The sequence below is a fragment of the Thermobia domestica genome, chromosome 7 (genome assembly GCF_964235325.1).
Source record: "Thermobia domestica chromosome 7, izTheDome1.hap1.1, whole genome shotgun sequence".
NCBI classification, from domain to species: Eukaryota; Metazoa; Arthropoda; class Insecta; order Zygentoma; family Lepismatidae; genus Thermobia; species Thermobia domestica.
The window spans coordinates 252,744,670-252,888,848 of NC_137460.1; the positions used below are offsets into that span (position 1 = coordinate 252,744,670).

General features: G+C 35.3%; 1 protein-coding gene across 2 annotated transcripts; it reads left to right on the forward strand.

Moving 5' to 3' along the window:
• Positions 1-38,744: 38,744 nt before the first annotated feature.
• LOC145690822 (uncharacterized) lies at positions 38,745-105,002 on the forward strand. 2 transcript variants are annotated; one of them, XM_081766132.1, is made up of 2 exons: positions 38,745-39,490; positions 103,625-105,002. In XM_081766132.1, exons 1-2 carry the CDS (start codon positions 39,126-39,128, stop codon positions 103,686-103,688), a joined length of 429 nt encoding a protein of 142 aa, XP_081622258.1. In that variant the 5' UTR covers positions 38,745-39,125; the 3' UTR covers positions 103,689-105,002. The 2 variants fall into 2 exon arrangements, with proteins under 2 accessions (XP_081622258.1, XP_081622256.1); XM_081766130.1 differs by lacking the exon at positions 103,625-105,002 and adding an exon at positions 57,272-57,620.
• Positions 105,003-144,179: the final 39,177 nt, after the last annotated feature.

The window sequence follows — 144,179 nt, forward strand, 5'->3', positions numbered from 1 at the left end:
AACATGCAAGGCCCGAACCTAATCTATGTTGAAAGTTTGATCAAGATCGCTCAGGTAGTTCAACAGTTACTAAAGTTTATTCATTTCCATATATTTCCCCTCCTGCCCTCCCCTTCCCTAAAATCTACCGTCAAAGCAAAATGATAAAAAAAACTTCCCAGTTCCAAACCTCATCTATGTTGAAAATTTGTTTGAAATCGGTCGGATGGTTCAAGAGTTAAAAAACTAGTCACTTTTATTTTTATTCACATTGATGTTTATATATATATATCCCCTTCCTCCCTCTCTTCTACGTTGTTCCGTCAAAGTGAAATGATAAAATCCATCCCAGCCCAGAACCTCATTTATGTTGAAAATTTGATCTAGATCGTTCTGAAGGTTCAACAGTTATTCTCCATTTTCATACATCTCCCCCTCCTCCATCGCCCCTAAGTTCTGCCATCAAAATGAATTACTAAAAACACCTTCAGTCCAGAACCGCATCTACGTCAATAATTTGATTGAGATTGGTCGGTTGGTTCAAGAGATTAAGAGTCACATACTGAGATTCAATTTTATAATATAGATTTACTGATCTTTTGAGCCCGTATTAGGAACCTAGGAGCGCAATTTTAGGAAGCTAAAAATCAAGTTTAATTGTGTGTTACAATAGTTCAGCGAGTGATCAAATTCTTTACACAGATTTGTAACTTTAATCTATTTCGGGTTACGTGTAAATTCCTCCGTGCATGGCTTGTAGATTAATATAGACTTTTCACAGTTCACAAACCAATCATCATCCTTCAAACTGATAGTTATAATACTGATCATTTGGTTCACTGGGAGTGTAACATCCCTTTCAGCACCGAGACTATATGAGACATGGTTCTACAACTTAACTTGGCATCGTAAACTAAATGAACTCCCATCAGGATCAATCTCTTGATAGGGTTGATTCCATAAATGTTGCATTCTTTCCATTCTCACGAGAGTATTCCAAAATAGAAAATGACCTTCCAGAATACATATTGTCTTTCAACTCGGTATGAACAATAGTCTATTAACCACATTCTCCTTAAATAGTGAACATTATTTCTTTTTTCAACATACTGAAACATATAATAATAAACAAATATACTAATATTGTTTCTTTTTCTTCTCTTTATTTTTCCACACAGAGAAGTATTTCATTGATAACATTTTTTTTTAAAGTGTGTTCAGTTCACACTTAACACATATATACGAAAGGCACTCTAAAGCGCCTCAGATTATTTGCTTTGCTCTTCTGCTCAATGGTGACTCACCGAACTTTCTACTTTCATTTCAATTACCTGCATATTTAGTTTTGGATGTAAGCTTATTTTGATATTGTATTAATTGAAAGAAATCTACAACACCGTTACTTTTGATCTACCTAGGTATAATCATACTTTCAGCCTTATATTATTACCTTAGAGAAGAACAAGAAAAATCTAACAGAATGAAACCTTATAAAGCGAATTAATCAACTATACCAACAAACTGTAAAAGGTGATTCCTAACATCAAAATAGGAGAAAAATTTCGTATGTGCCTATGGCAAAAAGTGCATAGTTTGAAAGCTAGCGCTGACCAAACTCGGGAAAAAGCCAAATTTAAAAGGACCTATATCGAATTCCAGAAACTGTGGATGGTGGTCCTTATCAGCGTAATGAAAGCCACGCTTACACAATCCAAAAGTGCATATTTCGTCAAAATTTTTAATAGGTATACAAGGGTGTAATTCTCAGATATGCTCTCAATAGAGTTTTCAGATATACACTGATTTCAAGGAGGGTCCAAAGTAGGCAGAAGGTAAGCCTTAACAATAATGGACATCCAATGCTACGCAGGGAAGTCGGAAGTGTTAGGGACCGGCAGCTCCATATTTTTTGTGTTCGAAATAATGTGTGATGCGATGTATTTCGTCACGGTATATTTCACGTTCTCTTCACATATAAGTGTAAAAGAAAATATTACAGCATGCGTTTTCCCGATAAGAGAAACCTTGCTGCTGACAATCCTTAACATTTCTGACATCGCGCTAAAGGATTTTGTGTTCACTGCTATCAAGGCTTATCATTTGCCTAATTTGAACCGATCATGAAGTCAGAGCATATCTCAAAATTCGGTTGATGGTATGTCTGGGAATTTCACCCTGTATGGAATACTCTGTATTGTCTGTCAAACAAAAAATGCATGTTTTCTGCGGGATAGGATCTTGCCCCATGCTGCTATGAAAATAAAATACTACACATTACCCCATGCCATCTCGCCAGTAGCTTCCTATTTGCTGATCAGTTGAAACAGTATTCCTGGGCATCGTGGCGAAAAATGCATTTGCTTTTTCGTGCATTCTACGAAACACACAAAGAGTAAACGCAACAGAAACAAGGAAACAAGGGAAAAATACAATGCGATGATGTAAAGTGCTTGCACTCTTTCGACAAATCACTTAATGTAGCGCTTTCCTTGCAAGCAGGTCTTGATGGTGTAATTGGTAACATCGTGGGTTTAAGTTCACGGGTCCTCAGATCGATTCCGTGAAGACATACTTTTTTAATTTCTTTACAAAAATATAAGCTTTTCTTAAACTACCCAGTCATCCGAGAAAAGGAAAGTGTGTATAAACACAATATTTCACTTTTGCATTCACATTATCGCGAAGAAAAATAATCATTTCTTGCAGTTCAAACCGTAGACAATAAGTTAGTGAATAATGTTTTGAGGTCTTTTTATAAACAGTGTCCAGTGTGTTGTTGTCGGCAGAGCTCTACACTGTAGACCTTAAAGACACAGGTTTCTGAGGAAGACAATGTCCATTTATTATTATTATTATTATTATTATTATTATTATTATTATTATTATTATTATTATTATTATTATTATTATTACTAGAATGACAAAAGAAGAAAAGAAAAAGACATAGTCGAAGCTATTGACAGGAACAGAAGAGATATACTATATATCAGACTCTTATTAGGTTTACATATGAACTTAATAATGTTATTACATTTATGGATTGACAGATAGAATTATTATTTTATGAGAACAAGAAATGGAGTATAAATATTTGTTAGCTGGTAGCAGTAAGGAATTTTGTTTCGCCCTTCTTCTACATAGGTTGAGTTGATTTTGAGTTTTACGTTCCTTTCAGCAGCAAGGCTATATGAGACGGGAACTACTGATCAACGTGGAATCCGAACCACATGAGCTCCTGCCGGGAATCAAACCCGGAATTTTCTAGGTAGAAAGGTGAGGTGATACCTTGAATAAAATCGTTCTTGTGTCTAGAGTTGTAAGTTCGATCACTATTTGTAATTTGTGTCATTCCTTTAATGCTTCCGTTAATGTTGCTTATAGCATTAAATCTAATAATAAATTACTGGCGAAATCACGTGTAAAATTGGAAGACCGAGTTAGTTGCGTAAATTTGCACACAGATCATGATAACAAAACCAGAGTAATGTGCGTATGTCTCTGCTTTGACCATCCTCCCTCGTAGAGTATTTAATAGCAAAGTAGTCTGAAGATGTTGTAGTCCACGAATCGATTACCGTGCACGCAGAACCATTTTTATTTCTTGGGCACAAGTAGAAAAGGCCACCAAGAAAAGACGAATTAGGGTGCATGAAGTTTACAGCTAACAAGAAAGACCGACCCAAAGTATGGGTCATTTCGTGATTTGTTTAAAGAAACAATAAAGCTGAGGAAAGTTGTTTTGTGTGTGTGTCTAGGAACAGAGTATAAATAGAAAACAGAAAAACACTTCTGCCCAGAACTTCTGTCGCATGTCTTTCAAAATTACATAAATAGAAATTACTCTCTTTCTTATGGCAGAAAATGTTAAATGTCTTCTTAGGAATATGCAAAAAAAGAAAACCAATATTTTCAAACGATAAATTCAGGAAAAAAATAAAAAATAAAGAAATTATAATTAATAAAAGAAATCTCCGAAACTCATCGAAAAATTTTAAGTTCCGTTTTCGTAAGCGTTGCAAACGTTCGGCGAAGTTTACACACAAAGAGAGAGACAGAACTCTATGCTTTATTAGAACGCTATGCATAAATCTTTCATAATGTTAGTTAATATACATATTGCACAGCTCTAATAATAATACATTTTATACGTTAACAAACAAATAAAAGGAAATAAGCCATAAAAGATGCGAAGCGATCAGGCAGTTTGTGGTAGTGATTTTCTAATATGCGTTTACTAAGAGAATGAACCTTAACATCCCTTCGTAGAGTGGACGGTTAGCGTATTCTCCCGCAGTATTTCGTTTATATTCACGATCATTAGTTCGAAATCCACTACGCTCCCTTTTTACTTTTTTAGAAGAGATTGGTTCTGTCAATTTCTTAAACAGCAATGTTTTGTTCTAATAATGTTGTTTAGTAATATACCCTTCACTCTAGTTTATTTGAATATTTCTAAATAATCCAGAATTACATTTAAATAAAGTATTACAATCATAAATAATTTTATAAAAATAACTTCGTTTTTAATCATTATGCTAACCGGAAATAAATATTTGAAATGGTTATTAACATATGACGAAACATTAATGAAACATTACCTAAGTAAAACATTTACTCCGAATACTCCCTGCGAGTAATTTGCAGAAAATGGACAGAAATAATGAACATAAACTATTAGTTATCAATTAGAAGTGTAGTAAGCGATAGTTCTAAACCGAAGTAGAATATTCACTCTGCTTCATGAAAATAATAAACATTTTACAAAACTAATGATCTTTTGGCTCTATCATAAAATATTTTAGTAAATAAATAAAATACATATTATGTATAATGTAATCACGATGACTCGATAGCTGATTCCGAGGGTGAAGACAATGATTATTACTACGGACTGTTACAAAGGTAGGGGCGCGGTGGCTCAGTGGTAGAGCGTTCACCTCCGGTGCTTGGGGTCCCTGGTTCGATCCCAGCTCGCGCCGTGTGGACTTTGTAATGGACAAACACCGTGCTTGTGGGTTTTTTCGGGGTTCTCCCGTTTCCTCCCACTTTCTTTATTCCACCATTTCACTCATTTCTCATCATCACCGTCTCCTTTAGCCTCACCGGCATAACCGTGGGACGTAAAACTTAAAGATTTCATTTCATTTTTTTTGTTACAAAGGTAGGGGCCGCAGTGGCCCAGTGGAGGCCGGTGGGTGTACCTGAGCAGCCTAAGGTGTTAAACTGTATTGTTGTCAACGGCTCGAGCGGCTCGGCTCACGTCTCAGTCACTACCTAGCCGAGCCGAGAAGTGACCCGAGCCCACACCTCAACCTACCGAGTCGGCTCGAGATTCTTAAAAGTTATTGGATGCTAATATAATTTGAAGTATATGTTCTATAAGCCTTTCCCACAATTCTACTGCTTGGGGCTGAAATCAGTCAATAACGAGGGAGTTAATTATCCCTCCCTGATTTGAAAACTTTTCCGCGAAGACATCTTTAAACAAATCCCATTTTTATGAAACATTGTGAAATTCATCAAACAGAAAAGAAAAAAAAAACTTCGCTCACTTCTACAATGTACAACATTACTTAAACTTGAAACTAGCGCTACAATTCGACTCAACTAACATTTGTGAGTATTTGCCGCCGTTTGTCTATCCACAACTATCTTTTATTGTTTTTGTTTCTTTTTAATGAAAATTGGCTTATGGTTTCAACTAATAATCCTATTGTTCGGGATTTAACTCTACCAAGAATAAGCGGTGATAGCTAAAACACTCACCCTTTGCACATATATATGCAAAACAGTTTTGTGGTATAGGCAAAACAACGTGAAGATCATTTGATTAGAGAAAACACAGCATACTTTTACTTTAGGCCATCCGCATCAACGAAGTTAATTGGAATCAAGAGAAAATGAAATTAGCTCCTTCAATTTAACGTCCAACGATTACGCCCTGTAGACTAATGGAGACGGTGATTAAGGGAAGTTAATTATGATGGTAGACTTGGCGGAATGATAATGTAGGAGGTAACGGAAATACGCCGGCTTGCAAAAGTTAGAGGTTGAATAAGATCCATTATAACTTCTGTAAAAAATATTTAATTTTTAAAGAATATGGTGCGAATGTAATTTCCAGTTTATTAACAAACGTCACGTTTAGGGGTAAAATTAGTCAAGAATGACCATTCGCTCCCTCCTGGTCATGTTCTTTTGCAAAATGCCAAATATTATTTTGTAGTTTCCCAATTATCTCCGCTGTTTGGAATTATAATTGGTACATAATAAAGGAGTAAATTTTATCCCTGTTTTTATGTAACAAGAAATACATCGTGCAAAATAGAGTTTTCTGAAACAAATTGTGTTTTGTTTGAAATTACAGCTTAAATCTATTGTTTGGAGTTGAAGTTGGATGAAAAAAGGTGAATTAATTTCATTTCGTGAAACTGCTAACAATATTTTTTCTCCAAAGTTCCCAATTTTCATGAAATAGTAGTTATGTTTTCTTTCAGGCAGTAGTTAGGCCTTTTGTTTATGCTGTTACGCATGAGAGTTTGGGGAAACTAAGCTAACTTCAAAATTACATTATAGAATAACTTTTACGCTTTTGTTCAAACTGATATCATGAAACAACCTTTTTCTTTTTAATGTAAGAATTACTGTTGTTGGTTGGGACTGAAACTGATTAAGAGAAAGGTAATGTAAATGTAAAAGTTGAAAAGAAATCCGCTCGCTTCTTTGACACACATCATCAGTAGTGGTGATAAAACGTTATTTTGTAAAGAGGAAATAAAATACATAATTCTAGCCCCAAATGTCTTTTGGGCATTAATTAGGAAAAAAAATATAAAACTAATTTTTCTAAAAACGAAATAAAATATTTAACTTTAGCTCCAAAGGCCTCTTGGGCATTAATTGGGACGAAAGTAAAATCAAAGTTGAATTTGATGATGAAAACATAAGATTTAATCCATTCTTAAATGTCTTTTAGGTTAATTGAGAACAGAAATGAAATGTATATGTTCTTTACCATTGAACAAAAGAAGAAAAGATCAATAAAAGCAAATATTTGGAATGAAAGAATTCTAGTATTTTGTGTAGTCACCTTCTGCTTCTATAACGTCTCCCAAACGATTAGGTATACTACCTACAAGACTCGTGCATATAGTTGGATATTGTTGGAAATGATTCCAGAGTTCTATTACATGTGCCTCAAGAATTTCTTTGTTACGGTCTTGTCGACGTTCTTCCCATTCTTGGACCATTAACGCCCAAAGATGTTCTATGGGGTTAAGGTCTGGTGATGGAGACGGCAATTCTATACATATTAGCTCTGGATGATCTTCTAACCATGCTTGAGTTTCTCTCGAGGTATGAACACCACTGTTGTCTTGCATAAACAGAAATTCCTCTTGTTCGGGAAACTTTTCCTGTAGAGACGGAAGCAGTGTATTCCCCAGTACTTGGATATAAGTCGCACTAGTCATTCGTCCAGGAACAGGAACGATCTCGCCCGGGCCTTCAGTTGTCATATAGCCCCAAAATGAGCTGAAACTCGTCCTGAATGTTCGGTGCGAATGACATGTTGTGGAAGATATTATGTCCCGCGTGGTCTGTATAATAGCATTCTCCCTTGCTGATCAGAAAGGAACACCTTCTCATCAGACCACATGACGAGATCCCAATAGGCTTGTGGAAGACTCACATCCTCTTAACACATTCTAAACGCCTTTCCTTGTGGTAATCTGTCAAAACAATTCTCATAGCTGGTCGTGCGAGATGGAGTCCAGCCGCAGTTAGCCGTTGCCTTACTGTCTCGTGTGAACATCCTAGTTCAACAGCTTTGTGTCTGAAGACAGACCTATGACGGAAAGGATGGTTCCGTACTTCTTCAACGAGAGCTTCATCTTGGGTCGTCGATGTTGCCCGCGGTCTTCCACTTCTGGATTTTGACTTAGTCCATTCTCTGTTTTCTGCTCCCCATGACAATCCAGACACTTCCTCACGGTTCTAGGATCACACTCGAAGTCTTTAGTAATGAGAGACAATTTCTCACCATTAGCAGCACGGCCAATAATCTCGCCTTGTTGAGCGGCAGTTAAATCCAAAGCGCCTTTAGTTCTGGGCATTTTGCTGACACTAGAATCACACACGAAATACTCCACAGGATAAACGAATGTGAAGGCGTGTATTAAGGATCAGAGTATTATGTGTTTATTTATTTATTGACGAATGTTCATTGTGAGTATTATTAATTTTATTTTTGCAAAGAAGCAAGCTACTACCCTCAAATACAAATACAATTCTAACTATATTCTTTTTCTACGAGGAGCATTCAATAAGTAAAGAGACAAATTGCTATAGCTCAATAAAGATTTATTTCAATCTTTCAAAACTAAGGCTATTTTTCAATATAATCACCCTTTACAGTTATGCATTTGTACCATCTTTCTTACAGCTTCCTAATTCCCTTGGCGAAGAAATCTTTCGATTTACCCCGAAGCCACCTTTGCACCGCTACCTTAACTTCCTCATTGTTAGCAAATCTTTTTCCACGTAGGGCGTCTTTGAGTGGTCCAAACAGGTAAAAATCAGATGGGGCGATATCTGGGCTGTAGGCAGGATGAGGTAAGACCTCCCAACCCAATTCTTGAAGCTTACCTCGGGTCAGCTGGACTGTATGAGAGCGGGCGTAATCGTGCTGAAGAATGACTTCTTTTGACAAGAGTCCACGGCGTTTGCTCCTGATAGCTGATTTAACTTTGTGTTCTAGCATCTCAGAATAGTATAGGCTATTGATAGTTCGCTGATCTTCAAGAAAATCGCAATAGATTGGACCCTGTGAGTCCCAAAAGATGGTCAGCATCACTTTACCAGCGGAAGGTTGGACCTTGAATTTTTTGCGAACTGGAGAGCTAGTGTGTTTCCACTCTATACTCTGCCTTTTGGTCTCAGGATCGTAGTAATGGATCCAGGCCTCGTCACAAGTCACTATTGTTTCAAAAAAAGCATCTCCTTCAATCAAACTTCGTTGCGTTAAGGCTTGACAAATGGAAAGCCTTGATTCTTTATAAGCGTCAGTAAGCTATCTGGGAACCCATGTGGCACACGTTTTTGTGTACTTTAAAATGTTCCTAATGACATTGTGAACAGTTCCAACACTTACTTGAACTTCCTCAGCTATCATTTCAACAGTAATTCTTCTGTTATCACGAATAAGTCCGTCAATCCTCGATTCCAACAAAGAACCAGAAACTTCCACTTGACGTCCAAATTGGGGTTCATCACCTATACTTGTTCGGCCACTTTTAAACCGATCAACCCACTTGTACACATTCGCACGGTTCATATAACTGTTACCGTACTGTCTCAACATTCGAGAAAAAAATTCACTTGGTTTTACACCTTCTGCGACTAAAAACCTAATGACTGAGCGCTGTTCTTCTAAGGTGCAATCTTCTAGAGGACTTGCCATGATGAATTGATATTTTTGATGTTATGTTGACATAAAATTACGAAACAGCAGATCAGAGCATATCCCAAGGTTGCCAGCTAACACCCCGGAAACAAAAAAAAATGATTAGTGTTAAAAATATAGACTTTGTCTCTTTACTTATTGAATGATCCTCGTATTTTTGACAAAATAATATGACGAGTGTGGATCTTTTTTATTTGTTTTTGGGTGTGAGACTGCTGACCCAATGCAATTTCCTTCAGTAGTAAGCAACTACTTATTTAGTGAATCATCACCAAACGCTATAGGTAACGAAAGGCAAAGCATTATCGCCTGAAGGTTGTTTGAAATGAGCAAATGAGAAAAAAAATATGAGCTATCCGCGTCAGCCTATTAGATCTTTAAGCATGCTGGGAAAATAAACCATGTCCTGTATTTAATAAAAATGTGGTTAATAAACTAGCGTTATTATCGCGTGGAAAGACCGTGTGTGTAATGGAACCTTGTATTATACCTGGAAAAGTTCGTGTCAGATCCAGAAGAAATGTAACATTTTATGATTATGACATTTAGGCTAAAGAAGACAATGCCAAATTGATCTTGAACTTAAAAATAATTGTTGCAACGATAAATGAAAGAATGGAAGTACACTCTGCCTTAGTGTTCGGTGGGGAAGACCTGGGTTCGATTTCCAGTGTGAGTTTATGTGGTTTGGGGTAACACGTTAAGCTGTAGGCCCATGTCTCATATAGTCTCGGTGCTGCAAGTTACGTTAAACTTTTAACCATCCAACCCATCAATCTTAGAGCTCATAGGATTATGAGAAAGTGATTGGTATATGATCCATGATGGGTTGCAATTAATAAAAAAAGTCACAATGAGAATCACAAGCTCGATACAAAAGTTGATCTCTCGCTGAAGCATCGTGACTTATAATTATTTTTTTTAGATTTGTAGCTTCCAAAATTTTTGCCTATAGGTCCCTAATATAAGCTTGACAAAGTAGTTAAATATATTCTAAAACTCATGAAATAGAATCAACAATTAATTTAAAATTATTGACTGAGTATAACTGTAAACCCAGGGTTTAAAAAGAAATATGTAAAAATAATTAGACACATAGTTACATTCGTCTGGATTTTTAAACCACGTTTTCACTGTTCACATCAGTTTAAAAATTATCAACCAACTAATTACAATTTCCATTCTCCACACGAGAAGAATAAGTTTATGAAAATGTTATTTGGGAAATATTTAAGCCCCTTTCCTCCCCCCCCCCAAAAAAAATACAGCGAATGATAAAACCTATCCCAGTCAATCCACGTGTTAACTACGTATGTTCAAAATTCATTGTAAACAGTTAAATTACTTCCTTGCTTTAATTAGGATCTAGTGGCAATTTCCCCTGTTCCCCAGTCCCGTACATTCTACACGACAAATTTCACTGGCTCGCTTGATTGAATTTTGACAATCCCTTAAAATCAAATAACGTATCTTTTCTGTTATTCTCAAGCGCTTTTATTCTTACAGACCTTGCAGTTATCTTTCAATGCAATGTTTTGACACACACAGACTCACACATCAAACAAGGAAGGCTAATATAAATTTAGTGAGAAGAGAGAGAGCAGAATCGTGTTGTTACAATTCCATTAAAAATTAAATGAACGTTAATGAAAAATTAGGTTCACGATCCACCATGAAGTCCTTTTGGCTAAAGGAGACGGATCATCAACGAAAATGAATGCTAGTTAAAGTAAAGTTTTAATGATCTCCTAAAGAAAATCGAATCCGAGACTACACGAACCACAGGTGCACACACTAGGCACTAGACAACAGGAACGGTTAGGGCTCCTTTATCTGTGCCGCAGACATTTTCACTTCCATCGTCTCCAGGTTTGTTCGGTCATACCGGATCACAGGTCTGACTGATTCCAGGTAATGAAATTCTTATCCAGTTTTATCACTGTTTCCCAATAACAAATATATCACAAGGTTTGTAGCAACCCAAACGGGTAAGAACTGACTGTGGTAAGATACTTTGTTCTAAAAGCGGAGTTCAATTTCCGGCAAGAGCTCATATGGTTTGGATCCCACGTTAGGCTGTAGGTCAATGTCTTATATAGCCTCCCTGCTGAACGGGACGCTAAAATCAAATCAACTACAACAACTAATAACAGACATTCTAAAAAAAGCTCTACAGAGCATTTTCTTCATAATAAACTTTTTTGTCGTATCAATCAGAACAAACATAAACTTATAATAATAAGCATTCTGTTAAAATCTTCCGAATTATTCAGAAACCTAACAAAACAAAACAAAAGAAATTGATGTAGTAACTTCTACCAAAAATAGGTTCTACCACGAAAATTATGTTATTTTCAGCAGTATTCAATTTTATCAGTTGCTACATTTGCTAATGAAATGTTGACGTTACATGTTCTCCCTGAAATTTATGCAAAGAAGAAAATATCTTGATCAAATATCCGGCTTTAGACACGTCGATTTATATAAAAAGATTTATATATATTTAGTGAGCCACTCCCGGGATTTATCGTTAGTAAAAATTAAGTACTTTTTACAGAAGTTATATTGGATCTTTCTAAAACGGCAGGGTAAAGTAATTCAAACTTTAATTCTTGCCAGCCAGCGTACTTCCCTTTCCTCCCACATTATCATTCCACCAAGTCTTTCTTTCTTATAAAATTATTAATAATTGTAATACTTTATTTAAAGGACGTAATTCTGGATTATTTGGAAATATTCAAATAAACTAGAATGAAGACGATAATACTAAGCAACATTATTAGAACAAAACATTGCTGTTTAAGAAATTGACAGAACCAATCTCTTCTAAAAACTAAAAAGGGAGCGTAGGGGATCCGAACTCATGATCGTGAATAGAAACGAAATACTGCGGGAGCGTACGCTAACCGTCCACTCTACGAAGGGATGTTAAGGCTCATTCTCTTAGTAAACGCATATTAGAAAATCACTGGCAGAAACTGCCTGATCGCTTCGCATCTTTTATGGCTTATTTCCTTTTATTTGTTTGTTTACGTATAAAATGTATTATTATTAGAGCTGTGCAATATATATGGTAACTAACATTATAAAAGATTTATGCATAGCGTTCTAATAAAGCATAGAGTTCTCTCTCTCTCTCTGTAAATTTCGGCGCGCGTTTGCAACGCTTACGAAAACGGAACCTTAAATTATGGCTTCGTTACCTCGATCTGTGTGCGAATTTACACAACTAACACGGTCTTCAAATATTACACGTGATTTCGCCAACAAGTGGTTATTAGCTTTATCGCTACATGCAACGTTGATAAAGCGTTAATTAAAGGAATAACACAAATTACAAATAGTGATCGAACTTACAACTCTAGTCACAAGAACGATTCTATTCAACGTGTTCTCTCACCTTCCTATCCAGGAAACGACCCTGGTTCGATTCCCGGCAGGAGCTCATGTGGTTCGGATTCCACATTCGGATCCCATCTCATATAGCCCTTCTGCTGAAAGGGGAGTTAAACTCAAAATCAACTCAACCTAGCTAGAAGAAGGACAAAACGAAACTCATTACTGCTACCAGCTAACAAATATTTATACTCCATTTCTTGTTCTCATAAAATAGTAATTCTATGTGTCAATCCATAAATGTAATAATTTTATTACGTTCAAGTGTAAACCTAAAAAGAATCTGACATACAGTATATCTCTTCTGTTCCTATCAATACCTTCTACTATGTTTCTTTTTCTCTCCTTGTTTTGTCATTCTCGTAATAATAATAATAATAATAATAATAATAATAATAATAATAATAATAATAATAATAATAATAATAATAATAAGAAGAAGAAGAAGAAGAAGAAGAAGAAGAAGAAATGGACACTGTTTTCTTCAGAAACTTGCGACTATAAGGCCTATAGTGTAGAGCTCTGCCGACGACAACACATTGGACATTGTTTGTAAAAAGACCGAAAAACATTATTCACTAACTTATTGTCTACGGTTTGAACTGCAAGAAATGATCATATTTCTACGCGATAATGTGAATACAAAATTGGAATGTGTTTCTACACACTTTCCCTTTCTCGGATGACTTGGTAGTTTTAAAAGAAGCTTCTATTGCTGTAAAGAAAGTAAGAAGTATGTTTTCTCGGGAATCGATCTGACGATACCGTTAGCTTGAGCCCACGGTGTTACTGATTACACCATCAAGACTTGCTTTCATGGGAACACTACATGGAGTGATTTGGCGAAAGAGTGCAAGCACTTTACACGGCATTGTATGTTTCCCTTGTTTTTATCGCGTTTAGTCTCTGTGTGTTTCATAGAATGCACGAAAAAGCAAATACATTTTTCGGCACCATACCCAGGAATACTGTTTTAACTGATCAGCAAATAGGAAGCTACTGGCGAAATGATATGGGGTAGAGTATAGTATTTTATTTTCATAGCAGCGAAAGGCAAGAAACTATCCCGCGGGAAACATGCATAAACTTTCTTGACATAGTATACACCTACTGAAAATTAATGAAATATACATTTCTGGATTGCATATGCGTGATTTCCTTTACCTGATAAGGATCACCATCCACAATTTCTGGAATTCGAAAAGGGACATATTGAAGTTTTGCTTTTTCGCGATTTTGGACAGCCCTAGCTCTGTAAATTGCATTTGCAAACATAATATATTTTGTTGATTTACCAGCATCCAGAGCTTTTAAAAGTTCTTATGTTCAATTACATCAACTAACCCGATTTTATCGTATCTTCCATCGCGTCAAGAAGCAACAGATACAATCCTGCGGAGAACATGCATTTTCTTATCTGACAAACAATACCTATCCGGCCCTGAGTGCCATTACTTCTTTCTACACGCTATCTCTTGGTTCGGATCAACTTCGTGCCTCTTCGTGTGCTACGAAGAAAGTCGAAAGATCGCGGCCGACACCGTTTCTCTTCAGGCTATCGAGTCAGAGTGATTGAATTATATAATTGTAATTTATTTATTTATTTACTAAACACATTTCCGATACAGCAAAAATACCATTATTTTTGTAAAATGTTTATTATTTTCATGAAACAGAGAGAATTTTCTACTTGGCTTTAGAACAATCCCTACTAATTTTTAATCGGCATCTAATACTTTACGTTCATTATTTCTGTCTATTTCCTACATACTACTTGCAGAAACTATGCGGAGTAAATGTGTTATTTAGTTACTGTTTTATGAAAGTTTAGTCATATGTTATTTAAAATTCTACTATTTGTAAGTTTCTCATTTCGGTTATGAAAATGATTATAAATGAAGCTTGTGCTTTTTGACAATTTTAATGTTTTTAAAGATATAATTCTAAATTATTTGGAAATACTCATATAAACTAGAATGAAGAACATAATACTAAGGAACATTATTAGGACAAAACATTGTTTCTTAATTAATCCACAGAATCAATCTTTTTTTTAAAAAAAAAACGTTACTATAGGGTATGGGATTCGAAGTGATGATCGTGGAGAAATAAAGTATGTAAAGGACAAGCTTTAACCGACTACTCTACAAAGGCACAGTAAGGACTGCACCTTGGCAGACGCATATAACGAAACCACCAACACAAAATGCCTGATTGATTCGCACATTTTGTAGCTTATTTCTATATAGTCTTTGTATAAATGTAAACTGCTTAATGGCAATGATTGTTTGAGCTTACCACATGTATAGTACCCAACCTTCTGACAGATTTACGTTGTATTTCTAACAAAGCATAAAATTCCCTCCCTCTCTGTAAATTTCGCTGAGCGTTTGCCACATTTACGAAAATAGAACTAAAAATTTTTCGATGAAAATTTCGGAGATTTCTTTTTTTATTATAACTTCTTTATTTTCTAATTTGAATTGAAATATTTTTTGGAAATATGTGTTTCGTTTTTCTGCATATTTCCAAGAAAAATGTGACATTTTCTATCACAAGAAAGAGAGTTATTTCTATTTATGTAATTTCTAGACATGCGACAACAATTTTCTACATAAGTGTAGATAAAACATTTTTAGTATTAATTCGAAAGCATTTTCTCTCTCAACGTTGAAAACATATTACATTACATTCAGCACAATATTTCTAGAACAATTTGTGGAAATTTAAATTACATTCTTTTCCTCCTAACGTTCTAAATAAATGCACTTCCTGTACTCCATAAAAGGTTTTCCAAACATATTTGTAAAAATGTTTCCGGTAAATATTTGGGATAATTCTCAAAGGATAAGGAAAATGTTTTCTTCAGTAACGGAAGAGTATATTCTTAAAACAATGTAAAAATGTTTCTCTAATATGCCAAAAATGTTGTTCACTAAAAGTACAAAATATTTTCCAAAACACAATAAAAAACCTTTTCGGTACATTTTAGATAAGCTTCTTTTCCTTGTTTAAAGTTTTATAATCAAAATCGGATAAAATATTTGGAAATAATACTGAAATATTGCAGGAAAATATTTTATTTAAGCTATAAGAGAATATCACTAAAATAGTTTTGTAAAAATTAAGTAACCTTTTTAAAAATATTTCTGAAAAATATTTCTTATATTAAAATAATTTATTTTTAAAATATTCTATATTTTTTGAAAAATATATATTCAATATGTTTTCTCGTAAAAGTTGAAAATATTATAAATATCGTATTGGAAAACTTTTTTTAAATATATGGAATATATTTCGTTTTATTGTTTTCACTATCTAATATGAAAAACATTTTTAGTATCATTTAGAAAATATTTCTCTTCTCGACAGCAAAAAATATTACATTGAATCCAATACAATATTTCTAATACATTTTGTGAATATTTTCCTGGATTTACTTTCCGGCGACCATTCTCAAAATGTTCTATCTTTATTTCCTAAATTGTTTTCTAACATTTCTGAAAAATATTTCCGGGAAATATTCGGAATATATTAGGAATACCAGCATGGAAATCTCAAGAGAAAGAAAACCTTTTTAAACCAGGCAGAATATTTCCTTTTGGTTAAGAAGATATTCCTTGGTGTTTGAGCATGAAATTGTTTACTACCAAACTTTTGCGTACAGAATCAATCGATAATCTAAAGTAATAAATATTACAATCTTTTTCGCATAAGGTATTCATTATAGTGCATTTCGAAATATAAAGAGATTTTTGTACAGTTTTACTATAGGGATGCACTGATTATAAAATGTACGGAAAACTTTGAGCAAATTTTTAATTGCATATTTTATGTCGAGAACAGAACCCAACGAACTCCTCCGGTACAGTTAACCGATCTGTTGAATTCAGATATTTTCACACTGGGGGAACGTGAACTCTTCGGGAGAGTGAGGTGCTTTTTCCTGTATTTTTACAGGAAAGCAGCATATCTAATAATTCAATTCACATGCACATTTTACGTAATTCTGAGACTAATTGTGGATAAATATCTAAAGTAAAATTACAATAAAAAGGCAATCGTTATTTTTTATCTAAAACATTTAATAATTATAAAGACTGGCAAAATCAATTATTTAGTTTAGTTACTATTTACAGTACTTATTATTGTTACTATTTCCTTTTTACAGTAGTTACTATTTGATATTAATGTGGAAGTTTGATAAAAGGTTTAAAATAACTCAAATATTTTAATTGTCCTAAAACAAACATGCATAGAAAAATTTTAATAAAAGATTCAGATTCTTTGTCTCACTTCTGAATCTAAATAGAGCATATTCACCTTGGCTTCTTCGCTGCGAACACATCAATAACTTTGTTCAAAAATGCTCAGTAAGATCTTGGTCACCCTCAATAGGAATCTTTCATTAATATACTACTATTCTATTGATAAAATCAATATGAATCTCAAACTCAGGAAGGACAACAGTTTCTTCCTGATACCTCTAAGTGACGCCCTCTGAGTCACTCTCTGACTTCAATTTTGTTAAAGCAAGTTGTGCTTACTTTAACAATAATTCTAAAACACATTATCGTCTTATTCCGATGCAAAAAGTGGGATTTAAGTAGCTCTATTTCAAATAGTGCAAGAACTATTCATTTTCAAGGACTGAAGTCTGTTGATGTCATAAATCATATGGAATGATCGAAGGATGTTCCCTATATTTCCTTTCGTATCTCAATGTGTACTAATATATGGGCCGATATTAGATTAGAGGAAAAAATGACATGTCATGTTTCCAAAAAAAAAAAAAAAAAAAAAAAAATTTTTTCAAGCAAAGATACATCGGATAATAGTACATAGTTTTACGATACCTGTCAGTATAGGACAGCGCTGGAACACGACCTATTTCAGAGAAATTATCTTTTTTTCAGAAGTACTTGCAAACTTTTGTCATAACCGTCACACTTAGATTTTTCTTCACGGTAATTGATGTATTGCAATTTTCTTTTATTTCTCATACTTGCCAGATCTATTGTAATATATTGAACAGTAATATAAACAATTTTGGTGAAAAACCAACTAAAAATGCTAATTTAATACTGATAACTGTGCAAGTACGGTAATCAAACACAAAAGTAACTCCAAAACATCTATATATCATACAATTATGTAACAATTTAGTATAATTATTGCATAATACCAAAAATATGGGTCAGTTATGTACATTTAGAACCGTGCTGTAGCTTATACCTGTTTACTTCGCATAATAACTACAAATTATTGGTCCGTTGTGGGAATGACATAATGCTATGTGGTGGTGACAAATATAAATAAACAAAAATCCAACAGTTGATGTACACTATAAATTGTAATACTCAAAAAAGTCTTTCCACAGAATTGGTTAAATATGAACATGTCGTCTTATCCTGCTTACATGCTGAGGTTCAGATATGTTGAAACCTAAAATATCATCTCTTTCAAACCACAAAATATCAGGTTTTGGAGGTCAAAAAGAATATATTTTTGCCAACAGACTTCATGCACCGAACTTCGTACTTATATTTTCCATCATTTTTTACTGTACTTAAAAATGATTTGTCCATGTATAATCATGTCCCAAATGATTGTCGCATATCTATAACTGCCTTCTTGTAAGAATATAAATCTAATTTGATAATGGTTTTGCAGGATACTTTTAATACTGATCCTATGTGTGTAATCGGGAAATGTATTTTTGTGGTAAATTTCATAGGAAAAGAATTATAAATACGAAAATTATAGTGAGTAAAACAAAATGTTGGTAAATGAACAAGAAAGTTTTATTTTCATTTTAATGTTCATATTTACTGCTCTTTTGACATGAAATTTTTAACATATATGTCTTTGCCGATTATACACGTTGTAAGAAATACCGGGCTGAATTCGTTATCAAAATATATTCTTACAACAACATATTTATAGACATGCGACAATAAAAATGAAATGAAATCTTCGAGTTTTACGCCCCACGATTATGCTGGTTAGGCTAAAAGAGACGGTGTTGATGAGAGATGAGTGAAATGGTGGAATGAAGAAAGTGGGAGGAAACGGGAGAACCCCGAGAAAACCCACAAGCACGATGTTTGTCCACCACAAAGTTCACTTGGCGGGGGCTGGGATCGAACCCAGGACCCCAAGCACCAGAGGTGAACGCTCTACCACTGAGCCACCGCGTCCCCACATGCGACAATAATTTTAAACATGAGTGTACATGACTATGCACAAAGAGCCATTAAGTGTTGAGTTTCAATTGTTCTCAGGGATGTCGTCTCTTCCATTATCGGTGTTAGTTCCCTCTCACGGTGACCTGAAGACATGATGTTCTAGTTTTTTCCGAGGTCTAAGCTCTGATAAGTTTTCACTTTTTTTCATTATTGTTCGTTGAATCGTTCTTGTACCTTCCAGCCTTTCTCTTCTGTTCCTTCTATTTTCTCCAATTCTTTAATTATTTATATGCAGTGGATCTTTCTCTCCTCACATTTTGTCTTCCGCGTGTTCCCTGCTACCATTCGACCCTGGAAAAAGGAACGAAATTGCAGTTATAATCTAAATAATGCACATAGAACAAATTTAATTTCTGACTTCTTTTATCTCAAAAAATACTTTCCTATCATCAGTTTTTCTTTTTCAAAAACGAGAATTAGTGAACCGAAAGAATGTTGTATGTCTTCATGTGGCTATTACATAATTGAAGACTCGCTGTAGATAAAAATGTAAGTGCCAGAAACAATATTTGTTGTAGCAGTAGAGACAAAGGACAGTAAATTGTGCCCAGGCGTCACAAAATAGAAAATACTATTTCTTAGAAATACAACCTGAAATATAAGAAAGTGAAGCTTTGTATGAAAACCTAACTAAGGCATAAATGCATTAAAAAAATAAGTGAAACAATTTGAAGGTAACACTTACATGTTTTTCTACAGCGAGTCTTCAATTATTGTAAGTTTGAGTTATCCTGTTTCATTGGTCTATGAATATATTGAACAACTAAATTATAATATGTTTTAATGGTCATTATCTTATCAGGCGTATTCTAAACATCTACTTTATTTTCGTGAAGTCATAATTGTCCGGGTACTCACCACCCTGGAACTTGTTCTCAGGAGAAGGTTAATGGTTTTCCATCCCTTTACGCAAGATAAAAAGTCATTTCCATTCGTTACCTTACCTAAAGGCGCATATATAAACTCGGTGTTGGTCCCTATGTCTTGTTCTTTCTGCCCTTTCAAAAGAAAACGACCAAAAACACTAAACGACAACATAACAAGGAAAGCTAAACGGCAGTAGGCATATGCTAAGCTATTACCGGTACCTATACTTTTTCTATCATAGGCTATATAACTTACGTTCATTCTGACGACGGAGGAGATGCCGGTGTAGTTTCTCTGATATATTTGATAAACATTTGTTTTTGCTTCTTTTCCTTCTTTGGTTCTCTCTCCATTGTTTTCGTTGTCTATTTTCCTCTCTTGGGCTTCTCTCATTTACAGGTTTCAGCTTCTTCTTAGTAATCCTTTCTTTTTATCTTTCTCTTTCCATTTTCAAGTACTTTTGCCATTTTATTGAATCTTCCTTTAATTTTGCTCTATAACGAGCAGCTCGTCTTTTAACAGTCAATGCTTCACGTAGCATAGTACAGCAAGTCTGTGAGAAACCATTAATACACTTTAAGAAATTATTACGAAATTAGTGAATAACCTTACATAAGAGTATTAATTAAAACTGAACAGCAAAATTCAAATTTATAAAAAAAAAAACTTATTTGATAAACTTTAAAACTTAACTACAACCAAATATGAATGAAACGTTTCAAATGTAACATTACACTGTGATAGCACAAGGTAGACCTAAGTGGGGCTTAACCCCTACGAAGGTGTTAAGACACAAGTTACCCTACAGATAAGATAAATAAGACAATATTTTTAATGTTTTCTGGTTGATATATTACAGATGTTAGGCCTCCTACTTTTGGAAGAAATTTTTTTAGCTTCCCCATCGCCTATTCAATTTTGGTACTGTCACTGAATCTAGGACTTGCTCTCAAATTCCTAGTTAATTTATAAACGCCGCAATTGGCAGTTTAAATAGCATAAATGGTAGTAGTTTTCTTCCCTCTAGTATAAAGATGTGATCTGCATAATTTGTACATTTTATTAGGAAAAAGCAAACCATAAATAATTATGCTATACAGTAGAAACACTTTTATGTACTTCAATAGCCATTATCGCACTTCTGTGTCATTACCGCAACAGAAATGTATGGTTCGGCACAGGGGCGTCATTTCAGACTTCGCTTGAGGGGGGCAAAGCACCACCGACATAGATTTTCACGTTTTGTACTAGTATATTAGTAGACTATTAAAGTATATGTAATCCACAAACTCTTGCGGGGGGGCAATTGCCCCCTCCTGCCCTCCCTAAATGACGCCCCTGGTTCGGCAATGACAGTTGCGGTAACGACAAAAGCACAATAAATCGCTATTGTCATTGTTCATTGTTAAATGACGGCCATGAGATAAGTCGGACAAATATAATGCTTTACAGCATAATGTAACTTCGTAAAAAGGTTTATGATTACAAAAGTCCTTTAAACAAAACAAACGTTATGGTAATGTCGTTGAATAAAAATACTCACCCAAACATAGAAGTTTGAAGCACAATATATCTTTCACACACAGCTAGGATGTCAAATCGTTCTTCATTTGTTACTTCTTCAATGCTGCCCGTTCCAAGTTGCCAAACAATTAAATTATGAACTTTCTGCGGTAATAACATACTAAGCTGGAGACTGAGATTTTACAAACAATAAAATAGATAGAATTAAAGGTGGAATATTTTATTCATCGGAGTAGTGAAGAGCAATATATATTCTCTTGAATGTGTCCATTATTTAAATAATATTGGAAAGTAGCACAAACAGTTATGTATTTTGGCAACTTTTAAGTGAGGACACGTTGTGGTAATGATATTTAAGTAAAAACTTAATTTTTTAAAAATACAAAGAATAGATGCTAATGCAAAAATCATATTGTAACGGCCGTGAAAGTTCATGAGGGATATCAGGAAGGCAAATGTAACATGTATTCGTTCAAAATACAATGAAAGCTTAATGTGACACGATTTTACCCCTAATCAAATATTCACCCATATAATATAGGCCGAGATTATAGTAACTATTAAAATACCAATATTTCATCACTACTTAACAATTTCATGCTCTGTCAAACTCGCTCATAGTGTTAAGAAACATAGGTTTTATTGACTAGTTGGTATTTTATCTTAGGTGTTACATGTTTAATATTTATATAAGATTAGTCTGCGCAGTGACGTGGCGTGACACTTTGACGATTGTTACCGGTTGCTGATACTACAAATAACTTTTGTTTCTGAATAACAGAAAATCTAGTACTCACTTTTTCTTTCAGAGTGTCAACCATTTCAAACTATAGGCGTTGGCAAAGTGGTCAAATCCCACTTCATTTACTCTTGGCCTTTTTGAAAATTGTGACTCTTCAGGTTCTTTCATTTTTTTTTTTACTAAATATTATTGAAACTGTCTCTCAATGATCTTAGGTATTCTTCAAACTCATCTGTTTTCTTTCTGCAGTAACCTACATCATGAAATTTCTTTTGTAAGATATTGAACAAGATTTCTTATCTTGATGCTATAACAGAAAATAGTTCAAGTAAAAAATTGAAGTCAAAACTTTGAAAGGTTTGATAGAATTTTGCTACACAAACTCTGGTTTGCGAATCCTATTCGTCCGCTTTATCCATCATGGATTTAAAGACTCCTAACAGTTCATCTTTAACCCTCTTACGATCCTGGCATTTTGGGCTATTTTTTAGACTTTCAGTCAAGCAGCTACGGCATCGTCACTGTTTATCCTAGGATCATGGTTCATCCCTCGTTCTCTTTAAAATAGAGCTGGCTTTCAAATGGTATCACTTGCATGCCCATACCGTATACCAGAAACGGGAAAAAATGTCAAAGTGAAAATTTCGGAGGGAAATTTTTTTTCTCGAACTTTGGCCCCCCTGGACCCCCCATGTGTGATCGTAGCCATCTAAAAAAAATCTGATAAATAGTGTAGTATATCTTTCCTCAACTTATCTAATTACTCTTCAATTCTTCTTTTCTTATGAAAATACCTGGCCTACTTATCGATTCGGCCATTTCCTTAATGCAATACTCACTATATATAAATATACTACACATAAAAAATTATATTAATTCGTATGTACTATTATTCAATATCTAGGGGTATGTTTAACTGGAGATTCTTGTTCCCGGATTCAGGGACTTTTTTATTTTAAAGACAAAACACCATTATTTTGTTGATCCTTTTATTTCCAAGATAGATAAACTAATAAGAAGTTTTTAGTAATCGCACACGCAGAGTTATTCCCCCAGAGTCTTCACTGCAAACTCTGAAGTGTTTCTATCTGTATAGGCCCTCGCTCCGAGCCAGTACATTCCTAATGTAAATTCTCTACTCCTCTAAAAGTCCTTTAAATGTTGGGGGTCCTGTGGCATAAGCTTATTGCTGTCCTCACTGATGCAACAGCTCATCTTAGCCTTAAATTTAAAAGCAATTCTCTCACTTGAAGAAAAGCTTGTCCTAGCTACACAGAACCCTCGTATACAAGAAAAACTGTGTTCGGGATGCCTAGCTAAAATCTTTATGAGGATAAAGGTGAGGGTAAGGTAAAAAACAGTCTCTCATTATGAGACAAGAAAATGGCCCTTAAAGTAGGCCGTGCCCTATCCATCGGTCTCTCACTAATGAGACCAGAAAACTTGACCCTTTTACAAGGGCCAATCCCTATCACAGGTTAAGACAGGAAAACAAAATTACAACATGTAAAAACTATACAAGGTTTGAGAAATAACTTCTCAACCATAAAATGGATCGAACCCAAAACCGTTTGAGTTCGGGAATATCCTTCATAAGACCTAACCAAAGGTTTAACAAACCTTTATCTTAATAAAATCTCACCTAATTAAACATAATTCCTAGCAGGGGAACAAACTTAAAAAAATCGAAAATAGCTTAAGAAAAAGTTAACATCTTAAATTATTAAACTATGTATCCTATCTCCCTACTTGGCCGCACGCAAGACCACCTAACCAGCAAGTCTTTTTACTGCATAGCCCTGACAAAAAGAAAAAAAAAAGTCCTCGAAGTTGACTTAAAAACAAAAGTGGTTGATCCACGTTCACCCAGGACCGAAGGCCTTATGTAGCCATGTGATCCAATGGTTTCTGAAAGAACAACCCTGACCAAGAGAACAGGGATCGCTTATATACGAATCGGGAAACACGTTGCAGAATCTAAATACGAAAAGTTCCCTAGTCAAAAGAAAGAAAAGATCGTTAACTTTGAAAAAAGGAAGGACGCTAACTACCTCCCCTCCTATAATTTTCCGTTTCTCTGCAACACATGTGGACTAAAACTATAGCTTCTAATGGACCAGTGTTTCTATCTATCTTTAAAACTAAAAGATTCATTGTTAACTATATGAGCTGAAATACTTAAGAAAAATAATTATACAGTTTGCATACAATATTCAGACTAATATACATATATATATGAAATAAATTATTAGCTTCATATTTACACTTAATATATATTAAACACCCAGGCCTGGGAATAAACCTAATATTTATACGTTTGTATATATATATTTATCATATAAAAGTACAAATTAAAAAAAAAATCATTATTAATATAAATCAAGTAAGTGGCAAGAAAATGTCCACTTACATATACCCCAGCTATATAAAAAAAAAAGAAAAAATGAAAAGAAAAATAAGAATATGAAATTACTTGCTTGTGCAAATTGTTTTAAAGTTCAGTGTCTCTTCCAGTCTATTTCACTGTCACAGCAATACACTAGCACTTAATAAAATAATTAACACACAAAAACGATATATATATCTATATAGATAGATAGATAGATAGATAGATATACTTATCTATTTCAAAGTTTTACTGTCTCGGACCGTCTTTGAACAACATAAAAGAATTAAAAAAAAAACTTTACACTCAAAATTAATTACACACAAACGTTCCAATATTTAATCACTTAGTCACTGTTTTTAATCACAAAACACAGTTGCACTCTGTAGAATATTTAAAATTCTAGTTTCCTCTTTACATCTTCTTTTCTTACAGGTGCTCCTTCACATTCAATGTCTTTTCCCGGAGTACGAGGAAGAGACTCTAAGTCGAGGCATTCACCATCAGTGATCAGGTCTATATAATCTTCATCGTCGGTGTCTCTGTCCTTGGAACAGGAAGGCCTGTTGAAATTATATGCAAAGGAATCCTTCCTAATTTTCTCGATGTCTCGTACTTGTTCTAGTGTTAACTCAGGGATTGGTAACTGCTGCTTCTTGTGGACTGGTTCCTCTGTCTGATCCCCTAAACGTTTCTGTCTTCTTTTGTTATTCCTATAGGAATCAATATTGAATAACAACTGCAGTGATAACGGATTCTCTGGATGCGGTCTAACAGCCGCATACACGGAGCGTTTCGAACTAGGAACTTTGAATTCCATTGAAACAGATTGGATCAACCTTCAAAATTCGCAGAGACTACACAGCTTCCGACTTGCTTGGTAGAGATCTTAAGAGCAAACTAAGCTAAAGGTCTCACTTAAAAAAAAAAAAGAAAAGAAAAGAAATGTCAAAAACAAGAAAAACGAAGATAAAACTGAATAGCCTAACATTTTCTTTCTCTCTCCCTTTTCATTTAGTTTCTAAACTACTAGGTCTGAGGGTTGAATAACTTTTCCCCCTCCAAATCTTTTCTCTTCCTTACTGGACAAACAATGAATATAAGAGGGCTGTAATTCTAGAATGTGTTGGCAGAAAGAAGGGGGCGCCACATACGGTTTTAACATGTCTGCATTGGTTCTAGTTTCCTTTCCGTCCCAATCATTCCTAACAATGTAGGAATTCGTAGCAAGCTGTTTCACAATGGTATATGTGCCCGAATATCTGTTTAGAAGCGAAGATGCTACTTTCTGGGTGGGCTCGGACAAGCGGATCACCCGTAACCAGACCTTACTCCCAATTTTAAATGGGTTTTTTCTTCTTCCTCTATCATACATTTTCTTGTAGGCTTTGTGTCTTTTTTCTTGAACTTGGTTAGCCCTCTCTAACGCGACAGTCATTCTGTCTTTCAGTTCTTCCACGTATTTGGAATAGTTGGGTGGTTGTTCGCCTTCCTTTTTTATGCTTTCTCCAGGGTGCCTTAAAATTGGGTGGGGTAGTTCACGCCCAAAATGAAGATAGAAAGGGCTATATCCTGTGGAGGAGCATACTCTTGAATTGATGGCAAACTCAATGTGTTTAATATCCCTACTCCAATTCTCATGGTATTTATTATAAATACCTAGTAGCAGTTTTACGTCTTTAATAATCCTTTCGGATTTATTGGCCTTAGCCCTGTAGGCGCTAATATAACTATATTTAGTTCCTAGAACCGTCATAACTTCTCTCCATAACTTGCACGAAAACACACTATGATTATCAGAACATATATATTCATAGCTTCCGTACTCTGAGTAGAAATTAACTATGCAATTTACCATAGTTTTTGCTGTCAGTCTTCTTATGGGGTATAGTTTAATAAATCTGGAGAAACCGTCTACTACTACAAAACAGTATCTGTATCCTCCTTCCTTTGAAGCAGGTAGAGCCCCAAAATTGTCTACAAAAATAATTTGGTTGGGCTTAGTAGCTAATGAGCTCTGCAACTCTCCAAATTTTGTGTTGATATTTTCCTTAAATACAGTACAGGCTACACAACTTTTACAGAAACACAGTATGTCACGTTTCATATTATTCCAAAAATATGTGTTTCTTATTTTTCTAAAGGTTTCATTAAAAGAAGGATGTCCGGATTCTTTAATCATGTGTCCTGCATAGCAAGCAGAAGCGCGCAATATTTTGGGAATCCATATTACATGTTTTATCTCGTTCATGATTTTAACACGGCGCATAAGAATCCCTTGGTCAGAAAAATATGTGACACTATCTAGGTATTTGAGTTTATTTCTCATTGAACGAGAGAGTGTTTGTCTTTCGTTTCTTTTGAAGCGGATTAATTTATTCAGAAAAACATCTTTCTCTTGATATTCTATTATCCTTTCAAAATCTGTCAACTTAATTAGAATCCCATTTGAAGTTTCTTCTTTTTTCTCTTCTTCTTCTTCGGCAAGAAGACAAAAAGGTAATTCCCGAAAAAACGTTTTCTTCTCCCTATTCGAGACTGGTGTCGTAGTAAAATTCTCTATATTTTTCTTCTGCTTTTCAACCTTCATTTTTTGCTTTTCTATTTTAACAGATTTACTATCTATTATATCTGTCAACAGAACTTCCGATCTTTTTACCTCGTTAAAATCAACAAGTGCACCATCTTCTAATTGTATCTTTAAATAACCAGGATCGTCTCCTCCCAAAGGTAAGTTCTCTTCAGCTTCTTCAGAACCAATGAATTCCGGTCCCTCTGTGTGATTATTTTCAATCCTAGATAATAAATCTACATGCTGTATCTTTCCTGGTCTATAATGTAAAACTACATTAAATCTCATGATGCGTGTAGCCCAACGACAGACCATCGGGGGAATATTAGTAGCCTTTAATAAACTTATAGCAGCTCTGTTGTCTGTATAAACATGCACTACAGGAGCATGTACTAAATAAACTTCAAATTTCTCAATGGACGTAACGATGGCAAGCAATTCAAGATATGCAGAACAATACTTTTCTTGAGCTCTATTTAATCGCCTAGACCCGTAGGCAACCACTCCTAATCTTCCTTTATCATCTTTCTGACAAAGAGTGTAGCCACTCGCTATTTTTGATCCGTCAATGTATATAAAGAAAGGTTCATTTAGTTTTGGTAGCAGAAGTTCGGGGTCTTCCGATAATGCTTTCTTCAATCTGTCCAAAGCCTGATCATGTATACTCTCCCATTTAAAAACAGTGTTTTTTCTGAGTAACTGAGTCATCGGAGCAATAATTTCGGCCATGTTTTTAATTCGAAAATGAAAAAAGTTAAAATAGCCTATTAAAGCCTGAAGTCCCTTAACATTCTTCGGCCTAGGGAATTGATTTGCCATTCGAATCTTTTCTTCCGTGCAGGTGACCACACCAGGTCGTATACGGAAACCTAAGAACTCTATCTCTTGAGAAAACAGAACAGCTTTCTCTGGATTCAAAGTAAGTCCGGCGGACTTCATTCTACTTAAAAATTCATTAAGAATTTCAAGTAATTCTTCCTGTGTTTCGCTGCCTAATAGGAAATCATCATAATAAGCGATTACCTTTGTGAAATATAGTTCTCCTAGTACCATCTGCATTAATTTTACTAGCGAAAAAGGCATATTTTTTAAACCATAACACCCGACTCTGTATCGGTATATACCTTTATGCGTATTAAAGGCCGTATACTTTCGACTGTCTTGGTGAATTTTTATTTGCACATAAGCAAATTTAGCGTCCAAGATGACGAACCAATTCTTTCCTCCCAAGTGCGCTAGTGATTCAGTTAAACTAGGTAAAGAACATGATTCCTTAATCGTCATAGCGTTCACCTGGCGCGAGTCCAAAATTAATTTATACGAATTATCACGCTTTTTATGCAAAATGGGGGCGCCTACAAAATCGGAATGGCACTTTTCTATCAAATTATCTGATTCCATTTCGTCTAGAAGCTTCTCCATTATTTTTTTTTCTTTTCTGTTGAAAGGGGCCTAACCCGAGAATAAAATGGGCGGGGATTGGCAACCCTGATTTCATGTTCTAGTAAATGGGTTAAACCAGGCTTAGTTGAAAATGCTTCCTTATGTGTGTACAGAATATTCTTTAACCTCTCTTTTACATTAGAGTCTATGTTGACTTTACTCAACATTTGGTCTATCAAAACTTCTTTATTTTCTCCTAAAAACAGACTCTCTGAAATCTTCGACTTTTCTTCTATATAAGCATCAAAAGCATAAACAGGAGACATATAGTCTTCTATTTTCCAACCGAATAAACCAAATGATAATACTATTTTATTCTTATAAAGAAAATCTCTCCCACATAAAATAGGCTTCGATAAATAAGGGAGAATAAAGAATTTCTGTTTTACACACTTCCCATAGAAATTGACTTCTACAGTAACACTTTTATTTACTGAAGTGGAACCTTCTGCCAGAGACAAGTACATTATGTCCCTTTTAACTTTACAACCTTGCTTCTCAAATTCTTCGGCAACTTGACCGGAAATGAAAGAATAGGAGCTCCCACTGTCCATAAAGAGTAAATAGTCTTTTCCAAAAATACTTGCTTTAATTAAGGGTGGCCTTTCCCATGCTTTTTGGATCCCCCGCCTACAGCTGACCATAAAAAAGCTCTCCGCCTTCGTTTTTCGCTCTTCTTAGCCTCCTCGCATGCGAAGCTTCTTTCTGTGTCCCTCCCTTCCTGTTTATGGGGGGCACGTGTCCCTTGAGAACTCGGAGGATCACCTTCCCCTCTTTGTTCATTTTTCCTATTGACAGCTGGTTTCTTTCGCTCGTAAGTGGCCTCTGTAGTTTTCTGTTTCTTCTCGGGAATTATAAATCTGGTGAGGTGCTTTTCTTGGTCAAACTTCCACCCAGATTTGCTCAAATGAAGCTGAATTCCAGCATGCTCTAAGAAATTAGCTCCTAAAACAGTGGGGATGGAGGGAGAATCCAAAATATAGAATGGAAAAGAAAAAACTCTCTTCTTCAAACAAAAACGAGGAAAAACTATTTGCTTAGAAATAGTACTTCCGGTTGCCAGAAGAATTTCTTCGTGTATTTCCTTCATTTTCGCTCCATTTTCTATCCATTGTTTAGCAATTTCAGAGCTCGTAAATGAGATTTCACTCCCGCTGTCGAAGAAAATGTCTGTTGATCTACGATAGAAGAAAGCGTATGCATACGGAGAGCATTTCTTGTTATTTGCTACTCTTCTAACGGTTGCAGCAGCAATCTGATCGCCTTTCTTCTCGGATAATTTCTTGAATTTCCTACACTGATTCTTAAAATGCCCTAAAGCATTGCAAAAATGGCAACGTAACTGATCTTTCTTTACAGTTTTTTCACTAATTTGTTCCCCCAAGTTACGTTTAAATAATGCCGGATCTAAAGCCTCAGCTTTAATTTCAGGTACTTTACTAAGATCCTGTGCGTTATTAGAAACAATTGCTAAGTCCTTTCCTACGCTCCCATTTTTATGCAACTTTGCGTAATTTACTTCTTCTAATAAAATAGATTGGATCTTTACAGCATACGCTTCCAATTCTTTAAGCGTGCTGAATTTTCTTTCGTGCATGTAAATTTTAAATTTAGGATGTGACTTACTAATAATCCTATTTACTTGCTCCTCTTCTGACGGTGGGGTTCGAAGTCTACTGTATAGAACTGCCATACTTCTCACAAATTTTGCCATGGATTCCGAAGGCAATTGCACTCTCTGCGCAATTTCTGATTCAATTTCGAGTTCATAATTGAAGCTATAGTATTCTTGTAGAAAGCTATTCTGGAACTCGGAGAAATTCAAAAATGGAGCTTTAAAATTGAACCATTGCTTACTATCCCCGTCTAGTAGATTGGGAACTATCTTATCTAAAATATCTTCCAAAGAGATGTCTCTTCTCTTTGAATAATCCCTTAAGGATTCTATAAATAAAAACGGATTGTCGGTCGTTGATCCGGAAAAATGTGGCAATTGTATTTTTACTTCGTCCACTATTTTCTTACAAGAGCATGTGCTAACTGAGCTTTCCCCGTTTTGACTGTTTGTTTCTACTCTATCATTATTTCTCTCGTTATTCTGACTCATACTCCTAATTAACTGCAGAATTTGTTCTACTTCAATATCTGCTTCTCCTTGTATCCCCAGAGCTTCTTTCAACGCCCTTATATCTATCTGTCCGGCCATGTCGGTTTTTCTTCCTGATCTTAATTTCATAAAAAGGATATGGTATTTTGACTTCAAAAATCCCGGCAAAGAGCCCACAAAATTATGTAGTATATCTTTCCTCAACTTATCTAATTACTCTTCAATTCTTCTTTTCTTATGAAAATACCTGGCCTACTTATCGATTCGGCCATTTCCTTAATGCAATACTCACTATATATAAATATACTACACATAAAAAATTATATTAATTCGTATGTACTATTATTCAATATCTAGGGGTATGTTTAACTGGAGATTCTTGTTCCCGGATTCAGGGACTTTTTTATTTTAAAGACAAAACACCATTATTTTGTTGATCCTTTTATTTCCAAGATAGATAAACTAATAAGAAGTTTTTAGTAATCGCACACGCAGAGTTATTCCCCCAGAGTCTTCACTGCAAACTCTGAAGTGTTTCTATCTGTATAGGCCCTCGCTCCGAGCCAGTACATTCCTAATGTAAATTCTCTACTCCTCTAAAAGTCCTTTAAATGTTGGGGGTCCTGTGGCATAAGCTTATTGCTGTCCTCACTGATGCAACAGCTCATCTTAGCCTTAAATTTAAAAGCAATTCTCTCACTTGAAGAAAAGCTTGTCCTAGCTACACAGAACCCTCGTATACAAGAAAAACTGTGTTCGGGATGCCTAGCTAAAATCTTTATGAGGATAAAGATGAGGGTAAGGTAAAAAACAGTCTCTCATTATGAGACAAGAAAATGGCCCTTAAAGTAGGCCGTGCCCTATCCATCGGTCTCTCACTAATGAGACCAGAAAACTTGACCCTTTTACAAGGGCCAATCCCTATCACAGGTTAAGACAGGAAAACAAAATTACAACATGTAAAAACTATACAAGGTTTGAGAAATAACTTCTCAACCATAAAATGGATCGAACCCAAAACCGTTTGAGTTCGGGAATATCCTTCATAAGACCTAACCAAAGGTTTAACAAACCTTTATCTTAATAAAATCTCACCTAATTAAACATAATTCCTAGCAGGGGAACAAACTTAAAAAAATCGAAAATAGCTTAAGAAAAAGTTAACATCTTAAATTATTAAACTATGTATCCTATCTCCCTACTTGGCCGCACGCAAGACCACCTAACCAGCAAGTCTTTTTACTGCATAGCCCTGACAAAAAGAAAAAAAAAAGTCCTCGAAGTTGACTTAAAAACAAAAGTGGTTGATCCACGTTCACCCAGGACCGAAGGCCTTATGTAGCCATGTGATCCAATGGTTTCTGAAAGAACAACCCTGACCAAGAGAACAGGGATCGCTTATATACGAATCGGGAAACACGTTGCAGAATCTAAATACGAAAAGTTCCCTAGTCAAAAGAAAGAAAAGATCGTTAACTTTGAAAAAAGGAAGGACGCTAACTACCTCCCCTCCTATAATTTTCCGTTTCTCTGCAACACATGTGGACTAAAACTATAGCTTCTAATGGACCAGTGTTTCTATCTATCTTTAAAACTAAAAGATTCATTGTTAACTATATGAGCTGAAATACTTAAGAAAAATAATTATACAGTTTGCATACAATATTCAGACTAATATACATATATATATGAAATAAATTATTAGCTTCATATTTACACTTAATATATATTAAACACCCAGGCCTGGGAATAAACCTAATATTTATACGTTTGTATATATATATTTATCATATAAAAGTACAAATTAAAAAAAAATCATTATTAATATAAATCAAGTAAGTGGCAAGAAAATGTCCACTTACAATAGTAATTCGTATACTGAATGTGTGTGCCAAATTTCAAGTTTCTATCTTGAATAGTAAGGGCGAGAGAATTTGTACCAAAAATTCCCACAATGCCACAAATTACCATAAAACACTATGATCTCAGGGAAAAAATTCCTGAGACATCCCTAATTACCCTAGGACTATAATTCGCCAATCATTCTCTTCAGAATAGAACTGTCTTTCAGGCGGTACCGTTCGCATGTCTCCATCATGTATCTAAGGCGGGAAATTCCTGAAAAAAGGATTTTTTGGGTCAAAATTTCCCTTTTTTCAACTTTTGCCCCTCTGGACCCCCTGTTTTTACGCAGAAATCGGAACAAAAAATCTGGTAAATAGTACTCGGTGGACTGAATGTTTGTGCAAAATTTCAATCATTTACGTAGAAAAATAAGCCCGCCAAGAAATATTGAACATAGGCTTAGAAAATGAGAGAATAAATTTTTGACTTATGACGTCATCACCTCCTATGTCTGGACGCAGGACGGTCTGAAACCATACGTTATGTCTTCTACAAGGCCTCTGGACTTGAAAAAAAAACGGACGAAAAAGCTCAAATAGAAGAGAAATAACACAATGTACCATGAAAAACGCGTATGGTACAAATTGTACCATAGAACCCCAAAGGGGTTAAAGACATACAGCACAACATTTACCCTACTTCTATAGTTCCATACCCTGTGTTTGAGACTGTTGGGATACTTTTGTTGACTAAATAATCCAGAGCATTTGTTCTTTTTGAAGACTTCGAGGAAGAAGCAAGTCCCAACACAATTTAAAAAAAAAAAAAACCTTTTCCAGTAGCGTAACTTGAAGCTTCAGTGCCCCCGCAACCTGTAGTTATGCTTCCCTAGTTTCGATATATTTTGCGACCCTGGAGCTCGTGCGTCTTCCCCCTCCGCCACGAGGGTTGCGGGGGTGCTATTTACGCCTGTGCCCTTTTGTATAATCAACAGACTTTTCTAAAACTAAATTAAGTCTGTGGACATAAGAATGAAAATATAATTAACAAGAGGCTGCAGTTCCCTACCTCACCAACCATAACTGGAGTTTCATCGTATGTTTGAGCAACAAGTTTTCCGTATTGAAAATTAGTCAGACAGTCAAACTGCGGCACGATGAAGACGATTGCAGTTCTTTTTTCAACACATCAAACTGCATCAAAGTGCAAATTCAGCTAGTAGATAAGCGGCTACAGTTGGAAATTTGTTGCATCGAAAGTTTTCTATACTAAATTAAAAACAAAATATTTTCAACTTAATTAGCATAAATCTTAAATAATAATAATTACTCGAATCGGAAGGAGCGCGGGCAACATCTCTGCTTCGCTCTAATTATCATTACTATTTCCCCTTGCTCTTAAAACAGTTCCCATATAGCACAATGCGTTTCATCGATAGGCGTTTCTATATATTTAATGACACTTCAGGGACTGACAATATCTTTGCTTTTTCAGGCATGAGACAACCATCTAAATTTACATACCGTTTAAACAGAAATAAAATCTCAATCAAATAATAATAATAATAATAATAATAATAATAATAATAATAATAATAATAATAATAATAATAATAATAATAATAATAATAATAATAATAATAATACCCGTAAGCTCAAATTAACATTCAGTGAGAAACTTTATTTTGAATCAAAGTAAACCTATATTAAATTTTTGTTAGAATATCCTATGGAATATATTCTTCTTGTTCACTGCTGCTGTATTATTCAAATTTAAAGATAACGTATTAACATACAAAAGTCGTGTAAAAATGATAGATTAACATATAAATAATGCACTAGAACATCAGTCTAACAGTAGCACGTATTAAATGCTATTAGTATGAAAAACCTGCTACTTATATTTGTCCGAAATTGTATGCTGTTAAGACAATGAAATAATCTTATGAATACTGAAATTACAGCCAAGTTTCTATCCTTAGAATGGGGAAGCAAACGAAACAGTATAGTAGAGTTACCGCCCGCTCGATCCTCTACAGCGAGAGGAGAGCGAATAGACTCCTAAGCGGGCGGTAAGTAGAATACACATGTTGATGATATTCTAGATTCTCCTTGTTTTGACAGGGAACGTTCCTATTTTTTCCTGTTCCACTCAGCCGAGCGGTAACATAAGGGCTATTCCGAAAGTCTAAATACGAGCGCGCAGGATGCTTCTGGCTGGCACGCTAAAAGGTGCTTCTGGAGTGAACGAGCGCTATCGGGATTCGCGTTAGTAGTAGAAAATGGATCGATCTGGGACAGCATCAGACAATTCACAAGCCCCTGGGAAATTGAGCACCTTACACCGTGAGCCCACGGTCTTTTACGACCTCCATTTTAGGGGTGAATTTATTCCCTTTTATGAGCACTTTTTAGGGGGTGTATTCGTTCTCTTTTACGAGCACATTTTAAGGGGTGATCCCGTTCCCTCTTATGAGCACTTTCCCAACCCCTATGTTAATTACGAACACATAGAAGAGAAGATAAATCATAACACTACGTAACACATAGCAGAACAGATAACACATAAGAGTACATAACATAACAAGGGTGTATTCATTCCCTTTTATGAGCATAGTTTTCAACCCCTATTTTAACATAGCAGAAATTACACTGAGACTATGAACACACAGCAGAACAGATAATACATAGCACAGCTAATAAAAGAGCATGGCTTATTTTCCAACCCTTATTTTAACATAGCAGAAATTAAACTGAGACTATGAACACACAGCATTTTAGGGGTGTATTCATTCCCTTTTATGAGCATATTTTTCAACCCCTATTATAACATAGCACAGATTACATAGCAGATCTAATACAAGAGTATGGCTTATTTTCCAACCCTTATTTTACCATAACAGAGACTACGAAACATAGCGGATATAGCACAGGGGGTGTATTCATTTTCTCCACCCCTAATTGAACATAGCAGAAATTACACTGAGACTACGAACACACAGCAGACCAAAGAATACATAAGATTCATTCCCTTTTATGATTATATTTTTCAACCCCTATTTTAACATAACAGAAATGACATAAGAATACGTAACATAGCAAATAACTCATTCCAACAATTATTTTAACATAACGAGCAAAGATTACAATCGAACACCCACGGTCTACAGATAATCATTTTAGAGGGTGTATTCATTCATTCTCTTTGATGACCATTTTTTCCACCCCTAATTGAAATTACATAGCAGAGCAAATAATATATAAGATTCATTCCCTTTTATGAACACTTTTTAGAGGGTGTACTCGTTCCCTTTTATGATTACTTTTTCAACCCCTATTTGAACATTTTAACATAACAGAAATTTATGAACACATCCTCCACCCTTATTTTAACGTAGCACTGATTTCGTTCCCAACCCTTAATTTAACATAGCAGAAATGACACAAGCATGTCCCCAAACTACTGACCATCGTGAACAAAGGTCAAACTCGAAAACGAAACAACATATCGAGGTGCTGTTTCCACATTTAGCAATTGGAAATCAACTAGTACAAGTTCCAAAATAATGACCATCGAGGTCAAAGGTCAAAGTACTTAAAACCTAATAACTCGAAAATGGATCCACATATTGAGGTGCTGTTGCCACATTTAGTAATTGGTCATCAACCACTGCAAGTTCGAAAAATAATGAACGCCCAATGAACCAATGAACGCGAATAACTCTTAAACAGAGCAACGTTTTGAGGTGGTGTTGCCACATTTAGTAATTGGTCATCAACCACTGCAAGTTCCAAAAATAATGAACGCCCAATGAACCAATGAACGCGAATAACTCTTAAACAGAGCAACGTTTTGAGGTGCTGTTTCCAAATCTAGTAATACGTCATCAACTACTACATGTTCTGAAAAAACTGACCATCGAGGTTAAAGGTCAAATATTTAACCTTTAATAACTTTAAACAAAGCCTGTGTGACCTATTCAGTTTTGTACCAAGCAGAGAGAAGTGAAGAATGAATAAATATGACTGGTTTACTTCGAGAAAGAAAGCTACTATATACATTTTAATAGCTGCGTATTTTAAATCATTTTGTACTATTTAAATAAACAATCGGATAAATTTAACCGGCTCAGAAGTTCAATGCTATTTTGTACTCTTGAGTGAGCTTTCCAATTTTGTAGCAAGAAGGACCATTTTTTAAACTAACTGAGAATTTCATTTCATTTTGTAATACTCAAATTTGGATGGAGTGTTTAGTTTTGTACGAACCAGAAACATTTGATTGGATTATTTCCTTATGTACCAACTGGAAAAAGTGAAGGGCCATTATTCAAATAAACGATGGAATACCAACTAGAAAAAAAGAAGTGAAGTATGAATAAAATTTAGGTGGACTATTTTCTTTTGTACCAACTAACTAGCTCATTATGTGCTGTTTAAAGAAACGAAAATTGACTATTTAACTAGCACAGAATTTATGTAAGAATAATTTCGATATTCTACTTTTTATACCAACGAGAAAAAAATGAACTAGCTGAATATTTAAATATACGAAAGAATAAATTTAAGTGACCTATTCAATTTTGTACCAATGAGAAATGGCATTTTTAACTGGTTCAGAATTTTACTACTCAAATAAACAATGGAATATTTAGTTTTGTACCACCGAGAAAAAACAAAGAATATTGTACCATGTTGGAGTATTCAAATAAACAAAGGAATTATAACTTGTATCAACTCTAAAATCAATTAAACGAAGTAATGCATTTGAGTGAGCTATTTAATTTGAAAAACCGAAGTTGAGTATTTTATACCATTTTGTATTATTTCAACAAACAAAGGAATAAGCAAAAAAGGATCATTTTATATCATTTTAAACTAGTCTAATAAACGAAGGCATAAATATGAGTGAGCTATTTAATTTTGTAGCTGAGTATTTTCATGAAAGAACAAAATTGTAGTAATCAGAAAAAGCGAAGACGACCCATTTTAACTAACTGAGAATTTCCGTACCTTTTTGTACTATTTAAACAAACGATGAGATAAATTTGAGTGGCCTGTTTATTGTACTAACCAGAAAAATCGAAGAAGGTCCAATTTATCTAACTCAGAATTTATGTACCTTTGTACTAGCCTAATGAACGAAAGAACAAATTTGAGTGTTCTACTTTTTATACCAAACAAAGAAGAACCATTTTGTACTACTCAAATAAACGAAAGAAAAAAGTGAAAAAAGACCAATTTAACTAGCTCAGAATTTATATACGTTTTGTTTAGGTGTCCTAGTTTTTGTACCAGCGTGAAATGCCTTTTTAACCAGCTCAGTAGTATTCAAATAAACAAAAAACCGAAGAAGGATCATTTTAACTAGCTCAGAATTTCTGTACTTTTGTGCCATTCAAACAAATGAAAAAAACTAAATTTGGATGGAGTATTATTTTTTTTATTATTTTAGTAGTATTATTTTCGCGTTACCTCTGAAATCTGCGGTATCAACAACAGTATGCTCCTATTTGGTGTTGGCATGTTGCATTCGTTCAGAATGTGAATGAAGCATAGGCCATTCAAACTTTAAGAAAAGAAAAAAGAAAGAAAGAAAAGAAAAAGGAAAATGTAAACATCTTCCCATGTCGATAATGAAATTTGAAGATATATGAAAACAACGAAAAACTGTAATATTTTTACCGTTACCGCCGGTAACAGCGGTAATACGCACTACACGTCCGTGAGTCTGCGTCTTAAGAGAGATTGAATTTCGTCAGCACGTGCAGGTGGGAAGTCAAATAGTTAGGTAAAGCAATTTCTACATATTGCGATTGAAATTTTGTTTCTCCGGTGGAAACGAATTTTCTCCGAGGGAATAATTCCCCCGGAACTACAACCTGAATTCATCCCTGATACGGATGCGTATAGTAAAACTGAACCGAAATTTGTTAAATACAGTATATTAATATATAAACAATACGTTATCTATAGCCGGCTATAGATAACATATGTAAATATTAATTATCTATCTACCCATCTACAATCTTTGACAACATCTATTCCAACAAATTTTCATGAAATGGCAAACAGAAATATCTTAAATTAGAAAAAAATAAATAATTCTAAACGCTAACTATGTTTCCAACCCTGCTTATAACACACATCTTTTCTGCTCGTAGAAGCAACCAACCATGTGCTGAAATGTTTTCTGATTCGTGTTACTGCGTGGGAGTTGGTAAAAACCTCTCACCCTACAGTTATCTACTCTATTCGTAAAAAAACATTTGTTATGTAATACGCTTTTATTAATTTATTATACGATTAATACTTTTAATAACTACCCAATTGATTTTGTTACCTTAAGCATTAAACTGGAGAGAAAAAGAAGATCTATTGTTTTCAAAAATCAATTATATACATAACGTTATTAAATCCTGATTGTTTATTTGATTGGAAGTATAAAGTTGCTTCTGTGAACGGTCTTGTAAATCATTTCATTAACACTGGCAGCATAAAATATAAGGGAAGTATAAGAACAGGGTCAAATTGTTATTAAATTTAAAGTCATAATGGCTGGTCTGGCGACTGTTAAGTTGGAATTGATGTGTAAAGAAGAAATTGATTATGACTTACCTCAGGAAGATCCACTCGAGGGGAAAGGGTGGACATACGAACTGATGACTGACAAAAAAGACTTAATATTATCTACAACGGAAGGAGAGCAAACAATGGAGAAGGATGCAGCTATTTTTTCTTTGGATGCGAAACTAAACGTTGGTATGGTGAAATCAGAATCTGCAGTACAAGATCATCCTGCATTTGAAAGTAATATAGAAACGCTAAGAAAAATAGTGGTTCAAGACACTTGCGCATCGTACTCTAAGGACTCCCGACAATTAACAGCAAAGAGTTCAAATTCAGTTCGGCAAGAAAGGTAATGTTCAATTTTTCATAAAGTAATTGGCTCAGATTGATAATATGGTTCGGAAAGTTTATAGATTAAAAGCAATACTTCATGATAAATATTTAAGTATGGGAGATGTAAATTAATACTCTTCAGTTTGGAAACAGAATGGCACATATAGACCAGCTGTGGCATATACCAAATAATAATAATAAGGCTTTTCTTATTAATGCTTTTTTTTAAAAAAAAAAAAAAAAAATCATAATTTTTTATCTGATGACAGCTTGAAGTTTATGAGTAAAGGCAAAATTAATATTTAGTTTGTTTTATAAATTCCGTAATTTCGGGGTGGAGTCTTCAATCCAAAAGACATCCGCAGCCTAATCCTTTTCGGAAATCCATCACTGCTGGTAATTAGTAATAACAAAGATTTAAAAACTATTAGAAAGGAAGTCGGCCAGGACTCACAGTACACGTAATATCTCTACATTCACAGATGTAATTAAGAAAAACTTTTGTCAAAATGGTCGAATGCGGGATGGAATCCCGGACTTCACGATAGAAGCGCGAAAGCTAACCACTCACTCATGTTTGTTGTGCACTTGTGTTTAACTTAAATGTATTCTCTCTCCTTCTCTATGGCCACAAACGTTCTCCATTGATTTCTGTCCTCATCCAATTCAATCCAGTTTCTAATCCGTATTCCTATTTCTGGTAGATCCATCTTAATATTGTTTTCCCACCTGCTCCTAGGCTTTTCTAATGGAAGTTTCACAATTGGATTTCCAGTTAAAACCTTGAAAGCGTTCCTACTTTCTTCCATTCTGACTTCATGTCCTGCCCACCTGAGCCTTCTAGAGTTGATGACTCTAACTATGTTTGGTAAACCGTATAAATTATGTAGTTCCTCCTTATGAAGTTTCCACCATTCCCCATTCCCGTTCCTCTTGGGTTCAAATTTTCGTCTCAGAATTTTATTCTCAAATAAGTTGAGTCTGCATTCTTCCAACAACGTAAGCGACCATATTTCACAACCATAAAGCATAACAGGCATGATTACAGTGGCGGAGCCAAGGGTGGGCTAGGGGGGGGGCAGGCCCCCTTGCTCATAATCTTGGTTCCCCTAGCGCCCCTCCCCCACAGAGAGTGATACTGCTATAGGTCGACAAACGGTGAGTTAATATTGGCCGCAAGTTAAACTACTACCGAAATATATCTCGGCAACAAAGTTACCAACTGCAGAATATCGTATGTTGCAATAGTCTGCGTTCCGAGCGGAAACCTTCAGGCTCTTTTTTTTTTTTTTTTTTTTGTAGTAGAGAAAGATCTAATTTATCTAAATCTATAAGGTGCATGCATTGACCTCAGCATCTGAATGTTCCTTTTAACCTCTGTCCCTTATCTGTTTGTCTTCTTTGTTTTCGACAAAGAAAAAAATCAGTCTGCATTCTGATTTGCTTCAATGTTGAAAGTCATACTAAAATAAGAAGTACTTACTTACAAATAGCATGCACTACAGTAAAACTTTACACTCCTATTGGACGAAAGAATTCTTCGTACACTATGTAATTAATTTCCATCGATTATGTCGATATAGAACAAATGCATAGCATCCATTAAATAATTTGGTATTATTATCAAATAATATCTAGCGTCTTGTTTAACATACAGTAAAAGAAGAGAGTAGAAGTTTTTTTATTAATTCTGTCATTCTCTCTGTTGTTTGAATCCCAATCGTTCGAGAAAATTAAAATACTGAATGAATACTGCCAACACCTACTATTTGCTACTGATACTGCTTCTCCTTCTCGACTACCTTCTGATCTTGTCTCTAGAACGTCTAATTTTCTAACGCTCTTGGCCGTGGCAACTAAGTAGAAGCCTTCTGCTGCGATGTTAATAAGCGATACTAGCGATCTCCAAGGGAAACGGAGTCAGCGCTTGGTGGACCTATTCTACTAACTAAAGCCTGGGGAAATGAGGCTACCAAAAATCAGTGATCTTTATAAATAAATATTTCAGAAGTATTTTCTTTTAAGCTATTTTAACTGTAGCTTAATCCCAAAACTGCTACTACTAGAGAAATCCCGAAATTTATCACAGAGCCAGTGCTACAATCTCCTGATTACTAACCATCAGGTAAGATACCGAGATGATACAACTTGGTCGCGGCAGAAATGCTATTTGGTGTAAAAGTGTAGTTACTCCCATGATCAGGTTGTATCAACCTGTTATCTGATGTGTGTGGGACTGGTCTACAGATATTCCATTCAGTAAGTTTAGTCAATGAATACCAATTTTTATCACAGAATTATATTAATTCTGCGTCAAAATATGCATTTCTGAGAAAATTACATTGTAGGAATTATGCAGAACAGTAAATCAGTGGTGACATGGATTTTCAACAGGATATACTAATTAGTGCCCCTCCTTCAAATCTAATATCAAAACTTAAAATATTAATTTAGCATCGGCTACAGGATAGTAGCATTATTTCAACTACATTTGAATTTATTTTAAGGCTTTGAAACATCCGAGACTCAGAGGATAGAAATAAGGAATATTAGTCAATAGGGCCACCGAGGAAGAATCTTGGTAATCTCCTCAGTTGAAATATGTGTCCACGAGGGATCAATCACACCATCTTCCGAATCTTAATCTGATGTTCTACCGCTGACCTTTGGCCATTCGGTGTGCGTGTGAAGTGTTTGTGTATTTGAATTCACGTCAAATTCTAAAAACTAGTGAAGGTAAACACACGAAAGAAAGAAAAGGAGCACGTATACTTCTTTTGCTGTAAGGAGTCCCGATTTAAATGTATGTTCTAACACTGTTTGATATTAGGGAAAGAAAAACACATTTCCTCTTTTTGCTTCAAAGAGTGCTCACTTCATTATTTTAATAACGTAAAACAACTATTTATATTATTATGCGGTATTCAACCAAATCTGAAACTTATGATATTTATTTACTTCCATCATTCCATCCGGGAAATAAATGTCATCTATACAGGACGGAATGTTTTCGGGTAAAATTTAATATTACTGCTGCCATGCTGTATCTTTGAGCTTCACCTAACTTTAAGTAGATACAGACATGGAAGGTTTGATTTTTGTAGATTTACTAGTTCAAACGCTGTTGAAAATGTGGTCTGGAGAATATGACTCTCAACGAACATTATTCGAACAAATTTATCAAGAATATTGCGGATCTGCATAGAAAATGGTCCTGAAATTCCAGAGCCGGAAACAGATAGGCTATAGGGGTTCGTCGTGGAAACGAATTTGACATTCCCATCGTAATATCACAAATTCTTTTTGGATTAATCTCTTCCTTCATTGGAGGCAGAAAACGAATTTTCTGAAGATAATATACTAAGAGACATTTTTCTGCCTACTGTTGATAAGGCAATCACTGAGACGGAAAACCTCTTTGGATCATGTAGCAAAATCAATAGATCAATCACCACTCTACATCCAAAAGGTTAAAACGTTCTAAGTTATAACATTCTGGAGCATATGGCCCAGTATTATGAAAGTGATCTGGAAATATTTAAATGTAAACTCAAAATCCTCCCAAACACAATTAAGTTGTATGAAGACGAGAGAAAACCAAAGTTGATTCTTTGCTGAATTTCCTTGATCTTTGTGTCTACAAAAACGTATTCCTAGAAACCAACAAGTTAGATATAATTTCTGCGACTATATCAGTTTCTAGTGCTACATACGAAAGGCCATTCTCATGTTTGAAAAGATTAAAGATATATAGGCAATTCAATGACTGATGATAAGTTAAAAAACTTTGGATTACTTTATATCGAAGACAATTGCTAAATCATTAGAGCTTGAAGAAGTTGTTGATAAGTTTGCTGCTGCCCACAAGAATAGAAAGATCCTCTCTTAAGTAGAGGCATGAACTAATTAGTTATTTTCTTGACCTGTTAAATTGCATTTGCTTCCACTTAAATCTACCAGCCACACATATTGTAAATGCAGCGAATAAATTACTACTTACTTATATTGGAAACCAATTGTATTAATGTATCCTAGTTGTTTGAAGTAGTAAATTCATACATTTTCACCGTAAAAGAGTAAAATCATGAACAATGAAGATGAAAACATCCACCTTGAAAACACACACACACACACACGAAATATATATGAAAAAAATCATTGGAGATGGCCCCCTCAAAATTTTCTTGGGCCCTTCATTGGCACCCCCTGAGAAAAATTCTAGTTACGCTACTGCATGATTATCATTTTATATATTTTAAGGTTTTAATTCCTTGACAGAATTCACGACGACAAAATATTTTGAACTCAATAATAACAAAAATTTCCTGATTTCAGTCGACATTAATTTCTCTGTGGGTATGATTTTGGTCTGGTAATAGTCGCCCAAGATATTTGAAAGTTTTCACTGTGTCGAAAGTATTAATTGATATTTTAACGCATTCCTAATTTGCCGTATTACGATCCTTCTGAATTTCCTTGTATTTAGATTTCTCTGTATTTACTCATGTCCCTGCAAGCGTTTAGTAAGGCGTCTGCATTTCTTTTGATTGTTCTTCTATCAGATTTTTATCATCAGCATACACCATAACCTGGTGAATACCATCCAAATCTAGGTTATTGTTCCTATCTTTGATTTTTCTTATAGCGTACTCCGGAACAAAGTTGAATGATAACGGCGATAACGCATATCCTTATTTGAGGCCAATCTCGAAGTGGAAGCTCGTATTTTTCTACTCGAACTTTACTCTGCGATTCATTTGAACACTTAATAAATCTAGCTTTTTCGGTATTCCAAATTCTGTAAGAATTTTGTACAATGTTTCCCTCCTAACCTAGTTGTAAGCCTTTCTAAAATCAATAAACTGTTGATGTACTGGGTAATATGTTCCCATTTCTTTTCGGGTATTTGTCGAATGGTAAATTTCTGGGCGATTTCGACTAAATCCACATTGATAATCTACAATAATTTCATCTGCGATTTTTTCGGAGCCATTGCATCTCTAATGTTAACCCGCCCCCTTGATTAGTTTTTTCTAATACAAATTTTGTTCTCATTTTTACAAGGATGAAAATGAGAAACTGTGGTGGGCGCAGACCTGAAACCATTAGAGGGCGAACTATCTCGAGCATTATTACACATTCGCATTTTATGTTTAACTGGCTGATCAACTGTAGTATATAAATTCCTATTACAAAAATATCGTTGCATACCGTTTAAGCGCTCAAAATGAAAGTTTCAAAACCACATAATATTATTGCGTTACGTTTAATAAACCAGCTACATCAAATATAAACTGAGGACCTTAGAAGTCAAGGTCAGTAACTGACTTTTGGAGTAAATTTATTTATGCCCAGGAAATGGACTTTCCATAGTGTAATATATAAACTGAAAAAAGAACCACGACGCAACTCATTCATTGGTAGAGCCTAGAGTGGGCTGCGATGTGGTTCTTCTATAATTTGCATATTGTGCTGCAGGAATACTTCTCAGAATATAAATAAACCTTATTGGATAATGTCATGTATAACGTAGATCCCTTTTATTAAGGGGGCCTCAATTAACCTGCTGATAACAGTGCACTAAATGCACTTTGTAACTATCAGTAGGAGAATGAACTATGTGGTTTTTCATGATTTGAGATAAACTAGTACTTTGGAAACAGTGGTAGATAAACTCACATAAAAATGTGATGTAAAAATGTGGCAATTACCATTTTTGTGGTAACTGACATTCTAAGCTTTGCTCGTACATGTCGACAGCTCGAAAATTCAGTTATGAGAGTTCACCTTGGTTTCAGACAGCTTAATTACTATTGATACAATGTCACAATTATACATACATACTTATATATATATATATATATATATATATATATATATATATATATATATATATATATATATGTATATATATATATATATATATTCAGCCTTCAACTTTTACCACTTTGAACTGTTTGCATGACAAGAAACAAGAACATTCTTACCTATCAGAAATCTTTTCATTTGTGCACTATCCCTGAGAGAATTTGTTAATTATGACCCATATTTTCACTTTATTTAGCATATTCCTTTCATACTGCATTAGCAGAGACGATTCAAAATTATCTTGACCGAAATTCGCCCTTAATCTAGATTTAATAATTTGAAAAGTCTCGTTCACAATTTACTTGTGTATAAGTGATCGTATCGATTCATTTGTACACTTTAAAGAGCTACGTATAACATCAGGCATACATGCGGTATTTATATATAATTTTGAACGCATACGTGAGGCAAGCTTTCTTTATGTCTATTTCCTAGAACGCTGGTTCAGTATTGTGTAACCATGTATCCTCTTCATACTCACTGCTTAATTATTCACTATCCTATTCACTCACAGCATCTCCGTGCGATGTCTTGGAACAAAGTTCTTCAAATAATTTTAGTTTTTCGGTAAGTTTTCCTTTATCTATACTGGAGTTAACAGATTTTGTTCATTGCATTTGTGGGTAGTTCGTCTTTTAAATCCAAAATCAGCCTTGGGTCGAAACACACCAACTCGTGATAAAGATTTTCTTGTTTCGAAAATCAGTTAGTCTTATTCTGATTAAATTTGTGAAGGACACAATTGAAAAAAAAAATCTGAAATTTTCCTCTTCTCTATTCCCTATGATTTCATGAGATGCCAACACAAATCACACGGCTACATTGTATTGAAAGAAGATTTTTGCACTATCGGAAGGTGGACACAGTTTATGCGGGTGATCACAGCGAAACGCATACGTCCTCCTAGTGTCTTTGGCACCTCCAACTCACCACTACCCCTACAACTGCCGCTCCGCGCGAAACCCAATCTCTTACGCACCTCGTGGCTTACAACGACATTCTTTTTGCTAATCCACTGTTACCTTATTGTCAGCACCTGGTGTGAAATGACCCAAAGAGAATTTCTCCGTGATGAACTACCCAGTTTTGGAACTGTAGCGCACTAACGAATGCAACGTAGCTTTTTCATTTTTGATCCAAGTACTGTGGGAATCGTCAAATAATTTAAATGAGATTTTTATTTCGTGGTTATTGCAATGAAGAATTTGTTAAAGAATTCCTGTATATTTTAACTGCGTGATGTAAAATGTCACGAAATATCAAAACTATACGCGCGGTGGCAATAATAACTATCATGACATGGCATCATATGATTCGTATACTGCTTCCCTAGTGTAATCTTTAACGAACGAACTGACACCAGTGGAACCATTTTTTTAAAAAAAGCAAACGAAATGAAGTGAATAGTGTATACCCAGTCAGGAATGTCTGGAGAAATGGCTACTGTATTAGCATCAATAGAACTGTATTTAAGCGCCGAATCGAACTTCAACTAACTTGAAACGACGAACTTAATGAAACGACCTAATTATTTTACCTTTCCTCAGACACTATTACGTTTTGACCTTGAATTTCACCATGAAACCATTCCTGTTTAGGAATCTTATAAACACACAAAACTTGAAAGCAAGCTAAGGTTGGTAGCTACTCTTTACAGGTCTTAAAGGATACAACTTCTAAAGTATTCTTCTTACCTTCATCCTCCAAAACAAAAAGCAGTGAACGCAGCGAATTATTAGCTATTCCACAATAATCTACCAGGTTTGGAAAAGTGTGGAAAGAGGTACCGTACTGATTCATCCAAATTGACAGAAGGCCATTTTATAAATTTTACGTTTGAAAATAATTGTTTAATCGAATATTTCTGATTAAAGCCTACACATTCGAGATAACAGTGGTAGTAACGTCAAGTGTGCAGAATATCGCTAGAAAACCAAAGACCTAAACATGTAGAACTTTGGGCCTGAAATCCAAATTAAATATTGAATATATTGCAATCACATAAATAGAAAAAAAAAATGAAATGAAATCTTTGAGTTTTACGTCCCGCGCATAACATAAATAGAGTAGACACATACGCAATTTATCTCTGTCGATTCAAACTTTAGAAAAACGATCATATGACACCACTATATTTGACTCAAAAGCTGTTGCTTGTAGGGAGCGTAAACCGTGGGCCGTTAGGTTGGTCCAACGCTGATTTCTTCCGGCGTTTGATGTACCATGCAGTAACATGGTTATTCATATTCAATATTTAATCTTTTAGTATAATAATTAAAGGAACCATAATTTTTAACAATTTCCTTGTTTTCTTTGTTTAATTCTCTTTTCCCTTTTCTAATTTTAATTGCCCGACTGTATTATTCCAGTTTGTGCTTTTTGCTTAACTTTTATCATGTTATGCGTTTCCATTCGATGATTGCGTTTAGCTATATTACTAATCGGAATTTTTCCACATATTTCAGAAATATTCGCTAATTCTTTTTAACCCAATTTTTTATCAGTTGTTGCAGTCAGCCAACCACTAATGTTTATGGAGGTTGGCCTTCTAAGAAATAGTGCTTCCCTCTTCCAGTTGAATTATTTCAGTGTATGTCTGATAGCTGGACACCGAACATGACGATACTTACGTGCCCCAAGACATGACATGCTAGGTTATTTCTCCAATTGAAGCAAGAAAGAATGAATATTTCAGCATCGCTTGGAGAACCACTAGATAGAAGGTATAAATTGCATTCACGTTGAGTTCTAAGAAATGAAAATATATGCAAAGAAAATGAATATAATAATATTCGTCATGCGAAGACAGAGAAAGCATTGACGGAACAACGAAATTTAAAGTCATGAGCATAAACAATTTGCGTTTCCCTCCTGCCCCATGTTTCTGTCTTGGGTTTTCTCTACCCTTATGGAATAAATCTCTTTTAGTACCAATAGAGAACATAATTTACAATGCTTAATTCCCTCAAAAACAAACTCTAATACCAGACTTTGAATCGAACGCAGAACATTTCGAATGAGACACGCTGTCCCCGTAGGTGCACAATCTAATGTGTGTGTTTAAATAAGCCATGAAACTCCACACTGACATAAATTTGCCCCGGTTCCAACTGAAATATGAATTTGATTTGCGGTCTTTAGACGTCTATAGGTTGACATTTGGCTTCAGAGAAAAGCATTTGATCTGTAGATCAAGATAAGGTAAAAGTTAATCCACAATCTTCACAAATTACTGTTGCAGTCAGATATATGTGGAACTAATCGAGGATTTGTATTGAGAAAAGCTAAAATATCCGAGCTGGAAGCATTTAAAATGTGGTATTGGCCTACAATGCTCGACCGAATGGAAAAGGAATGAATAAGGACTAAATTAAGCTCATTAAGGACGATAAATCATGAAAATAATAGGAAAAAGAAGAATTAGCGTACTTTGCTATCTTATTTCTCACTCCGATTGGATAAGGAAATGTAACAGGAATAGCATAAAGAGGAAGACCAAGGATTCAATATATAGACAGTTACGAAGAAAAGACCTTATCAAGGTATAAATCTGATCTCCCAAGAGACTGAAAAGTTTCAAAATGTCCATGTTGCCCAACAACCTATGGTTGGGGTGAACAGGAAGAATTCGAGGATTTAAAGTTTTGTTTCCTAGATTTGCGATATGAACATTAGTTCTTTAAGGAGGATTAGAAAAGTGATTTCATAAATCTATGAGGCCAGCCCTAGCTCTTGAAGGAGGTGTTCTAACCAGTAATCCGTGCGTGAATGTCATCTCGTAGCTTTGTTAGGTAATATACGGGCAGTGAAAATAGATCTTCGAAAAAGCTAATTGCAAACTATCATATAAATACGACGATACGTGTCATGTTTTTCTATGAAAAAACCCGTGTTCAAATATCGGCTGATAGTTATTTTTTACTCTCAAACTACAGTCTTTTATATATATATATTTGCATTTCTTGTGGATTATCTTAAATTTTATTGACCAGTGGTTAGTGGATGCTAGGTTTGGTCAAATATCTTCACACTTCGCTTTTTTTCTTTTGACTGCGCGGATTATTTCTTTGTCCCGAATGTGGTCTTTGTGGTGTTATGCCGTGTATACTACGGATATTTTTTACGTACTAATTTATGACATCTTTATTTCATTTTGCCTTTTTGCACAGTAAATGAAATAGACAAACGATTGCTTGCAAGGTTGACTCGGTGGTCAGATGGCTAAAGTGTTGATGTCTGGAATAAATGGTCGCGGGTTCAAGTCACATCAGGTGAAACATTTTTGTTTCTAAACATGTCGCTATATGTATATTATTATTTCTTTTCCTGCATTTCTCGTATGTTATCTTAGATTATGTGTTCATGGATTAGGGTAGGTTAAATCAGATTTCGTTATATATGATAACACTTTCGTATCTTTTCTTCAAAATGGATTTCTGTGTGTTCATATTTACTATTTATTTCAAATGTAATGGTCGAGGATTAGCAGTAATTAGTTAAGGATGTGTTCGCAGAAAATATAGAGCGATGCCATAGCACATTTTTTTTCTTTTACATCAATGCTTTGTTTTTCCGTTACTCAAGAAGTTACTACCAGTGTGTTGTATGCAGCTATAACTTTTACTCAATGTTGGTGCTGAAGCCTCAGTTTTCTGAAAACACTCGCTCTGTCAAATCACTCATTTGGCCAATCATTATGTGTCAGCACCTGTTTAAAAGTGACCTATGGATTTTTATCCTGATATAAAAGAAATTATCTGTGTTAAAATTGTATGCGTTTTATTTGTACACACACACTTTTACACTACATTTTAGAACAGGCATACCAAATCTGGTTTCGAATCTGGCGTAATATGACGACTAATTTTTTGAACTATATATGTAAATATCTATGGTATGCTATTGTCCATAACGTACATAAGTACAAAGGCAGGTTTTTAGACTAGAACTATGCTGTGTGTAAGTGACGGCAGTCCTCTAGAACGGATTTGCTCCTCCGTCCGTCTGTGAACAGGTTTCAGAGCAAAATTGTTAATAAAATATTGAGAAACGTGTTGTTGCAATTGATTCAGCCTTTAAAGAATAGCTTCCAACTTCTTACATAACTCTCTATTCAAATCTGAATTGATTTAAACTATCCATTTACAACTTCAACGTTTATTGCTGTAGAATGAATATTGTAATATAGCGATAAGTATTTATTTCCAGTACTTCTCAGCGTCTTAACACAACTTTCACGACTATCCAATGTTCTTTACCAACACCAAAGATAGTTCAAATTTACTAATCCATCCAGTTTCGAAAGTGATTTCCATACTGAATAAACAGTTAACGCTTTAATAATGCTGCTTGTTATAAATATTTCAGCGTTTCTCGAATAGATTCAATTTCGCCCTTTAACCCTATATTCAAACGGATATTTCTTCAGACTTGCAATTAGTTTCAGAGTTAACAAACTAAACCAGAGAAGGAAACGTTAACGGATAACGAGAAGTGATTATTTGAAAATGATCCTCTGTCTATACACAAGACATAATCACTGTGTAAAACGCTCTGCCAAAATGTTCAGTTTTTTAAATTCTTTACTATTGCCAGTTTCAATACCAGTTTCGACGTTTATTACCATAGAACGATGACGGAGACAGAGATGGAGAAGCGGTTTGCTGCCAAGAGTTGAGCGTCTCAAAACAACATACCATTACTATCCTGCATATTACTGGTACTTCTGGTTTCAAAATTTGTTTCTGAAGAATGAACACTGTAAAAGGTAGTATGAAGCGACTTTTTGCATTGGATGAAACATCTCAAGCATAGGCTCCATCTTCTGTATCAGAATCTTGTTCAAACCATACCTGGTTAATACTAGCCACTTCGGTTTGAACTTTTATCACCAGAGAACGATAACAAAAAGACTTCTTTCAACAAACAATTGAGAGTCAAACATAAATTAACACTTGGCAACGCTCTACGAAAACTGGAAATGGCAAAATTTAGTATAAATTTAGATTTCAATAGCTATTTCTATATGGCAATCGTGGTAAGAGTTATGGAGGTGCGTTTTTACAATCAACTGAGCAAGATAAGTTTGAAGTTTGTACATTTTCCGCTAATCCGTATTCAAAGCAGAGCGATTGAAATTAACCATTTCTTGTGTTAACATTTGTTATCATAGGACGGAACCCGTAACAGACATTAACAAACGCTTTGTGCAACCGATTGGCGGTCTGGAATGAATATGTCACAAGGCACAGCACTTTACCAAAATCGGAAGTTGTTGAAATTTTCTAAATATTTAATTTCAATACTGATTTCTGTAGAGTAGAAACAGTAAGAGATATCAAGATACGGTTTTGTACAATTGATTCAGCTTCTCAAGAATAGGTCCATCTTCTCCGCCACTCTCAATTGAAACCGTAAGTATTACTAATTAGCCATTTCCGGTTTCAACAATTATCCATACAGAACGGAAAAGGTAACAGATAGCTAAAGGCGGATTTCTGTAACCAATTCAATGTTTAAATTGTTCATATCGGATTACCCTCAGAACTCTACCAGAAACGAACATGGTTCAAATTTACTATTAAATCCGGTTTCAATATATTTTTTAACTTTTATTGCTGTAGAATAAGAAAGATACCATATAACCGGAACCAGTTTTCTGCAATCGATTGTGCGTCTCAATACAATATATAATGATTATTCTTGACAGTGTCAAAGACGGAAGTAGTTCAAATTTACTATTACATCCAATTTCAACACTTATTTTCTTAGAAGAAGATTAATAAAATCTATCAGGATGCAGTTTCTTGTAATCTATTCTGCATTCAAATTCAACTCAAAGATGAACCTTGAACCATTACTGGTTGTAAGAATCAACCATTACTAGTTTCAATGTTTATCGCCACAAAACTGAACAGTCATATATAGTGAGAAGCATTTTGTGCAAACACTCTAGCATCTTAAACGTTTTAACATATCTCTACTGTTCACAGCACTATATCAGAACCGCAAGTGCTTCAAACTTACTAGTTCTTCTGATTTCAGTACTGACTTCCGTAAAGCGAAAATGGTAAGAGATATTGAAATATGTTTTTGTACAGTCGAGTCAGCTAGCTTAGGAAACGATCTATCTTTCTCGTTAAATCTCTGTTCAAGTCGGAAGTGGTTAAAATTATCCGTCTCCGGCTTCAACATTTATTGCTTTAAAACGAAAATAATAACATGTATTCTAAATGCTCCAAATTTACGCCTAATTTCATTTTTCAGTAAAACGCATATTTTGCGCTTGGTGCTCAAATTACACAGTTATTGAAAGTGAATGCCTTTTAGCTGTAGTTGCTCTTAAACGATGGACTAAATTGTTGTATGGAAGACATGTAAAAGTTTATACAGATCAGCCTTTTTGGTATATTTGCATAAAACGAGACAGTGGATTTTTAGACTTGCTCGTTGGAGTATACAAATTCAGAAATTTGACATACAAATTCTGTATATCAAGGGCCACGATAATCAAGCTAGCGGCGCATTGCCACGTATCATTTTGTCTCCAGACACTGATAGATACCAAGTTAAGAAAAAAAAACATCCACAGTACGAAAATACCATTAAATATTTGGACAGCCTCAATGATCCCTATTTTAAGGTTAAAAATTGGAGCATTGCTGAATTTTACAAAATTGAAAATGGTATTTCGTTAAATTGTAGTTACCATTTTCCTGACCATTGGAAAACTTGTATCCCTCCATCAATTGTGAATGATGTAATTCTAAATTATCTTGAACAAGGGCATTTTGGTTTTGAAGAGATTCTAGGTTTCATAAGCGACTCCTGTAACTGAAATCTATGGACACAGATATTAGCAGCTATTTACGTGATTGTACTATTTGTAAACCTACGGTTTTTAAAACTTCACCACCAGCCAGACCTCTGCAAACTGTTGCCGTAAAGAACGTAATTGACAAGGTTCAATTGATTTATTAGTCCCCTACCCATCTTCTCGTAATGGAAATAAATTTGCATTGTCAATTTTAGGTGTATTTGGTAGATATTACACGATCTGTCCCGTTAGAAATGCCACCACCATTTGTGTTTTAAGATGCTTAGAATATTACTACTTTGTAAGAATGAAAATTCAGAAATCTATATTGGTATAGAATTGTGGATATTTTATATTACATAAATTTAGGTCTAAAATCGAAGAATACGGTATTACAATTCAAAACTCTTCACCATCCGAAGAGCTCTAGTGTGGACCTAATTCATAGAGAAACAAAAAGGATGTTTAAACTGTTGTTTAATTAAGACTATTCTTCTTGGAAGAGGTACATGCCTCAAATTGTAGTTTTGCTGAATTATTCTGTATGTAGTAGTTTAGGTGTCAGCCCTGCATGTCTTCACTTGAACGCAAAACCTAATTATTCTCTATTGAAGCATTTTATCATTGTAACAAATCAAAGTTGACGAAAACAAACCTGTATATTGGGAGAGTAAACCCATAATGGCTGACTACGGTAGGAATGAGAAGGTGAGAAAAAGAAATTAAACATACAACGCAACCGAGGAAGGAAAATATAAAATGAAAGAAAATGATTTAGTGTTTTAGTTGCAATCACGTTTGATCTCAGCTGTAAATAAAAAGATTAGTAAATTCTTCATGCTCTATAAAGGTCCTTTGTTATAGAAAATTAGGATCTCAGATAAAGTTTTTGAACTTATAGATCCTTCGAGTGAAGAATCTTGTAGCGTACATTCTGATCATCGTATGAGAGTGGGGGACGCAGTAAAAAACATATTTTCCAAATTAGCTAAGAATCACCTTCGTTTAAAAGAATTTGATTCTGCAAAACAAAACAGCAAAATTGTAGGTTCTTGCGATCCTGAAACTCTGGTAAATATAAACTTTTCTAATGTGACTAAAGTTAGTTTGTATTTAACTCAAGCGAAAGTAACAAGTTTAATGTCCAGCTACTGCTGAAAGAGCTACTGAAATGTGATTTGTATTTATAACAGTTGAATGTTAAGTTCGAGTGGCAAAGACGCACTTTCATATTGAGTTTAAATCATTTGTTAAATCCAAAATTGAATAGATGTGACATGTAAGAAAAGTCACGAACGCGGATTATATGCTAAAGTACATTCTATGTCAAATAATTGTCTAGCAATGTTATATTACATAAAAGAGATATGAGCTGAAAACTCTCATTTATCTGAGAGGCCATATTTTCTCGGTGCTTATGCGACAAGTTATTGTAAACGGTAGTAAGATCTTAAACCACCCTCAGTACAAGCAACTCAGTACCATCCTAAACCAACTCTTCTTGTTGCCATTCCGAAGAGTTGAGAAAATACTTTAAATGTATGATAGGGGAAGGTACACTTGTGAATTTAAGTTAATAGACGCTGAGTAGTCTAAAAGTGTGGCAGACTTATTTCTATCCGGCCTTATTCTTATCGTAACAATACGAAAGAGTAGTAAGTAATTTATTTCATATGAGTATTGTATGATAATAATGTGTAATTTATACCTCTGATTTATAATTATTTTATTTGTATGTTATTGCGTTAGAACGGTATAATTAGTTCGAAAATATTTTCTTATGTATATTCAATTTTAATGTATATATATATATAGTAATTTCACTTATTTTCTTTTGTGGAATATTAAAGTGATCATCATCACTTAACTACATCAGGCAGTGATGGAGATCTATATATTATATATTAACTTTATATCATGGTAAATTTATATTTTAAGAAATTTACGGAAATTGCCCGTTTTGATCTCGTAGGGTGTAGGTCATTTGGTCGCTGGTATTGAGTAAAGATTTTATAGGATAATTTCACCTCCCTAACATAATCCACTCGCCAGATACTCTCATTTTCCCCTAAAATTTAAATCTTTTTCTTACTCGTAGGATCTTCATTCTAATGACAGAAACGTAAAAAAGAAGGAAAGAAGTTTTCTGGCTGAGATGCAGGTGCTAGGATCACTGTAAAATTTAATTTCACTCAGTTCACCCATTTCCTTAGCTAATACCAGTTTAGCTGGATGTCAATTTTGTGTAGCGAGATACAATATGCAGGGTGTTCATATTTTTTCCTCTTGAATGTTGTATTTCCCATAACACTGATGCACGTAACAGATTTTTAAAAGTAAGAAGTTAGTGAGCAACTTTTTTCTGTAACGAGAAAGACTCGTCACATTATAATTTTTGACGTACAAATTTAATCCTTTTACGCCTTTATGATTCCCATTTCAATGAATTTAACATGCTAAAATATCACTTAATTGTAGACACTCAACATATTAAAAAAAAAAAAAAAAAAACATTTGAAACAGTTCAGCTTCATGTCTCTTAAAATGTGATGGGAAACATATTTCTTCTTTTTTTCGGTTTCAGGTTTTAGCATTTATGTTCACACGCCTCTTTTTACTTTTAACGTATGAAAACTACAGGGTGCGGCACGTAAAACCGGCCCGTAAAGTGAACACATTTATCCGGTACGGTTTTAACTTCAGTCCCCTTAAAACACGTCTGCAACTTCTCTCACTCGCATGAACCTGTTGACTCAATCTCCTGGTTGACTTTCGAGGACTTCTTGTCATTATCTCCTCCACCTGCATCTTTAATTCAGGTGTGCAGACAGATGGTCGTCTGTTCCTGGGAGCATTTTGAACCGATCCTGTACGCCGCCATTTTTCAATCAATTCATGAATGGTGCTTTTTGCTGGCACAGAACGTCCTGGAAATTTCTCCCGAAACAAATTCTTTGTTTTCACAAAAGAATCCAGTGAGAATGAACCCTTCAACAATGGCAACACGCTCGGGTATCGAATACGGCATTATCACACTGACACTCACCCGGCTTAACACAACGAGGCCTTTTTCTCAACTGGTTTCGACAAGTTTCACTGGCTGCGGCTGCACGTGACTGCTGCAGGTCACGTAAGTCGACCCGACCTCGACACGCCATCTCTTGGTAGGAAGGTAGATTATTTAAGTGTTGCCAAAAACACAATATACCAGAATATTACGACGGGCCGGTTTTACGTGCCGCACCCTGTATAATGACTAAAGTGTTTCACATTCCTAATAATACTCGAGGAACATTGTTTAGAAAAAAATCCTGTAGTAGCTACATTACAAACCCAGTAGAGAATTTTGATTCTCCTAATGGCATTACATCAGTTTATAAGAAATTTAAATTCTATGTTTTGAGCACAAGCGTACAGGCATTAGTAATGACTTAAGGGTACGAAGGTGCAAATGCTTGTCCGCAATCCCTTAACGTGAAATTTAGGAGTCATGTATTTCAAAAAAACAGATAAAGATTACAAGAAATTGAAAACTCTCTGCTCTTCAAAAATGTATTCATTTCATAATTGGGCTTAAATATGTGTAAGATGTAACAAAGTAGCTATATATTAATGCACGCAAAGATTGTAGCAACTAAAATTTACATTGTCGCAGTAGAGATTTTATACGGATTGAATTGATGATTTTTTTCTTTTTGAAAAATTTAAAGTTGTTATACTTTTCCAATTGCGACAAGTTCTCGTGATTGTTAAATTTTCTGACACAAAAATTGATGACATATAAATATTTTTAGTAACAACGGATCTCTATTTTTTCTTATTATAATAAAATGTTTACTCAACATAGCACAAAATATGTTTGTAGTTACTTGAGTTAACTCTGATATCGTATATACAAATAATTGTAAGAATTGACATATTAAAAGCAAACTACGTGCTCTTATTTTTAGAATAGAGACATACGCATTCACTTCGAGTGTTGTCAGTTAAATATTAATACAAAATTTCATGTTAATGGAACAGAAATATGAATTCAAAGAATGATTTGTTTTCTTTGTTGTTACTTATTAATTACCTTCATTTACACTTCCTTGTTTATTGAATTTGTTACAGGCGCTATAACGAACTTCCTCTTCACAGAGAAGCGAATACTTTTATTGCGTTAAGAGAAACCTTTTCTTATTCCGATGAGAAATGTCCAAAGCAGTCTGGCAATGGATTTAATCAATCACCTTTGTCAAGACATATGCTAACAAATAAAAGTGAAAATCTTCTCACGTACCGTAAGAGTGTTAAACGCTATAGTCAAAGATCACCATTGTCAATCAAAAAGTTAGTGCATTCAGGTGAGGAATCCCGCATCTGCGGAGAGTGTGGAATGTTATTTAGTGTTCGTTCAAGTTATGTTACACACATGTTAACCCACACAAAAGAAAAACGTCTCACATGTTAACAGTGTGGTCGGGCATTTCATCGGCGTTCAAGTTTGGCTAGACACATGTTAATCCATACAGGAGAAAAATCTCACAAATGTGTAGAGTGTGGTAAGGCATTTCGTCATCGCTCAACTTTGGCTAAACACACGTTAATTCACGCAGGAAAGAAATCTTACACATGCGATGAGTGTGGAAAGGCATTTACTGAACGTTCAGCTTTGGGTAAACACATGCCAATCCACATAGGAGAAAAATCTCACACATGTGTAGAGTGTGGTAAGGCATTTCGTCATCGCTCAACATTGGTTAGACACATGTTAATTCACACAGGAAAAAAGCCTCACACATGCGATGAGTGTGGAAAGGCATTTACTCAGCGTTCAACTTTAATTACACACCTATCAATTCACTCAGGAGAAAAATTTCACACATGTGAAAAGTGTGGAAGGGGATTTAGTCGACGTTCAACTTTGACTACACATATGTTACTCCACACAGCGGAAAAACCCCACATATGCCAACAGTGTGGAAAGGGATTTAATCAACGTCCTAATTTGGCTGGACACATGTTAAACCACACAGGCGAAAAATCTCACACTTGCAAAGAGTGTGGAAAGGACTTTACTCAACGTTCAACTTTGGCTACACATATGTTAATCCATACAGGAGATAGAGCTCATATTTGCCAAGAGTGCGGAAAGAGATTTAGTCAACGTTCAAGTTTAGATACACATATATTTATCCACACAGGGGAAAAACCTCACACATCCCGAGAGTGTGGAAAAAGATTTAATCAACGTTCTAATTTGGCTAGACACATGTTAATCCATACAGGAGATAAACCTCACACATGCGAAGAGTGTAAGAAGGGGTTTAGTCAACGTTCATCTTTGGCTAGACATATGTTAATCCATACAAGACAAAAATATCTTACGTGCCAAAAATGTGAAAGTGAATTAAATCATGGTCATAACATTCTAGTTTAAACATTACCTTAGTATTAAAGATGCAAACGTTTATTTCTTTTTTAAAAAAAAAACACACACTTCTCGAAGAAAAACAAAGATCTTCATTAAAACAAGGGGTGTTGCGGAGTTGGTTCTCTATCAATGCAACTGAAGGAGCGCTCTCTATTTCCGATAGCCATAGTCAAATAGTCTATTTTTTGTGTTGGTGCAAAATGTGGAACCAGATTTGAATCCCATTCTATGCCTTTATTTTTTTTAATTTTTAAGTTATTCTACCCGCCCAATTTTATAGTATATATATTACAGTGATGTAATGTGTAGCTTTCTATTCTATCCAAAAATAAGGTGTACAGCCGTAAGACCTTTTCCTGTATATCTCAAATATGATTTCTCAGTAGAAATCACTTTTTGCATTGATCCATAAGAGTTTCGTAAACCTGTAAATAAATATGGAGTTCTAGTGTCAAGAATATCAATATCATATCTAAAATCTCCTTCATCACCAGCAGAACGCAGCTTTTGATATTGTTATTATTCTACGCTTCTTAGACGTGGGGACCCGAGTTCGGTACGCGACGGGAGCTAATGTGGTTTGGGGCCTATGATAAGCTGTAGGATCACTCCTCACATAGCCTCGCTGCTCAAAGGGGCACTAAACTCAACATCAAATATATATATATATTATTCGCGACTTTCGTTTGAGAAACCCGGGTTCGATTCCCGGTGGAGCTCATGTGTTTCGGAACCTACATTAAGCTATAGCTGTACTTCTTATATAGCCTCAGTGATGAAAAGGGCACTAAATTCAAAATCTATTAATATTATTATTATTATTACTATTGTTATACGTATCTTTGTTGCGAAAGACCGGGGTTCCATTACCGGCGGGAGTTGATATCGTTCTGGACCTAGCTTAGGTTGTAACTTTGCTTCTCATATAGCCTCACTGCTAGAAAATGCGCTAGACTTAAAATCTATTATTAATATTATTACTATTATTATAATTAAGAAATCGGACAAAACGTTTTAGGGTACTAAATTTGACGAATTCTTTTATTTCTTCCCAGTATATCCTTTTATGTTGTCTTCATGTATCAGAACCATTTGAGACAGGTATTCACGACGATATCTATTTTTTTCACTTAAAATCTTAATAGCTGTCAGTAGTACCACCGCTTGCTTCAGTCAATTGCATCGCACAAGAATGCACTTTGTTACATAACACCTTGGCCATCACTTTTCTCCGAACATTCTCACTTAGTATCTTACGAAAGGAGATGAGGTGTGTTCTCTATTTTCAAGTCGGCTTTGTTTCAGGTTAAAAATAGTGGGTGTAAGCCATACGTTGAATTATATTTTTTAAAAACCTGGTTGTTTCCTCTTTTTAAAGATAAATGATCTGCTCAGAAATGAGATCCCTTTTACATTTTCGTATAGAAAAGCTGGTCTGAATAGAAATGAAAGTGAGTTGAGTCCATAGTTGGAAAATATTTAGTATATCTTAGATCCTGCGCAGGGCGATGTTTCAACTTTGAGAGGGAAACATACCCCTAGAAAAAAACACTGAACTCGCTGCCAACTGTCTTCAGCATTCAGATTTTGGAACCTGCCTCGTCAATTATTTCCTCGTGTTCTGCCAGATTTGTATCTTTAAGACTTCATTAGAGTATGTTGTAACTTCTGATACTAAATGCGTATAATTTCTATAGTACACCAAAAGTTTTGATTTTGCAATACTGTCATGGGTAACATGAATGCTTTCTGGGTCAGTATTATTGAAAATGCACATTTCTAAAAGGTAAAATATATTTTTTAATTAATTTCGCTGCATTGCTACTCATATTCTCATAGAATTAGAAGTTGCACGGTTCATCAACAATTGACACATATTAGTGGATTTTTGGGGTGATATCATTCTAGTAGAGGTACCCAATGAAAGCTCGGTAATGCACACCACAGAGCCGGTTAAGTTGCGATGAGCTATCCAATCTATTCGACTCGACTGAGATGAACCATCCTCTCGATTGGGCTCGGTTGAGGTCCGCCACATCTGGGTAGACGTGATATATAAGCGGTCTTTCTGAACTCGGCTTTATAGTGAACGAATCCCGAGCCGACGACCAATTTAACTCAATTGCACAATTAGAGTCGGCACGTTCCATTCAGCGCATTTAAATGTACCGAGAATCGTCGCTAGAGGTTAGATCGGTTCTTGCTTTTATGGAAATGACTGTTGTCCTGCTTAATGAGTCTTCCTGTATCTCATATCTCCTTAAATACATCCTTGCTTCGGCTGTGAAGAGGAGTGGTACAAAACAAAGTACTTGAAAAGTCAGGTGTAAATTTCCTACTAGAAAAATTTCTTGAATAGCTATCATTAAGGATTAATGGATTTACGAAGTGTTGAGTAGCTTTTATCAATTCGTGTAAGTAGGGCCACGTTTTTATTGGACATTTGAAAAACAAACACTTAAAAGAACGAGGTTTTTTATTATTGAGAGTAAAACATTACAGGTTTTCTTTACACCATGTTTCACATCCATACAGCACCGTAGGATTCTCATTGGAGAAAAGATATTCAAGTAACAATTAGCTCACATTTTCTTTACTTTTTATGCACTTCTCTGTTCTGTTGGAAACATCAGTAAAAGTTTTTAATGAATATCAATTTGGGCAAAAACGACACGCTGATGTTCTCTCATGCTTCACAGGGTAAGCGTGAAGATTCATGAATTTTCTAAAAGGTAGTACAAACTTTTTAATATATAAACGTTTTTTGAATAGGGCTAATGTAGGCACATTAAAAGCAAAATGATGGTATATAAATATAATTTGACTAGAACGTGAAACGACTTTTCTAGAGTTCAATATGTTGGTTAAGTTGTTTTTAAAATGTATTGAGTTACTTTGTCATCAGCTTTTTCTTATATGCAGTATATGATGCAAGTTATACTAGGTGATAGTTGTTACTTATATAACTCATAGTCGGTTCGGAACTAGGGTGCTATTTGTAGCGAAACTACAATAGCTAGCTAGAAATTCTGAAACTCTAGATGTAGCAGCGCTACAAGTGAAAGCCTGTATTTTGTAGATGTAGCTGAATTATATAATTTTATAGCTAATTTTGTACTAAAGCTACAAGTAAACCTTTTTCGAGGGCGCAAAAATACTTTGTAACTCCAACATTTCCTCACAATTTTTAGCAAATTGTATATGATAGAAATCAGAAATCAATCATATTTTCTCCCTATCTCCAATTATTTTGCAACAATATTACAAGAGAATTTTCTGAAATAAATTCCGTACTGACGATCAGTTAAAAGGATAGTAATGACTCTCAAAATACACCTATATGCCATTCTAGCAGCGAAAGAACATACATTTTGGACGATGGGGTAATATATATATATATATATATATATATATACACTTCTAAAAGAGCAGACAAAATGCATACTTTACTGTGAAATGCAAATTGACAGACAAAGCTTTTATGTAATATTTTAACCGAACTTTTAAGTTCAGTTATGCATGTAGATGACATGACATATATTGATGCCAAGTAAACTGTATCTGTGACAAGAGTTTAAGTAGCGAATGCGTTTCTGAAAAAAAACTAGCTAATAGTTGTAGCGAGGTACAATTTTTGTTGTGTAGTTGTAGTGCAGATACTTTTCAAAAGTACCTTTCTGATCACTGCTCATACTAAAATAATGTTGGCAAATAGTGAATATACTACGAGTCAAAGTTCAGGATGCTCTAAATTCATTTCTGCATTCTTTGCAGATGTGTGACTTTTCATTTGTGTGTTTTCACTAGTAATGGGCAATAGGAAGGAATTTTAAAAAATGGGAATACTCCTCAGATTTTCAGTTAACATACAAATTCCTGCGAAGGAATTCACTACCATTTGTTTACTTTATCTTCAAAATTATAAGAACCATATGACTAACTACTTCATTTTAATAGATTAGGATTAATTCTAGGCTTTCAAGAATTAGAGGGTTAAAAAATTAAAAATTCTTTGACTGCACATTATACAGCTAATAACACGATTTTTAGGTGCAATTACCATTTGCACTAAAAGGTAAGGTAAGCAAGTAAGAAATTAGTTGAAAGCAGCAGGACAGAAGGGGATTTGTGCAAACCGTAAAAGTAAGTGGAAGTGATGTATGTGCGTAGATGAAAGTGAATTGTCAGTAACGAAGACACAAAACAGAATGCCTGCGGGGCTCTACACCGTCTATACTCGTTAACGCTCGCTCGGCAATGCTGTCTAATGTTTGTAACGTAACTTGACGTATGAAACCATAAAACAACCACATCGGAATAGAATATCGCAAAAAAACGTAGGTGCAAAACAGGCTCCCTAAAGGTGAGCAATAGCCAAAAGTAGCAAAGTACTAATATACGTATGATGAAAAGGAACCATTTTGTAAAGTAATGTAGAATTATGTAAAAATTGAGGTGAAGAACATCAATACACCCTAAAATACCGTTAGCAATAGATGGCGGTCTGTCTCCTCTCTGATACTTGAATTTCTGAATTGTTACTCGGACTTCTCTTACATATGAATTAACGCATGAAATTTCGAGAAATAGGCAGGAAGAAAGGCAATGTTACATGCAAAATTATAAAGATTAAAAAGTACTTTGGAAATATTGTGAACATACATATTTATGGGCAAATGTTGACAAAATGGTGGTACATGTGTCTTCTTACCTAACTTAATATGTTTAAACCATTTAAAAATTTAATACGTTTATAATGTCAGTAGTAGAGTCAAGTTTAGAAAACCTCCTTACTTCTAATTTTAAACTGTTTAGTGGTTTAAAAGTAAGAAACCCACTAATATTTCGTTCTGATACTAATGAAGGAGGTATTAGTCCTGATAGTGATTTTCTGGACACTAGAACTCCTTATTTATTTTGAGGTTTACAAAAATCTTACGGATCGAGGCAAGAAGTAGTTCTAACCAAGAAGGAATCACAATGAGTTATATAGAAAAGGTTTTGCACCTTCTCATTTTGGATAAATTAGAAAGTTGTCCATCACCTCCTTGTTATACATATACTGTAAAAGTATACTTCAAAAATAAATGAAAAATTACGAAATGAAAAAAGTAAGAGCATCGAGTGGGACTCGAACCAGGTTTAAATATACTAAATCCGCACAGAAAGCAAGAACTTAGCTCGCATGGCTATGGAAACAACAATGAAGTTCCATTCCTATTTCATAAATAGAGAACGAATTTTTTAACAACTCGCCCTCCGTTTTTTAACGAATATTGTGGCCGAATTGCGTTTGTACTTTACTTACAACCAAGTTTTCTGCATTTACCAAGTACTATGATGGTTTAAATGTATCATTACATTACGTTATAACAAGAAAACTGAGTATTTCAAACAGCAAACTGTGAGCTGTGTTGAGAAGTCTCGTTATTTTTTTCTTTTCACATTTCCTACCATTACACCGGCTGCCATTTTGCCAAACATACAATTTTAAGGGATTTAGAAAAATTCCTGCATGTAATTATATTTTGGAAAAGTATACAATCACAAAGAAAATAACATAAATAATTACCATATTATGATTTCAAAGTTAAATTCGTTTATATATCACTGTATATTATTTTTGCTGTCCAGAGAACAGTCTTTAAAATGTATATTCTGAACGTGTTATGTCATTTTATTAATACTTTATTATATTTAGAGAGTATGCAAAAATGGATATTTATTTACAATATGTCTTGTGAGAGTAAATATGTTTCAAAAATGGTGTAATAAATCCACATACTTTTAACCCGTAACATCTGTTCTGGATCTCACAGACCCGTGAAGAAAATATTACGTTGCGTAGGGATATTTTCTAACACGTGAGCGCTATCGTCTTCCGAGTAGCTGCATATCAGTTTGAACTGATACTGGTTCGTGAACATTTGTGAGTGTTTAACGCTTGCAGTTAGATCTACACGTTGTGGGTGGGTCTGTGTGACCCACAACAGTGGAAGCGTAACTTTTTTCATTTTGCTGTGCAATCTATTTTAGTGATATTATTTGCTGTTTATGCAGTGGAGAGGGAACAAAACGCACCAAGTATTTCAGTGACAGATCTAAGATTTCAATCGTACATTCAATCTGTTATAGACGAAGATAATGATAGTGATATTTCTGATAACGATCCAAATTATGGCTTCACTAAAGATACAACGCTAATCTCACATGTTCCAAAGAAAGGTAAAGCAGTAATTTTGGTATCATCCATGCACCATACGAGCGGGAATGTGGACGAACTACCAGAAAAAAATAAATTATTATAACATGACGAAAGGTGGAGTGGACCCTTTAGACGAAAAATGCAGTGTCTATTCAACTAGATGCCGAACACAAAGATGGATCATGGGTATATTTTTTCGCATCCTGGATATTGCAGGGGTTTATGCTTTTATTTTGTTTTCTGCATTCCCACAAACTAAGACATTTTCCAGATTAGACTTTATGAAAGATGTTGCTCGTGAACTTGTCCAACCCAACATCAAAATCAGACTATCCAACAATCACATGAGCCTGGATTCACGAACATACATGTCGAGAGTTCTTGTTATTAACGAAAAAGAATCATCACTCAACAAGCCAAGGAGGGAAGCAGATTGGGAAAAAGGAAGAGATGTCAATTTTGTAGCTCAGCAAAAGACAGGAAAACACAATACCAGTGCGTGTCATGTTTCAGACCTCTTTGCTTAGAATGCGCCAATACAATGTGCACTCCATGTCTGAATCTTGTGAAAAAATGAACAAAAATTTGCAGACATCTTTACCTTCTCAAGATTTAATTGGGGAGTGAATTGTGTATGTATTGTAATATTTCATTTTGAACACTATTCTGACAAAACAATAGGATTGTTGTGTCACAACTAGCATTGTTATGCACAAAAAATGTAATTGTTTAACTACTTACAAACAGAAAAAGAGCCATTTCATTTAATTAAATTTTTCACCAAAAAAAAATCCTTTTTTTGGTACTTGCTACTGTGAAATTTTCCGAGGACTGAAAAACATCAGAAAATACAGATATTTGTATTATTGAATCAAGCTAGTATCATTTACAACCATAAACTAGTGCGTGGTCTATTAGACCCAACAACAGTTTCAGTCTAACACAATTTTACAACAGTAGTTAAGGGTTAAACCGCTAAACAGTTTAAATTTAAAAGTGGATTTTCTAAACTTGACTCTAGTACTGGTATTATAAACGTATTAAATTTTTAAATGGTAAAAACAAATTAAGTTAGGTAAGAAGACACATGTGCCACCATTTTGTCAACATTTGCGCATAAATATGTATGTTCACTATATTTGCAAGATACTTTCAAATCTTTATAATTTTGCATGTAACATTGCGTCTCGAAATTTCATGCGTTAATTCATACGTAACAGAAGTCCGAGTAGATCTTCAGAAATTGAAGTCAGAGAGAGGAGACAGACCGCCGTCTATTGCTAACGGTATTTCAGGTTGTATTGATGCTACTTCACTTCTTTTTCTACATAATTCTACATTACTTTACAAAATGGTTCCTTTTCATCATATGTAAACTAGTACTTTTCTACTTTTGGCTATTGTTTAGCTTTGGAGGGCCTGTTTTGCACCTATATTTTTTGCGATATTCTATTCCGATGTGGTTGTTTTCTGGTTTCATACTTTAAATTACGTTACGAACATTAAATTTAGAGAGCAAAGCCGAGCGAGCTTTAGCGAGTGAAGGCGGTGTAGAGCCCCGCAGGCACTCTGTTTTGTATCTTGGTTACTGACAATTCACTTCCTTTTCGCACATAAACCAATTCCACTTACTTTTACGGTTTTTACAAATCCCCTACTACCATGCTACTATCAACTGATTTCTTTCTTACTCAGCTTAGTTTTTAGTGCAAATGGAAATTAAAAATAAAAATTCGTGTTATTAGTTATATAATGTACTGTCAAAGAATTTTAAATTTTTAACCTTGAAATTCTCTAAAACCTACAAGTAAATCCTAATAGATTAAAATAAGGTATTTAGTCATATGGTTCTTATAATTTTGAAAATAATGTAAACAAATGAAAATGAATTCATCCGCGGGAATTTATAGTCCAAAGCCAGGAGTATTCCCATTTTTTAAAATTCCTTCCGACCGGAAACTAATGAAAAGTCCCACATCTGCAGAGAGTGTAGAAATTGATTTAGGGCACCTTAAACTTTGACTACATGTTACTTGACATGTTACTTGACAGAGAAAAAAAAAAACCTCGCAAATGCCAAGAGTGTAGAATGGCTTTTAATGTACGTTCAAACTTGACTACGTAATATTAATCTACTTAGGAGAAAATGTAACTCATAACAAAAATGTGCGGAGGGTTTTAGTCAACGTTCAAGTTTGGCTAGGTTCATATTAATCCACATAGGAGAGAAGTCTAACACAAGACGATAATGCGGAAAAGAATTTTGCGAACGTTCACACTATGCAAAATACATGCTGTGACACCGAGGAGAGAAATCTCAAATGTTAAAGATGGAAACATATTTAGTGTACGTTCAAGTTTGGCTATACACATATTATTTTACACGGGAGAAAAAGTTCATACATGTTAAGAGTGTGGAAGACATTTAGTGTACCTTCAAGTTTAGTTACATGAATGTTAATAAACACAGGAAAAAATCTTATACCTGCGAAGAAAGTAGAATGGCACTTACTCAACGTTTATATATGGGGAATCCTAATAGATGGAAACTTTTTTAGTGTACGTTCAAGTTTGTCTATACACATATTATTTTACACGGGAGAAAAAGTTCACACATGTTAAGAGTGTGGAAGACATTTAGTGTACCTTCAAGTTTAGTTACATGAATGTTAATCCACACAGGAAAAAAATCTTATACCTGCGAAGAAAGTAGAATGGCACTTACTCAACGTTTATATATGGGGAATCATATTTAATCCACATAAGATAAACAATCTCATACGGGTAAAAAGTGTAGAAAGATATTTACTGAAAGCTCACCTTTGGCATGCCACTTGTTAACCTAGCGGAAATAACCAAACACATGCGAAAAGTGTGGTAGAGGATTTACTTTGCATCCATGTTTGGTAAATAATGTTACTACACATAGGTGAAAAACATTTTATCTACAAAGAACGTGGAAACGGATTTGTATCCATACATTTTGAAAACTCTTCGTCTTGTTTTTCCGTAACATTTAATTTTTCAACAAGAGACTAATTGTACATTACATCTATTGATTTCAAATTCTACTTCTTCTCTGTACTTTGCAAAATCCTCTTCGCATAAACGTTTCACCATACCTGATTCACTTTGCACTTTTTCCTCAAAGTCAGAGCGTAAATTCTCTCTTTCTTTCGTGATCGTCTTATTAATGAAAGTTAACATGAAAGAAAACTATACGTCAACATCTCAAAACGAAACCGAACTATAAGGAATTGTATTTTTGATTACGTCTTAAATATAGAGATTCTCATGAATTTAGACTTTTGCGTTTCTGCTAGAAGGAGGAGAAATTTCACAAAACTAATATATATGAACCTTAAAAGAGAAACTGATGGACGTTCCATAGTAAAATATGATGATGGGATTCCTTTCGCATAATTTAGTGCTGTGCTGTTAGCTGCGGATTTTATCCTTACGCCTGGTATCGTATTTATGAGTTGGTGGTGCGTTAAATATCTCAATGTTGGTTCTCAGTAACATACGAAATACGTATAGAGAGGGTAAAGGCAATACTTCAAGTTCCTCAAATATTGGTGTGGGCTCCTCCGTGGCTAAGCGGTTAGCGTACGCGCTTTTAGCGTGGGAGACCCGGGTTCGATTCCCGGCGGGAGCTCATGTGGTTCCGATTCCACGTTAATCAGTAGGTTCACGTCTCATATAGCCTCGCTGCTGAAAAGGGACGTTAAACTCAAAATCAACTCAACTCAAATATTGTTGTACACGTGTCGTTTAGTTTGGCCCCAGCCATAGTTCTTAAAAACCGTTTTTGAATAACGAACAACATATTACTCTTTTGGAAGTTTCCCCAGAAGATTATAGTTTATGAAAATAAAGACTGAAAAAGTCCGAAATACAAGTCACGAATCGTATCTAGTTTTAATACATGTTTGATTAATTTTAATGCATAGAGCATTTTATTGAGCTTTTGTGCTAGTGAAAGTAAGAGTGCTTCCCAGGAAAGGTTGTGGTTTAGCCAAAGACCCAGAAATTAGGGTGAGTTTGAATAGATTTTTTTTTTTGATTATTTAACATTATATCAGCTTCTAGGCAATGCTTATTTTGAATGTGATGAAAATTTAGATCTATACATTTGTCTGTGTTTAATTTTAGTTTCTTTCGGAAAACCAGTTTTCTCAACTACGGGTTGTCTTGTCAATTTGATGACAGATATCATGACATGTACGTTTTATAGTTAGACTCGTGTCATCAGCGTACATACTTGTATCGGCATACATGCATCAGCTAACGTTACGACATTTGGCAAATCATTTACATATAGTAGAAATAATATGGGTCCTAATATCAATCCCTGAGGAACACCGGTAGAAATGGTTTTAAATTTAGATTTATTGGTTGCTTATTCAGCTGTATTGAACATAAATGATAGTTCAACACCTTGAGCACAATTTTGCAAATAAGATTTAATCCACGAGTTAACAACTGCTTTTAAATCGTAATTGTTAAGTTTACGGATAAGAATGTTATGAGGGACAGAGTCAAGCGCTTTAGATAAATCTAGAAACATTCCGATGCATTTTTTACTTTTGTTCAAAGCTTCTGTGACCTCATTGATGTAAGTATATAAAGCAATTTCAGTTGATTTTTGTTTTTCCAAACCAAACTGTGTAGGCGAAATTATGTTGTACTTAAACGAGAATGGTATAATTTGATTGAAAATAGCTTTCTTTATATTTTTTGAAAAGGAGAACAACATAGGAAATAGGTCTTTAATTTTCATTTTTGTTTTGCCCTTTTTTATATAACGGTTTAACTTTGGGGTATTTTAACTTCTCAGGAAATGTGTATGTCTGAAAGGACATATTAATGAGGTAGGAGAAAGGTTCCGAGATATGGATGCTGCATTTTTTTATAATGGCCATTAGTATTTCATCCAGACCATAAAACCATTTTCGTTCCAGAGCCATTATATTATATACCTCTCTCGCCGAAGTGGGTCGTAAAAACATGGTAGTGATAATTGTATTAAACTTGCATATCTCTGAATGTTATATATCACTAGGAAAATGCTTGTCATGTGAACCTATGTAGTAATTATTGAAGGCGTTTACAATGTGGTCTGGGTTTGTAACTTTTTCCCCGTTAACATCTAATTCAGGAATTTCATTTTTCGTTTTGGTGTTATTTTTTAACTCTATGTTTTTTACCTTCCACATAGCTGAGGGTATCTTTTCACTATTGTCTATAAAATTTGAGTAATGAGAATTCTTGGCAAATTTAATAACTTTCTATAAATGGTTTAGTAGTGTTTATAATATTCTTGCATTTCTTGAGATAACTTCCCGTTTTTATACGCCATATTTAGAGATCTTCGTTTCTTACTTGATCTTTTAATACCGGTTGTTACCCATGTTTTCTTATTACACGCAGAAGTAGGAACGATGTACATTTTTTTTTTGGAAATGCTTCGTTGAAATAATTGACAAATACATTGTGAAACCCATCCCATGCATTGCTCAGGTTGTTAGCCGTATATAACTGCTCCCAAGCTTCCTTGACCAAACGAAAATTTAGATATTCTATACCAGAATCATTAAAATACCTTTTCGCTACTAATCTAGTACTTGGTTTATGTACTTTACCGTTTGTAATCTTGTTACAATTTAATATTACCTAAAAATCTGCGCCTCATGATCTGAGAATCCACTGTTGAGTACTTGAACATTACAAGTAAGACGATCGATATTAAGCAAAATTTGATCTAATGCACTGTTTTTATTCGTTGAGAACCTAGCTGGCTCTCTGACTACTGCAGTTAAATTATATGCTTGCATCAAAATCTCATGTTGGTTCTAAAAAGTCGACATTTATGTCACATACTATTACAACCTCCTTACTCGTTTTTATATAAAAGTCAAGGATAATTTCTACATTTTGCACGAAAATATTAATGTCAGTGTCTGGGGTCCTATATACACACAAAATAATTAGCTTCATACCTGGTACTTTTACTACACATGATTCAAAATGCTTTTCGATATTTAAATTGTTAAATTTAGTTACGACCTTACTCTCTAAATGTGTTTTGATATAAATACATGACTCCCCTCTATTCTTAACAGATCTACTATAACTAGCAATTAGCTTAAAACCGGGAAGGTTAATGACACTCAGCTCATCTGCGTTTAACCAGTGCTCAGTTAAACATATTAAATTTACATTACCATCTGTATCACTTATTAACACTTCTAACATATTTCTTTTATCAATTGTGAGCCCTTGAACATTCTAGTGATATATCACTAACTCGCCCAGTTTTTTATTTATCATAAAAAATCGTCCTTCAAGATATTTGGATTGTTACATCTAGACGATTATCTAGATTTTAAATTTAATTCATCATTAGCACTTAAACATTTTTTAATTTCATTCTCAATATTTGTCTTTTTTTATTTTCCACAGCACTCGTTTCAACCCTCGAGACCTTACCATAAATAATGACACTTTTGGGAGATTTTGAGCATGGTCACTTGTTTCTAAGCCGGTGATCTTGGGGTTTCCCTTGTCTATTGGATCTATTATTTCATCCTTGTACTCTTTGCGTACAGCGGTTTCAGCAGGTAAAACACTATGGTCACTTCGAAGTATTGTTTGATTATCACTGTTATTACTGTTACTGTTAGTTACTACATACAGACAATTGTTGTTCCTGAGAGTCATTTCACCTACTTGGTTCCTTTCAAAATTATTTTCACTAAATGGTAATGTTATAGGAGCAGCATTCATGGGTTCCGGTGTTGACAAGAGTTCGGTCAGGTCGTCGGCGAGGAAGTTTTTGGCACTTCCGTTTAGATACTGACCATGTCTCGTGTGATACTGTCATGGGTATCTGCTTATATCGAGAATCTTCACATTTCTAAATCGTTTGCAGATATTCTGGATTTTAATGTTAGTTTCACGTACCTCTCTGTTTACTATGGAAGAGTCTATGAGATCATGACAATGCGGCAACGTGGTAACTACTACATTTGTATGTGTGAGAGTTTGTAAGGTGGTTCTTAGTGCGCATGTTAAGTTCTTTCCGTCGTTTCTCGCGACCCCATTTGATCCCACAATTATAATAACAGTGTGTTTATTAAGCATGCATTTACCAGTTACAAGCGCCGATTTTATTACTTCACTGACACTGGCGCTAGGCCTCACAATACCAAACGCATTTTATTTTTATGTCTTTCATTTATTCTTTCCGCAATACCACGACCGTGGCTGTCTGCCATTATTAAAATGTTACTGTTGCCTCGATCTTAATCGCAGGTTTTTGCTGAACAAGTTTATGGTCACATTCTGTACGTTCGCTTTTAACTACCGTTTTATTCGTCTCGTTTGTTGCTGATTGCAAATACCTATTCAATATTTCGATATCCTGTTTCTTTGGAGGTAGATTACGTTTTCTATTCGTAGGACTTCTCGTTACTTTCACATCACACCAGTCGTTCCCATTAGTGTTAGTTTTACCAGTCTGTCTATTAACATGTAATCTGCCTTGTATTAAGGTAGTGCATGGCTATTTTTACACTTCTTTGATTTCTTGGTAACGCGGTTCGTGATGGTACGCAGTAATCACTGGATTGATTTGTAGTATAATTGTTTACTGGACCACTCTTGCACTTGACAATTTCACTCCATGCACACTGTTTTTTTATTACATTTTGAGCAGTGGAATGTGTCTCCTTTCTATTAATATCACTGTTCTGAAGTGAGCGCACATCTTCATGCAGAATTTCAATGATTTTGTGAAGATTTTCCACTTCATTACAAAGGTTTCCAATTTCTTGCAATATGGAATCTACTAGCGAATAGTCACAATTATTTGCAACTTTTCCTGGGAGGTCTCGATGCTCATTTGTTTCTTCCGTTGCACTTTTAATAAATACTCGTTGTCTTCAATTCGAATTTTTTTCTATAGCCAGGTTACACATGGTGAGATTATTATTGATCCTACATTCTTTGCTTGTAGGTTTATTATCACATTTAGAGCGTTTACCATTAACTTTAGCACAATCATTACCAGACGAAGTACACTGTCCAAATTCCACTGACGCCATCTTGCCTATAGTTTCTAAAAAAAAACTGTATAACAGAACACTGGTTACAATCAGGGTGCTTAGAATACATAAGCATTCCCGAATTTCAGCTAAGAGCAAGATACTACAGAAGTAATAGAGATACAAGGGGAGCCTGTTTATATGCAAAGAGGGGTCTAAAACGAAAGAATACATTAGGTTTTAATATTTAAATGTAGAAAAACACTTTGAAAGTTGTGCATTAGAAATAGTAGATTATAGGCCTAACCTTGTAACTGTATGTGTATATAGAACTCCTGACAGTGATATAGATATTTTTATAAATAGGATGGATACGATACTAAATTATTTTGTCAAAATCAAGAAGACCGTCGTAATTGTTGATGATATCAACATATACTATTTACAGCCTATAAAACGCGAGGTAGAACTTCTTGATTCGTTTAATATGGACGCAATTGTTAAAGTTCCCACACGAATTACAAAATACTCTAAAAGTGCAATTGACCAGCTTATAGTGAGCAAACATCTTAACTACAACACAGTAGACGTCTTCAACAGTGGTTTTTCAGACTACCTTGCCCAAGTACTCGACATACATGTAACTTCTAATAAAAGTGTTTGTAATGCAAAAGCAAGTAGTGTAACGTACAAAAGAAATTTTAATGACGAAAATATAAAATATTTTAATCACCTTCTCAGGGAAGAAAATTGGAACGAACTTTATATACATAATCAGATTAATGAAGCTTTCAGTTATTTCATTGACACCATAAGATTCTATTGCGATCTAGCATTCCCTGTTGTAAAATGTGTAACTTCAACAAAACAATCAAAACCCTGGGTATCACAAGGGATCAGAATAGCAAGTAAAAAAAAATTAGACTTCTTAACAAAGGTAAAACACAAGGAAATCTATCACCACGTACAGAGACATTCTACAAAAGATACAAGAACATATACAAGAGGGTTCTGAAAGCAGCAAAAAAATTACACAATGACACATACATTAAAAAATCAGATAATAAGTCGAAGGCGTTGTGGAAACTAGTGAAGAGCGAGTAAAGATTAAACACTCGTAATGATGACGGTAATTTTAGAGGTAATTGAAAATGGCAACATAATAAAAGATCCTCGTATAATTGCTGAGATATTTAATAGCTATTACACCAACTTATCATAAACGTACAATAATGATCCAGCATTGTCCACTTCGAAAACATTCACAAAAATTTGCAACAATACAATGTATCTACATCGGGCAACTAATGTAGAAATAATAAAAGTGTTAAAGAAAATGAAAAGTAAATGGTCAGCTGGCGTAGACGGCATACCACCAAGTATTGTAAATGTTATGGAAAGCAAATATTGTTTGGTGATGACTGTATACTATGGTTTTGTGATGACCGATCTTGAAAGCTTACAGACTTGAAATATGTATACTGTGAATTCGCTGTTTTGGTTGTCACTTGTTTTTGTAATGAAGTAGCGCCTTGAGAACAAAATTGACTGCAAGCATATTATACGTTTCTTTTTGTATTCTATATAAATATTTTGTAGCTTGTTAGTTACTATTAAATACATTTAAAACGTCCTTCACATTTAAATCCATGACCCAATAGGTTATGGGCCCAGCGCGTGTGGTAATGTGAAGGTGAAGTTCCGGTTTTCTTTTGAGACTGCTTGTTTTTTTGGTGGTGTGCCATTCCCGAAGGAACTGTTTGGTGACTGTTCAAGTGGAGTGTTTTTCGTTTCGATACGAAGATGGCAGATTTAAAAATCCAAATAGACAAGTTGACGGGTGCAGAAAACTTGACCAAGTGGAAGCACCAAATGTTGCTTCTGTTTAAGTGCCATGGTCTCGTTGACATTGTTACCGGTAAATTCAAACAACCGACATACGTGGCTGAAACGGAATCAGCGGATGCGTTGGCAAAATACAGGAAGGAGCTTGTTGACTTTGAGAAAAACGATGCACATGCTCAGTTGCTGATAATGAACGCTTTATCAGATGATGTGTATAATATACTAGGTGTTGTGCAATCCGCGAATGATGCGTGGCAGCGGTTGTTGTCTATTTATGAACAAAGTTCAAGTCATCGTCTTGATAGACTGGCGGAAAAGTTTTTTGGCGCGAAAAAGGATCCTACAATGAGTATGTTAGAACACATTTCAGTTATGCAAAGAGACTTCCACGATTTGAGTGACGAAATGAAAAGACAGTTTGATGTAGCATTACCAGAACAACTTTTGATGTTGCGTATCACATCAACGTTACCGGCTGAGTACAACAACTTTCGTCAGGTGTGGGAAGCTACGCCTCTTAAAGATAGGACGACGGATCAGTTAGTAGAACGGCTACGAGTGGCTGAAATGCACGACTCGGTTGGGAAAGATTCGTCTGCTGCGTTCGTGTCCAAGTTAACTTTACGGAAACATTCCGGTAAACGTGATAAGTCCAAGAAAGACAGTACAAGTGCCATAAAATGTTTCAGATGCGATAAGGTTGGACATTACAAACGAAATTGCCCTAGTATGAAGTCTGTGAAGCAAACCAAGACTGAACTTTCTTCAAGTCAAGACAAGGAGGGTTCGACATTTGTGTGTTCTGCTTTTATGTGCGATATACGGAACATTGATGGAGATCGGTGGATTAACGACAGCGGAGCGACAGTACACATGACGGCTAACCGGGAATACTTTTCAACCTATGCAGACTCTGCTGTCCCGAAGAATGTGGAGATGACAAACGGTATGGTAATGAAGGCTGTAGGTTATGGAACTGTAAACGTTGAAATGTTAATCAATGGAAAGTGGGTAACTAATTACCTAGAGGACGTGTGGCATGTACCGGAGGTTGAACTTAACCTATTTTCGCAGTCATTCTCACTGTACAAGGCCTGTGAGTGCTTTACAAGTGCGAAAGAAATACAGTGTAAGAACAACGGACAAGTAGTTCTTACTGGACAGGCAATCGACGGTTTGATGGTAATGAATATGCGTGTAAAGCCATCAGAAACACCAGGGAAAGTGTTCATAGGGCGTGCATCAGAATCGTTACAATTGTATCACGAACACTTGGGTCATCAAAACAAGCGTCACGTTTTAAGTGTTCTAAAATTGCATGTCATTGATGTTAAAGATGGTGAAGATGTATTCTGTGAAGGGTGTGTTTATGGGAAACAACACAGAAACAGTTTTAGTTCTCGTAAAGACAGAGCGAAGGTACCAGGTGAAGTAATAAGTGCAGATGTGTGTGGACCTATGTCAGAAAAATCGGTAGGGGGTGCCAAATATTTCGTGTGTTTCAAAGATGACTACACAAAGTTTCGGCGAGTGTTCTTCCTACAACGCAAAGATGAAGTGACTGATAAACTGAAACAGTTTCTAGCAGAAGATCAGGTAGGACATAAAGTGAAACAGTTTGTATCGGACGGTGGTAGAGAATTTGATAACAAAGAAGTACGGAGAATTCTCGAGCAACGTGGAATTCAAGTACGGATGTCAATGCCGTACACACCAGAACAAAATGGTGCAGCGGAGTGCGAAAATCGCACGTTAGTAGAATGTGCTAGGTCTATGTTACACTCGAAAGATCTACGAATCAAACTCTGGGCTGAGGCGGTAAACACCGCGGCATACGTACTTAACAGAACGGGTCCAACAACAGTTACAACGAAAAGTCCGTATGAAGTTTGGTATGGTAAAGACAGGCCTAATATAAATCATTTAAAAGTGTTTGGAGAAGATTGTTATGTGCACGTTCCAAAACAAACACGTCAAAAATGGGATCAAAAAAGTGTCAAGGGAGTGCTAGTTGGCTATTGTGGAGATAGAGATAGTTATCGTATTTTTGTACCGTCGTCAAATAAAATATTATTAAATCGTGATGTTAAATTTGTTCCCGAAAGGAGTTTTGAACTGAGAAAAGCGGGCACCGTTAGTGAATCAGCTACATTGAACATCAAAAACGAAGTTTCTGCTCAAAAGGAAGTTGCTGAAGATGGAAGCTCAGTAACTAATGAATCACAGGAAAATGGAAGTCAGAAAAGTAACATGGAACTTCCTGACCGAGAGACGATCAGAAAACCATCCTACTTCAACGAGTATGTAATGGTGGCTGCTGTAAATGACAATCTTCCAAATTCATATGAGGAAGCCATGCATTCTCGTGATAGCAAATTCTGGAAAACAGATATGGATGAAGAAATGACTTCACTGTATGAAAATGATGTTTGGGATTTAATCGAGTTACCAGAAAACAAGAAGGTAGTAGACTGTCGTTGGGTGCTGCGTGTTAAAACCAAAGCTGACGGTAGCATGGACTTGTGGCAAAGGGTTACATCCAAAAGCCAGGTGTTGACTATGACGAGACTTTCAACCCTGTTGCAAGGTACGATACAGTGGGGACAGTCCTAAGTGTTGCTGCAAATGAGGGTCTTAAGCTTGAACAGTTTGACGTAAAAACAGCATTTCTATACGGCGAACTGGAAGATGAAGTGTACATGAGACAACCAGATGGTTACGATGACGGTACCGGTAGGGTTTGTAAATTAAAGTGTAGCCTGTATGGACTGAAACAGGCACATAATGCTGGAATGCACGGTTTGTACGGTTCTTAAAACAGTGTGGCTTAAAAGCATCGGATGCTGATCCGTGTCTCTTTATACGTGAAAAAGACGGACAGAAGTTGTTGGTAACGATATATGTAAATGATGGATTGATTGCAGGGACTGATGGTGAACACATTGAGGAATTTCTAATGAACCTCAAACGTGGATTCAAAAATACAGTTGGTTCCTTATATAGCTTCATAGGAATGCAGATTAAAAGGGAAAGTGACGGGTCAATCTTTCTGCACCAAAGCAACTATACCAAGAAGATTCTTGAGCGTTTTCGGATGGATGAAGCCAATAAGGTTGCAGTGCCTATGGTTAAAGAGGAAGCTGTAGATGATGCGGAGGACATCTCCGGTAAAGTATCCTATCGGGAAGCTGTAGGAAGCTTGATGTACCTAGCAATAGCTACAAGACCGGATATTGCTTATGCTGTGGGTCAAGTATCGCAAAAGTTAGAAAAAACCTACAAAAAGTGATTGGGAAGCTGTGAAACGAATAACGAAGTATCTACGAGGTACAACGGACTATGGCCTGTTTTACCGGTACAAATATAAATCCGGAGTTCTCGAAGCATACACCGATGCTGATTTTGCTGGGGACAGCTGGACAAAACGTTCGACGTCTGGGATGGTGTGTAAGTACAGCGGTGCAGCGATTACGTGGCTGAGTCAGAAGCAAAAGCGTGTAGTACTCTCAACCACAGAAGCAGAATTTGTGGCTGCCAGTCAAGGCGCAAAGGAAGTGATTTGGTTGATGCGTATGTTGAGTGAGATTTCTGTGATCAGCAAAATTCCAACACTCTTGATTGATAATGCGAGTGCAGTGAAATTAATAAGAAATCCAGAGTTTCACAAGCGATCCAAACATATTAATGTTAGATATTACTTTGTGCGTGAAAAATATCTAGCCGGTATTTTAAGTGTAGAACACATAGATGGTGAACATCAAGTAGCTGACATTATGACCAAACCATTAACGCGTGTGCGTTTTGAAACTCTTAGAGATGCAATGAACGTGTGCGAAAGGCAGTAAGAAGAAAAAAAAAATATTTGACAGGAAGTGTTATGGAAAGCAAATATTGTTCTGTGATGACTGTATACTGTGGCTTTGTGATGACCGATCTGGAAAGTTTACAGAGTTGAAATATATATATATACTGTGAATTCGCTGTTTTGGTTGTCACTTGTTTTTGTAATGTAGTAGCGCCTTGACAACAAAATTGACTGCAAGCATATTGTACGTTTCTTTTTGTATTCTATATAAATATTTTGTAGCTTGTTGGTTAGGCCTACTAATAAATACATTTCAAACGTCCTTCACATTTAAATTCATGGCCCAATAGTAAAGAAAATCATTAAATATATTGGTGACCCCTGTGTTTCCTCATAAATATGTCGTTCTCAAGTGGAGAATTCCCTAGTATATTAAAAATTGCAAAGGTAAAACTAATGTACAAAAAAGGCGACAAATCAGCGCTTGAAAACTATAGGCCTATTTCGCTTCTCTCAATTTTCTCAAAAATCTTAGAAACGACAATGAGTGACCGACTAGCATCCTTTTTACTCACATTATCTAATAACAGTGGCGTAGGGAAGGGGGGGGCCGGAGGGGCCGGGCCCCCCCCAAAGAGGTCCGACAATGTACTTTGGTATTTTGATGTTTGTAATTTTTTATATATTTTTATGTTTATATATTTTTTGTTTGTAATTTTTCTATATGTACCTATAACAGCACTTGGGCCCCCCCCAAACACACATCCTGGCTACGCTACTGTCTAATAACACACGAATAACATGGCTTCCTACAAGGGAAATAAACGGAAACCGCACTATATAACTTCGTGGAAAGTCTACATAAAAATTTAGATAGTAAGGAGAAATGTATTCGAAAGCATTTGACTTAGTGTCACATAGGAATCTACTCTCAAAGCTACAAGATTACGGAATAAGAGGCATTGCATCCAAATGGTTTCAATGGTATCTGAAAAATCGGTAGGAAGTAGTGAATATTACACACAATAACAGGGATACAAACCAAGCTACACACTACATATCAGAGAAACAAGAAATAACACGTGGAGTGCCACAAGGATCCGCATTAGGGCCGCTATTATTTTTGATATATATTAACGACCTACCAAGTAATATTGCTCCAGCAGAAGCATCCTTTTATGCAGATGACGCTAATATTATAGTAAAAGGTAAAACAAATGATGTTGTTGAAGGTAGTGCAAACGAAATCCTTTGAATACTGTCTCACTAGGTTAAAGAAAATAAGCTTAAATTAAATATTGAAAAGACACAGGCAATCAATTTTCAACTCATGCGCAACAAACATGCACAGCCTAGGAACATTGTAATTCAAAATAACGAAATAAAATATGTAAACTCAACTAAGTTCTTAGGAATTTGGATAGATAAAAGTCTTTCCTGGGATGTGCAAATAACTAAGCTTAGTAAGAAAAATTAAACCAAATATATTTCGCAATTAAAGTATTTAAAAATGTTTTAAGAGAGTCTACTTTAAAAACAATTTACTTTGGATTATACCAATCGAATTTAACATATGGTATTATATTTTGGGGAAATACACACAAGGCCAAAGTAAATTTTACGATACAGAAACGAATAATAAGAATGATGGCAACTGCTCAACCAAAAGATCACTGCAAACCAATATTTAAAAAAAAAACTTGAATAACACTCATTCTAGCTTTGGAATTTCTTGTATAAATTAACAGACAAATTCTGGCCAAGGCATATACTAACTAATAAATAATAGCATTACACTTTCGGCAAATTCACTTTGCCTTCATCAGACACATTAAAAAACTTCGTATACTTCCAGTACCCTGTTTGTACATTTTAAATCTATTGATATTTGTAAAGAGACACCTACAATGTATCCTTACGCGAGTAGAACAGCAGCATGATCATGATACAAGAAACAGCCAGAACTTCTCTATTGTACAACACAGAACGGTATTATATGAAAAAGTGTAAATACGTGGGTATCATGTTTTACAATGAATTTCCGAAAGAAATAAGAACTCAGGACTCTGTTGCTAAATTTAAAAAAGAACTCCAGAAATATTTATTACAACATTGCTTTTACTCGGTAGAGGAATACATGAACTGCTAAGTGAATAGAAATGTTACATGATGTACAGTAAATCAACGTCATTACTCGCTTTAGCATTAAATATTTGTTGGAGGATTTCTAAATACACTGCAAGTAATAATTGCTAAGCTTATTTTTAACAATGATGTCATGTGAAATGTACAGAGTAATGTATCCTTACGCGAATAAAACAGCAGCATGATCATGATACAAGAAACAGCCAGAACTTCTCTATTGTACAACACAGAACAGTATTATATGAAAAAGAGTGTAAGTACGTGGGTATCATGCTTTACAATGAATTTCCGAAAGAAATAAAAACTCAGGACTCTGTTGCTAAATTTAAAAAAGAACTCCAGAAATATTTATTACAACATTGCTTTTACTCGGTAGAGGAATACATGAACTGCTAAGTGAATAGAAATGTTACATGATGTACAGTAAATCAATGTCATTACTCGCCTTAGCATTAAATATTTGTTGGAGGATTTCTAAATACACTGCAAGTAATAATTGCTAAGCTTATTTTTAACAATGATGTCATGTGAAATGTACAGAGTAATAAGATGTAAGAAGTAAGGCTTAATTATTAACCTAGTGTGTGTAATTTTCACTATTATTGTTTTTTTTTTTGTGTTTATGTACAAATGACGTGTCCACTTCATATGCATTGTAATACAGTGCTAAATGTATGAAAAGAGGATGAAATAAATACAATACAATACAATACAAATATTACCCCATTTCGAAATTTCATTTAGGCACCCCAAACAATAGAATTAGCTGTGTTGAACGCTCAAAACTCGATATCAACAACTAAAAAAGTAAACGAATTATTAGGAATTATATCTTTGATGACGTCATAAATATAGAAATTACTACGGATATGGACTTTTGTGTTTCTACTTGAAGTAGGAGAAATTTCACAAAACTAATATATATATTCCTTAATAGACAGTCAAATGGACGTTCTTTAGTAAACTATAGTCTGTTACAAAATAACTGCACCACCTAAGAAAAATCGATTCATTTTGCGAATTGTAACATATCTTATGACAGATATTAATTGCAATGGTTTCAAATTATTTCTATACATCTTTTGGTATTTTATCTACTACATATATAGAGACAAAAGATTCAAATACAATATATTATGTAATAATAAGCTACAAATAGCCATTGTTACAAAAAATATGAACATATTTGTTTTCATGCACTTTGAATGACCACATGTTAACATCTCATTAATGAACAAGAAATGGATGCGAGTTTTCTTGAACAGTATTGTTGATTGTATAAAAGCCTTAACTGTGTATATACCCCGTTCAGTACTTTGATTTTTTCCCATGTGCCGCTTTCAGTGCTGCCAATCTACTTGGCATGCTGTGTACAAGAGACTGGCACAAGGACTCGTCTAACTCATGGAACCAAACTTGCACCATAGCTTCAGTAAACTCCTTCCTTGTTTGGAAGCACTTCTCTGAAAGCTTGCGAGACATTATATGCCATACATTTTCAATAGGATTCATGTCTGGAGAGTTAGGTGGCCACCACAACCTTTGGATATGCATGTCTGAAAACCACTTCCTAACCAGAGCAGCTCTGTGACACGGCGCATTATCATCTTGAAATGTGAAGTAATCTAAGTTTTTGCCTGAGAAATGATCCTTTGCTGTTGCTAGAAGTTTACGTTTTAAAATGTCCATGTAATACTGTGCATTAACTGACCTGTTGCAAATTTCTAGTCTTCCGACACCTTTAGACGTAAAAGAGCTCCACACCATTACACTCTCACCAAACTTCTCCGTTGGTGATATACAGTCGCTATTAAGTTCTTCCCCACTTCTCATCCATAGTCGGACGCCATTGTCATTCCCAAGCACCCTAAACTTTTTTCAACGAAGAAAATCACCTGTTCCCATTCTTCAACACCACATGCTTCGTACATGGTAAGAAAGTGTTTCCTAGCTCTTACGTGACTTGCGTTAAGTATCGGCTTCTTTCTAGGTGTTTTCTTCCGAATTTCTTGTTCTTTTAGTCGTCTAACAACTGTTACGTAGCTTACACTAATACCAGTATCATCGGACACAGTTTGAGAAATTTGTCGTGAAGACGATGCTCTGCTTGTCAGAGCTAGGGCCTTAATTTTTCTATTTATCCATGGGTTTGTTTTTCGCCTTCGGCCACATTTGTCTCTCAAAGAGGACTTATTATACATAGTTTGATTTTTAGTAACTCTACCAACCGAATGCAGTTCAAGTTGTTTTGCAATTTGACATTGCGAAAGGCCACGATAGTACAACGCCAGTATCTTCCCTTGTTTACAAGGGGATGTATCGTTCAGTATTTTACCCATTTCTAGTACGTAATCGCACTAACTATAGAGGATCAATCACAAATATCATATACATATCATAAACAATAACTCACAAGCTCAAAACGTTACGTACGGAACAAATTTTGATCAACAACGATCAGCGGATCACCATTCACTTGTGCACACATGAAGCAACCACTTGCATAATAAATACACTGCCACCTGTTGAGCAAATATCACACAAAATTTATGAGTAGCAATAAAAAAAACGTATCAAAATGCAATGGCGAACAATTGTATGATACGTTAAGCCCCTTTAGAGATTAAGTTAATTAACAATTTTATAAGGAAAATTAAAACCTTGAAATTTTAGCAGGTGGTGCAGTTATTTTGTAACAGACTGTATGATGGTACTCTTTAGTGATGGGTAAATTCCCGGGAAGATGTTTTTCGGGAATATTCTCGAGAAGATTCCCAAAATCGGAATTTATCCGGGAATTTATGAACAATCACAAAGAAAATTACATTCTATTACTCTATTATGATTTCAAAGTTGAATTAATTTATATATCACAGCATATTATTACTGTTGAACAGACAGGATTCTTTAAAATGTATTTTCTGAACGGTACTATGTTTCCTTATTAACACTTTATTATATTTAGAGAGTACGCATAAATATATATTTATTTACAACTTGTTCTATCAATTAAATATATGTGAAAAAATATATAGTAAATTATATAGTAACTGTTTAAACTTATATGTAAGTGGATTTGCTAAACTTGACTCTATTACTGATATTATAAACACATTAAATTTATAAATGTTATGGGCCGATATTAGAGTGGGGGAAAAATTGCATGTCATTTTTTTTTAAATATACATTTCTTGAAGCAAAGATACATCAGATAATAGTATATAGTTTTAGGATACCCGTCAGTATAGGACAGCGCTGGAACACGACCTATTACAGAGAAATTATTCATTTTTCAGAACTAGTTGCAAATTTTGGTCATTACCGTCACATTTACATTTTTCTTCAAAATAATTTAAGTATTGCAATTTTCTTTTATTTCTCATACTTCCTAAATCTATTGTAATATATTGAACAGTAACATAAACAATTTTAGTGAAAAACAAACTGAAAATACTAATTTAATACTGATAACTGTCCAAGTACGGTAATCGAACACAAAAGTAACACCAAAATATTTATACCATACAATTAAGTAACAATTCAGTATAGTTATTGCGTAATAACAAAAATATGCGTTAGTTGTGTACATTTAGTACCTTGCTGTAGCTGATACCTGTTTACTTTACATATTAATTGCAAATTATTGGTCCGTTGTGGAAATGACATCAGTGTTACGGTAATGAAACAATGCTATGTGGTGATGACAAACATAAATAAACAATAATCCACCAGTTGATGTACACTACAAATTGTAATACTCACAAAAGTCTTTCCACAGAACTGGATCAATTTGAACATGTCCTCTTATCCTGCTTACATACTGAGGTTCAGATATGTTGAAACCTACAATATCATCTCTTCCATACCACAAAATATCAGGCTTTGGAGGTCAAAAGACTCTATTTTTGCCAACAGACTTCATGCACTGAGCTTCGTAATTATATTCTCCATCAATTTTTACTGTACTTAAATATGATTTGTCCATGTACACTCATGTTCCAAATGATTGTCGTATATCTATAACTGTCTTCTAAGAATATAAACCTAATTTGATTATGATTTTGGAGGACACTTTTAATACTGATCCTATGTGTGTAATCGGGAAATGAATACTTGTGGTAAATTTCATAGGAAAAGAATTATAAATACGAAAATTATAATGAGTAAAACAAAAGGTTGGTAAATGGAGAAGAAAGTTTTATTTTCATTATATTGTTTTTATTTACTGCTCTTTTGACATGAGATTTGCTACATACATGCCTTTGCCGATTATACACATACTAAGATCCTAAGAAATTTCGGGCAAAATTCGTTATCAAATTATATTCCTACAACAACATATTTATAGACATGCGATATTAATTTTGGACATGAGTGTACATTACCATGCACATAGAGCCATTAAATGTTTCAATCGTTTTCAAGGATATCGTCTCTTCCATTATAGGGGTTAGGTCCCTCTGACGGTGACCTGAAGACATGATGTCCTAGTTTCTTTCCGAGGTCTAACCTCTGATAAGTTTTCACTTTTTTCATTATTGTTTGTTCATATTGTTCTTGTACCTTCCAGCTTTTCTCTTCTGAGCCTTCTATTTTTCTCCAATTCTTTAATTCTTTTATATGCAGTGTATCTTTCCCTTCTCAAATGTTGTCTTCTTCGTTTTCCCTGCTAACACTCAACCCTTGAAAAAAGATACGAAATTGCAGTTATAATCTAAATAATACACATAAAACAAATTTATTTTCTGACTTCTTTTGTCTCAAAATATACTTTTCTGTCATCAGTTTTTCTTTTCCAAAAACGAGAATTAGTGAACTATAAAAATATTGCATGTCTTCCTGTGGTTAGTACATAATTCAAGACTCGCTATAGATAAAAATGTAAGTGCCAAAAACAATATTTGTTGTAGCAGTAGATACAAAAGACAGTAAATTTTGCCCGAGTGCCAAAATAGAAAATACTATTTCTTAGAACTAGCATATAAGAAAGTTAGGCTATGTATAAAAATCTAACTAAGGCACAAACGTATTAAAAAATAAGTGAAAAAATTTGAAGGTAACACTTACATTGTTTTCTACAGCGAGTCTTTAATTATTGTAAATTCTGAGTTATCCTGTTCCATTGGTTTATGAATATATTGAACAACTCAAATATAATATTTTTTAATGGCCATTATCTTATCAGGCGTATTCTAAACATCTACTTTATTTTCGTGCGAGTAGCGGTGAAGTCATAATTATTCGGGTATTCACCACCCTGAAACTTGTTCTCAGGAGAAGGTTATTGGTTTTCCATTTCTTGATGCCAGATAGAATACCATTTCCATTCGTTACCTTACCTAAAGGCGTATATAAACTCGGTGTTGGTCGCCATGTCTTGTTCTTTCTGCCCTTCCAAAAGAAAACGACCAAAAGCACTAAACGACAACAAAACAAGGAAAGCTAAACGGCAGTAGGCATATGCTAAGTTATTACCTATATTTTTCTATCATAACCAATATAACTTACGCTCATTCTGATGACAGAGGAGATGCTGGTGGAGTTTCTTTGATAATATTTGATAAACGTTTCCTTCTTTGGTTCTCTCTCCACTGTTTTCGTTGTCTTTTTTCTTGTCTTGGGCTTCTCCCATTTACAGGTTTCAGCTTCTTCTTACTAATCCTTTCTTTGTATATTTTTCTTTCCCTCTTCAAGTACTTTTCCCATTTTATTGAATCTTCCTTTAACTTTGCTTTGTAACGAGCAGCTCGCCTTTTAACAGTCAATGCTTGACGTAGCATAGTACAGCAAGTCTGTGGGAAACCGTTAATACACTTTAAGAAATTATTACGAACTTAGTGAATAACCTTACATAAGAATATTAATTAAAGCCTAACAGCAAAATTCTAATTTTTAAAAGAACTCATTTAACACCACAAATATGAATGAAACGTTTCAAATGTACCATTACACTGCCCAGATAGCACGAATACTTGCGGCAAATTTTTGCTTCGTTTAGTAGAGCGAACAATCTGAAAGTTTGCGAAGGTAAAATTTCTTAATATTTATTAAAGGCTTTCAATATGATCTGCATATTTTCGCTGATTTGTAAAAATAAATTCAGCACTGCAATTAACTTGCATCTTTTTTGAAAATATAACGTTGAAAGTTTGCCATCGCAAACAGTTTGCAACTCTGTAAAAAACTTGTTTCGAAAAACTTGCTGAAAGCAAATATGTGAAGATATTACCGCGTGCGCGGGCATCCTACCCAGAATTCACTGCGCTACATCAATTGTGACAAAACAAGCGGGAAATGAGAATCGAGAAAAACCGATACACCAGAGGACTCCAGAATAAACTCACTGGACTCTTATCACATGTTTATATTCACCCAGGCAGCCTAACGTTATTTTGTGAATGTGTGTGGGAGTAAGTACAGGGATACGATCGTTGAGTAAGTAGGTAAATTGCGATATCCTTTGTCTGTGCGTTTATCGTTCGTAAGTTTCTTATCTTTGGCAAGTAGCTAAAGATGTTTAATGCTTGCCACGAAGAAAAGACGAATCCACATTATAAAAATTTTGATATTTCATAAAGTTTTCACTTTATAAATTTGCAGCAAACATTACCTGATACATTTTCAGCAAACTTGATCTTGCGATCGTGAAAACATTTTCTGCAATGTTACTGGAAACCTTTTAATATCTTCACCAAATTTATCAACTCATTTTCGGAAATTTTCTCAAAGAAAATTTGCACAAAATATTTGCAGCAAAGTCCTGGCAAACTTTCTTGCTGCAGTCGCAAAGATTTCGTTTGTATTGGCAGATGTTTTCGTTTTCTAAGGCAACTTTGCTGCAAACTCAGCCAGCGTCAACTTCGTTATTTGCATTGAACTTTCGGCAAATTTTCTCATTTGAAAAGGCAAGTGTTTTGCAAACTTTTTAGTTTGCCTTTGCAAATTTTTAAACATTATTAAAAATTTTTCTGTGCTATCTGGGTGTGATAGCACAAGATGGAGCTAGGTGGGGCTTAAGCACCTAAGAAGGTGTTAAGACACATGTTGCACTACAGATTAAATAAATAGGACAATATGTTTAATGTTTTCTGGTTGATATATTACAGATGTTAGGCCTCCTACATTTGGATGTAATTTTTGTAGCTTTCCCATTGCCTATTTCATTTTGGTGCTGTCACTGAATGTAGGATTTGTCAAATTCCTAGTTAATTAATAAACGCCGTAATTGGCAGTTTAAATAGCATAAATCGTTATAGTTTGTTTCTCTCTAGTATACAGATGCTATCTGCATAATTTGTATATTTTATTAAGAAAAAGCATACCATAAATAATTATGCTATACAGTGCAAACACGTTCATGTACTTCAATAGCCAACATCGCACGTTTATGTCATTACCGCAACATAAATATGTGTTGCAGTTATGACAGTTACGGTATTGACAAAGCCACAATCAATCGCTATTGTCATTGTTCGTTGTTAAATGGCGGCCATGAGGTAAGTTGGACAAATATAATGCATTGGAGCATAATGTAAGTTCGTAAAAAGGTTTATGATTACAAAAATCCTTTAAACAAAACACACATTGTGATAATGACTTTGAATAAAAATACTCACCCAAACATAGGAGTTTGAAGCACAATAAATCTTCACTAATATACATTACACATGAACTGTCGCGTACATCACACACAACTAGGATGTCAAATCGTTCATCAATTGTTACTTCTTCAATGTTGCCCGTTCCAAGTTGCTAAATAATTCAATTATCAACTTTCTGCGGTAATGACATACTAAGCTGGAGACTGAGATTTTACAAACAATAAAAAAATATAAAATTAAAGGTGGAATTTTTATTCATCGGAGTAATGAGGAGCATTGTATATTCTCTTGAATGTGTTTATTATTTAAAAAAAATAAAAGCTTGGAACGTAACACAAATAGTTATGTATTTTGACAGCTTGTTAGTGAGGACACGTTGCGGGAATGACATTTATGTAAAAACTTCATTTTTTAAAAAAATTCAAAGAATAGATGCTAATGCGAAAACCATATTCTAAAGGTCGTAAAAGTTCATGAGGAACATCACGAATACAAATATAACATGTATTTTTTCAAAATACAATGAAAACTTAATGGGACACGATTTTACCCCTAATCAAACATTCACCCTTATAAACAATTTAGGTTGGGCAAATGCTAGAAGATACAAATCTCACCAATTTATCAACATTTGCGCATACATATTTATGTTCACAAAATTCGCAAGATACTTACTTATCTTTATATTTTAGCACGTAACATTGCCATTCAGGGCCCTTCATTCTATCTATTTCTCGAAATTCTATACGTTAACTCACATGTAAAAGAAGTCCGAGTAACTCTTCTTCAGAAATTCGAGTAAAAGGGAGGAGACAGACCGACGTCTGTTACTAATGGTGGTTCAGGGTTTATTAATAGCACTTCATCTCTATTTCTACATAATTCTAAATTACTTTACAAAATTGATGCTTTTCATCATTTGTAAACTAGTAGTTTGGTAATTTTGGCTGTTTTTTAAGCATTGGGGGCCAGCTTTTGCACCTACCTTTTCGGGATATTCTATTCCGATGCGGTTGTTTTGTGGTTTCATACGTTAAATTACGTTACCAACATTAATTTCAGACAGCATTGCAGAGCGAGTGTTTGGGAATGAAGGCGGATAAGAGCCCCCCATGGCACGTTGTGTTCTATCTTCGTTACCAACAATTCACTTTCTTTTCTCACATAAATCACTTCCACTTACCTTTCCGTTTCGTATAGGTCCCCTACTGCCCTAAAAGAAATGTGTTCGATACTTTCTTGACTACTTGAACATCACAATCAAGTCATTTCTTCCGTAAATCAGTCTACTTTTTGCTAGTTTTGGTCCCCCCCAATACTAAACAATTACCTTACTTTTTAGTGCAAATGGAAATGGAACTTAAAAAATCATATTATTAGTTATATAAAGTACCGTCAAATAATTCTAAATTTTATACATCCAAATTCTTTAAAACCTAGAAATAAATCATAATATACTAAAATAAAGTAATTAGTCATATGGTTCTTATAATTTGGAAAATAAAGCAAAGAAATGGAAATAAATTTCTTCCCGGGAATATTTATGCCAGGGCAAAAACCCAGGAATGTTTTCATTTTTAAAATTCCTTCCCACCGGGAATATTCCCACTGCCCATCACTACCCACGCGAGTATCCCTTCTAACAGCACAACACAGGAAACAACGTCTAGCATGGGCAAAGGAAGACTGCCTTTGGACCTTGGAAATGTGAAAAAAGGTTTCCTGGATAGGTTCATGCTGGTACATAAAGATGAACCGGTAAGAGTGCGTCGCAAACCGGAAGAGGAAACGGATCCACCGTCACAGCAGGGAACTGCGCAGCCGGTGGTAGTGGTATTCTCATCTGGGCATGTTTACGTTTAGTGAAATGGGTCCCCTAACACGTGTAATACAGCCCCTCACAGATAAACACTACCACGATATCCTGAACGACCACGTCCTGTCTTTTGATCGGTTGCCACATTTAGGTGGTGCCTCATGTTGCAGCAGAAAAATGTGCCGGCCCACCTCTCTAGGATTGCAGAAAACTGGTTTGATGAGCACTCCTCTGATCTGGCAGCACGGTCATCGGACATCAATACGATCTAACACAACTAGGGCGCCATGAAACGAAGCCTTCCGCTGTGGACCCTCTTCCAACTAACCTGCAAGCTCTGTGGAAGACTTTGCAGCAGGTATGGATTGAGATTCCTCAACAACACTTCAGGTGCATCGTGGAGTCCGTGCCGCAGCGGGTGGCCTCCGCTATCAAAGCGAAATTTGGTGTTACACGCTATTAAGTAGGTGTCTATAATTCAACTGGTGATCAGTGTATAGTGTCTTCCATTTTATAACTACAATACCTTTAAGTTTAGCAGTTTAATAGATGCACACGAGAATCTGAGCACAATTATCACAGCTAGTATGTATAGTGGAATAGTAAAAATCATGAAACAGGATAAGATGGTACTTGCTGTAAATAGGATACAAAACACACCTCAGATAATTCCAGTAAATATATTTCCTTCATTTTTAATAATTAATCCATTGTTTAAATCACCATTTTTGTTTATCCTAAATTTATATTTTCAAACACTAATAGATAAAGCTTCAAGGTACACTGAACTTTTGGTGATGACAACGCGAAGAAAGTGATCACTTATTATATAATCTATATATTAAAACTATAATAAAGAAAGAACGATACATTTACTGGTATTGGCTTAGGAGCCACGAGGCCAAAACCAAGTGCTGCAGAAAAATTTCAAGATGGCGTACTGCTTATTTAAAATAGCGGGATACCAGAAACTACAGTTTCGGGACTGTTTTTGTATAATATCAATACATTAAAATATTCTAACAGGTATAATTTAAAAAAAAAATCATTAAGTTCGATCGTTTTCCGCTCTAATTGCACTATTTATTCAAAAAGGCTGAATACACGCAACTGGAATTTTTGAAAGCTAACATCAACAAAACATATTTCAATAGATTTCATCTTCTTTTTGAAACGTTTGTCTCAAGCACCAATTTCAATGAACAAATAAGCCTACATACAGAAAGATAGGGCCAAAGTCTACTTTCAGAGTTCTTGCGCATCCCCTGGCAATGCCACTGTTTAAGAACTATTTACTAAAGTAGTCGAACTTCCAAACCTATTGATACTTACCGGAAATTGCAATGAAAAGTCGCCTCAAATCATTAAATAGTCTCTTTTTCTTCATGTTAAATGATTCATTCATATGTTTTAACAGAAATTATGCGCAGTTTGATGACGTTTGAAGCTTCATTGTGCATCTCTATCATTGTAGATAGTGATATTGTATACATCATTTTAAAGCTTTTGAAATTTCCAACAGTTTTTATTCGAGCACTTTTTGTCATATTTCCACTGTGTTAAGTTGTATGACTCAATAAAAAGAATATGGCCCCTAATACAGGTCACAATTTTCCACTTTATCCTAAAATTATGCAAAAATATTTACTCGAAGAAAAGTGATAATAACTTGTTGCATTGCCTATAATATCAGAAGTATAATAAAGAAAGAACGGCCCTTCTACGTTAATTAGTTTAGAAGTTATGTGGCATAAGCTAAGTGCATGTGAGAAATACAAAATTGCAGCCTATTTATTCAAAATGGGGGAAAACTCGCAACTGGATTTTTTTTTTATTTTGTGCAGGCTAAACTTCAACCTTCTGTCCCGGTTTTGTTTCATTTTAATATTCTATATAATACAGAAGTTATTACTAAAGCAGCCCATATTATGCTTCATTGTTTTCCAAATTATGCTTTACTATGCTTTGATGTTAATTTCAATCATTGCTTTACATTAATCGTGTATAATGTATAATATTTACTATAAATTAAATATTCTAAATACCTTGATATAATTATTAATATTTTATGCAACCAGTTTCTTTCATATTTAATGAACTTTCTACCTAGTGCACTGTAAAGAAATATGCTTTACTCGAATCAGTTTTGTGTCACTTGTTACGCCTTAGAGGTGCATATATACACAAAGGGAAAGTAAAAGATGCCACGAAAAAGTACAGAAAGTGTTCACGTTCAAGAGGTACACATAACAAAATAATGTGGAGTTCGTGTGTACTATTCATTGTTGGGGGATATTTTCTGGCCATAGTTAATAGATATTTTCTCCTGAAGCAAGAAATTGTTATACGGATAAAATTAAAGGGTGGAACAGGGAGTAACCAAATCCCCCCTCAAATCCAATTGTATCAATCAGTATCATATAGGGTATTTATCACATCAAGTTAAAAATATTTAGCGTCTAGTAAGGAAGGCAATATTCTTGTTTATTTATTTCACTTGAAAATAGGAAGCGACCTCATGTGCGGCTTTGAAAACCACATTACCTCATTGTTTCGGGCGGAGTTTCGATCAAACCAATTGTGAAAACAGTTCTGCTCATACCTACCCTCCTGGGCTCCGCGGTTGTTTCCGAGAAAAGAGGTTGATGGACAGATGCAGATGACCGAACTTTGGGAAGGGAAATACCATAAGTCAAGATCAGGTGAATCTTTTATTATTATTATTGGTTTGTTATTTAGCAGGAGAAAATAACGGATTTGAACTTGGTTTTCTCTTTGTATTAACATGAAATCTTTGAACTTTGTTTCCTAATCGTGTTAATATGAAATTTTATTCTAATGATCCAATGTACAGAAATTAGTGTATTACAAAGTGTATTTCTTTTTAGCAGATTGAGCTCCATAAATGAAACTGCGACGAAGGAAGGAACATGGAACCAGTTATTCTTCTAATAATTGCGTAACAAAATATACTGTTTTGTCTGAATTTGTTTGAAAATGTCACCCTTTATTTTGAACACCCCACAAGTAAAAATTTCTGGCATACTTACTGGAATGTATCATGTTTAGAGTGCTTGCAAGTGGCATCTAACTACAGCCCAGATAGCACAGAATTTTTTAAAAAAATGTTTAAAAATTTGCAAAGGCAAACTAAAGAGTTTGCAAGAAACTTGCCTTTTCAAATGAGAAAATTTGCCGAAAGCTCAATGCAAATAAGGAAGTTCACGCTGGCTGAGTTTGCAGCAAAGTTGCCTCAGAAAACGAAAACATCTGCCAATACAAACGAAATGTTTGCGACTGCACAGAAGAAAATTTGCCAGGACTTTGTTGCAAATAGTTTGTGCAAATTTTCATTGACAAAATATCCGAGAACGAGCTGATAAATTTGGGGAAAATATTAAAAGCTTTGCAGCAACATTGCAGAAAGTGTTTTCACGATCGCAAAATCATGTTTGCTGCAAATCTATCAGGTAATGTTTCCTGCAAATTTTTAAAGTATTATTTGCTGCAAATTTATAAGGTAATGTTTGGTGCAAATTTATAAGGTGATGTTTGCTTCCAATTTAGAAGGTGATGTTTGTTGCAAATTTAAAAGGTAATGTGTATAGCAAATTTAGAAGGTAATGTTTGTTGCAAATTTGGTATAAGGCTAAAATATGTATCAAAATTATGAAACTAGTGATCAAGGTATAAGCCAAAATATTAACTGCTTGCGATTTAATATTATTAAAACATAAGAAACACAATCTAGCATTCCGGTTGCATTCATGGAGCAATCACCTGTGACGTTTACAAGATATTTCTCATTGTTATTTCCAGGTTCTGCCTAAATGTATTAGGAATGAGTCATTGTGTTTCGTATGCTTTAATAGTCTTTAAATCCCAAGCAGTTTATATTCTGATTTGTACCTTACTAGTTTCAGAATTTTTCTACATATCTTCATCAAAATTTGCAGCAATTGTCTTGAAACTATATAAAAAAAAGCAAACGAGATAGACTTATAAGGGCCATTATTCGCCCATCGAACACCGGAAAAATTGAAGAGTCCGATTCAGACAAGTTTGCAATGTCTGTATACTGGAAGATATGTTTTGTATATGAATATAATAGATACGCGAGAAAGAAGATAACGTCATAGAAATTAGTGCTCAAAAAGAGGTAGTTTTGCGCCATTTTGACAATGTTTGCTGTCGTTGACGTAGGCTTGTAGTAAGAAGGATTCGATGAACCTAAATAAACCAGACTCGTAATAATATAACGCTGTGTAAGCTTTGATATGGGGATCAATTTATTTTGGTTCAGTGTATCTTTCGATCTATACGTGAACAAAATGTATCGCGGAAGAGTATAGAAGCTAGATACTTTCTGTTCTCTCATAGGTCGAAAGACACACTGAACCAAAATAAATTGATCCCCATATCAGAGCTTATACAGCGTTATATTATTATGAGTCTGGTTTATTTAGGTTCATCGTATTTTTCTTACTACAAGCCTACGTCAACGACAGCAGACACTATCAAAATGACGCAAAACACCAAAATTACCTCTTTTTGATCACTAATTTCCATGGCTTATTTTCTTTCTCACGTATCTATTATATTCACATACAAAAAATATCGTCCAGTATACAGACATTGCAATCGCACACTTTACATTTTTCCGGTGTTCGATGGGCGAAAAATGGCCCTTATCAGCCCACATCCTTTTGGAGAGAGCAAATATAGAAGGTGGTTTGCTACCTTCTTGCTGTACTTTTCTTGTTCATAAAATAAGAAGTAACTTATTAACGTCATTTAATTTATATATGTGTATACATAAATACTAAAGCAAAAAATGCAATAGAGAACGCCTAAACCTCACTATTTCTGAAGTTTACATCAAAGTTTATTCGATCACTTACTCTTGTAATGGACATGGAAACTTTCTTTGGTTCCTCGTAGGAAGATTTCGATTTAAAAGCGAGCCACTGAAACAAATCTAATAAATTTGACCTTTCAACGAATTTGACCTGTACATTTTAATCCAAAATTTACAAAGTCGGTTGCACAATCACTCAGCAAAGTAGCAATTGACGACAAATTACCCAATAACAACACATTATTCTCGAAGATAATGCACAAGGGAAAACAGACACTTCCAAATCCGTAAACAAATATGGCGGCATCCAGATGGCTCCGAGAACAAAGGATTAAGCCTTTTCTAAATTGTCATGTCGAAAAAAACAGTAAAAGTCATCAACCGTATTAGAATGTGTGAGGGCAAGCATAGAAAAATAATAAGAAGATTAATATGAAACACTAAAAAATACTATACGGTAAATAAAGGGCATTATATATTTATTGCTTGATTTTGACTTTAGAATGACAATGTACTACAAACTATAATACTCAGTGATCATATTACAGAATACCTAAGGGGATTAACAAAAATTGTTTTATAGAAAAAATGTTGAAAAAAGCAAACTGTTGTGTGTATATATAACAATACTTAGTACCAGATGCCAATTTCTGAAGCCTCTTCACAACGCTTCCCCCAACTTTTTTGAGTTTGAAAATTGTGCGAAAATGGAAGAAAATATCAAAATTTTGAACTCTGCATCCTTCCTATCTCGAATCAACCTGATTTCGCATCAAGCACAGATGGAACACACCCGGAAGCTTTTCCCCCAAACTATCGGAACATGCATCCAGAAACAAACGTGTGTCAATATCTGGCGTATAGACACCCACTTGATCGAGAAGCGACCCAGTCATCAGTCACACAACTGGTTGCATAGCATCTACACGATACAGGATTCATTTTCAAAATTCTTATTATTTGCAATCAGTCACTTCAGCTAAATACTACCTTATGTGGAGAAAAAAACATCCGGTTGTGTTTTGTCTATGCTCGCCACGCTTGTTGCAAATTCAGAGGCGATTTGAGGTAGAAAGTTGGAGAGTTTTCTGGTGAGGAATTTTTTGCTACAAGTTAAAATTCTCCATTTCTCAGTTTTTATCTGGAACTGAGGTCACAAACTATAAAACACTCCATCGCGGTTTATTGTTGCCGGTCTCCAATTTATTTAGCGGTCTTCATGCTTTAGTCGATGCTGTCAAAAACCCAGGTCCGTGGGGTGAGTGCAATGTACCTAAAAATCAATTCGTGCCATGCAGTTTCCCATATAATCAACTACAAAAATACTTTACACTTTACACCCTTTTGCCATGCTAATTACTTTATTTCGATAAACAGGTAAATATTTTTGGGGGTACTTTTGGGGATAACTTTTCTTAGCAGTTACAAGCTGCTTGAGTCATACGAACTGGTAGGTTTATAAATCAACTTCTCTGCCGATACCATTGACCAGCTCACAAAATACCATACGACCATTTTGTCAAGATTTAATATAATTATATGAATTTCACGGAAGTAGTACGAGTTTGTAAAAAAAAAAAAAAAAAAAAAAGCAGAGTGAATGTGGTATTTTAATGATGTGTGATTGCCGATCTTTCGGTTAAGTTTCATAATGTAGCAGACTACCTACAGCACAGATGCTGCAAATTATCTAGTGGATGAACAAAACAGTTATATTACTGCAAACTATGTACAATGCGTCTTTGTTGATAACTAATCCGATGGTAAACATTAACTCTTGTTCCAGATACATACAAGCTAAAGGACTCTCTTTTCATTATGAGTAACTTTCCTTGATTATCACCTAACAAAAACTAAATGTACAAAACAGATCTATAAACCGTGTGCAGTTTCAACCATATATAAACAAGTCTTAAGTTGTTCGGATTACTTCTTATAAATAGTTACAAATATTTCGTAATCACTGTTCTTCCGTTACACATAGAAACTAAACGACTCTCATTTTATGTGTAACTCTCCTTCAAAATTAGCACCCAACAAAAGCTAAATGCACAAAACAGACTTATCATCATACAGTTTCAACCATATATGAACAAAGTCTGAAGTTATTCGGATTACTTCTTACAAACAGTTACAAATATTTCGTAATCACTGTTATTCCGTTGGAGGCCAGGTCTTGTTTCATACACGCATACAAGAGAACGACTCTCACTTCATCATGTGTAACTTTTCTTCAAGATTAGCACCCAACAAAAACTACAAACTCAAAACAGACTTATCACCACTTTTCGCCATCACTGTTCTTCCGTTCTGAGGCTGAGACTGCGTGCTGCTGTGACTGCCACCTCCAGATGAGGATGCTTTCTCATCCAGAGTAACTCGAATAGTGCTTCCGCTTTCCTCAAATGAAACTCGAGTAGTGCTTTCGCTCTCATCCAATGATACTCCAGTAGTGTTTCCGCTCTCATCCAAGAAAACTGGAGTACTGCTTCTGCCTTCTCTGAAATGAAAATTTAAAGTGTTATGCATTTGTGCTGTAACATTCTATTATTAAAATGATATAGTTGAGTTGATTTTAGTTTAGCGTCCCTTTCAGCAGCGAGGCTATATGAGACGTGGACCTACTGATTAACGTGGAATCCGAAACACATGAGCTCCCGCCGGGAATCGAACCCGGGTCTCCCACGCCAATTAAAATGATATAATTAAGACGAGAGTCAATTTCTCAAATATTGACTAGGAAATATGTGAGGATCACGGATGCTACAGTACCGAGTGACATTGAAGAAAAAAAAACATTCGCTGTAGCAGCAATCAGGCAAGTAGCCAGGATTTAGTAATAGGGGGTCCGTGATGAAATACTGACTCGATCATTCTAAACTATTTTACTGACAACATATATATTGGTTTGTTTTTAACCAGGATTTCGCAAGGGGCGTTGAAATGAAATACTGTGCTTACACATACCAGGGGCTTGATCCATCTAAACTATTTTACTGGCAATATACCCATATTGGTTTGTTAGGACAATAAAATGAGGATATGTTAGTAAGTATTTTAGTAACAAACTATGAAGAAATCTGTAGTAAAAGAATATAAAAAAAATTGGAAAAGATATAGTCTTCCGAAGCCATTCAAACTCTTTCCTTCTTGTCTTCTTTCTTCTTTTTTTTCTTATCTTCGTTTAATGCCGCCAAGGACAGCAACTAGGTCTCTCTCGGCAATAAAGACACCCTATAAAAAGGATTACTGTTGCCGCGAAATTCAAAATTTCTTTAAAAAGTGTAACTGGAATCTTTGTTGCCATACTCATATGATTGTGGTCATTTCTTAAGTTCTACCTGAGAGTCTATCTGATCGAACCGGTTTATCGATCGTCATTTGTAGTCCATAGAATTGGTATGGAGCTATATGGAATTCGGAATGCTCAGTCACAATAATATCCATTTTTAACTTACCCCTCTCCCGTTTCTTCCACACAAAGTTCCTCATAAGAAAGAGTAACTAAACGCTTGCTGTAGCTTTTTATTTTTAACGTTGATTCTTCATTTCCTCGTTTCATTCTTTCTTAATTTTTTCATTCCCTGCTCGAGGGAGGGGAGTCCGGACCCCCTCTTAGCTACGTGCCTGCAGCAATGATATGGAAACACAACGTGAACTGCATAATTCCCTCAACAGGTGGTAGAATACGTTCGCCTACGTTGTATTGATTCTGATTATTTAATTTTGCTTCTAATACTTGGTATCATTTTGCATTAAAAATGGTAACGTTTTGAAAATTTCACAGTTGTTTCATAAACTACTTTTCATGACACATCATCAGAGCAAATTTCGTTTCTCTAGCTCCAGCGCTTCAGCCTGTGCAGCTTTTTCATATACGTTTTCCTGCTATATTGGATTCGTGTTTGTGACGTAACCTATACTTAATGATCCACTTTCGGTGGCGATAATTAAACTCAAGATTGCGAATTGTTTGATACTTCGTCATTTTTTTTCAAAAACTACTGTTCATGTTACACCATGATAGCAAATTCCGCTTCTCTAGCCTTAATGGTTTGCGCTAGGCACTTTATAATCGGTATATTGACTGGCGGCCCTACTTCATTCAAGATGGCAACGTGGCCAAAATGTTTTTTTTTTCTCCATAACTTGCTCTTCAAGACACACGTTCGAACCAAATTTCGTTTAAGTCCAGCAGATCGGCCTGTGGTTTTATACCACTGTGAATTTTGATTCAATGGCCATGAGACTTTGGAATCGTCATACAACTGAAGCCAGCAACAGGCTATGGCTATTTGTGGGATTATTTTAAAACAAATTTCTGGTAAGAACGATGTAGCTACATGCTTTTAACGTGGTCGACATTTTGTTTACAGAGAATTCATTGTTTTAAGAAATTAATTGCAATGCGATTTAATATAGTTTATCTAATTACGCCATAAACTCGAAAATTATTCGAATCGGACTTCCTGTTAGGCCGCTGTCTTGAATACAAAAGGGCGGGCAAACATAAATAAGAATGCATAGACTAACCGCTGGAGTGGATACCGTATCATTTCGAAAATGTCAGAAATCAACATATTGAATCAATATCGTGATTTGAATTTTATTTGGATGTATCATATAAAATTGAACTATGGAATTTTCAAAAAGTCACCATCTTCATTTTAATATCAAGCCACCCTTAACACCAATTTTGAAGTGTAAGTATGTTTCTTGCTGTTATCTTAAGCTCTTAAAGTTTCAAACAGGTAAACAATACTTCAACCATAACATCGATCTTCCACTAGAAAAAAGAGCTCGTAGCAGCTATACAAATAATTGTGTTGATCGAATTTTAAACATGAAGTTTCGGAAATCAGTGCACACAGAGGGTTACAGTTAATGACATATTTTAGACTACACTCTTGTAAACCACCAATGCTTTGTAGTTACTTTGGCATTCGCCTATGACGACATATAGGGCCCACTGGTGATGAAACTTAAGGAGACCCCTGGGGAATTCGCAAATGTAATAATATTCGATATGATACGATATTTTTTAGTATTCGAAATAAGAAACGATACCAATTTGAACTTTAGTACGATTGAGAACGAGCAAAATTTATAAGCATCAGATATATAATTATTGAATTTTAGTTTCCAACGTTACCTACCCCGTGACCTTTAAATAAGCCGCGGTGGCTCAGTCGTTCACATCTGGTGCGTGGGGTACCTAGTTCCATCCCAGCTTGGGCCAAGAGAGCTTCGTGGTGAACAAACACCGTGTGCGTGGGTTTTCTCGGAGATCTCCCGTTTCATCCAACTTTCTTCATTCCACAATTTCATTCATCATCATTACAGTCTCATTTAGCCTACAAGGCATAACCACGGGACGTAAAACTAAATATTTCACTTCATTTTAAATATCCACCGGACTTTTTTTTCCTTGAAACACTGCCTACCCACCACCACGCATCATCAACATTTAGGCCTACTCCTTTCAAGCACTCTATTCCATCTAAAGGCCTTCCATTATACTTTCGATGGATAAGATGGAAGTGCTTTACGATGGTTAAAATAACTGACAAAAAAATGAAATGAAATCGTTAAGTTTTACGTCCGACGTTTATGCCGGTTAGGCTAAAGGAGACGGTGATGATGAGAGATGAGTGAAATTGTGGAACGAAGTATGTGACAGCAAACGGGAGAACCCCGAGAAAACCCACGAGCAAGGTGTTTGTCCACAACAAAGTCCACACGGCGCGAGCTGGATCGAAACAGGGACTCCAAGCACCAGATGTGAACGCTCTACCACTGAGCCACCGCATTCCCCGATAAAATAACTGAGTGCATATGAAAGATGACTCTATTACATGCTATTTTCCACCGGCGCGGCGGTGTATTTCTGCACGGTGTACAGAAGCTGTATATTATGTTTATATGAGGAGCGTTAAAATATGAAACCGGGACAAGCATCTTTGCCAAAACCCACTTAGTTTCACTACACTCGCTTACGCGTATACCCACGATCATTGACGCGCCTACTTCCCACGGACGTACCCCGTGCAGGGACACCAGCTTTGCACCGCCCTGGCTCGGATATATAGCATTTGTGCTTCTTGCGGCCATCTAGCACAGGCTGGTTGTGTTTCTGGAATATAGTTCTTATGCCATACACCACGAAGGCGTATTTATAACGGAATCGAAAAAGAATTTAACTTTCCAACAATTACTTCTTGTGGCCCTCTTGAATTTTATCTATTCCAAGTGAGATATTTTCAAATATAACCCAGCGCAAATCTTTTAGGAGACAATATGAAGGAAATCAATGAAAGTATGAATTTTTCAACAATTATTTCGTGTGGTGCGCCAAAAGTAAACCTGTACGTCACTTTGTGCATTAAATCATTGTTTTCACTTCATGTTAAGTTCTTCACACAGAAATCAATCACTTCTACTTGTAAATTTTCTAAAGATGATTTGGCGTAAGTGGGTGAATATTTGATTAGGGGTAAAATCGTGTCCTTTTAAGCTTTCATTGTGTTTTGAACAAATACGTGTTATATTCGTCTTCCTGATATTCCTCATGAACTTTCACGACCGTTACAATATGGGTTTTGCATTAGCATCTATTCTTTGTATTTTTTAAAAACCAAGTTTTTACTTAAATGTCATTACCGCAACGTGTCCTCACTAACAAGTTGTCAAAATACATAACGGTTTGTGTCACTTTCCAATATTTTATTTTTTAAAATAATCGACACATTCAAGAGAATATACATTGCTCCTCATTACTCCGATAAATAAAATATTCCACCTTTAATTCTATTTATTTTATTGTTTGTAAAATCTCAGTCTCCAGCTTAGTATGTCATTATCGCAGAAAGTTGATAATTGAGTTATTTCGCAACTTGGAACTGGCAGCATTGAAGAAGTAACAATTGGAGAACGATTTGACATCCTAGTTGTGTGTGATGCACGCGACAGTTCGAGTGTATGTGTTTCTGCCATTACTGTAACTGTCATTACCGCGCCATACAATTCTGTTGCGGTAATGACATAGAAGTGCGATATTGGCTATTGAAGTGCATAAACGTGTTTCTACTGTATAGCATAAATATGTATGGTATGCTTTTTCTTAATATAATTTACAAATTATGCAGATCACATCTTTATACTAGAGGGAAGAAAACTACTACCATTTATGCTATTTAAACTTCCAATTACGGCGTTTATGAATTAACTAGAAATTTGACAAGTCCTAGATTCAGCGACGGTACCAGAATTAAATAGGCGATGCGAAAGCTACAAAAATTTCTTTCAAAAGTAGGGAGCCTAACATCTGTAATATATCAACCAGAAAACATTACAAATATTGTCTTCTTTATCTTATCTGTAGGGCAACTTGTGTCTTAACACCTTCGTAGGGGCTTAAGCCCCACTTAGCTCCACCTTGTGCTATCACAGTGTAATGATACATTTGAAACGTTTCATTCATATTAGGGGGTAGATTAAATAAGATTTTTAAAAAAAAAAATAGAATTTTGCTGTTGAGCTTTAATATTCTTACGTAAGGTTATTCACTAATTTCGTAATAATTTCTTAAAGTGTATTAATGGGTTCTCACCGACTTGCTGTACTATGAAACGTCAAGCATTGCCTGCTAAAAGGCGAGCTCCTCGTTATACAGCAAAATTAAAGAAAGATTCAATAAAATTGCAAAAGTACTTCAAGATGGAAAGAGAAAGATACAAAGAAAGGATCAGTAAGAAGAAGCTAAAGACTGTAAATGAGAGAAGCTCAAGAGAGGAAAGAAAAAGATAACGAAAACAGTGGAGAGAGAACCAAAGAATGAAAAGAAGAAAAGACAAATATTTATCAAATGCTGTAAGAGAAACTCCACTGGCATCTCCTCCGTCATAAGAATGAACGTAAGTTATATAGCCTATCATAGAAAAATATATGTAATAGGATATGCATCCTTGTTCTGTTGTCGTTTAGTGATTTTGGTCGTTTTCTTTCGGAAGGGTGGAAAGAACAAGAAATGGTGACCAACACCGAGTTTATATGCGCTTTTAGGTAAGGTAACAAATGGAAATGACATTCTATCTGACGTCAAGGGTCGGAAAACCATTAACCTTCTCCTGAGAACAAGTTCCAGGGTGGTGAGTACCCGAACAATTATGACTTCACCGCTATCCATCACGAAAATAAAATATATATTTAGAATATGCCTGATAAGATAATGACCATTAAAAATATTATATTTTAGTTGTTCAATATATTCATAGACCAATGGAACAGGATAACTCAGAATTTACAATAATTCAAGACTCGCTGTAGAAAACAGTGTAAGTGTTACCTTAAAATTGTTTCACTTATTTTTCAATACATTTATGCCTTACTTAGATTTTCATACACAGCTTTACTTTCTTATATTTCAGTTTGTATTTCTAAGAAATAGTATTTTCTATTTTGTGACGCCTGGGCACAATTTACTGTCCTTTGTCTCTACTGCTACAACAAATATTGTTTCTGGCACTTACATTTTTATCTATAGCGAGTCTTCAATTATGTAATAGCCACAGGAAGACATGCAATATTCTTATAGTTCACTAATTCTCATTTTTGAAAAAGAAAAACTGATGACAAGAAAGTATATTTTGAGATAAAAGAAGTCAGAAATTAAATTTGTTTTATGTGCATTATTTAGATTATAACTGCACTTTCGTTCCTGTTTTCCAGGGTCGAATGGTCGCAGGGAACACGCGGAAGACAACATGTGAGGAGAGAAAGATCCACTGCATAGAAAGTAATTAAAGAATTGGAGAAAAATAGAAGGCACAGAAGAGAAAAGCTGGAAGGTACAAGAACGATATCAACGAAGAATAATTAAAAAAAAGGGAGAAACTTATCAGAGCTTAGACCTCGGAAAGAAACTAGAACATCATGTCTTCAGGTCACCATGCGAGGGAATTAACACCGATAATGGAAGAGACGACACCCTTGAGAACAATTCAAGCTGAACACTTAAGGGCTATTTGTGCATAGTCATGTACACTCATGTCCAAAATTATTGTCGCATGTCTATAAATATGTTGTTGTAGGAATATAATTTGATAACGAATTCCGCCCGGTATTTCTTACAATGTTAGTATGTGTATGATCCTCAAAGACATGTATGTGGCAAATCTCATGTCAAAAGAGCAGTGAATACGAACAATAACATGAAAATAAAACTTTCTTGTCCATTTACCAACCTTTTGATTACTCATTATAATTTTCGTATTTATAATTCTGTTCCTATGAAATTTACCACAATTATACATTTCCCGATTACACACATGGTATCAGTATTAAAAGTATCCTGCAAAATCATTATCAAATTATATTCTTACAAGAAGACAGTTATAGATATACGACAATCGTTTGGGACATGAGTATACATGGACAAATCATATTTAAGTACAGTAAAAAATGATGGAGAATATAATTACGAAGTTCAGTGCATGAAGTCTGTTGGCAAAAATAGAGTCTTTTGACCTCCAAAGCCTGATATTTTGTGGTATGAAAGAGACGATATTGTAGGTTTCAACATATCTGAACCTCAGTATGTAAGCAGGATAAGAGGACATGTGCAAATTGATCCAATTCTGTGGAAAGACTTTTGTGGGTATTACAATTTGTAGTGTACATGAACTGTTGTATTGTTTATTTGTTTGCCATTACCACACAGCATTATGCCATTACCACAACATTGTGTCATTGCCATAACACTGGTGTCATTCCCACAACGGACCAATAATTTATAGTTAGTGTGTAAACTAAACAGCTATCAGCTATAGCAAGGTTCTAAATGTACACAACTAACGCATATTTTTGGTATTTCGCAATAATTATGCTAAATTGTTACTGAATTGTATGATATATAGATATTTTGGTGTTACCGTACTTTCGCAATTATCGGTGTTAAATTAGTATTTTCTAGTTTGTTTTCCACTGAAATTTTTATATTAGCGTTCAGTAAATTCAATAGATCTAGCAAGTATGAGAAATAAATGAAAATTGCAATACATCAATTATGGTAAAGAAAAATGTAAATGTGACGGTAATGACTAAAATTTGCAAGTACTTCTGAAAAATGAATAATTTCTCTGAAATAGGTCGTGTTCCAGCGCTTTCCTATCTGATGTATCTTTGCTTGAAGATATATATATATATATATATATATATATATATATATATATATATATATATATATATATATATATATATTGAAAATATCACATGTCATTTTTCCCTTAATCTAATATCGGCCCAACTATACTTAACCCAGTATTGTAAAAGATATTGTATCAATCGTGTGGATCAGATTGCATTGCGCATAACACGAGATTTCAACTGCGCCGCTGCACTATTTTTCCTCACTGTTACCCTGCAAAGAGAAGCTGTATCATGTACGACGTTCAGAGTAAAATATTTGCATCTAGTAAACCTTTCGCGCTTTCAGATTGAAAGGTCCGACTCGATTCACTAGCAAGCGCTACACGAACATCGTATAATTCACATCTACTCCTGTAACGTTTTTCATTTTATACAAAATAAAAAAATATTCAACTAGTACTGAGCACTTACCAATTTGTACAGCACTCACACGCCCAAGGTATATACAATATACAACAATACAATAACTAGGCCTGCAACACAAAGAAAACAATACTATGGCGTCTCTTTCGTGAAACTGCCAAGCGCGGTGAATTGTGGGTAGGTAGCTTGAAGAAAATTTGCCAAAAGTTTGCAGTTGCAAATTTTTTAAACTACATCTGTATATAATTTGCTGAATGAAATTTGCTATTTCATAAAACATGAAAATAATATTTAATTTGCTAAGACATTCCAAGTTTGAATTGAAACTGTCAAGCGCACTAGATAGGTGGAAGCAAATTTTCTGAAATTTGCCAAATGTTTGCTGTTGGAAATTTTTGAAACTACATTTGTATGAGATTTGTTGCATTGCAAATGATATTTAATTTACTACAAACATTCCAAGTTTGCATTGAATTTTCCGCAAATACAAAATCGAAAACTTTTCCATTATTTGATATGACGAACATTAGGCAAGTTTACGGAAAACTTCTGTGCTATTGGGGAGTTTTCAACAAATGTGTCACAGATAAAAATATTTGTGTTGCCTCTATTTTCTGGTACTTACGTTTAATTTATTTTATGTTCCTCAAATTCATTTGGAAGCAAGTAAAAACTGTGCCTGTGAGCGTGATAAAACGTAAATATACCGGATAATTACTTCTTCAGTTCCTTAAAAAATATATATGTATATAATTTTACCACATTTCATATAGGCCTACCAAATGAGATAGCGGATCAAAGATAGCCGCTGTTTACCAAATTTCGTTACATAGCATAGGTTTCATTGAGCCAGAGGGAAAGAAAAGTATAATTGAAAGTTTCTATATTCGTTCGAACTGTAATGTACCTCTTCCTATTATTTTAAGAACCATTTCCTTTCTTTTTGATGCATCAGAAAGGAAACGCCAAAAATCACTAGAATGTGCAGATTTACCGAAGTACTATCACTAGAGTACCGAAGTACGTACTAGATCACTAGTTTTAATAGAAAAATAATTAAATCTAGTACTAAATCACTAAAAGTGGCATACCTGCCATATTGTATTACTGCGCAAAAGTAGTGCATTTCTATGTTCAGTATTGCAAACTCTATCATATAAGTAAAGTATTGTTCCAATACTCCTTTTTCGTTACTTTCTTACTGTAAAAGAGGATATAACTTTTTAAAAAGCGATGCATGAAACAAACAAACTGAAAAATACAAACCAGTTTGTTCTGGATGGGTATTAAAAAAACGAACAAATCTAATCGAGTGGTGGCAGGAGCGCAGCAGGTGGGTCGGGTGGTATCATGTCCGTAGCGAGTAGGATGTAAGCGACGGTGGCTCTAAAGAAACAAGGATAGTTAAAAAGAACGTTATGTGGCATAAAAAATATATTCGTTTAAGATGCGTTAAGTGCTTAGATGCGTTTAAGCACTTCAGTTACCACTTTGAACTCAATTCACATAGCACTTTATTTCATTATGTTATCATTATGGAATGCCGGTACTACATGTAAGAAGCATACTTTGCATTTCAATTTTCTACTTTATTATTCATATCATACTATACATTTCATAATTTATTATCGAAAGGTAAATTCCGATATATATTGATTACTTATACAATTTTGTTGTTAAGTCAATCACAAATTTAGTCCGCAGACCTACATTTTATACGTATATACACCCCAAGATAGGAAAGCAGAGAGCCCCAAAGAGACATAAGTTGTGGGGAATCATCAAGAGTTGCTAGAATCAAGCCGCATGTTTTTCTCTCTATTTATTCGCACAGTTCTAGGGTATTACTATGATAGTGAGTTCGAAATACTGACACATTATAGGCTGACAATTTAGATTACTCTGTTGTCTGGTACCCCCTCAATGTAGCGGACCGTCATCGGCAAGGAGGGGGTGGAGCTGAGAGAGCGGCTTCATCCTTTATTCTTATATCACCCCTCATCTACATCGTTTGCATGCCCTCTCAACCGCGAATACCGCTACCGGGCTCGCGGGTGGTTGGTGGGAGTCGGGAAGAGGAAGGTCTAGTGGACGTCTTCCTCCACTTGGGGAGGATGTGCACCCACCCGGACTACTGTTGTGTTTGTTCAGTGTTTGTGCTGTCCGTAGCGTTGTCTTTGAAATTTTAAAAAAATACAAAAAATTGCAAAACTAGAAATTGAAAAAAGATAAAAATAAAAAATCTGCACCTTTTTGTTTTGTTTTGTTCTTTCTGGGCTGGTGGGGTCAATCTTTTTTTCTTGGACAGGTTTCGTTCCTTTTGTTTTGACTTATTCCTTTTCCGGGGCCACGCGTTTCTGTTGACGGGAGTGGTTGCTTGCGCTCCCATTGCCCTTGACCGCGTCTGCCCCACCCTGATCCTAAGGTTGTGGGCGTACTGAAGGGATTGCCAGGGCGTTAGTTCTCCCGTTAACGTCCCGGTGTGACTTCACACCCTTTTTTCCTTTCTCAATGTTCATTTAAAATCTTACTTCTATGGGTACCAAAAATTTAAAATCTGATCCGGGCTCTCCCTCACGGAAGAAGCCCAAACCAAGTGAGAGTGAAATTGTGGAAGAGACAAGTATAGCCGTTCCAGTCATACGATATCTTGTAATTAAAGATAAAGATGATAGTGCCGCTTCTGGTGAAAACCGTAAGAGTGCTATTAAGGGCTTATCCCCTTTTGTTATTGATAAAGTTATTACTTACCACGCGGAACAGGTTAAAGAAATTAAGAAATTGAAGGATGGCACACTTTTGGTGGAAACGATCAATGAGAAGCAAACAGCGAAGCTGCTGATGTTAAGTAGTATTGGACGAGTGAACGTGTCAGTAGAACCCCATTGTCTACTGAAGGTTTTCCGAGGGGTGATATCGTGTTGGGATCTCATCAATGCCACCGAGGAGGAAATTAAATCTGAGTTAGCGGACCAATATGTTATAAATGTAGCTCACATTAAAAGTAAGAAGTCAGGGTGACTTCGTAGCTACCCAGTCACTGACTCTTACTTTCAGTTTGCCCACACTTCCTGAGTACGTCAGGGCTGGTTTCTATCGTTTAAAAGTTCGTGCATATATACCTAGTCCCTTGCGCTGTTTCAAATGTCAACATTTTCGGCACACCAGCACCTCGTGTAATGCGAGTTCTGCTCTTTGTGCAAATTGTGGCCAGGGTATTCATGGTGCGGAACCCTGTAAATTGTCCAAGCCCTTCTATGGAAACTGCAAGGTGGGCATTCTTCTTGGTCCGGGATTGCCCAGAGTTTCAACGTGAGAAACGTATCCGAGAACTCATGGTTGTAGAGAAGACTTCTGCCAACGATGCGTAGCGTCGTTTGAAAGAAAGCCTCCCTTCCTCGCTTGCAGCAAGTTCGCGGAAATCTGTAGCCACTCAGAGCGTCGACGTTTCCACCCAAATCGACTTGGTCCCTAAGCCTCGTTTTGACTCTAAGACCTATGTTGCAACGACTAACAACCATCCCAAGACGCCAGTTCCTACAACAAGCGAACTTCTTAAAAACCCAGTTGGTACGACAACCGAGCATCCCAAAACCCCACTTGTTTCTGCTATTGGTGGTCTTTGCGTATTCCAGCCCATCGACGCTCACTTTACATTTCTGGCCTTAAACTTACTGATCATATACGTAGGCTCAAAGATACGGTTCTCTCCCCTAAGATGCCGAAATCTACTCCAGTTCGTAAACCGCCTGCAGTTTCTCTGAAATTTGACATGGTGAAGGACGAACTGATGGATTCCGAGTAGGTTGTTATTGGTCCTCGTGGAAAGGTTCGCCTTAAACGTTGACATCTTCCAGTATGGCGCTCCTTCAGTGGCACATGAACGGCTTCTGTAGTCACCGTGAGGAATTGACACAACTAATATTTACCACTCGCCGGTTCTCATCTGATTGCAGGAAACGCATTTTAAACCTACCCAGTCTTTCCTTCTTTCTGGGTACACTATGTATCGGTGTGATAAGCCTGATGGTGACCAAGCTGCTGGTGGCGTGGCAGTCTGTGTCTTCGATTCTTTTCATTCTCGAGAGATTCACATCGTCTCCTACCTGCAAGCAGTCGCTGTGCGAGTATACTTCCCTCGCCCGCTTACAATTTGTTCATTATACGTTCCTCACTCAGAAACCTTTACAACCGCCGATCTGCTTCAGCTCTTCCATGATCTCGAGCCGCCAGTCTTGCTTGTAGGAGACATTAGTGCCTATCATCGTTTGTTGGGCTCTGTCCGTACTGACGGTCGTGGCCGCCAGGTAACGGAATTTCTTTAGGAGAGTGGCTTGCTCATCCCAAACGATGGCAGTCCTATTCATTTCTCCACTGCTTATGGCACATATTTCTGTATCGACCTCTCCACGTGCAGTGGTGGTCTCTTGACCTCATTGATACGGAGAGTGCATCCTGATCTTTGTGGTAGTGATAATTTTCCCTTATTTCTTGATGGTCTCCATGTTGCTCCTCTTTTACCTCTCCGCCGCTTCAATCTTTAGGGTGTTGACTGGCGTAACTTTCAGGAGCTCAGAGAGTTTCATTGTCGTAATGATCTCCCTATAGGAGCTGTTGCAGAGGCTTTTGAGTAGACTGTTCTTGATGCTGCTCATAGTTCCATCGCAGAATGTGGTGCCGACGTCTCCCGCCGGCGTGTTCCCTGGTGGTCTGCGGATATTCGAGAGGCTATCGTGGCTCGTTGGCGCGCTCTTGCCATTTTTAATCGTCGTCCTGCTGAGGAAAATCTGCAGCCTTTCCATATTCTACGTGCTCAAGCGAGACGTCTCATCAACCTTTCGAAGCGCCAAAGCTGGAAGAATTATGTTTAGTCCATCAATAGTCGCAGCGATGTTCACTATGTGGCGTCGGGTCCGCTCTCTTACTGGCAATTCTCCTACCGTTGATGTTCCTGCTTTGTCTGTCAATGGTGTCTTACTTAATAACCCTTCGGAGATAGCTAACACTTTGGGCCAGTATTTTGCATCTATCTCTGAGTCTTAACATTATTCTCCGGCATTCGTTCCCATTAGTGCCAAGTTAGAGCGTAACCCCTTAAACTTCCGTACCACAAACAGCGAAGATTACAATGCTCCTTTCACTACCCTTGAATTCGATTTTGCTCTTTGTGAATCGTCCAATACTTCTCCAGGGCTTAATCGTATATGCTACAAAATATTGCTCAACCTCTCCCGCGATACCCAGCTTACTTTATTGCAACTGTATAATCGCATCTGGGTAGAGGTGTTTTTCTACCGGCTTGGCGTGAGGCTCTCGTTCTTCCTATCTGAAAGCCAGGAAAGTCGCAACTACCCTCACGAGCCACAGACCCATTGCTCTCAGGAGCTGTGTCTGTAAGCTGTTTGAGAGCTTGGTGAACAAGCGCTTGGTGTGGTATTTGGAATCAAATTTCCTTTTGAGGAAGTTTCAAAGAGAATTCCGTCGTTTCCGATCAACCACAGACGCCATTATGATCCACTAAAGACGCCTTTCTCAACAGAGAACATTTTGTAGCTATATTTTTTGACTTAGAGAAGGCGTATGACACCACATGGCGTTACAGAATTATAAAACAATTATATGACTGGGGTCTTCTAGGGCATATTGTACAAATTATCACGAATTTTCTTCACGAGCGACACTTTAGGTTGCGTGTGGGATCTAGTTTCTCAGAGCGCTTTCTGCAAGAAAATGTTGCTCCACAAGGCAGTGTCCTTAGTGCCACGTTGTTTAGTGTAGCACTCAGCGACGTTCTTTCTCAGATCCAGGTTCCTGTGTCTGGTGTGCTTTATGTTTACGACCTTGTCATCTTCTGTCGCTCCCGCCACATTCGCGGCATTACTCGACAGGTTCAACGGACACTCAATCGTCTTGTTCGCAGGCAGCGTACTTGCATTGTTGACCCGAACTTGTATCTTGATGGCACCCAATTGACCTTCATTTAAACTGTTTCTTGGATTTGGTCTTTGATCGTCATCTGTCGTGGGCACCACATAATCGGAATCTTGAATACTCTTGTCTTCGAGATCTGAATCTACTTCGTGACCTTTCCCACCGCTCATGGGGTGCTGATCGTAATATTCTGCTTCGTTTGTACCGTAGTCTAATTTGGTCTAAGTTAGACTATGGCTGTATTGCCTATGGGTCTGCTCGTTAGTCTCGTTTGCGTCAACTTGATGCAGTGCATCACGTGGGTATTCGGATTGCTACTGGCGCCTACAGTCCTAGTCCCACTACAAGTCTGTATGTTGAAGCCAATGAACCTTCGTAAGCGTATCGTCGCAGCAGACTTCCTAGTTATTCTGCGTACGTGCGTTTTATTCCAGACCACCCTTGTAGATTATGTCTCCGTGGTGGTCGGCTATATGAGCGTTATGCTGCACGTCCTCGCTCTACACGTCCATGGTTCGCGTCCGTGTGTGAGAGAGTTTCCTTGGCGAAGATTTCGTGTGGCTCTCTCTTTCGTTGGTTCCCTTTTGTGCTATTCCGCCATGGCTGCTTCGTCTACCTTGCCATGATTTTCGTTTGTCTATGCATTCGAAACCACAGGCTAGTTCGCAGGTGTACCAGCAGGAGTTTGCCGCACTCTTAGATCTGTACCCCGATTTCAATGTGTTCTTTACGGACGGTTTTAAGGATGAGGATTTTGTAGGCTGTGCTTTTGTCACCGACGAGGAGAATTCCATTTAAATTGCCTGTGTTCCGTATTTACTGCTGAATTGGTGCACTTAAGCTTGCTTTGGACCATTTCATTACGTCGTGTGCTTGTTCGTACCGATTCTAAGAGCGTGGTTCTGAGTCTACAGAATGTCTTCAGTATGAACTCTCTCGTGCAGGACATTCTTCTGAGATACCATCAATTGCAGCAACAGGGTTGTGTCGTCGTTTTTCTCTGGGTATTGAGTCATGTCGGCATCCGGGGAAACGAACTTGCTGACACAGCTGTCAAGACCGCCACCTTGGCCGAAGTTAGACTGGAGCATAAACTTCCCTGCTCCGATCTTTGTCGTCATTTTTCCAGCTTGATGCACTCTCACTGGCAAGCGGGTTGGGACCAGACAATTGGGAATAAACTTCACGCAGATAAGCCGATCCTAGGAACGTGTCATACATGTTTTTCTTCTTGTCGTCGAGATGAAGTGCTCAAGGCGCGTCTAAGAATCGGACCTCTCGTCTGACACACACTTATTTGTTGCGTGGATTGGACCGTCCATATTGTGAGGGGTGTATACTCCCCCTGAGTATTCCGCACATTCTTGTTGAATGTCCTGAATACTGTGACGATGATGCAGGTCTCCACTTTTATCCTGCTCGTTTTATTCCCACATTTTTGGAGAACTGCTCACGCTAAATTTATAGCGGATGTCGCAAGAGGAAAAGTAACTAAAAATTACACCAAGAAACACTTGGGAATGATGAGAACTTAATCTAGAAGTAGAATAAAGGCTCTGCTAAATTTATTACATTACGATTAAAGCAACATTTAACTTACATTCGGCTTTATAATTAATAAGTAACATCTTATTTATTATTTCTATTTCTTTTAGAATAGAAGATGAAATGCAATTACACGATTGCTGTTCTTATACGTGAAAGCTTTACTGTGGGTAGACAAAACATTGTGAAATGTGATATGACACCCCTAAGTCTAACAATGGTACTATCTGAATCCTTGTTACATACCTTAACTTGGATCTTGTATAGCTGTCTAATAAGTTGCTCGTCGATGAACTTTGTACTGATGTCCGAATCAATCCGCTAACAGAATCAACAACAGGAGGCCCTGAGGCCCTTTTTAAGTATTCTCGAGGGACACTTCCAAATCTTGTGATAATCAGACCATACATTGCGTCAGTTCCCTTTTGCCTTCTCATTGGTTCTTAGCACGTGTCGCACCCAGGATACGATGCATGATACATATACACGTGTACGGATGATTCAATGTCATGTATCATAGAACATCCGTAAATACTGACTAATGTTCCTCTCATTATTGCGTCGGTGAAGTTATGATTGAGTTTGTATCCTGTTAGATTACCATCAATAACCTTCACTGAGTAAACTTCTTAAGAAATTGCGCAGCGATGGCAATATCAGTTGCCTTCATCTTTTTACTTATTTCCTTTCGTTTGTTGCTAGCACTAATCAATCGAAGGGGAGAAAGGTGTCTATTAATCCCAAAATTTCAACTTCACTCAAGTAAGGGTAAAGGTAACCATATTTCGAGTTCATGGCCACATTCTCACTGCTTGATAATTTTCGACTCTGAAAATTACCAAGAAGTGAGCGAGGCATGCTAGGAACATGGGTAACTTACTTATGGAGTGACCCTCGTAGAAGAGAATTTTATTTCGATATCCCTAACAGTATGGATTAAAAGAAAGGGGGATATGATGGCAAAGCACTATGATTAATAAATGATAGTTATATCATTTAAATAGTAAATCTAGCCGTCTCATGGTTGCATTTCATCGATACCAACTATAATCATTTTTTCGTCGATTAATGTCCGACAATGTCGAAATAACACAAGGATGGTGCCTTTCTAAGGCATAAATTCAATCATAAAGCATAACGAGAGACATGAATACACCCATTGAGACAAGATTGAGCACTTGGAACAAAATTACAACTTCGCTGGTGAAAGTAAGAGTTACGTATCTAGCTATTTAAAACATCAATATACAGAAAGCACAAATGACTCAATGCAAGGACTTCAGAATGCAATAGGGTTAGTCATAACAATATCAATATCCATAGTAGCTACTAATACAAACAAAAATTATTTTAAAAAAAACAAAAATAAATTCCAACAAGTTACATATCTTCATATACAAATGCAATAATCTCATACATATATCTGATAGGCTCACATGAAAGAGTATAATTCTTCTGATTAGAACTAAGACAATGATTATTTGCTTCAGAACTTGTTGTTTAAAGTTGAATCGAACATAGAGGATTACAGCGTAAATAGTGATGTTACAATAACGTCAAAATAGTAATGAAACAATAGATTCATTTTTTTCTACCTTAAGCACTCATGTAACTTATGGAATGTTATTAAAGTCTGTTATACATATGATTGACTCTGTTCACAACATCTGCTTACTTGTCTCTAAGACTTACTAAACGACTTATTAGTCTCCCCTGTATGTATCCTTTGAACAGTTAGAAAGTCGAATTCGCAATGGAGTTGTGAAACACAATTTAGATTAACTGACGAAAACAATGGAAAAATTAGCAAAAGCGATCCGTTGGCATGGAGTTAGTTACAATTACTAAAGATGAGTTGTGATAAGGAGTAAAACAACAAAAAGAATAAAATTAAGACTAACGAAATAGGGTTCCATACCTAAAAATATACTGTCGTAAGCAAATTTTGAAAAATGCCACAATGTGTTAACACCTTTTTCTATTGAATTAATTGAGATACTATTAACTATTTTTAACGTTTATTTTTAATCATACAGTATACAAAACTAAAACAATATAGCTATAAGAGCTTAACAGTATAATTGAATATATTGAATTCTATTTGTAAAATAATTCAAGATTATACATGCTTAGCATCTACATAAATAATGGGTGATGTTACCTATGAACGTTGGTAATTTATTATGATTAATATCTCTCTGGTTATAGACATATTATAGAATCTACGATCATAGTCAATTTCTTAAGATTCAATAGTATAATTGAAATTAAATTTATATTCATTATATTGCTGATCAATTCAGATTTAATTCAAATGATATAGACAGATTCAGCTTTTATGCGTAATAAACAATGAATAACATTAATGTAAATATACGACTGACAGCAACGTGATTTCAATTTACAGGGGAAAGAATACATTGCAGTTAATATCAGTAGGGTAAGGAAACTAACATTTTTGTAATTGAATTAATTAGCGACTAACACCAATCTGTTTTGGGAGAAAGGGCTTTAGAAAATATTTATAATATCTGACCGCCATGATGATTCAAGGGATGGCTACTATAATTTCTTCTTGTGGTTCTTAATCCCTTAGAAATTTATATCGGAAATTAATTGTAAAAAAATATTATATCTAAATTTGCCAAAACAAAAAAAAAAAAATATATATTCAGCAGTCTCGTCCCTGAGTCAACATGTCGGTGAAACTATAATATTGGAATCCTTGTTCATTATAATTGGTTTAAAAACCGAAATAGGGGGTGATTCTCTCTCTTTCTTTCCTCTTTTGGGGTGTTTTATTTCTTATATATATATATATATATATATATATATATGTTCCATAATTCGTGTTATTTTCTACAGCGCTGAGAGAAGATGAAGTTGATACACTATTAATGTAAAATTTGGCACTCTTATTGAGAAATATCTGAATTTTTCAAATTTCTAAAGAAAATAAGAGAAAACTGCTGTTTAGCCCCTCTTTCAGGGGTGTAAACACGAAAGTTTATTTTTCTTATGGGAGATTCAATGTTAAATTTTAGAAGCAGTTTTCTCCAATAATTATTCGTGAAGATTTTGGAGCAAATGAGTTGTATTTGTTACAAAATGCAAAAACACTCATTCACAAAGCTAGTAAAGCCATCTCAAACATTATTTTGCGAAGGTTCCCCTTTTGGGGGGCAGGGGCGTAGAAAGGTGGTGGGTGATATGTTACCAAAATCCCAAAATTTATTTTCGGAATGCCAGTAAGCGTGAGATTAATCACAAATGTCACAGAATTAATGGTCCAATGTCCTTACATGTAAGAGTGACTGATAATGGGGCTACAGCCCCCTTTCAAAAATAAAAAATCACCATAAATATCCTTAGTAGGGACATACGAGAAGAAGGTATTTTTGTTAATTAATGTAAAATTAGGCGTCATTGTATCAAATGAGTATGCGTTTTTCAAATCTGGAATGTTATTTTGATAACGCACCGCCTTAGGGGGGCACAGAAGCGAAGTACTCGATGATGGATCTTTATAAAAATTCAAAATTTTGTTCCGGAAATGCCAGTGAACGTCAGATTTTTCACCACTGTCACAGAATTAATATTTTAATGCTCCTTGCATGTGCCAGTTACTTATATTGGGCTATAGCTCCCTCTCAAAAAAAAAAAAATCACCATAAATATCCTTAGTAGTGACATACGAAAAGAAGGTACTTTTTGTCAATTAATGTGTAATTTGGCGTCGTTGTAGCACAAAGGGATGCGTTTTTCACATCTGAAATGTTATTTTAGTAACCACTGCCTTAGGGGGGCACCGGGAGCGAAGCATCAAATGATAGACCTTTATAAAAATTCCAAATTTTATTCTGGAAATGCCAGTGAGCATCACATTAATCATAAATTTCGCAGAATTAATATTCCGATGGTTTTTTGAATGTGCCAGTGATTGACATGGGGCTACAGCCCCCTTCCAGAAAAATCACATAAAAAATTAGCTATAAATAATTTAGGAGGGACATCCGAGAAACCATTATTTCTTGTCAAATTAATGTAAAATAATTTGTTATCTTAGTAAAAAGGTACCGGTACGCGTTTTTGAAATACAGAATGTTATTTTGGTGACACCGGATTAGGAGGGCACAGGGCGCGCAGCATAAACATTTAAATCTTTATTTAAAAAATCCAAATTTTATTCTGGAAGTGTGAGTGAGTATCAGATTAACCACAAATGACACAGAATTAAGATTCCGATGCTCCTTGCATATGCCAGTTATTGATGTGGGGCTACAGCTCCCTTCCACAAATCACGATAAATATCTTTAACAGGGAAACACCGGAAAAAGCTATTTTTTTAAATCAAGTAATGTGAAATTTTGCGCTGGCGTTTTTTTTTTTAATTCGGTATAATTTTGATAACTTACCACCTTTAGCGGCAAAGGAGACGAGGCATAAGATTGTGGATCTTTATGAAAATTCCAAGTTTTATTTTGAAAATGCTAATGAGCGTGAGATTAGTCACAAATGTCACAGAATTAATATTCCGATGCTCTTTGCATGTCCCAGTGACTTATATGGGCTACAGCCCCCTTCCAAAAATCACAAAAATTCACAATAAATATATCATAATTAATATGTAAGTTGTCATTATTGCAAAACAAACAAAAAAATATACAAGAAATCTGGAAATTACTGTAAATGAATAACTTCTGTCAGTGTAACTGAATATGCATATAGCTTTGTTGTTATGGTGTCACTGGAATATAATCAAAGAATTTTATATTTTTAAAAATCAATTAGGGCTCTTTTAATAGCAGAAAATCTCTCACACAAATCACCTACGTATTTTCTACACACTTAAGCAGAACCATCTCGAAATAGAACACAAAATGACAATGGAAAACGTAGCAGGAGCAAAAAAAAAAAAAAAATCTTAATGAAAAGTAAGATCATAAAAATTAAAAGTGAGCTTGAATTTTTAATATTGTTTGCTTTATTCGTAAAAAGAAAAAGCATGCATTTTCATTACTTCTTACACAATAACCGTATTATTATCTAACTTTCCATATAACAACTTACTCGTATGCACTGCAGATGTAATACACACGGTTGTAATAGAAACAAATGTTTCCCGAGGAATAAGAATCAGTTGCTAGAAATTATTCTTTGTTGAAAACTACTCTTTTTGGCTCTACTATTACTAATTGTTTAAAAAAATCATTAACCTAAGTGTAAAACCCATAAAAACAACTTACTTTTATTCGGCATGCCCTCCTGAACGAGCAAGACATAAATTAATGCGATTTACTAAAGAAACTGTGAACACCTTCTCCAACATATCTGGAGTGATCATCTCTATACTGAGGACAATCCTCTGTTTCAAGTCCTCTACACTGTTACATTTTTGGTAGACAATTTGTTTTACGAATCCCTACAAGAAAAAATCGCATAGTATAAGATCCGGACTTCTTGGTGGCCATTCGACACTTGACCCCATAGAAATAATCCGTTCCCCAAATTTCTCTCTCAAAAGATTTATAGTCGTATTTGAGCGATGCGCTGGCGCTCCATCTTGCATAAACCATAATTCATCACTTTGACCTAAATTTAAACGATCAAGTTCAGCAAATACTTTTTCACTTAGTAGCTTTTGGTATTATGACGTTGTTACATTTTCATCAAAAAAGAAAGGTCCTATCACCTCAGTCGCAGTTATACCACACCAAACCATTATTCCTCGTTTGTCCATTGACACTTCTGATCTCACGTTCGGCTGTATCGAAGACCAATATCTTGCATGTGATGAGGACACAGAACCATTTAAGAAGAATTTTGCTTCATCGGAAAACATCACTTGAAATAAGAACATGGGGTTTTCATTTAACTTCTCGATAAACCAGTTACAGAAATAAACACGATCACCATAATCACTTGCACACAATTCAGAAACCATTCGGACCTTGTATGGTTTTACCTTCAAGTTTCTTAAAATTCTTTGTAGCGTAGTTTTCTTAATATTTAAGCCTAAGCTTCGACGAGCAAGGGATTTCCGCGGTGAACTAATAACACATAACAACACCTGTCTTTTTGTTTCTTCTCTAGATATACTTGGAAATCTTCCTGCACTTTTTCTAGATGCAAGATGGGCAGTGTGAAAACAATTGCTGCGGAACTGTTTGTACAAACGGTGAATTTGCATATCGTGTACTTTTAATCCGAGTTCTTTAACTATACGGGATCTTGTTGCTCTTGCAGATTTTTCTGATAAAATGTACCATTCAATTACATTAGCACGCTGATCCTGAGTTAAAGACTGCATGATCGAAGGACACTACAGTATCAATGCACTCTTATAGTATACTGGAAACGACAAGTAATTATCAACTGATTAAGCTAGTTTATCCCCGAGATTCACCTACTATGTAATGTCCATTTCCGAAGAAGTCAATCTAACCCAGGTGTTGATTACAGACACGAAATCCTATTGAACTGTCAACACATTAACTCGTAAATCGTTGGTGTATTGCGATAAGAAAAGGTCTGAAACTGTTGTCAGCACACATGAACAAGAAGTTGAGTCAGGAATTGGATGTTTTATAAACAAAAGTTTGTTGACATTGCTTAAAATCAGCTTACAGTGGGACGCCAACAAATGATTCGGACGTGTTCAAGTGCTTCTTAAACACACATCTCTTAGCATGCATTCTGAATAGGCCAGAGAGAAGCATGGAAGATAATAAAGCAAAGTGGTGTGGTTCTTTAAATTATTTTGGAACCTGGAAGGGGGAATTGAATCACTAAAGTGGTCGCTGGCACATGGAGGTAGCTTCTAAGCATTAATTTTGGTATATTTCCAAATATTTTGACGCTCACGGGAAATAACGAAAAGTTTGAATTTTTCTTACTGCCTATCTTCCCCAATTTGGAGGTTTGGAGTAATAAAACTAGAAACGCCTGTACCATCATAGATGAAAGGGGAGGAAGAAGAGGAATGGTATCGTATTTTCTACCTAAAACTGCTAATTTACAGCAAAATTCGTATAAATATAGAGCAAACTGCTTTCCGCATTTTACATTGAAACTCCAGTTAGGCCAATCAAATTTTGAGTTGATGCCACTAAAAGAGATCAACACATGACCATTATCATATTTTCGCTTTAGCTCTTTTTCTAAACAAACATTTTTCGACAATAATGCCAAATTTCACTTTAATAATGAAAAATATTTACCTTCTGCCAGTAGGTCCTTGCGTATAAGGACTTCATCATGAATTTCTATTGTTTTATGAAAGGGGATTGTAGCCTAATATCAGTCACTGGTACAGTCCGCAGCAAAAAACCTGCAACATGAGCATATATGTTTATTGTGAAATGACGAAGTGTTTTGCTCCAAAATAAGTGTGCAGGGGAGGACGCCGAGGTTTCTCCTGTCGTGATTCATGCCACTTAGACGTTATGTTGATTCCCTGTGCTGTTAGTCGTAGTTTCACAATAAACTTACATGCTCATGTTGCAGGTTCTTTGCTGCGGATTGTACATGGAAATAGCATAGCAGCATTAATTCTGTGCGCCTTGGAATTAATTTCATGCTCATTGGCACTACCAAAATAAAATTTGGAATTTTTATACTTCGGCCCCTGTGCCCTCCAAAGCCAAAATTACCAACCGCGCCCTTTGTCCCCTGTTACCAAAATAACATTTCAGATTTGGAAAATACATAACTTTTTATTACAATAACGCCAAATTTCGCATTAATCGACCAATAGAAAAAAAGCTTCTTCTGGTATGTCCCTGTTAACGATATTTATCGTGATTTTTGCTGATTTGTGGAAGGTGGCTGTAGCACCACTCAATCACTGGCACATGCAAGGAGCATCGGAATATTAATTCTGTGTCATTTGTGATTAATCTAATACTCATTCACACTTCCAGAATAAAATTGGGAATTTTTATAAACATCCATCATTTTAGGTTTCGCCCCCTGTGCCCCCCTAAGGCGGTGCGTTATCAAAATAACATTCCAGAATTGAAAAACGCATACTCTTTTGATACAATGACGCCTAATTTTACATTAATTAAAAAAAAAATACCTTCTTCTCGTATGTCCCTACTAAGGATATTTATGGTGTTTTTTATTTTTGAAAGGGGGCTATAGCCCCATATAAATCACTGGCACATGCAAGGAGCATTAGAATATTATTTCTGTGACAGTGGTGAAAAATCTGACGCTCACTGGCATTTCCGGAACAAAATTTTGAATTTTTATAAAGATCCATCATCGAGTGCGTCGCTCCCTGTGCCGCCCTAAGGCGGTGCGTTATCAAAAGAGCATTCCAGATTTGAAAAACGCATACTCTTTTGATACAATGACGCCTAATTTTACATTAATTAACAAAAATACCTCCTTCTCGTATGTCCCTACTAAGGATATTTATGGTGATTTTTTTATTTTTGAAAGGGGGCTGTAGCCGCCATTATCAGTCACTCTTACATGTAAGGACATTTGAGCATTAATTCTGTAACATTTGTGATTAATCTCACGCTTACTGGCATTCCGAAAATAAATTTTGGGATTTTGGTAACATATCACCGACCACCTTTTTACGCCCCTTGCCCCCCAAAAGGGGAACCTTCGCAAAATAATGTTTGAGATGGCTTTACTAGCTTTGTGAATGAGTGTTTTTGCATTTTGTAACAAATACAACTCATTTGCTCCTAAATCTTCACGAATAATTATTGGAGAAAACTGCTTCTAGAATTTAACATTGAATCTCCCATAAGGAAAATGAACTTTCGTGTTTACACCCCTAAAAGGGGGCTAAACAGCAATTTTCTCTTATTTTTTTTCAGAAATTTGAAAAATTCAGATATTTCTCAATAAGAGTGCCAAATTTTATATTAATAGCCTATAAACTTCATCTTCTCCCAGCGCTGTAGAAAATAACACGAATTATGGAACAGTCTGTATATATTGAATAAAGCGTTCTAGAAAGGAGTGAAGAAGGACAGAGAATTTCTTTTGTTGTGCATTAATCGGGGATTCCGGGGGATCAAGCTAATACTCATTTTGATCTGGAATATCCACATCTAGTGGTTCTTATTTCCATTAGAGATAACAAGCGAAATAGCAGGTAACTCGATTTTTGCCAATTCGAAAATTTTAATCATTCATATTTTATTAATTTCTCAGTGGCATTAAAGAATATTGCCATAGTCGATTATTCACAATCTTAGGTTTAGTTAAAACCGCAGGCATTTCCTGTTTACTGGCTATAATTTGCATAGACAGCAAGCGTGTGCCACTTCGTCTAGGAAAACTTTTACTGAATTTCCAAGTGAATAAGAAGTAATTCCATACTCCTTTTTGTTTTTACTGTTGGAATCCACAAGAATCAAGGGCTTAATTGTGAGTGTAAGAAATGCATATTAAATGCAATTACAACAATTCTAAGTAAAATATAAAAGTGTGTTTAATACTGCGGGTAGTTAGGGATTTAGATCATTTTGGAAATATTATAATCGCGTCGGTCTGATTTACTTCAGTATCCAACCTATGGATTACCATGGGAAAAGTGTCCAGTGGTAAGTAGAAACTATATTCTGTCATAGTATAATACCACATAATATAATACTCTAACACTTGAATATAATGCCACGTTTTGAATGAAATACGCCACTGAAATACACCACTATACACCATTAAGGATAATTTCTTCCTGTGTTTGTAGTCTAATGTCCAAAGTACAGTAAGGATTTCTAATTTATTTCCAAAGAGGGGGGGTCCAAATTTTACACTTCTTAGGCATTCTTCCATTTTCAAGGAACAGAACTCGCACTCAGAAGTCAATTAGATCCATGAAAGCAGAATAAAACACGATTAGTTTATAATATACCCAGTGGATTATTTAGGGGGTGGCTTCCGGGCTTAAGCCCCCCCGAAATATAAGTTAGTATAGTAAAGTAAATGAAATATCTTGCGAAACTTTTACATTTCCCGGCAAATCCCCCCCCCCCGAAAGTTAGCAAAGCCCCTCCCGAAACAAAATGATAAATACGCCACTGAATATACCACTTTCAATTAAAAGATTTAAATAAGTTATAAATAAAGAATAAAGTAATTCTCCATTTAACTAAAAGACTGATATGATACACCATAGTATAAGCAGAATTACCTAACGCAATGTTGATAAAAATTATATAGATATATTAAGTAGTAACAAAAAGAAAAAATGAACTTACAGTAAGGAAACAAAATTAAAAGAAAAAAAGAATTTAGAGTAAAAGAAAAATAAACTTTGCAATAGTAAATGGTAGTTACAACGATTAGAAAGTCTTTACTAGTATAAGGAGGGAGCGTAACCAGTATTGAGCGCACAAGAAATACGCACAGGAAGCCATGCAAGTGGTCGCAATGGAAGTAGTGGTATTAGAAGAAGTTTTTCAAGTAATATTGACTCATAATCAATGTTATAGTGAAAGTAATGAAGGCAATTGTTATGTAATATTTACATTATGCAATTGAACGTAACGAATTTAATTAAGTGGGGGTCGATGGTAATTTACACATGGAATCGAAAAGTGAATAGCTTATATATGCTCATTAGTATTATTATTTAACTTAGATCACAGTACAAATTATATGTATTTTATCATTATTATTATTATTATTAGTAGTAGTAGTAGTAATAGTAGTAGTATTAGTAGTAGTATTGCATGTAAACTTTTTGAGTAAGGCTGCTGTCATTCAACGACCTAATTCCAATAGTAGAGCATTAACCTCAAATAGTAATGATGGTGAGTTCATATTTTAGAACCTTCTTCTTTTTAAAGTAATGCACTTCATTGCATGCAAATTGTAGATAAAGATTGCTGTGTCCATGCTGAGAGTGTGTGCTGATAACAGCTGAGTAAGGAAGTAGATAATTTACTTCCGGAATGCAGAAACTATGCAAGAGAACACTATTAGATAATAGCAGATAATACTGTTATGAAGTAAGATCGTTGAGAAAAGAAACAATGTTTGATTTAACAAATATGAAGTATATCACAATATTTTACTTAACAAATATGAATTATATAACAAAACATATACTTGTTTAAAGAGAAACCTTTGAAAAAGGTACAGAACGTTGCAGGATCAGGCCGGAAATAGACCGGAAATGAAAAAAGTAAAAGAGAAGGAAGGGGTCCTAGCTTCGTAACATAGTACTATGCCTACATTCATGCCAATAACAAAATAAAGGGGGGGTACATAGGTATTTCGGGACTACCTATAGTGCTTACGAAAACGGTGAATTGTGAATTGTCATCCATCTGCAATATTTGTAATACAATAATGTATGTAACTATAATACTTTATATAGAATATACTATAATGTTGCATTGCATTAATACAAACAAAACAAGACGTAGTTACTTACGACCAATGGCAATTAATAGAGGTTTTATCTGTAAAAGGAAGCAAAACATGATTATACAAAATTAAGATTGTTGTCGCTCGTATTCTTTTCTTGTCTTTGTTTTTGTTTTAAATGACAACTTCTACGTTCTCACTGCTTCATTATATAATGTTCTATATAGGCCCTATATATATATATATATATATATATATATATATATATATATATATATATATATATATATATATATATATATATATATATATATATTAACTAACATAACTAAATAATAACTTATACTAAGCTAACGAATACGAATACGGGTACATACAATGCCATGAAATAATATTATATACAGGATATTCTATTCATTGGATGAGATTATATACATAATATTCTATTCCTTTATTGAATCTATACTGTTCATTTACTTTTGAAGAACATAAGAACTCTTAAAGCGAATAAGTACGTATAAAAACACCTTATTTCCTGTCGCATAAAATAGAAAAGAGAGAGAACAACTTAGCTAATCTCGCGTAATTGAGATAGAGACGTATGATATAATTAGCAGATGCGATTCTAATTTACAAGCAATTAATGTTTATCGTTGTAATATATAACATTAACATTTTTATTACAATATATTGTTCTATACTTTAACAACGGGTGTATACAAATAACACATCGTCAAGTTGAGTCTGCACAGTAGGTGCACGGGGCTTAATGAGTACAACGATTTACGTATAGTACATGCATATTGACACACACACACACACACACACACACACATATATATATATATATATATATATATATATATATATATATATATATATATATATATATATATATATATATATATTCCGCATTCATTTATAGCAAGCCTACTATATATGCATATTGAAGACTACGCTGTTGCCACATGAATTAATTATAACTGAATTAAATATCGCATTGCACTAGCTTTTGGGCAAGGATGTCTTTTGGATGTTTTTTGGGCAAGGATGTCCTTTGGGCAAGGAGAGGAATAGTACTCTCGAATCATATACTCCAGATTCTGTTATAGATCGGTGGCGGGGAGTAGTATCCCGTTATCGAAGGGAACTTAACCTAACTTATGAACTTATTCATGCTTCTTCATGTAATCTAAATAATGATCATATATGACTTGTGTTGCATTGTTTTCTTGTGCTTTCTTTTCAGCTTATGGAGGTTATCTGTATATACAGTGTTAATAATTAAGGTCTAGTGAATCGAATTCTTTCTAAAGATATGTCCTGCGTGAATTTTTATTTTCAAAATTCAAATTTGTCGAATTCTTGAAAGTGAGGGGAGGGGGTACCAATACACACTTAAAATTTGGACATTATTAGGAATTTGTACATTTTAAGTTCTACCTACATTATTGTTTTGTCTCTCTCTATTAAGGCGTCTTCTAGAATGTCGTCCTTCTACTATTTGACTGACCTCTACTTGAGTAAAGATTTCCACGACTGAATCTATTTGTTTCACTCCAATTTTGATTTTGATTTTGTCGATTTCGACACACGCGGGCAAAGTGTCCGTAGTTACCACAGGAAATACATTGTATGTCATTGATGTTCATAATTTCATCCTTATGAATTAAGTTAGAGCGGAGACCTCTTTATCCACGTTCTCTACGATTATAGAATCGCTGTCCTCCACGATTTATCGATACATTCTGCCGATTAGAATCTAACTTGGGTTGACTAAATTCTAAATTAAGGAGTTTCAAGGGAGCATTTGCAAGCACATGTAATATCGCCTGAACCTTAGCAGATTCGTAAAGTTTTAGTAGTCTATCAATTTCATCTACATTATCTGACTCACGTGTTATAACATATTGTAAAGCACTAGGATCCAGTCCCTTTAATATGTGTCGCTTCCGCTCAGTTTCACTCATGTTAGGATCTACTTTATTACATAATCTTAATACTGCATAAATATCTTCAGATAATCTTTCATGGGGTGATTTATTTCGTCTTGCCAATAAGGCAAAGGGTTCACCAAGCTCAGAGGAGGCTGCGAAGGCCTTTCTTAGTTGACTTTCTAGATCTTCAAATTTTGTTAGAGTCGATAATGATTCCTTTTTCATATGATACCAGTCAGAAGCGCTTCCTTGTAAATACGCGGGAAAATAATGGCGTTGCATTTCGTCACTCCATTGATATAGGATGGCACAAAGTTTGTACGCGTCAAGGAATAGAGATATGTCCTCATGTGATTTCCCAGAGAAAGGGGGGATGGCAATAGAAGGCAATTTATCATTTACTGTGATTCTAGCCATTTATGAAAAATGTTTTTTTCACTGTTTATCACACTTACTTCGCGTCCTAATGAGACTTCTGATGAACGTTGACTTCTTTTGACATCCGAATTTATTATTGACTCTATTTGGACCTACAAAAGACGAAGTCGTATCCTGTTTTTAATTATATTCTCATTAATGCGATTCATAATTTAAAATCCTTCTAACGGAAGTTTTACTACACCTACATGCCATTCTAGCAGCGAAAGAATATACATTTTGGACGATGGGGTAATATATATATATATATATATATATATATATATATATATATATATATATATATATATATATATATATATATACTTCTAAAAGAGCAGGCAAAATGCATACTTTACTGTGAAATGCAAATTGACAGACAAAGCTTTTATGTAATATTTTAACCGAACTTTTAAGTTCAGTTACGCATGTAGATGACATGACATATATTGATGCCAAGTAAACTGTATCTGTGACAAGAGTTTAAGTAGCGAATACGTTTCTGAAAAAAAAAATAGTTGTAGCGAGGTACAATTTTTATCATGTAGTGCAGGTACTTTTCAAAAGTACCTCTCTGATCACTGCTCATACTAAAATAATGTTGGCAAATAGTGAATATACTATAGAGGAAAGGAGGGCAAAGTAGATATATGAGGCAAAGCGAATAACGCAATTTAGTCAACTGAAAACAGAGAGCAGGAAATGTTTGCCCCAGTTTATGACGTCGCTAGTGAAAGAAAAAAAGGGCGTTCATGTTTTGTATATACGTGTTGTTGTTTCGACGAGAGAGGAGAAAAAAAGAAAATGCGCATTTTGCTAAAAAATTCAAGAAGTAAGGATTTTGAAATATTTTCTTACTATTCCGTAGAATGTTTGCAAACGCACTATGCATGGACAGGGTGGGATTTTACCTTTGTTATCATGTTTGAGAATTATCGTAAATATGTCGTCCATATGCTGTAGACAGTCTTTTGTCTCATGTGGTAGTGTGGGGCAAAGAGAATAGCGATTCACTTTGCCCCAAGCATAATGCAGTATTGTTTTAGAACATCTGTTTGGCACTAAATGTGGTATTGACGGTACGTATACGTTGCAACACAGCTAATTTGAATATTGAATTTGTTCCGTTAACACTCGCCGAACAAAAACAGCAGTAGTAATAGTAGTAGTAGTGGTAGTCGTAGTAGAGTAACATCAGTAGTTGTTGTAGTAGTAAGCTGGGTTAGGATAGGAGTTCACTTAAATAATCGCAGCGGCTATTAACGCAACTTATCCTGTATTAAACTATGTAATTCTATACTACTGTTAAGAAACTATTAGTTTAATTTTACATCTTTTAAAATGATTTTAATTAACTTCAGCTCCTTGTTTGTTTCTTCGTTTCTCTACTTTTTCCCTCGAATCAATTTACGTAAAATGTTTCATACATGTTCAGTACTAATGACTACAGTGGCGTACGGTGAAATTTTGTTCGGGGAGGGGGAAGCTTGAGGTCTCTATGTGCAGAGGAACTAACGAGTACCCCTACCAAGGAATGTTTAAAACAGAAGATTGGGAAGAAGTATAGCAAGTCTACTATGTCTACCGAACCAAGTACTGGTGCAACTTCCGTAAAGGAAGTACCAGAGAAAAGAAGGAAATCTACCATTCAAGGTTCTCCTGCAAGAACAAATGTTTTGCTACGGCTATAGCTCTTCCAAGTACATCTGGAATTACAAAGAAAAAACATTCAAAATCACCAGGAGACGGTAGTTACCAATGCAAGTTCTGTCATGAACATTATTCAGATCCACTTAATGAAGACTGGATTCAGTGTTCTATTTGTCTGTCATGGTTTCACGAAAACTGTACCGATTATTATAAGGGACAAGACATACAGATGGTGATCAGAAAAATGGAAACACCTGAACGAAATTGCAACTTACCAGATTAATATGGTGTCGGGCCACCTTTCGCCTTCAGAACAGCCTTGATGTGATGTGGGATGGAGGCGTAGAGGTCGTGAATGGTAGTAAGTGGAATTTTACACCATTCCTCTTGCAGGGCATCGGCCAGTTCTGTGAGAGAGGATGGAGGTAGAAATCGTCGCCGGAGTCGTGTTTCCAAGACAGACCACAGATGTTCAATTATGTTGAGATCTGGGGATTGGTCGGGCCAGAGGAGGTGTTGAACTTCATACCGATGTTCCTCAAAACCACGCTGCAACAACGCCAGCTGTGTGAATGGGTGCATCATCATCCTGGAAAATGGCGTCATTGTCCGGAAACAACATCCGGACCATAGGATGCAAGTGGTCTCCTAAAATTGCGACATAATCGTTGGCAGTGATTCGTCCCCTAAGTGTGACCACAGGACCCAATGAAGACCATGATATTGCGACCCACAGCATCACCGAGCCGCCGCCATGTTTCACAGTTGGGCGGAGACACTGCAGATCATAAGCTTCTTTGGGCGTTATCCACACATAAACACGGCCCGTGGTTGGGAATAGGGTGAAGGGTGACTCATCCGATCATATCACACGTTTCCAGTCCCCAACGGTCCAAGTTGAATGGTCGCGGCACCATTTGCGGCGTGCGAAAGCGTTATGGTTCCTGATGAGCGGTTTGGCCCGTGCAACACGACCCCGTAACTTCATGTCATGTAATTCGCAACGGATTGTGATTGTCGAAACGGGGTGGGGGAGGTGCTGATTGAGTTCCTCCGTCACTTGCTCCGGAGTGGCACGACGGTTCTGCGTGACAATGCGCTTTAATACCCGGCGTGACCTTTCACTTATGATTTTCTTCCGCCCACTGTTCCGCTTCCCCGATGTGGTTTTCCCGTGTGTTGTGTAGGCCGTCATCACCTTCGACACTGTCCCACGCGACACACCTAACACAGTAGCTATTGCCGTCACACTCACTCCACATAACCGCGCACCAACAATTTGCCCTCTTTGAAAATCTCAGAGGCCTCTCATTTTACACTACCTCCGTTTGCTGCAGCCACTGGACATTGCTGTTCCACTGCGCTTGACGTAGTATGGAGACTGACCTAATACACCACCGCCAGTGGTCCGGCGCTGCGGGCGCCACGACACCACTGCCAACCCATACATCTGACGTGTTGCCAACTACAGGTGTTTCCATTTTTCTGATCACCATCTGTATATTATTATAAGGGACACATTTGATATCTGTGTAAACCAAGCGTGTGATGTGATATTATTTTCAGCCCTAAGCCTTATTGTTTTTTTAAAAAAAAAATATGTTTGCTACTACGTAAATTGTACTCATTAGGGTCACTATAGATTGAAAGAAGCTAGCTACTGGATGCCTATTTGATAAGAAAAAAAGACTTCTATGGACTTGAGCGTTTTAAACATATTTAGGGATCATGCGTATGCAAGCTTTGTCTAGACTTAAATTCTATATTTAAATACGTTAGGCTAATACTTACAAAATATTAAACATTTTAATCTTCTGGTAGGTAAAGCAGCTCATTTAGGTGTCATTCTTTTATTGTCTTAGACTGTGTACACATATATTGTTCTTCTATACAATTTCTATTTTGCATATCTGTATTAAACCCTGACTTTTAATGTATGAGATTTTGCTTATTCACTTTGCCCCACTATCATGATCCGCTTTGCCCTACCGGTGGGGCAAAGTGAATAAATTGCAATAGTTCAGTAATTAAGCAATATAATTTATGTATATGCAATTCTCGTTACTATTGTATTGTTATTTGAAAGTTTAATAATTATAAAATATTTCCTCAAAACTTTGGTTTCCTGGTCTTAATTTTAGTTGCCATTTGAGGCCCTTGAAGTTAAGTGATCCGCTTTGCCCTCCTTTCCTATATACTTGCTTTCTACGTGTGCCCCTCGGGTCTACTCTAAGCGTGCTTGCTTTCCTCGATTTCAACAAGCGATAGAAGGAAATTTTTCACCTTTCTAAGTTCGTTTTCTGTATGCCCAGAAAATTGTTAAAGTAAAAGATATGAATTGGAGCACTCGAGTGACAACCAGAGAAGGGGCAAGAAAACCATGGCGCTATTCACCTGAACAGATGAAAACTACTAAACGGTGCTTAAATCGATCAATTCTTTACGATAGCTATGCAAAAGTTTATCGAGTTGGAAATAGTGTTGTCAACCGGCTCAGCTCGAGCCCTGAGCCACCGGCGCAGCTTGAACTCCGACTATCTACAACTGAGCCAACAGCTCGAGTCGGGATGATTGGAATGTGCCATCGGCTCGACTCAGGTGAGCTACTGGCTAGAACCCTTTCGGTTGAGATGAGGTATCTGCTTGGTTCGGCTCGGCTAAGGTGAACCATCGGCTGTGGTGAGCCATCAGCTCGGCTCCGCACAGCTTAGTTAAGCTATTGGCTCGAGTCGGTACGGTTCGATGAGCTGTTTGCTCGGCTCACTTCTCCGTTCAGTTAGGTGGTGGCAAAGCCGGTAGTCGAGTTGTTCTAGCCGTTGACAAAACTACCACTTTGAACCTGAAAAGTACGGATTTCAAAGCCGTAGAAAAAGCACCTCATCTCCACTCGAAAAATACTCATAAGAGATTGTTCGGGGTAAGATGATGACCAATGCTTCGTGAAACTAAGGGCATTCTTGTGAGATAGAATGTTGCAAATGTGCTACTATTTGGAGCTATTAAGACGTTTGGGTAAAAAAAAAATGTGAGATCGTCGTGAAAACCTATCTAAAATCGTTCTGATACACCAAGGTAACATGTAGTCCATAGGTGTAACCAGAGATGTAAATTAGATTTTTTTCGGGGAAGGGCCAACCATTAAGACGTGTATTAGGGTCCCATAGAAAACTTGTTTTTCTAATTCTTGGACCAACATTTTCCATCCTTTCCTTACTCTTTATGGACCCCCGGAGAGTGTGGGCCCTCGCGCAGAGCAAGGTCTGCGGTTCCATCGGTTGAACCTGAGCCCGTTTCATACATTACAAATTAATTAAGGGGACAACATTGACTAATCTCAAAGCCATACTAATACATATTATATCTAGAGCATCTAATAGTAGACATTTTTTATTGAAATGGGCACTAGACTCATTTTTGTTTGATTAAATTTTTGTGTGCTGTTTTGTTTATATAATGTAGTGAATCTGTTTGATGCTTCATTTAAAATTTCATCTTCGTATCGTATATGGAGTAAAAAAATTGTCTTAACATCGACCCCATCAAACGGCGGGGAGCTTTTCGGGAAGGGGCAGTTGCTCGAGGCCCCCCACAAGTTGGAACCTGGGTGTAACAAACTGGGAGGAAATAAAATGTCTACTAAATTTAGTACCTAAATCTTTTTCTATTTCCTACTTACAATAATAATAGGTCTAATAATAATAATAATAATAATACTATATTTGATTTTGAGTTTAGGGTCCCTTTCAGCAGCAAGACTATAAGGACGTACGAGAACGAAAACCTACTGCTTAACGTAGGCCCCGAACCACATGAACTCCCGCCGGAAATCGAACCCGGATCTCCCACACCAACGACGTGTATAATAATGTATTTGATTTTGAGTTTAACGCCCCTTTCAGCATCGAAGCTATATGAGAAGTGAACCTACAGCTTAACGTAAGCCCGGAACCACAAGAGCTCTCACCAGGAAAGGATACGGGTTCTCCCACGCTAAGGCAGCGTATAATAATAATATTAATAAAATAATAATAAAATAGTAATAATAATAATAATAATATGAATTGAGTTCTGGTAGTGATGAAGAAGGTATTAGGCCTGATAATAATCTTTGGACACTGGAACTCCAGATTTATTTTGAGGTTTACGAAAATCTTACGGATCGATGCAAGAAGTAATTTGCACCAAGAAGGAATCACAATGAGTTATATAGAAAAGGTTTTGAACCTTCTTATTTTTGGATAAATAAGAAAGTTGTCCATCACCTCCTTGTTATACATATACTGTAAAAGTCTACTTAAAAAATAAATGAAAAATTACGAAACGAAAAAAAAAAGAGCATCGAGTGGGACTCGAACCAGGTTTAAAAGTACTAAATCCGCACAGAAAGCAAGAACTTAGCGCGCGTGGCTATGGAAACAACAATGAAGTTCCATTCCTATTTCATAAATAGAGAACGATTTTTTTAACAACTCGCCCTCCCTTTTTTAACGAATATTGTGGTCGAAATGCGTTTCTACTTTACTTACAACCAAGTTTTCTGCATTTACCAAGTACTATGATGTTCTAAATGTATCATTACATTCCGTTATAACAAGAAAACTGAGTATTTCAAACAGCAAACTGTGAGCTGTGTTGAGAAATCTCGTTATTTTTTCTTTTCACATTCCCTACCATTAAACCGGCTGCCATGTTGCCAAACCTACAATTTTAAGGGACTTAGAAAAATTCCGGCATGCAATTATATTTTGGAGAAGTATACAATCACAAAGAAAATAACATAAATAATTACCATATTATGATTTCAAAGTTAAATTCGTTTTTATATCACTAAATTATTTCTGCTGTCCAGAGAGCAGTCTTTAAAATGTATATTCTGAACGTGTTATTTCGTATTATTAATACTTTATTATATTTAGAGAGTATGCAAAAATTGATATTTATTTACAATGTGTCCTATGAGAGTAAATATGCTTCAAAAATGGTGTAATAAATCCACATACTTTTCACCCGTAACTGCTATTCTGGATCTCACAGACCCGTGAAGAAAATATTACGTTGCGAAGGAATATTTTCTAACACGTGAACGCTATTGTCTTTCGAGTAGCTGCATATCAGTTTGAACTGAGACTGGTCGCTGAACACTTGTGATTGTTTAACGCTTGCAGTTAGATGTACACGTTGTGGGTGGGTCTGTGTAACCCACAACAGTGGAAGCGTAACTTTTTTCATTTTGCTGTGCAATCTATTTTAGTGGTATTATTTGCTGTTTATGCATTGGAAAGGGAAGCAAACGCACAAAGTATTTCAGTGACAGATCCACGATTTCAATCGTAAATTCAATCTGTTATAGACGAAGATAATGATAGTGATATTTCTGATAACGATCCAGATTATGGCTTCACTAAAGATACGACGCTTATCTCGCATGTCCAAAAGAAAGGTAAAGCAGTAATTTTGGTATCATCCATGCAACATACGAGGGGGAATGTGGACGAACTACCAGAAAAAAAATATTACAACATGACGAAAGGTGGATTGGATCCTTTAGACGAAAAATGCAGTGTCTATTCAACTAGATGCCGAACACAAAGATGGACCATGGGTATATTTTTTTGCATCCTGGATATCGCAGGGGTTTATGCTTTTATTTTGTTCTCTGCATTCCCACAAACTAAGACACTTTCCAGATTAAACTTTATGAAAGGTGTTGCTCGTGAACTTGTCCCACCCAACATCAAACTCAGACTATCCAACCGTCACATGAGCCTGGAGTCACGAATAGGGATGTGCGATACTTCGATATATCGATCGATCGATCGATATTTTGTGAATATCGAAATTTCGATATTTTGTAAATATCGAAATCGATATATCGATACTTCGATATTTTCGATATTTCGATACTTCGATATTTTTCGATATTTCGATACTTCGATATTTTTCGATATTTCGATACTTCGATATTTTTCGATACTTCGATATTTCGATATTCTTCGATATTTCGATATTCTTCGATATTTCGATATTCTTCGATATTTCGATATTTTTCAATACTTAAATATTTCGATATTTTTCTATATTTCGATATACTTCGATATTTCGATACCATTCAATATTTTGATAATGGAGGTGGTCCCCATAATTACTAGAAAACATGTTTTAATTACAAAAAATAAATATAAAAATGTTGCATGCAGTTTGCCCGTAAATAGATGGCTGAGCGCCGCAGATCAATAACTGATATCAAGGCATATTTTGAATTCTATACTAAAATGGCTGTAACATATTCTGTGTGCCAAACATGATCAAAGCCTAAACAATATAGTCAACATGATGCCAGAATCGAGAAAATGTGGCGATCCATAAGGGCGCATATAATCTGCAAGCCTTATCCTTAGTTTTCTCGAAACTTCCTTGATGTTAGTCAGTCATCTGTGGCGCTGAGCCGTTCAAACACGACATTGTGTAACAGGAAAAGAGCTGAATAATTAATACCTGCTGTGTTTATAAACTCTGGTATAATTGGATAGAATAGATATATTTATACAATATTCCAGATATATTTATACAATTTCTACATACTACTCCTCTTATGTTGTCGGAAACGCAAAAATTACGTGAACCAGGGGTGCCCACAGAGGGGGGCTATGACGCAAACTGCGTCATTGAAATATTTGGGGGGGATAAAAATCTATATGAATATGTTTGAAGGGGTGTAAAAATTAATCAAAAAGTAGATTTTTTCATGGAAGAACAACTACGGATAGACAATTGGGGGGTGCGTCATGGACATAAGGGGGGGGGGGGGCACCACTGCGTGAACTACAACTAAACTTGCACACAAACTTTTATAGTATACATAATACGAATCTTTGTTTCTTACAATTGAGTATAACTGGTGAACAGGAAACTTATTGAAGTGAATATACAAGAGAAAATGAGATTTTCGTAAAAATAATTCTGACCATCGTGATAGTAATAAGAATTTAAGTAAATGCTCAAAACTTGCACTAAATAGGAATTACGATAAACTTTCTCTTCCTTACAGAAATCTCATTAAAAAGGCAAAAAAAAAAAAAAACAATAATGTTATACCACCGGACTGGATAAGCGAAGTCTTACTTAAATGTTACAGTGCTATCTTTAAAAATTACACAGTACTCTTCTGAAATCTAACATGTTTTTGTAAACCTGACAATATTTCAATTCTTTTCTAAGAGTAGGTAATAAAACCTTACCAATTTTTATTTTGTAAAGCATCATACAATTATCATATTTGTCATATTCAAAATATGTTATGACGTATTCACAACTTCAAAATACAAATATTTTAATATTTATAAAAATGATAGCTACAATTTACTATATACCAAATAATTCAATCAGTTCTGCTTAAAGAAATTAGTGATGTAATATAGACAAATAGACTTGCATGTCAGTATACCATTAGTAATGTGAGGTGGAAAATTTTCCGCTATATTTTTTCCGGAAAATTTTCCGTTCTAAAAAATATCAGCAATCAAGTAACAATTCATCAGTAATCATAAAATTGGTTGAATTCATGTACAGAAATGTAGAAAAGTGGAAGTTCGTTTAAAGAATCTGAAAATTTTCATGGCTCAGATAATTTTCAGTACAATGTAGGAACAAGTGAAACAATTTTTCATGAATCGAAATATTTTCTGTCTTATATGGAAAAATTGAAGAACTTTTTTTGAGTCGCAAAATTTTCGTCATTTTGAAGCAAAGAGTAAAACAACTTTTTGTGAATCGGAAAGTTTTATTGCTCTGCAGAAACAAGTGAAAGGAATTTTCATAGGTCGGAAAATGTTCATGACGATGTAGAAACAAGTGGAAAAACTTTTCATAAGCCGGACAATTTTGGATATTATGTATAGTGATGTTAAGTGGAAAATTTTCCACTATATTTAACTGTACATTCACCTACGAAATTGAATTTCTGTAGAGGAAAGTTAGTCAGCAACAAATTATAATTTTCCAATTAGATTTCGGGAACCGGAAAATTTTCCAATATTTCAAGTTGGGAAGTAAAATTTTACACAGTGCTTCTCTCTCTTTTTTCATCTGCGAGCTCCTTCGTTGCTAAGCGGTTAGCATACGCGCCTTTGGCATGGAAGATCTGGCTTCGATTCCCAGCAGGAGCTCATGTAGTTCGGTTCACGTTAATCAGTTGGTCCCGTCTTATATGGTCTCGCTGCTGAAAGGGACGTTAACTCAAAATCAACTCAATTCAACTCCTCTCTCTCTCTCTCTCTCTGTGTGTGTGTATGTGTGTATGCCAAGTGCAGAGAACATGACTTCGTAGAGTACAAATATCCCATTCTATTATTTAAAATTTCAATTTATTAAAAGTCATGAATGTTTTCCGATTCATAAAAACATACTCCACTTATTCATATATCGTTGTTTAGCCATAAAATTTATTGGTAATAAATATTGCCTTTAAAAGTTTCATGAAGTGAAAATCTAATGATTTTTCATTTGAAGAATGTTTCAAAAACTTCAATGCGTTCTTCCCTCAGAATCCACCTTTGATCTTACAATATTAGATTTCGTCAGTTTAATACGCATAAGACTGTTTTCTCATAGCTTTCCTACTTTTATAGATTTACATTCTGCAACATTTACAAATAAGTAGATATAATAGAGAGAGAAAGAGAGAGAGAGAGAGAGAGAGAGAGAGAGAGAGAGAGAGAGAGAAACACTATGTAAATTTTTACTTCCCAACTTGAAATATTAGAAAATTTTCTGGTTCCCGAAATCTAATTGGAAAATTATAATTTGTTGCTGTCTAATTTTCCTCTACAGGAATCGTATATCTCAATGTGCAGTTAAATATAGTGGAAAATTTCCCACCTAACATCACTATACATAATAGCCAAAACTGTCCGGATTATGAAAAGTGTTTTCACTTGTTCCTACATCGTGATGAAAACTTTTCCGATTCATGAAAATTCCTTACATTTGTTTCTACAGAGCAATAAAACTTTCCGATTCACAAAAAGTTGTTTTACTTTTTGCTTCAAAATGACGAAAATTTTCCGACTCATAAAAAATTCTTCAATTTTTGCATACAAGACACAAAATATTTCGATTTATGAAACATTATTTCACTTGTTCCTACATAGTACTGAAAATTGTGTGAGCCATGAAAATTTTCAGATTCTTTAAACGATCTTTCACTTTTTAACATTTTTATACATGATTTCAATCAATTTTATGAATACTGATGAACTGTTACTTGATCACTGATATTTGTTAAGAACGGAATATTTTCCGGAAAAATATAGAAGAAAATTTTCCACCTCACATCACGGCTAAACAACAATATAGGAATACGTGGAGTATGTTTTTATGAATCGGAAAATTTTCCGGAAAAATATAGAAGAAAATTTTTCACTTCACATCTGACGGTTTGCCTTAACTGACGGTTAAGAGATATCGAGACATTTTATTAGAACTGGCACTGGAAAACTTAGAAGCAAGTCCTGTCATGCCCTACTTTCTAATATCCATAGCATTTTTTTCTTCGATATTTTTCGATACTTCGATATTTTCGATACTTCGATATTTCGATACTTCGATATTTTCGATACGTCGATATTTCGATACTTCGATATTTTTCGATATTTCGACACTTCGATATTTCGATACTTCGATATTTTTCGATACTTCGATATTTTTCGATATTTTTCGATATTTCGATACTTCGATATTATCGACCGATATATTATCAAACCTTCGATATTTCGATATTCGATATATCGATCGACTTTCGATATTTGGTCGATATCGAAGTTCGATATTCAAAACCGGATATCGCACAGCCCTAGTCACGAACATACATGTCGAAAGTTCTTGTTATTACCCAAAAAGAATCATCACTCAACAAGAGAGGGAGGGAAGCAGATTGGGAAAAGGGAAGAGATTTCAATTTTGTGGCTCAGCAAAAGACAGGAAAACACAATACCAGTGTGTCTCATGTTTCAGACCTCTTTGCTTAGAATGCGCCAATACAATGTGCACTCCATGTCTGAATCTTGTGAAAAAATGAACAAAAATTTGCTGACATCTTTACCTTCTCAAGAATTAATTGGGGAGTGAATTGTGTGTGTATTGTAATACTTCTTTTTTTGAACACTATTCCGACAAAACAATAGGATTGTTCTGTCACAACTAGCATTGTTATGCACAAAAAATGTAATTGTTTAACTACTTTATTACAAACAGAAAAAGAGCCATTTCATTTAATTAAATTTTTCACCCAAAAAAATTTTTTGGGTACTTGCTACTGTGAAATATTCCGAGGACTGAAAAACGAGAGAAAATACAGATATTTGTATTATTGAATCAAAGTAGTATCATTTATAACCATAAAATAGTGCTGGGTCTATTAGACCCAATAACAGTTTCAGTGTAACACAATTTTACAACAGTAGTTAAGGGTTAAACCGCTAAACAGTTTAAATTTACAAGTGGATTTTTTAAACTTGACTCTACTACTGGTGTTATAAACGTATTAAATTTTTAAATGGTAAAAATAAATTAGGTTAGGTAACAAAACACACGTGCCGCCAGTTTGTCAACATTTGCGCATAAATACGTATGTTCACAATCTTTGCAAGATATTTCTGATCTTTATAATTTTGCATGTAACATTGCCTTTCTTCCTGCCCATTTCTAAAAATTTCATGCATTAATTCATAGATAAGACAAGTCCGAGTAACTCTTCAGAAATTCAAGTCTGAGAGAGGAGACAGACCGCCATCTATTGCAAACGGTATTTCAGAGTGTATTGATGCAACTTTACCTCTGTTTCTACATAACTCTACATTACTTTACAAAATGGTTCCTTTTCATCATATATAAACTAGTACTTTGCTACTTTTGGCTATTGTTTATCTTTGGGGGGCCTGTTTTGCACCTACATTTTTGCTATATTCTATTCCAATGTGGTTGTTTTCTTGTTTCATACTTTAAATTACGTTACGAACATTAACTTTAGAGAGCAAAGCCGAGCGAGCGTTACCGAGTGAATGCGGGGTAGAGCCCCGGAGGCACTCTGTTTTGTATCTTCGTTACTGACAATTCACTTCCTTTTCGCACATAAACCAATTACACTTACTTTTACGGTTTGTACAAATCCCCTGCTACTATCAACTCATTTTTTACTTACTCACCTTAGTTTTTAGTGCAAATGGAAATTAAACATAAAAATTCGTGTTATTAGCTATATAATGTACTGTCAAAGAATTTTAAATATTTAACCTTCAAATTCTCTAAAACCTAGAAGTAAATCCTAATATATTAAAATAAAGTATTTAGTCATATGGTTCTTATAATATTGAAATAATGAAAACAAATGAAAATGAATTCCTTCGCAGGAATTTATAGGCCAAAGCCAGGAGTATTCCCATTTTTTAAAATTCCTTCCGACCGGGAATATTCCCAATGGAAATACTAGTTAACACACACAAATGAAAAGTCCCACATCTGCAGAGAGTGTAGAAATTGATTAAGGGCACCTTAAACTTTGACTACGCACATGTTACTTCACAGAGAGAAAAAAGAAACCCTCACAAATGCCAAGGCTGTAGAACGGCTTTTAATGTACGTTCAAACTTGACTACGTAATATTAATCTACTTAGGAGAAAATGTAACTCATAACAAAAAATGTGGGGAGGGATTTAGTCAACGTTCAAGTTGGCTAGGTAGGCCTACATATTAATCCACATAAGAGAAAAGTCTAACACAAGACGATAATGCGGAAAAGAATTTTGCGAACGTTCACACTATGAAATATACATGGTGTGACACAGAGGAGAGAAATCTCATATGTGCAAAAGTGGAAACAAACTTAGTGTACGTTCAAGTTTGGCTATACATATATTATTTTACACGGGAGAAAAAGCTCACACATGTTAAGAGTGTGCAGGACATTTAGTGTACCTTCAAGTTTAGTTACATGAATGTAAATCTACACAGTAAAAAAATCTTATACATGCGAAGAAACTAGAATGGCACTTACTCAACGCTTATATATGGGAAATCATATTTAATCCACATAAAATAAACAATCTCATACGTGTAAAGAGTTTAGAAAGATATTTACTGAAAGTTCACCTTTGGCATGCCACTTGTTAACGCAGCGGAAATAACGAAACACATGCAAAAAGTGTGGTAGAGGATTTACTTTGTATCCATGTTTGGTAAATAATGCTACTACACATAGGTGAAAAACATTTTATCTACAAAGAATGTGGAAAGGGATTTGTATCCATGCATTATGAAAACTCTTCGTCTTGTTTTTCCGTAACATTTAATTTTTCGACAAGAGACTAATTCTACATTACATCTATTGATTTCAAATTCTACTTCTTCTCGGTACTTTGCAAAATTCTCTTCGCATAAACGTTTCACCACACCTAATTCACTTTGCACTTTTTCCTCAAAGTCAGAACGTAAATTCTCTCTCTCTTTCGTGATCGTCTTATTAATGAAAGTTAACATGTAAGAAAACTATACGTCAACAACTCAAAACGAAACCGAACTATAAGGAATTATATTTTTGATTACGTCTTAAATATAGAGATTCTCATAGATTTAGACTTTTGCGTTTCTGCTAGAAGGAGGAGAAATTTTACTAAACTAATATATATGAACCTTAAAAGGGAAACTGATGGACGTTCCATAGTAAAATATGATGATTGGATTCCTTTCGTATAATTTAGTGCTGCGCTGTTTGCTGCGGATTTTATCCTTACGCCTGGTATAGTATTTATGGGTTGGTGGTGCGTTAAATACCTCAATGTTGGTTCTAAGAAACAGTAACGTACGAAATACGTATAGAGAGAGTAAAGGCAATACTTCAAGTTCCTCAAATATTGGTCTACACGTGTCGTTTAGTTTGGCCCCAGACAAGTTCTTAAAAACCCTTTTTGAATAACGAACAACATATTACTCTTTTGGAAGTTTCCGCAGAATATTATACCATATGAAAGTAAAGACTGAAAGAGTCCGAAATACAAGTTACGAATCGTATCTAGTTTTAATACATGTTTGATTGATTTTAATGCATAGAGCATATTATTGAGCTTTTGGCTAGTGAAAGTATGTGTGCTTCCCAGGAAAGGTTTTGGTTTAGCCAAAGACCCAGAAATTAGGTTAAGTTTGAATATATTATTTTTTGATTATCTAACATTATATCAGCTTCTAGGCAATGCTTATTTTGAATGTGATGAAAATTTAGTTCTACAGATTTGCCTGTGTTTAATTTTAGTTTCTTTGGGCAAACCAGTTTTCTCTCACTACGGGTTGTCTTGTCAATTTTATGACAGATATCATGACATGTACGTTTTATAGTTAGACTCGTGTCATCAGCGTACATACTTGTATTTGCTAACGTTACGTCATTTGGCAAATCATTTACATATAGTAGAACTAATATGGGTCCTAATATCAATCCCTGAGGAACACCGGTAGAAATGGTTTTAAATTTAAATAGTTGCTTATTCAGCTGTATTGAACATAAATGACAGTTCAACAGCTTGAGCACAATTTTGCAAATAAGATTTAATTCACGAGTTAACAACTGCATTTAAATCGTAATTGTTAAGTTTACGGATAAGAATGTTATGAGGAACAGAGTCAAACGCTTTAGATAAATCTAGAAACATTCCGACGCATTTTTTACTTTTGTCCAAAGCTTCTGTGACCACATTGATGTAAGTATATAAAGCAATTTCAGTTGATTTTTGTTTTTCAAAACAAAACTGTGTGGGCGAAATTATGCTGTACTTATACAAGAACGGTATAATTTGATTGAGAATAGTCTTCTCTATGATTTTTGAAAAGGAGAAAAACAAGGAAATAGGTCTTTAATTTTCGATTTTTGTTTTGCCCTTTTTTATACAACGGTTTAACTTTGGGGTATTTTAACTTCTCGGGAAATGTGCATGTCTGAAAGGACATATTAATGAGGTAGGAGAACAGTTCCGAGATATGGATGCTGCAATTTTTGATAATGGCCATTGGTATTTCATTCAGACCAGAAGACCATTTTGGTTCCAGAGCCATTATATTGTATACCTCTCTCACCGAAGTGGGTCGTAAAAACATGGTACTGATAATTGTATTAAACTTGCAGATCTCTGAATGTGATATATCACTAGGAAAATGCTTGTTATGTGAACCTATGTAATAGTTATTGAAGGCGTTTACAATATGGTCTGGGTTTGTGACTTTTTCCCCGTTAACATCTAATTCAGTAATTTCATTTTTCGTTTTGGTGTCATTTTTTAACTCTTTGTTTATTACCTTCCACATAGCTGAGGGTTTCTTTTCACTATTATCTATAAAATTTGAGTAATGGGAATTTTTGGCAAATTTAATAGCTTTCTATAAATGCTTTAGTAGTGTTGATAATATTCTTGCATTTCTTGAGATAACTTCCCTTTTTTATACGCCATATTTAGAGATCTTAGTGTATTACTTGATCTTTTAATACCGGTTGTTACCCATGTTTTCTTATTACACGCAGAAGTAGGAACAATGTACATTGTTTTGGAAATGCTTCATTGAAATAATTAACAAATACATTGTGAAACCCATCCCATGCTTTGTTCAGGTTGTTAGCTGTATATAACTGCTCCCAAGCTTCCTTGAGCAAACGAAAATTTAGATGTTCTATGTCAGAATCATTAAAATACCTTTTCGCTACTAATCTAGTACTTGGTTTATGTGCTTTACCGTTTGTAATCTAGTTACCTTTTAACATTACTGTAAAAATCTGCGCCTCATGATCTGAGAATCCACTGTTGAGAACTTGAACATTACAAGTAAGAAGATCGATATTAAGCAAAATTTGATTTAATGCACTGTTTTTATTCGTTGAGAACCTAGCTGGCTCTCTGACTACTGCAGTTAAATTATATGCTTGCATCAAAATCTCAAGTTGGTTCTAAAAAGTCGATATTTATGTCACCTACTATTACAACCTGCTTACTCGTTTTTATATAAAAGTCAAGGATAATTTCTACATTTTGCACGAAAATATTAATGTCACTGTCTGGGGTCCCATATACACACAAAATAATTAGCTTCATACCTGGTACTTCTACTACACATGATTCAAAATGCATTTCGATATTTAGATTGTTAAATTTAGTTACGACCTTACTCTCTAAATATGTTTTGACATAAATACACGACTCCCCTCTATTCTTAACAGATCTACTATAACTAGCAATTAGCTTAAAACCGGGAAGGTTAATGACACTCAGCTCATCTGCGTTCAACCAGTGCTCAGTTAAACATATTAAATTTACATTACTATCTGTATCACTTATTAACACTTCTAACATATTTCTTTTATGAATTGTGAGCCCTTCAACATTCTAGTGATATATCACTAACTCGCCCGGTCTTTTATTTATCATAAAAAATCGTCCTTCAAGATATTTGGCTTCTTACATCTAGACGGTTATCTAGTTTTTAAATTTAATTCATCATTATCACTTAAACGTTTTTAAATTTCATTCTCAACATTTGTCTTTTTTTTTTTTATTTTCCACAGCACTCGTTTCAACCCTCGAGACCTTACCATAAATAATGACACCTTTGGGAGATTTTGAACATGGTCACTTGTTTCTAAGCCGGTGATTTTGGGGTTTCCCTTGTATATTGGATCTAATATTTCATAATTGTACTCTTTGAGTACTGCGTTTTTAGCAGGTAAAACACTATGGTCATTTCGAAGTATTGTTTGATTATTATTGTCATTACTGTTACTGTTATTTACTACATACAGACAACTGTCGTTCCTGAGAGTCATTTCACCTACTTGGTTCCTTTCAAAATTATTTTCACT

Bases quoted from the DNA above. Each gene is read 5' to 3' on its own strand.
- LOC145690822 (XM_081766130.1), top strand. From the start codon at position 39,126: ATGGCTGGTCTGGCGACTGTTAAGTTGGAATTGATGTGTAAAGAAGAA. The intron at 39,491-57,271 runs GTAATGTTCAAT...AATTTGTTACAG, and splicing joins AATTCAGTTCGGCAAGAAAG to GCGCTATAACGAACTTCCTC.